Source organism: Accipiter gentilis, chromosome 13 (assembly GCF_929443795.1).
Source record: "Accipiter gentilis chromosome 13, bAccGen1.1, whole genome shotgun sequence".
Lineage (NCBI taxonomy): Eukaryota > Metazoa > Chordata > Aves > Accipitriformes > Accipitridae > Astur > Astur gentilis.
The window spans coordinates 33,453,764-33,578,568 of record NC_064892.1 but is presented as its reverse complement, the minus strand read 5'-3'; the positions used below and the strand labels follow the sequence as shown (position 1 = coordinate 33,578,568).

The window sequence follows — 124,805 nt, the reverse complement described above, 5'->3', positions numbered from 1 at the left end:
ACACGGTGCTGGAGGAATGAGGCTGTGCTCGGGCAGATCTCCCTTGCTCCCACATAGCAGAGGTTCTTGCGGAAGATTCATGGGCAAGTGGTCCAACTGCTGAAGTTTAGATACCCAGGCTGGGAAACTTATCTCTCTGGACTCCCTTCAAACTCAGTGAAGAGGAATAGGTCCTCTGAGTCACCTCCAGAGGAATTTGTTCCCTTCCAGGTACTAGGCAGCACACTTTTTGCAAGTAGGTGGTATCTTAAACACCTAATTTCACTGCTTAGAGTTAGTGAAATCAATAGCCCATGTATGTACCTACAAGGCAGATTTTGTGCCCTGAACCTGAAAATTCACATAATTAAGATTTAGGCGACAATGACCAAACAAGCAGTTTGCTGGGATGCTGAGTGATATGTATACTGTTATTACATGATCTTTATTGATCTTCATGGGTCACCAATCAGTTCCAGCAGGGTGGCCAGGGCAAATAGAAAGCAGCCACAAGGAAGGCAGATTTTGGGTGACGAGGTGCTACTGGTGTTTATCTGAATTCCATTTTATAATAAAGTCTCTAGGAGTTGTATGCCTTGGGACTCCTGGAGGCACTCAAGTTACAGTAAAAGTCTCCAGCAGCTCAAGAGCTCTCTTGTAAGAATATCTCTCTTTAAATGATGGACTTCTTTTTCCACTGCTTTGAAGCTACAGATGGGCAAGAAAAGAAAGGGACTGCTTATAGAGCATTAGAAATCCACTCTAGCTTTTGTCACTTAATAGAAGCCTAGGCCTGTGTGCTAAAAAACTACCAAGCGCTTCCTTTCCCACTCCACAATTAAATGTCCTTAATGCAACCTCCGCTCCTGCGGTGCTGGCAGAGGTCCTCGTCTGACATCTCCCCATCCATCTGTGTGGAGGGAAGATATCAGAACGGATGTCTGTACCTGGGAGCACAGTATGGAGATTCCCCAGCTGGTGGGGACACTCCCAAGCCATGTGGACTTAGCAGTTCAAGTCCCAAATCACGCTGACTGAATTCATGTAACAGTGCATCTGAAACAAGGGTTGTGAAACTGGGTGCAGTGCCATGTGAACACGGACTGCTTTGGGACCTGAGCGGTGTCATACCCAGATACCTTCCTTCCACCTCCACAGCAATTCTGGTTCATATTAAGGGGTTCTCTCCAGGCATCTCTAGCTCTTTTAAGGCTCTGATTGAGATTTTATCCTGCTTATGCAGCATAGCACACCCCTAACAGACTGGATAATCTGGCCCTCAGGGCCAGGGAGAAATCAGAGTCTGACCCTTGTGTGAGTGGTCGCATGGTGATCGTTCATCTCACTAATGAGAATGTTCCACCTAATCTGCTCTGTGTTTTGTAGTCCTTCCTAGTCACCTCCTTTTCAACATTAAACAAGAATAGTATTATGACTGAGCATATTTTTTTCCTGTGAGAGAAAGAGAGAAAAGAAAAAGCTAGAAGCAGTCTACAAATAGCTGAAATCTGACTGCCCTAATGAAAGTAGGCTTCATGTCTATATAAACCAGTCTCTTTCTCAGTAATACTTAGTAATAATTTCCATATAATCCACAGGCAAGTCCACATGACAGAAGGTACTGTTCAAGGTGGAAATTGCCTGTATCTGCACCTCTGTAGAAGAGAAACAGTTGTCGGAGGAGTGCATAGATGTGACATCAAACTTGGCATCTTTGATCTTGATCACAAACTTGAAGGGTGAGTGAGGTAAGACATTATATAGCCAGAACAACAGTCAAGGAGGACAGTATGCCGCTCATTCCAGTATTGACTTTGTTACAGCTGAATTAAAACACAACTTGGAAACAGGCTGATAGAAACTAAGAAAAAAACTCCACAAAAATGAAGGTGAGGAGCAGGAAGAAAATGGGGAGAAAAATCCTATACTTAGGAAGCTGCTGCAGGAAGTTTAACATGGTAGGGACTTCTCCAGAGGTGTGCAAGTCACTTGAGATGAATTCTCACTTGCAAAGAGACCTCATGCTGGTCTCTCCTTATGTTCTTATGCTACTGCCTACATAAGGAAAGACTCAGACCTGAGGAGCTCAGCAGTTCATGTCTTTCATTACACCAAGTTGTTCCAGTTTTTTTGTGAAAAGCTCTTTCTCTGTGCCCAGAAAAAGCTACTGAAATTTCTAGGAAGTGGGAGTACTTTGTAGGACAGCTGCCTACGGGCGTGAGAATGCAAGGGGAGCCTGACAGGTTTTATTTCTAGAAAGATCCTTCTGGCCACTGTTGTCACTGCCGTTCTCTTCTTTGACATCAAGGGCAAATATGACCATGGCTCTGACTCCCGGGCACAAAGCAGTCTGCCTGCATCCCCACACTCCAGTGGCTTCATGCCATTAACCTAATTGTATCGGACATTGGAACCAGTGTAGCCTTTGACTTATATCTCTGACTGGTAAAACTACATTAAACTTTGTAAAATTGACCAATCCAAAAAAGTTTTCTGTGGACACCTTTATTAGTAGTTAGATTAAGGAAAAGATTGTGAATCTACTGAATTTGGTACATGACTAGGCAGCAGCTGGCTTATTAATGGAAGAAAAGATTTAAGCAGTTTGGCCCATAAAGTGAATGTTCACATGACTGTTGTAACTATAGAGTAGAATAAAACTGAAATCAATTAAGAATTCAAATTTTAGTCATCAGACTGGCATTCTCACCTCTTCCCATACAGCAAGGTCCACTCTCTGTATGTGCTTTTTCCACGTGCAAAATCCGAGGCATCTGCAGATCATGGAAACCTGAAAATTATTAATATAACAAAAAGGTGCTATTTATAGAAGCTTACCACATATTTATTATTTACAGTTTTCTGTTCAATAAACACAAGCCCTACAACAGAAGGCAGTGATGAAATACAGTGGCATCGTCCTTCATTCCATGCTGATACCGTTATCAATGAGACTTTTGCTTCTTTTCTCCAAACGGCTTTCACAGTAAATGGCACTTCTTAAAGGGACACTGGCAACCTGAAGTGCATTTGGTGTCAGAAATTAATTCAAAGTATTTTCAGATAGTACAGTCACTCATGATTCCTGCCAGTTGATGCATTGGGGTTATTTTTTTGCATTCAGCTATAGCATCTTGCCTTCCTTGTCACCATATAAAAGATGTATACACGCTGAATATTATTAGTTCAGGCTATCATCCTGTAATGCTGAAGTTGAGGTGACCTTAGCCAGAAACTCCAGCTGGTACAGGACCATGCCCTAACCAATATTGTATGCTCCACAAGGAACAAACGGCAATGTGTACACAAAGAAACCATGCCCAACCTCAAGATTTTCCATCCCTTTCGGTTAGAATAATCCCCAGTGTTACTTGTGGTTACACTAAACAAATAATTTTCCAGGAAAAGTAATTTTTTTTACAGTGTCTTCTTGAAGTTCAGACATACTACATCAGACTTTAAGTAGTTTGTCCCACAGAGATAACATGTATATAGTGTGGACTAGCTCACACACATAAGACATTCTCCTTCTTGTAATAAGCAGTAGTATTGCTTGTTAAAACACAGTTGCTTCACAGAGATGGTACATCTTCCCCTTCCTGCCCCAATCCACAAAAAAGACACCCAATAAACCCAGTCAGGACTATGAAACAGATTGATTCAAAGGAACAGAAGGGATTAATGACATGTAGAGCAAGGACAGCACAATCCTAACCCCAAGCAGACCCCAAGAGAAAAGAGCTGCCTGTGAAGCCCATGAGGGTTAGTTTTGCTGCCTGTGTTACACACAATTCATTTGCAAATGGCAGTGTGAAATTCCCAGGTATGTTATGATGAAAACCAATACAGAGAAGTTGTTTTCTTAACCTGTACTGATCTGTGCTAGTGTGTACCAGATCCTTGACTGACGTGAATGTGTGTAAATCCTTTGAATTGGCTTATCTGTACCAGCTCAGGGCCTAGACTTTAAGAGCTATGCCTATACTGGTAGATGAAACAGGTCCATGGCACCATGGAATGATGACTAGCCTGCAGTTGTCCACACTGGCTACATGTTTTTCAGCAGTTTTAGCTTGTATTGACTAGCACTCCATCAAACAGTGCCCATCAGAATTTGGGCAACAGCACAATCTTTCTAGCTGGCGTTAAAGACAAAGCCAGATATTCTGCGGGAAAAAGAGAATTTATTTAGGCAGATGTAATCCATGCTATGTGTGTTGCCCTTAGAGCCCGAGGTCCAACCTTTCACTACCTGATGTACCCGCACATATGTAGGCTCGCATGCGACTGGCTGACATGCACACCTCCTAATGTAAACTGTTCTGCAGCTTAGTAGCACTACAGAAATAACTGTTGTAGTATGGTGTGTGAGAACAATCACAGGGGCAAACAGCAAGATTACATCAGATGTTTGCACTTTTATTAAAAATAAAATTGGAGAGCAAGAAACAAGGACCTTCTCCCCTTTGCCCCTGGAGCTTTCTATAGGCTTATAAAAGTAAGGACTAATGATGCATGAGCATCAGAAATTCTTTTCAGAAATAGCATTCTGAGTTTCTAAGCAAGTTTCTATAAGCTGTGTTTTCCTCTCTGCTTTGTGTAAGTATTGAAATGAATTTGCTGTCTGCTAAAACAGTAGAGTTCTCAGCATCTGACTTGGCACTTGGAGCAGAAATAACTCCCATTGATCTCATTGATGTTGGCTAACAGCCAACATGAGTTTTCTTCAAAAGCAAATCCTGAGTTCATAATCGTGAGTATTCAGCAGTCTGTATCCCACTACTGACAGCTGCTTTCTCAGTCAGAGAATCATCCCATGAGAGCCGTACGTCCTAAACACCTTGAATTCTGAACATAAAAATTCACATTGAGCTGCTCGGAAATAAGATATAAAAATATTCATTTATAGGAAGTATTGGGTGAGTAATTTCTTGTAGTAACAATTGAAAACTCACTTTTTGTTCATGCGGTGCTTGGAGCTTGGGGAGCTCAGTGCTGCTGCAGGGAACAGCCTTCAAGAGGCTTTGCAACCCCAGCCATGTACCACCGGTCACTACCTCCTTTGCTGAGACTGGTGGGAAGCAGCGATCACGTTCTCTTTCCTTTGCTTATCCACGGCTGAGCCAATCTAGCTGCATACTATTAGTAAAGATTTACATAGCCTTAGTAATCTCTACAGTTTTATCTGAGAATGCCACTACACCTGGGAGGTTTATACGATTTTATACCTCCCATGTACGAATCAGTGGCACACCGAAATGCCTGAGCCCAGCGAATTGTCACTTAAATGCCTGACTCGGTGTAGGTGAACAGCTCACCATAGAAGCTGGGGGGTGAATTGAAATGGTCAGGAACCCGATGGAGGAACTGGAGGTCAAGGCTACCATCTAGTGGTAAAACGGAAAGGTGCAAAAGGAGCACGTCATGGGAATGAGGGTGAGCTGAGTCCCTGTGAACATCCCCCTTCTTCTTCCAAACTGTGGCTGGCTGAGGAGATGAGCAAGAAAATGAAAGGAGGAAGAAAGCCAGGCAACCCACAACATCTCCAAGGTTTGGGACAAGCGATGTCGTTTAGGCGAGAAGGGAATCCAGTTCACCAAGGTGGGTGCTGTCTTCTACTGAAAGCCAGGCAGGAGGTTCTGCAGATGCCCTGGCCATAGTCAGATGTCCTCCGTGAGCTGTGAGCCCAACCCGTGGCCTCAGGCACGGCAGAAAGCAAAGCCTGGCCTCTGCATGGTAATCTATATTTTCAGATGTCATTTTTCAGAAAAAAATATATCTGTCATGGAGGGTGAGGAGAATGACATTTTCCAGGTTACAATCATCCTCTCAAGAGCTCTTGATAATAATTTTTCTCTCATATGGTTTAGAATTGTAATCTGGCTCATAATCACTTCTGCAAGGATATGCCAAAGAGATGGAACAAATAGAGTCTTTCTTGGAAACTGTAATGACATTATACACTCTGCAACAGCAGTGAGCTCTGTAAAGAAAGAGGTCTGTGACCTTGTGGAAGTTGCTTTTGTAAGATTAGCCTACTGCTTTCCCCCTGACTCCCCCCCCTCCCCCAAAAAACATAACCCACCCAGCCACCACAGAGCAATTTTTGATATCCCCAGGCACACCTCCAGACATACTGTGGAGGAATCTAAGTGCATATTTCATAAGCACATCAATAGCCATAACCATATTCACTATGCAAAAAATGAAGAACAGTGACACTTGAGTGATAAAAGATAGTATTCTGCATACTGTTGAAGTCAATAAGGTGAACTGAAGTGAATTAAATTGAAATATCAACTCAGTTTCTGCTGCCTCATGTTTTCAGACAATTGGATTTCTCTTTATGCAGGAAGAATTATGGATGATCGATTGCAGTTCATTTGCACTGCAGCAAATTCTTCTGGATGTTCCTGTTGTATCCGCTTAGCTCCAGTGGATGTGTTAAAGATCCTCCATGAATTCCTTGCTGACTGTGTTTTGACTTGGAATTGCAGTGACCTTTGCTTGCTGCCAGCTCTGGCCATGACTTGATCTGTTATTTTGGCCTGTGCACTTCTGTAACTACCACAGTTTCCTGGAGATGCTTTTTCTTAACAATGGTATTAGAAAAAAATCATAAGAGGAATGCTGGCTACCTCAGTCCTTTCCATTCTGATGGTCCCTTTCAGTTTGCACTGATGCTCAGATTACAGCCCTGCAAGACTCAGCTGTTTCAGTCCACATAAATATTTCCTTCCATTTTAGTCATCTAGCTTCACTTCCCTCCTGCCTGACCTGGAGGCCTCAGAGAAAAACATCATTAGCACCTCTGTATTTTGCCCACCTTGGTTCAAAGGCACATGTTCTGCCTGATTTCAGGGTGCAGGTGTAAATGTCCATGTACCTTTGAGCACAGACTAAGTTGACTTGCAGACTTTGTGAATTTAATCAGTAGCTTAACCTGGAAAGTGTCATTTGGCTTTGCAGATTGCTGCAAACATCTTACTAAGCTGCAAACCCAGTTCAGCTTACCTGCCCACCTGCACCTACGTCTCAGTGGCTTTTCTGACCTGACTGAAATCTTACCCAGGTACCTTTCCTGAGAGTTTTCAGGTTGCTTTAAGAACATGAGTAGATAAAGGTTTAGTTATTTTTGTCTTACTTCCTTGAATATTATTGGTGAGACATCTCAAAGTTTCTTAAAACTTGTGAGCCCACTGCAAGCAGCGTCTACTCCAGGGACACCTCCAGTGTCCACTTTTGCAAGTTGCCAAAGAGTTTCACGTAGCCTTTTGGAATCCAGGTATTCCAGCAGCAGCTACCCTGTGCCCAAGAGCCGGGTAGCGAGTCTACTTAAAACTTCTGCACAGCCACCGCTTTAGAACAATAATTTTCCCCTCATATTTAGGTCCCACCTAGTAGGTCAGCTACTGTGGAAGATGATGTTAATGGATTGAAAATTCCTGGGACGATGTAAATTAACTCTCTTTGCCCCTGCAGATAGCCACAGCTCTAAGGAATGTATGATTTGACTGTTCACAGTGGGTATAGGGGAAATACTTTTTGAAGTTTAGATTGAAAGAGGTAAGCAAGGCTGGACAGCCCCTTCTTCCTCTCTTTCCCCCACCCTTTAAATGTGTCTTACTGAATGCACACTGGCAGGGCTGCGTTACAAGAGCAGTGGAAGGGTAGGTGGGAAGTGAGTAGAGGCAGAAGATCAAACGAGCTGAGGAGAAAGAATTCACATTTACCAGCAACAGTATTTCCCGTTAAAACTGGCAAATGAGCAAGTACGACATGGAACCTGAATTCTCCCACTTCTTTACTGACCACTCAGAGAGAGGCAACAAAAACTGCTCCTGCCAATCCTGGTTAATAATCATCCTGCATATTTGGGTTGCTCCCCTTCAGAGAGCTACTTGTTACTGGTAAAACCTTCTCCATTCCGACCGTGCATGGAGTGCTAACAGCAGTTGTTGGAGTGGACAGCTGGTGGTGTGCACTCATACTAGTGATGGTTTTGTAGGACTCGGTCCCTTGTAGGGTGTCATTGCAGGGGTAGCTGGTGTATGCTGAGGGGGTCCTGACTGGCTCCTTGTATTCCTTAGCATGACCAGAGTTGCTCACATTGGAAACTGCTTTTGCAGGTGCTGAAGGAGATGTACTAGGAGATATGTTCAAGAAAAATATAAGAAAGAGAATAATTCCTTTTTATTAATTACGTCACGGCAGCAAGGGCAGGGCAGGACCACTGTGTGTTAGGCTGTATACAGATATATTTTTCCCCAGCGACACTGTGATCTGAGCAGAAAAATAGTTACTATGCTCAAAAAAACTACTGGGAAGTGCTCAAGAAGTATTTATTCTCTTTCTTTCCATCCTGTCTAGTGCTCATATGATACCTCATTTGCACTGAGTCTCTCTTTCTCAGATATCCCAGCCAAACTGCTCCTTCTTTACTTCTGCAGTTAAACTAGTCTTTGCCCTGTTTCATTGGATTAGCAGAGTAGGAAGGAGATAGAAATAGGACATAGGGATCCAAGGGTCCCTACCAAAATGTCTGTAGGTATCATGAGTGGGCCTTGCCTGGAGATGACTGATACGGTCTGGCAACTCTGTGGCTTACCAAAAGATCCAGACTGTCCCCTCTCATAAATCCCCCTGTGGACTTCCTCTGTGGGAAGGATAAACAGTGTATTAGAATTTAATTGGAATGAGAAACAGATGATCCAGTTAAAGATCAAGACCGACAGGTCCTTTAAATGTTTGTCTTCTATAAACTAATTTGAAGAACTGCTGCTTACAACATCCATTCCTCATTGAGCTATCATGAAGGAATCTTAGCTATTTGTCACATTCTCCTGGCAAAGACTTTATCAATGGGTGATGGATGTGACAGGCAACAAGCTAGACATCACAATAATTCTTCAGCCATCTTTGGAACAAAAGACTCAAGAGGAGAGACAATAACTAATTCAACAAAGACTAACAAAGCTTTGAAAGGTCCTAACAGTGTTTCTACTAAAAGGACATGAATTCTTCCAATAAAACAAGCAAGGCCAACTGGTTGTCCCTTGACCCTGTGTGACAGAAGACAAGACAAAGTTCCCTTGTCAAGCTTGTCACAGAGATGGAGTTTTTCATGACAGCAGGGTTATTCGAGGAAACAAAGGGAAAGAGGAGGCCAGATACAGCAGGGGATAAGTGTGGTAACCTCTCACCCTCTGAAAATGCTGCCAGGCAACAGCTATAGAGATAGCTCTGAAGCAGGGGCTGTTTCGCTAGAGTGCATTTTATTGCTTTGTCATAGGATGCACACAAAACTTTTCCCAACAGTGATGCCAGGATACCAAATTAAAAAAAAATAAAATTGACTGAGGTCTCATTTGTGTAATCATTTCCCGAGCATTTCTCTGTACATGAATGGCATTTCTTTATCTTCTCATGCCTGATAGGAATGCAGTCACTGCTTTGGTTGGTCCTAGTCAGTGCTTATGCTGCAACAAAACCTATTCAATGAATGTAAATTTTGCATGCAGTGAAAATTTATGGAGAATATGCAGGGTCTAAGTCAAATGGAAATACTTTGATTCAAATTTAGATTAGATGGAAAGATGATGCTCCAGATTTACAAAAAAATCTATTCATCCTCTGACAAGAGCCTCGATTTTCTGACTCAGCTGGTTTTGCAGGTCAGCGTTGCCTGGGTGACAGCACGGCTCAAGCATGTACCCTTAAAAAAAAATCACAATTAAATCTCACATGAGCAACGCATCTAGATGTCACTGCATTTACATCTAAATCAGCTCAAACGAAAATCTTTGTCTTCATTCTTGGGAAACTGCTTTCTCCAGTTTCATGCCTCAGAGAAGCAATCGTAGGTATTTCAAATGCATGTAGGTATTTCCCATACTTTGAGAACTTCCAGAAAGAGGAAGAATATCGAGCAGTAGTTCTGGGGAGGCAGAACTCCTCCATACCTTCATGGGCTGAAAGAGAAGAAACAACCATTCCTGAGGATTCCTTTTTGCTTGATAATGAGGTCCACCCTTCTTCCATCTTCCCTTTTAGTCAATGAAAGGTAGGAGTCCTGTGGTATTACACCTCTAATAGTGGATGTTTCTTGCCACCCATCAAAAGCACTGACATGCAGCACCTGATCTATGGTTTGGGAATGCCCCACCATCTAATCTTTTCCAGGTATGTGTGGTCTTTGAAACAGTGAGTGTCACGACAACCACCATATGCAGGTATCAAACCTTGGGATGTTACTTTTCTTTAGTATTGAGCTGTGGTCTCAGCATTCCTGCATTTGTTGATTTTCTCTTAAATCTCTAGGAGATTGTGTGGGGTTTTTGTGTGCCTTTGCAGAACTTCAAGGGAACATATGAAGTGGTAAATAGCAAGGGACTAGGGAGCAAAGTGTAGATACCTGTTGTGATGAATTGTTTGCTCTGTTTTTCCTCTGGTTTGGGCTGTTTCAGTTCGCTCTCTCCAAGCAATCTACTCTCTTATGTAGCTATATAAACATAGCGAGTTCAACAGAGACTGACAGCTGTGCTTTAGTTTCTGAATTATCAAAAATAACACAAGGCTCAATAACTTCACTATCCACTCACATATTTTATAAGTGTGGATTTTTTTTTCTTTAAAAGCAAAGAGTGTTTTCACTTTAACTTTTTAAATATAATAAAATATATTATCCTGAATGAGATACTACAGCTTGATACAACTTTATGATAGAGAAAGAATACCTTGTCATCTACAGTTTGTCAAAAGTTTTCTTTGGCATCAGAGCTTTATTTTGTTTCAAGGATGATTTGACATTCCTTTGTATCAGTCAGGGTGAAGTGTAACTATCAAGTAGGTAGATTTCTTTGCATGTTATCATGTTATTCTAGAGATAACAATGCATTTTGACAAATAAGTTATTGTGAAAAACTTCAAAGATGAGTGATTTCCTTTTAATTGTATTTTCCTATAGACCTGATTTTATGGGGTTTTGTTCAACTGTATAGTTAATTTAGTTAAACAGAACGCGTACATTGCAGTTTCTAACTTGATTTTCCTACCTAGTCATGATGGCTCAGGAATTGCCAGATTGTCAGGGCTAGATAACAAAAGCAGTTTGGGGAGTGATTGGGTGGTGGTCTGTGGAACTTACATCACTCTGCTAGATGCAAGGAAAACAGAAACGTTGAAAGCAGTAATAGAAAAAAAAGGTCATCTAAAATAAAAAACATTGAATAAAATGAAGTCACATTCAAGTAGCCAAATGAAAAAACAAGGTATGAGCATTGCCTTGTCAAAGTTAGTAATCTTAGATGCCATTAAGTATTTAGTGTGGTCTATTTGATTAGTGTGGTCTATTTGATCTGCTTCTCACAAGCTCCTTGTTTGGGAGGTCTTTATTTATGATTTAATAGCTGTCCACAAATTTGGTAGTTTGAATTAACAGACTAAATATTCTTCTTCAACCATATTTGCCATTTGATGAGTGTCTTTGTTCAGGAGGAAATAATTATTGAATAAGACCCTGTTTTTTAATTACCAGCCATCTTAGATAACGGTAGCATATTCAGTCCCCAGCAGTAACACTGGGGAAGAGAGCTGTGATCTATGGTGGTTGAATTATAATTGCTCTGCTATTTACTTAAATAGGGACACTTACAAGTGCATTGGGACCAGAGTTTGACTGTAAATAAATAAAGCATTACTCAGGAAACATGTTTCAATGCAAATGCCTTGTAGGAAAATACTTTAAAAAGACATAGGGCATTCCTCTTCTCACAAAACACACTAGAGACATCGGTGACCTTTAAATATATCCATTATTTTGTCCTGTAACTTTCTAAATCCATGGAGCTATTTAAATTACGGTAGAAACTCTGAAGAAATCAAATTAATAGTAATTTGTACAATAGGAGAGGAAGATTGTGTATTCCCACTGCCCATAACCAATGCATAGAATAAAATATTCATGTCTGAAATAATTGTAAATGACCTTTTATTACTCCAAATGAAATTCTAGTACATAATACAGCTACTGTATTGTCTCAGCATTTATTAATCCTGCCTCATTTTAACACCATTGTGAATGATGGGAACCACACATATGTTGGCACAGAATGAGTGTCGCCCAGCAAGCTTTTTTAAAAATTGGGGATGAACATGCTTGAAATTGAGAACCTTCTTAAAAGCCTGAAAGCTTTCTTTAAATTAGTGAGATGTCAGCATATGTTTTAAGTACTTAGTTGAAGCAGGATAGGAAAATCTATGGCCCATATGAAATGTTTTTCAAATCACAGTGTATATCATCAGATTTTCTCTTCACAGATGTATCTTTTTCTGTGGTTTCATGGACAGAATCTTGGGGGCTTTTGGGTCTTGGTTGGTTGGTTTTTTGTTTGTTTGTGGGTGGGTTTTTTTGTTGTTTTGGTTTTGGTTTTTGTTGGGTTTTTTGGTGTTTTTTGTTTGTTTGTTTGTTTTCTTTACCTTGTAGCTCTTTGTAAGTCCAGATGAGTTTAGAAATCAATCTGCTATTGAAAGGCAATGTCTGATCCTATAAGCAGTTGCTCGGTGGAGTTCCCATTGACCTTACTGGCTCAACTCTTTGTCAATAATTCCTTGAGCTCCCACTGATTTTCTTGAATCACAGGTTTTGTGACTATGAGGTCACTTAGAGTGCCTCTCTGAGGCTCACTGGTATTGTATCATGTCTATAACAAAAGACCAGTATCCTGTGTAGCAAATCTAAGTAATTTTTAATAGGGTTATTCTGGAACAATCTCATTTTCGTAACTTAGTAAACACAGTGTCTAGAATGGCTGTGAAAGACATTTACCTCACTCATTCAGGACAATAAATTAAAACCCCCTTGTAGCCTTTTGCTCTGAAAATGAAGTCAGTCTGTGGATGGAATTATTATTATTATTCTATGCTAGTATTGATGACCAGCAACTTTCTCCACCTCAGGCATGTAATTCTGGGGAGAGATCTCATCTTTTTTCATCGTTCTAATAGTTTATGCTAGCATAAAGTCAACTTAATCTATTACCTAGCTGTGGGTTTGAGTAGGACTTTGGAGATAATCAATAATGGAATACCTCTATACAGGTACTAGATCTCAAGCAGCTGAGTGTATTTCAAAACAATCTCTAGGCTGCTCTCAGCCACAGTGGGAATCGTGTCTGTGCTAATATTAGAAAGCTGAAAAAGTGGCAAAAAGTTAGTTTGCCTCAATTTTTAGTTATGTTATGAGAACGTTTCAACTTTAGCTATAAATAAAATGAACAAAGTGCATGTTTTAAGATGACTGTGGTATATGTTTAGTACCCAGTAAATCAGAGTTCCCGAGGGAATGGATGCAGATTTATATTAGAACCTACCTTTCCTGTTGAGATCCTACAGCCCTTCGGATGCTTAAACCTTCAGTTGGCACTTCCAGTGGCATTAGCAGAAATTTGCTCAGTAGAGTCTGCAGGGTGATATCCGTTGGCTTTCAAAATAATTATTTTCTCAAGCACTCGGTGCTTGAGGAGGATGAATTATGAAAACTCTTTTGAACATGGTAAATCTGGACATTCCTGCTTGCTTTTAAAAAGCTGCTGATTGTCTTAGTCACGAGAACTGACCAAATTTGCTATCTGCTTATCTCTAAAGCATACATCATGTTGTCACGCAGTCACAACAAATACTAGCAGCGCTCGAATATGCCAATAATAGCCAACGTTCTCAGTAGCTTTCAGCCAAAAACCAGTCATCAAACCCACTGTATTAAATGTTCTTGCAGTAATCTAGGAGAAGAACTAATGTGGCAAGATACAAAGTCATTGGTTTCTGCCTGCGGTATTTTGCCGGATGGGTACTTTGGAAGAGTGTTTTATTTTACGGCATCCCTTACACAGGGCATCTTTGTACTGAGTGTAATAGAGCCTGACATCTGAATCCACTGCGTTCCTGGTAGTGCTGTGCTATCAGGTAGCCGCAGCCTTCTCCCGGTTACCGTCGGGTGAGACCCAGAGCGGCTTCCTTCAGCAGCTGAACTCCCCTCCCCCGAAACTATTCCTCCCCGCTCGGGCTTAGGTCCCCGCCGAGGCCGATCCCGACGAGCCCCCCCCCCAAGAGCGCATCCCTGCCAGCCGCCCGGGGCGCGGCGGAGCGCGGCAGCGGGTCAGCACCACGGACAGCGCCCGGGCCCCGGCCCGCCGGCGCGGGGAGGGGACGGAGCAGCGCGGCGCAGACGGGGGAGAGGGAATTTCTGCGGGGATGCCGATGGGTTGTGTGGGGAGCAGCGGTCAAAGGAGAGGTCAAAGCATGGTATTTGACCTCCTGTGCTCTACGTTAAACGGCGGAGGGGACAAAGCTGTTTCACTGGCACCAATGGAGTAGAAAACACGCCGCGGCGTTGCCGTCGTGCTCTTCACAGTGCGCTAGACGGGAAGCGATTTTGTGCGGCAGTAGGGGTTTCTTTTTCTCCTCGTTACAGCAAGTGGAAAAACTGTCTGTCTGCTGGGGGCAAGAGTAACAGCTGCCGATTACCAGATCTAGGGTTAAATTAAGGAGCTGAAAGAGAAAACGTAAAAAGGGGAGGAAGTGACACACTATGTTCAAAAAGATCCATTCTATATTTCACCCCAACTCCCACCGAAGAAAGGTGACAGATGACATCCCTTACTGTGATGGCACAGGTTCTGCGGTGAGATTGATCCGCAGCACTTCTATGTACGTCCTTGGAGGCGAGCAGGAAAAAGTTAGCGAACCACTAAAAAAATGCAGAAGTACAACCAGCATCGACTCTTGCTTCCAGCCAAAAGAGGAAGACAGAGACTGGATGTACTCTAAGACACAGGACTGCTTGAAGTACTTACAGGATCTGCTAGCCTTGAGGAAAAAATACCTTGAAAACATCAATAACTTGAAATCCATGCATATGGCTGCAGATTCCCCAACATCCACAAAGTCATCCAAAACTGGAAAGAAGTCTTTTCTTCCACTTCCTTCCAAAGAGTCTTCTAAGGTAATTCCTAAGAACTTTTGCCATGGGCTTGGTCCTAAGCCATGAAGCAATTAGCTGTATGACCTATGTTGATTTTCTGTTTTATTGGTCTCAGCCAGTTGTCTTTTTACTGTTACATCATTTGAAATGCTGCTAAATACTTTCAGATTCTTTCTGAGTAGTGTGAAATTAAGTATAAGTGACTGGTCACGGAAAGAAATGTCTATGCCTATGTTTGGGGGGCAGGGAGAGAAAATAGGAGAAGGAAGGAGGTATGAGAGTATGGGAAGTATCTGAAAACATGTTACAAAAGAGAGAGCTGTTCTTTCAATACTCTGACAGGCTCCATAAGTGCCCTAGAGTTATCCACTATGGTTATTTATAGCTGTTAATGACTGACAAGCACAGTAATCCCTAGGTTTACTGGCAGTCTTTTTATTGGCATAAAACTACTTACACAAAATAATTGTAAATTCATTGAAACAAACAGGATATTTTCTGACTGGTCAGATAGCTTGTCAGTGCTACATTTAGCATCAGCGCAAGCTCTGCAGATAGGTTGTAGGGCATGAGGAATTCTTAAGGGTTCCTTTCATTGTTCATTAATAAGTTGGTAGGTCATTTTGAGACAGTATAATTCTTCACCCTTTACTGTAATGATACCACAAAAATAAAACTGAAATGTCATCTTTGATGCAGACTATTTCCATGTATCCTAGAGAGAAAAGCATTGCAAAGCTTCCTTCTGGTTGCAGTTTGTAGATTGTATGTCACTAGACAGTTCAGTTGTTAATTTGACTCTGAACTTGATTCAGTGAGGACAAAAGAAAGGGTTGCAGCAGGTGTAGTGATCTGTTTAGGTAACATGACCACAAACATGACTTTGACAACAGACTCACAGGTTACCCAGTGCAGTCTTTAAACTGGATAATAATGGGGGCAGTGGGAAGAAGGGATATGTGGCTGACTTACGGATTAGGCCAGGTAGACCTTGCCAAAAAGTTATTGCCACATTTAGATGTTGTGTCACAGCGGAATGTCAGAATGGCTGAAGCTGAGCTCTGTTGCAGGCATTGCTTAACCAAAGGACAAGGCTCATGTGTTTAGGACTAGATAGCACATTTTTTAATTTTATGTTTTGTTCTAATACCCATTCAGTCAGTAGGATTTTTCATTTGGTTTTATTAGGCTTTATGTCATCTTTTTAATGCTTTGAACGGTGACTCTCAGAAGCTAGGAATAATAGTAGGAAACAATACTCAGCTCAGTGGGCTGGAGAAGATAGATTTTTATAAAGACATTACTATCTAGGGCCAGGGAAATGTCCAAAGAGAATGACTGAGATACAGGAGAGTGTCCTGGTGGTGCCAGGAGATGAATCTCAACACTATAGATAGTCTGTAAATTGACTTTGCGCACTGTCACACAAAGATTGGCTTGAGGCAGGGGAGATTTACAGCATGCCAGTTCCCTGATGAGCTGAGCAGCAATGTAGCGGAGCAGTACATGACTAACCATCAGCCAGGTGGGAAAAAATGAGTGCAAAAGGGTACTAAAACCATGGACCAGGAGGCTGGGAGATAGATTCTGCACAACTAGGCTTCATGCAGGTTTGTGAATTTCTGGGATTTGCCACTGAAAATACCACTTAAGAAAAAATGCCAAAAGCTTAGCTTGGGTTTGGCAAACAAGTGACTCTCCCACAGGCTGAGGTGAAGAGTGCTGTCATCTGACTGTGGCCAGCTAGCTCTTACGTATGAACAGCCCTGGTACTGGCTGGCGTGCTGACTCTGTAAGCGGTCCCCTTAGGAACAGACAGGGACATCAGCAGGATATGCCACCCATATGAGTCATTCTTGCCAACACAAATGGCAGGGTGACAGCTGCACAGCCCTGGCTTGGCAAAAATTAAGGAGAGAAGCAGGTCAAGAAGGTCAAGAAGACTTCTAGAATAGCCAGAATACTCTGGTTCCTAACTACAAATTTTATGTCCACAGATTGCAAGGTTCGTCTTATCACCAGGCTTGAATGGTTTTGCCCCTAACTACCTGTTTGTGTCAAATTACCTGTCAGTGGAAATTCACTTCTTTCTCCTACCTGCTACATGATTAATGGCAAGGTACTTTGTCCAGACAATGCTGTCCTCATGGGAGGTTTAATCCAAAGATCCCTGGGACCTGGACTACAGGCTGACTGTGGATTCAGAATTTTCCAGTTGGATCTGGTGAGAGAAAAGAATAGAGAGGTGGGTCAGATGCTGGAAGTACATAGGCATTTCTTTCAAATGCCTTTTAACCAATAAGGGCTTAGTCATAATAGCAGTCACTATTTTCAGTGGATGTGTGGTAGCAGCTATCTTTTAGCACTTCTGAGGCTGTCAATCAACCCATAATGTCAGGAGGGGAATAAGCTAGCTCATCTCTCTGCCTCCACAGAATAAGGAACAAGCTGGTCCTTCAGAGATGTGATACAGTATGTATCCTTTGCTTGCATGTTTGAAACCCAGGGTAGCAATTTTCTGGCTTTGGTATTGCTGCCTGGCAATACACCTAGCTGGGACTGGCAGGGAAAATATATGGCCCTTCATTAGGTAGAGCCTGGCAGGAAGTATTCATCCTATATGGACCTACAGAATTGCTAACTGAGGCTTTATGACTGCTTCAGCATTTATAGACAGGCATTTGCTTTTTTATCAAGACAGGCTCCTAATTTTAAACCCCGTGGCTTTCCTGTGGGAATTATCACAGTGTTGAATGACTCATATTTTAGCACACACGGTCCTTTTCCATTTCAAAAAGACTTTAGCAATTTAGATCTGGATTCATTTCACCTAACCTAGGCATTTTAATAAGGTGCTTAAATTAGTAACCAAGTTACCCCACAATCCCTTTGCAGCTAAGAGAAAGAGCTGCCTGCAGAGGGGAATTCAGCCTACCTAAGGCCTGACTCATCTTCTGAAGGTATTGGAGCCCTGCATTAATTACAGAAGGAATCCTGCATGACTACATTTCTAATGTGTGTCTCATTAGGTGCCTACTGCTAGGTAGAATAAATTTGGCCACAAAGCCCAGCTGTCACTTAGCCGCCTAATTAAATGGCCTGATACAGGGATTCTGAGGGATTTTCTAACATCTGGCTAGCAGTGCCCAAGTGGAAGGTGTTTGGAGTTGAGCATGTAACAAGATGGATGTTTGTTAGACTGCTATCCAGCTTTCTTTGATGACTACAAACTGTGGAGCAGTCTGGACCGGTGTCCTTCTCTGACAGCTTGTAATACAGAATCAAATACAATTTTTGCATCTTCCTTATACAGTTTGCTCATTAAGAAGTCATTGTGCCCAACCCTTAGCTAACTCTTTTTTCCCCCATCTGATCAACAGGCATTCATGGAGAGAAAAGGTCCACAGTCCAGTTCAGATGTAAGAGAAGCAATAGCTTTCTTTGACTCAGTTATTGCAGACCTGGATTCAGAGAGATGGCGGAGAGTTCCTGACGTGGATCTGCCAAATGTGGATGTTGATTTTGATGGTGCAGTATAAACCAGCCAAAATATGATTATTTTTGGTGTGCAGAGGGTAGAGGGAGGAGTGGCACTGTAAGACATAAACATTGTTTGTTTATTTAATAGACACAGTTTTCCTCCAAGTTTTGCCTCCCAAATCTAGGACCATTACATGCAGTATGTGAAACTACAGTAACACATTGCTTGTTCCCTGTTGAAAGGCTGCAGCTGTTTTGTGTGTGGCCATTACATGACCAAATGTAGCATGTGTAGTGCTGGAATAGCGCTTGCTTTCTGCTCAGGGCTGAACACCACCCCTGCATCTCTACCCCGAGCTGTCTTTGGAAGAGAGCTATAAAAAAGATAAATTTTTCTTCATCTGGTTTTCATTTTTCTCATTGAGAAATGGCTAGATGTTTTCTCTCCAACGAGCAAAAAAAGAAGTCATTTAGAGATTAGGCTAAATAATGGTATGTTTCCATCAGAAAGGATGGGATTGCCTAACTAAATGAAGATGTTCCTATCTGAGCTCATCAACAATCCTGTGTAATCAGTGGAGAGAAACAGACATTTGTCTTAGGCTGAGGTAGATATCTGAAACAGGTCAGATAAGCTGTGCCTTAGAAGTGTGTATAAAGGGACTAGCTCTGACATATGTATTTACACTGCAGGCATTGAAATACTAGATAAGATGAATCCCATCCCAAGCGACATCTTGCAGTGAAACCAGGTTGGTTTCTCGGCATTGCCTCCAGGAAGGACCCAGCAGGCATCCTGTTCTCTCACTGTGCATGTAAAACTATCACTGGCAAATTGTTAATGCCAGATTATCTTCTGTCTTTCAGTTGCTACCAGCACAAGCGAACACAGTTTACATTCAAACTGGATCCTTCGTGCTCCCCGGAGATACTCACAAGATACTGCCCAAACAGCAAAGGCTGCAAACCAGTCTCAAAGAAACAGCCAGCGGAGAACCACTGGCTCGATGAAGAGGTTGGAAAGACATCCCATGTACTTGCCCAAAGCTGTGGAAGGGGCATATAGCACTTTAAAATTTAAGCCCAAAACACATAAGAAAGAATATTGAAAGAATATTCCCTCTTCATCTGAAGATAGAATACATGAAAAAGGGCATGTAAGACTTGCTTTTTTTTTTTTTACCTCTGATCCATCTCTTACCCTCTAGAAGTGACGTATGCAGTCACTGAAGGTTCTTTGTGTGGGATGTATTTCAAGCCATGGCTATTCCAATGTTGGACTCACATAAGGGTTTAACTTATTGATTTCATTGTGCCTAACAATACTGCTTTGTCATTCAGCTTGGGGGGAACTCCAACTTGACAAGCCTTTTTTCTAGTGCTGTTATTGAAAGCAATGATTCAGAGATTGCCTGGTGCAGTCATTTTTCTTCTGACTCCAGTACTGCAAAGCAGTTCAAGCAATTCAGTGAATATGTTGGAGCATTTGCACCAGTGTTTCCAACTTCAGAGCAGTGAAGTAGAATTTCCTCCTGTTTTTGCATGAGAAAATTTGTATGTGCCATCATTGACTCTGTGATCTGAGCGTATACAGAAGCACTGAGGTACAAGCAGGCTGTGCTACCAGCAGAAGAAGCTGCAGGGAAGGAATGAGCATTAGAAAGCTGTGTTTTGGAATAACAAGTTATCTTGTACTCTGCTTGCTATTGGGAATGGTTCTGGCCTTGGATACAACATCAAGGGATTCACTGCATGCAAAAATGTATACAACTTTTTTCACATGGTTACACCACCTGCTAGTTTTCATCTATTTTAACACCCAGTTGCCGAATCTAGACATCCCAGTGTACATTAGTAAAGCTTAATGTCTTGGAGAAGAACACTTTGTGAATAAATTGGAGCAAAGGTTGTTCTCAAGGGCAGAAGGCAATTTGCAGACAAATCCACTGCATCAGCTTTCGATTATACCCAATATTTGGAATTCTGCTACTTCATCATTAAAGACTATATATTGGGAAGAATGCAGTCTAGAAGTCAGGCTCTTTTGTCCTGGAGATATGTCTTCCATGTGATATTTGGAATTGTTAAGACCCATACTCTGCCTGTTTTACTGATGTACAGCAGTGTAAAAATGCATAGAAAGTGAGAAGGAGAGAGCACCCTGTGGAAATACCCATCTATGGCCCTTCAGATAGGGCAATACCGTTTATATCATGTCTGAGCCACATCCCCCAGCTCATGCTTTGTCTTAAGAATTTGCTAATATGTTTGGGATCAAGCCTTTGCTTACTCTGATTTTTTTCATATTGTGTTCTATCGGTGGTTCACTGTGACAGATGGATCATGGCAGCGCTGGTATGACCAGCTGGCGATTCACTGGTGATTTCTTGTTTCTATGTTCAGTAGTTTTTGTGTCCACAGGCTTGGATAAATTTCCAAAGGCACTGGCCACCGATATAATTTTGATACATCATAACCTCCATAAACCTTGTGCCCACCACACAGAACATTTGGCAGGTGGCAATTCTTGCTGATTTGTGTTCCTGCTCTTTGGGACTGAGTTATTCAAACAGCATTTCTGCCACCAGGTGCAAGTACCTCTCTCAGATCTCGCTGATCTAGGACACTTTCTGTCATGAGATAGGAGAGTGCCAAAACCCCATATGTTCCTCCATTCAGAGCTGGCATCTCCTGTTCAATTAAAGCATTTGGTTTCTTTTTCTAGTGGTGTTCATGAAGGGGAGGGAGGAATTGTTTCTTAGCACTTTAATTCTGGAGGTGCTTTTGCCGCTCTTTGTCTAGTCTATATCCTCTTGAAAATGACCTTTTTAACCAAGTTCATTGGTACGCATTCATGAAGAGTTTAAATTAAGGTCTAGGGGGTTTTCCCCTGCTGTCGGTGCTTCTCATAATTAGTCTGTATTCTTTATACAGTGTTGCTGCTTTTGTACCTCTCCAGTCCTGTCCTGACTGCCCTGAACTGAACATCGTAACTGTCTTTAAAGCTGTTCTGCCTTTGACATGGGATCATTTAAGGCCACTCAGCCAGGTCAGATAGCCAGAACACAGCATGCTCCAAACACACCCCTTGTTCCCAGCATGCCTCAAGGCTGTGGCTCTGTGTATGTGTGAGAGAAGGGGGACAGTGCTCAAAAGTATACATTTTTGGCACCCTGAAACCCCTCTCCAAGCAGAATCTCATGCTGAAGCTGCTGAGGAACATTTTTACTGAGTGTGTGGTCACCTTTTTGCTACTAGAACCTGCGGCATGGATGGATGCTGACAGAAAACCTCACTGTCTTTTTGAGTTACTATAACAGAATTAGGCATGTGCATAAATAAAATACTGGTGAAAGAAGAATAAAAGGATTCCAACAGTGTTCTGTCCTGGGCTGCGCTTTATGTTCATAGTGCCAAGGTTTTACTCATTGGAGTAGCTGATCTTTGTGCTGTTGTTTTAAGGATGCACTGCAATGTGCAGAACCAGACTGCTTCAGCACATTTGACCTTCCCTGTGACTTCTTGTCTGTCCTTGTAAACCAGAGGTATCTCTGGTCATTGGGCTGTGGCAGAGGTTTAAGGGTCTTCCTGCTGTCCAGCACACAAACTCCAGTATGAAATACATTTGCTTTTATGGACAAGAGACAGAGGGGGAAAATAAGATTTGTAATTTCAGTTGGGATTCTGTGAGTTTTTTTCTTTCTTTCCTTTTCTTGAAGCTCACTTCAAGCCTGTTATCATCTTAGGAAATTTTAATTAAGTGAGTAAAATAAAGCAGTTTTTCTCTGAGAACATTTTTTACCTCCTGTCCCATAAAGGCAGGCATCTTCCTTCTTCTAGCATATTAGCCCTTCTGCGCTTCTCACTGGACATGGCTCAGCTCCAGCAGAGCTATGGAGAGTGGCCTTAGCACGTTAGGGCACAACCTGGGGAGGTGGGACCTGGGGGTTCAAGCCCAGAAGCCGGGTCTTGCGCTACCTGTGCTGGAACAGGGCAGTTGAGGAAGAGGAAAGGGAAGTATTTCCATCCTCGGTGTTAGCTGCCTCCTCAGAGAAGGGTTTAGTGTGGATGGCAGCATGCTCTGTATTGCCCCAAGGCAGAACCGTGCCCCTGCCCAACACGGACTGTCTCTAGGCAGCTTTCCACGCAGTTCCCAGGAGCAGTCGGTTGCTCTGCAAAGGTGTTCTTGCTGCTCGGAATTGTTCCCCAAGGGCTTTGGAGGCAGAGCTCTCTGCACAGACACCGAAGGGACTCTCTCTGCCCTGGCTAGGCGCTCTAAATGACCTCGCTGCAACAAGCAGTTATTTTCAGGCGTTGCGACATTGAAATGAAGCACCTACTCTAGGTGCTCTCACAATGCAAATTGTACAGAAGAATTATTCATGACAGGCAGAGCTCTGTCTGACCTAGATCCCTTGCAGAGCTTATTAGTGAGCTCTTTCAGTCATGCCCCCAGGCCCTGATAATGAAGTGCATCAGCTAGGAGCTCCATCGATCAAGGCCACCGTGTGCGAGCGTTGCCTGCAGCACTGATCCCTGAAAGCTCTTTCCCAGAGTGCACTGGCATAATAGGCAAGATCTTTAGGAGAGCATCTCTTATTTTATTGTTTCAAATCCGCCTTGGCTGAAGTACTGGGGTATTTCAGGTTCCTCTAGCTAGTGCCATTGCTGAGCACTAGCTCCGAAGGGGCTCTGGCTATGAATTTCTGTGACACCGCATCCACAGCTGTCCATGAGAAACTAAACACACTGTGTACAAGAATCCAGTAACTGAAGATAGATGAAGTCTGTTGAAGAAATCACATCCTGGGGGATTCAAAATCATTTTGTCCTTCTGTGTTGAGCAACTCAGTGTAGTCATGATGCACATAAGTGAGCTGAAATTGTAAGCGTCTGGCAGAAACAGAAGAAATATAGGCAGCTAATGGAAAGTTGGCAGCTGGACAAGATGTACACTCTGGTTTGAATCTTTCAGTGCCATAAAGTTACAATGAAGGCAGAAGGTGTCAGCACCACATTAAGTAATGCAGGAAGTCCTCCAAAGTAATGCATAGCAAAGATACATAGTTATCTGCTGCTCCAGATTGAATGAAGTGTATAAAAAATATTAGATTAGCACCTAGTGGATGTCTTCAAAATTTTCACAGCTGTAGAGTCAGTCTGTAGTTCTGCTTGGGCAAATTCAGGAGAGTGCCTGTTACGTTTTCGTGGTGGAGCAGGTCCACAACGAGATGAAAGCAGCACGAACCTGGCCAGTCGCAGCAGGCTGTGTTTAGGGGACTTTTGCCACCTTTTGGGCCTGTAGCTCTGAGTTATGCCCACGGTAAAGTGGAACCAAGTTGCACCAAGTCAGTGGAATGACTCTCGATGTAGCTTGAGTTTAATGGCTAGAAAAACATGTTCTGAAAGAATTTTGAGGGCACATCAGAACGTATGAGCCCAGATGCTTCAGATCAGACTGAGAAGCAGAGGGTAGAGTCTGTTACTTGTTAGCAGTAATTTAGTGCATGGTGAAAAGTTTTCTACAAACAGGCTTGTCATATTAAAAAAATTATCTTTTTTTTAAGGCAAGACCAGGCATCATCACCTGAATGGCTCAGTGATTATGATACCCTGACCCCTGTCAGAAGATGAGGTGACCTCTTAGAGAAAATATAAAAAGAATTTATGGAATTAAAAGCGATGTGTGCCACCCTTTTATTAAAGTGAGACTGAGAAGGGAGCAAGACCTCACCGAGAAGCCTATGGCCACTGCTAGGGAGTCACTGCAAGTGCTGCCGAAGTGAAACGTGTGATCGAGCAGAAAACTTTCACTAGTAAGTGCTGGGGACTGTCACTTATCTCAGGGCAACGGTTCTTGAAGGAGATTTCTAGAAAGGTAGCTGAAACTGTCCCTTGGCCACACGGTGGCAGTTCATTCCTAGCTATTCTGCAGCCCTCCTATTTCTCTGATCAGCAAGAGAACTGGGGATGAAAGGGAAAGGGAAGTGTTTCGTCCTGCTTCATCAACAGACGGTCAGTCTGTTTATCTGGTATTCACTTCTAGGTTCCTTAATTCACAAGCATTTGTTTGGCAGTTTCCAATTAACATTAGTTCTTTAAATGAGTTTATTCTTCCACGGAGATGATTTCCTTAGGAAATAAATAGCCATGACATCATGGGGGACACTGAGACCTCAGTAAATCATGTCAGAGATGCTGACCACTTGCCTCTGACTGCGTCTGGAAACAAATGGACAAAGTAATGTCATTGCCAGAAACAATGCAGTCTTAGGCACAGAAAATACAAAGATGGATTAAAAATAATAAACAGAGGATTTGAAGATTCAGAAGTTCAGTCTTGAGATAGGCCTGAGCTCAGAGTTTCTGAACTGATCCTGAAGTTCCTTCCAAGGCCCAGGAGAATCAATATGTGATGTTTCCAGCTTCTTGGGGCCTGTAATGCTATTATTCCAGAATTTGCTAATCCAGGCAGTTCAGTTAGTCAAAAGCTAACCTGCTCCTGCATCAGCTGCTGCTGTGTCTTCCAGGGGTATGTTTATATTTAGTTCGTGCACACTAAACTTCTTGAGGTTTCTTGCTTTGTTTTATGCCAAAATACTCATTTACAGGAAAAAAAGAAAGGAATTTGTCTTTGCACTGGTTATGACTACACATCAGCAACGGGATTAATTTCATTAATTCAGATGGCTGTATGGTCCCAAAGTGTTCAGATTAATGAGGTTCCCTGCATTAATAAGGCCCAGGTATAACATCAGCACTGGGACTGCTCACATGCAGGCTCTTAGTCTGGTCTTGCTTGTAGTTTAACGTATGACACTGTGTCCTTTTTAACTGACAAACACAGTACCATTGTCTCCAGATGATTGTATGGGGAACGGTAAAGGGAGAGCGGGATTGATCAACAATAAAATACTCCGTGCTGTTCCTAAGTTAGAGCTAGCTTTAGTATCACTTCACTGTAGAGAACTGATTCATCACATTCTTACCCTTCAATAGCTTCACTTTTCAGTTTCCAATACATAGAATTAATTTTTGTCCCCCTCACCTCAATGATATAGGTCTTTGCTGTGCCAGGAAAGTGAGCAGTTTGGTGGAAGGGCTCCAGTGTGAGCAGAGCTGACCTATAATTACAGCTGAATAAACTGAAGTGAGTATACTCGGGGCCAGATTTGCAGTTGCCCTGAGTGGGATTTTCAAAAGGCACGTAACTAGCATCAGTGGGAGTTAAGTGACTCTGACAATTGCACTGGTGCCTGACTGCTTTTGGAAAAGCTGGTCTGGAGCCAAGCTTGAGCGGACACAGCTCCACTTCTAGGAATTAAATTAGACTCATGAGAAGTCCAGAATTAGCCCAGTCTGTCTGCCTCTAAGCCCACAAACTTTAAGCCCTCGAGTGGTGTAGTTCTGAAAGAAAGAATTGTCCCACACCTTTGTCAGGCTTCCGCAGCCCTTGCCACTCTCTTCCTGCAAGGCTGTTGGTTGTTACTGATGCTTCCATATAACTTGGACCCTAAGGATTTGTTGATAATGTTCCTGGAAGTGCAGTTACAAATGCTGTATGAATATGAGAAATGCTGCTGCTCTTATATTCACACAATTATGTCCAAGGGCTCTTGCAAAAGTACCCCTCTGCCAGGGGATACCTGCACATGACAACATGGCATTTTCCGCAGACAAGTGGTTATGGCAACATCCCACCACATTTCCTGTTCCTTAGGAGACAATTTCAGACTTGTTCTACCCTGAAGTGAGATATGACAGATCAGAGTCTGATCTCCTTCACTGTGGTAGAGCTGGAGCTTGTCTGTTGACTTTAGGGGGCTGAAGGGAAACAGAAGATGGGAGGAAATGAAATAACCTAGAAGAGATCTGAGGATGAAGAGATTCAGTGCACGTGTTGCCTTCTTAAACACAGTATTTGGTCTTTCTGCTTCTCATGTGGTGTGATGCCTTACGGTGACAAAGATCCGCAGGACTTGCCGGGTGCCGTTGGTCTGCAACTTGTGGAGAGGACCTGGTCAGCTGAGAGCCCGGGTAGGCAACGGATGGCACTTGGCTGGCTAGACGTACCCCGAGACACAGACAGATGGATGGCATCTGGGTTGGCTTAACAGCAGCACTCAAAGAAGTGAGCAGCCTGCTTCCAGAATCTCTAGATTTCAAACCTGAGTCTGCTCAGTTAGAAGTAACACACCCACCCCCCCCCCCCCCAACATGTCCTGAGCAACTTCATGTTTTCACCTTGAAACACTCAGTTCAGGCTCAGCCCAACATAAATATTTTTCTCTTTGTTTCCTTCAAAACAGTATGCCCTGCTCTCCTAGGAAAGCATATATAGAAAAGCAAATGCTGGGGTTTATATTTCTCCATGGATCTCTCAGTCCTGTGTACCATGGGCTCTAAACATTCAAAACGGATGTACTATTAAAAAAAAGAAATTAAGAAGAAAAGAAACTCACAGTTGGTCTGCCAGAACAGCAACAAGCAGGAGCAACTTGATTGCTGCGAAGAGCCGAGAGCACCTGCCTTGCAGAAGCTGCAAGCAGACAGCCAAACCATGGTGAGCTTCGTTCAGTATCACTGTTTAAGATGAAAATATGCGGTGAGAGAACACTTTAAAAAAATTCAATAGCAAGCTTTGTAAGTCAGATTAAAATGCCAATTGCTCTGTGGTTTTCCCAAACGAAACAGTTGCCTTTCACTCAAGTCTGATATGAGATCCATTAATTTCCCTGCTTTTTTCTGTCAATAGTTTAACCATATTGGTTCTAAAAGGATTCAGATTACCCAGAGATTATTTTCTTGTAACTGTCTTTAATTACACTCTTGCTTCAAAATTTACTATGTTTTCTTTATGGAAACTTGCTGTGAAGAATTTAGGACTGGGGGTCAAAATGAGCACAGCTATTAAAAAACAAATGTACACAAAAATGAGGCCATTGTTGTTTTCTTTAGAGGCATGCCATTACATTTTAACTAGCATTTCAAGAGCTCTGTTCTTCCCCTTTTATTCCATGAAGTATAATATGTTAATGTTTTCCCTCCCCTTAGTGTGGATTTATCAATTCCTGTCTGAAATCTCTTACTATAGAGAACTTTGGTAAAGAGACCTGGGAAAAAACTCAAGTAAGTATTTCATCCTCCAGAAGAGAAGTACTGGTCCTGCATGGAGACTTTTGTAATGGGGCCAAAGGGGGTTAAAATCTCATTACATGGTGAGAAGGATTATCAATAGAATCGGGGCCCCCACAGCTCTGCACTTCACAATTATAATTAATTCTGAGCAGCCTGTGCCAAAATTCAGTGCTGAGTCATATCCCCATAGAAAGAAAGTGGCTTGTGCTCAGTGTAAATCAGGAAACAACTCAGAAGAGGCAAAGACATCCCACATCGGTGGTGACAGATGCATTTGTCCCTGGGATTAATAATGCCTTTACCTATTCCCAGGTTCTCCTTTCCCCTCTGGGATTTCATGTGTTGCATATCATAAAAAAAGACTTGTTCATTTCGACAATCTGTGTTAGACAGCGGCAAATGGCTGACAGAGACCCACTTGGTGGCTCACCACCCCTCTCTTGGGTGGAGGAAAGCCATGAGCCAAGGCCACACTAAATGCTGACGACCCTTTTGAGGAAGGTGGCCTTGACTGGAAGGGTTTCCTGAACCAGCGAAGGGCTCTCTGTGCAAATAACCCTGCGCGGTGGCACGGGCTGGGAAAAACTCCATCAGGGGAAACTTATGCAGCTCGCTTCTCCATGGCCCTGTTTCATTGACGGGAAGGATGATTTTGTTAACAGACCGCAGAAAGTACATTTATAGCTAAAAAAAAACCCTAACAAAGTTCACAGCATGTTATTAACCGAGCCCATTACTTTTGGGGCATGCTTTTGCTCAGCAGAATGTTAAATAACAGGCCCATGGCAATGGACATCCTAGAAATGCCGATACTTACGGAAAAATGAGCAGTGAGTTTTCTCACTAGTAATTTTTGAAACAACAGCTTCAGCGGCTGCTAGGTGGTTTGCATGGCACACAGCTCTCTTCCTCAGGAAAGAATTTCCATCCCAATCTGCATTGCTTGCCTTAATTATTAATATGAAGACTAAACACAGACAGATGGCAAAATAAACTCTGTTAGGTTGGTGTGCATCTGAAGTTCCTTCCACCAACATAACTGGGAGCAGATATTGAGCCAAAACATATAGAAAGCTCTTGATGTGAGTCTGAGATGTCACAGTTTGCACAAAAAAGATCCGAGAGTCAAGTTCTTGGCCTCTGGGGCCCATATAGCAAACCAGAGTGGATGGTGACATTTGTAGAGATTTTCTGGCTCTCTTGAGCGTGCACACACATGCTTAGGTTGGGCCTCGCACTCATTTTTGTCTGGATCTGGCAGCTTGCTTTCTATGCTGAGCCGATAGTAGTTTTGTCTTTCAGATGTTTACTTGTGTTGTGCCTGCAAGCTCGCCAGAAACACTCAGGCTGTTCTGCCTGTGCTCTGATTTTCTGCTCTCAGCCTCTGAAATGGGTTTGCACACAGTGTGGTTTACTCCTCCTTTTTCCCCCACTATAACTGTATTTCTTTGGTAGTGCTTTCTTGCATTAATATCAAGGAGAAAAAGGAAGAAAAATTTAATGATAAATGTAGCCGAAGTACAAGAGGATGCAGAGAAAGAGGACTGACTGATACAAGCATTTTTTATTAGATGTAAAGAAATGCATGTATATGAACCCTTCTGGACAGGGTACATGGGCTCATATTCAACCATATAACTCTGGCTGGGATGACTCTCACCAGCTAGAGACTTATGGATCTAGTATAAGCCGTGCCTTGGCTCCCTGTGCAGTCATCAGAGGCTGACAGCCATTCATGCCGGCTCTTCATCTCGGGGGTAGGATGGGTAGGATGAATCACCTTCTGAAAATACGTTTCTCTCACAGTCTATAAGAGGGCTCTAGGCAATTAGCTCTGACGACATGCATGACTTTTAGCAGTCCAAAGGTAGGTGAAATGAATCGCAAGTCTTTTCTTTGCAACATGTGTGGTATCTTAGAGCAATGTGCCATTCAGCCTGCCTGCTACCTCCTGCTACCGGAGCTGCTCAAATCTAGTGCTCTTAATCCTAAGTGGGAAGGAGTCATATACTTAAGCACACTGTGGGTAGCCTGAATATACCTCTGTCCCTTCCTCTGCAGTTTTTATGCTGCTTTGATGATGCTTACAGGGCCATCAGAAAAGGATTGCAAATTAGATCAACCTCAGTAGCTGCACTGGGAAGATACTTGAATTTACTACTGGCTGCTTTATGCCATTAGTATCTTAGATCTAGAAAGCAATCATGACAGGACCTGTGTCTATCAGGAGTTTCACTAGGTAGGTAAGAGTGATGTTTGATGTAGGAAAGGGCACTGAGAGATCAGCATTCGATCCTGAACGTTGCCTGTGTAGAGGGAAATACTGTTTATCATAACACAGTGGCACAGGTCAAGGTTTTCCGAAACTTGTAGTGATTTTAGGTAATTAGCTTAAAATACTTGGTGATCAGGTCCTCTGAAGTATTTCAAACTGGGTATCCAAAACCTACTTTTGAAACCTTGGTGTTAACCACTCCTCTAAACTCATGCCATCTTTCTTTCCTTCTCAGCCTTTCCCTGCTCCCACTGGGCCAGAGACTCTTTCTTAGGCAGGTTTTTGTAGCATCTGACACACCAGGACCAGGGTCTTGTGTAGGGCCTCTGGAAGTTGCTCAAGTGCAGAAGATGCAGAGGGACGCAGGTTACACACACGCTCTGAGGAATGATTGTTTGTGGCCTTCTGCCTGGTTTTCTTATCTAGAGCATCTATGGATCTTCTTTATCAACAGGGGAGGAGAAGAGAGCTCTGCACTGAGTTGAAAATGCTTAGAGTAAACAAACATCAAGAGATGGGGTCTCCAAAGAGATAAGGCTAAAGGACTGTATTTTCTTTTCTCACATGGCTTTTTTTTCCACTCATGTTTCTGTTTGAGGAACCATACCTCCTGGAGGAAGCACAGAGGAACCCCTCCATGCCTGCTGCGTTCCCCTCAGCCCACCACTCCAAAGACTACTTAACAGAGATGGATTCAATTTCTTTATCGTTCCTTGGAAACTGCTTTTATAAAATTAAGAGGTTTAGAGAATGCTGGGCCCTGCTTCCTGGTTCTCCTGTGCTCAGCCCTATCACTGGCAGGATCATTTTCAGAGGGAGCTGGATTGGATGATTTTCCCTCTGTGTTACCTGAAGTCATTATCCTCTGTATTTTTCAGAACCCAGACAGGAGTCAAAAACACCTTCATGACCTATGCTGTGGCTGATGACGTTACTGATTCGAGAAGCCTGTGGCACGCTAAGTAAAGACAGTTTGCTGCTTCTCTATGGCTCAGAGAGCACTGACATCTATCCCAGTGCCTCCCAGCAGACCTTGCTGTCATGCCAAGATGTCAGATTGTGGCAGATCTGCCTGTAGCGTCTCTCTGAGGGAAAGAGGGAGTCATTTCCCATCCCAAGGTAAGCCTACAGACGATGGGATCTTTCACCTGGGTTTGGTGAAAGGATATGCAAAGAGCACGTATATATACTCTACTTCTGCTCACCACCTTTGCATTAGACTGTGTCGCAGGCTTTTCCCTCAGATGCCAAAGTGACACTTCCATTTGGCTAGATCTAATCAGTCTTCTTATAGATAGGCTTCATGGGGCATCAGCACGCCGGTGCAAAACTAAGCAGTGGAATGTAGTCCCCATTCACATCCAGACTGTAGACACTTAAGTTCAGATGTCTGTATGTCCACACCCAAGTTAGATGTCTAAGCTCCCATGAAAGACAAAGGAGATCTAGTCAATGGACCAAATGGAGTCTGCAGTTATTCAGCAGATCAGATGATTCCTGCCTCCAGGAACTCCATAGATTCTGTCCAATCCTTCATGAGGAGCTCAGTTCAGGTGCCTTCAAGCCCATCCTAGACTTTGTCCCTTCACAGTGGTGAAGTGGACATCACTGCTCGGGCTAATGGAGAGCATAGCATCTCTGCGTCAGGAGGCAGTGCCTTGTTCTCTGAATTCACACTTGCATGAGATCGACAGCCCTCTCTGTTTCTCCCTGTGGATGACCAAAGCTCATGAGAGACAAGCAGCCCTCCTCTGGGGCCTGCCCCAAACTAGCCTTGATTTTCATTAGTAATACCTCAAAACATAAATACAAACCTCCACAAAGCAAACAAAAGGGGACGCCTCATTCCAGGTTAGTTTATTTTCCTGATCTTTGCTCAAGACATATCTTTTAGGTCAAACAGGTAGCATGCTGATTTCATTGGCACCTGATGCGTCTGAGGTATTTTTAATATCTGTAGGTCTTTGGAAACGCTACGAAGTTCTGCTCGGAAATGAATGCCCCATCTTTTTGTGTGGAAAGGAGGACAGACAGAGCAATGCTTCTTCACTGCTATTTTGCCAGGAGCAGCCTTTGTCATGTCATGCCAGGTAAGACAGAAGTGCTACCTCGTGGGTACGGTTCCTGGCCAGGCATGCCCTGACGGTCTTGCTTCAAGGAAACCTGTGAATGGAGGACACCTTCTGAGGAAGTGTAGTCACAGGCAGGGATCCATAATATAAAATCCTTCATTTTTTCAACTCTGGGCCCCTCCTACTCTGCCCTATTTTTTTCTTCTGAAATGGCAGTGTGTTTCTGCATGCCAGGCTTCAGATGAAATAGATGGGGAGCTGTTAGAGGAGCAGCACAGCTGACCAGTAGGTAAGGTGGTGACACTTGGACAGACTGGGAATGGTATTCCCTTTACCAGGGCAATCGAAGCTGGCAGAGGCTGTACAAACAAAGCCTAAGCTACTTGTGAGCCATACCTTTGCGTGTCAAAAAATGCTCTGCATTGGATTCAACACATGATTTGCATTATCTCTGCTTAAAAGTGCCTGAGATCTTGTTTGGTGTTTAAGACCTATCCATTTGCAAAGAGACAGCACGGGTTGTTCATTTGAAGATCAGGATTTATTTTCTGTACATGTGTATGTATTACTGGGAGCATCACGTTGTTGTGGGCAGTGGGAATCATAATAGAAATTAATGGTTGCTACTCTTAGTCCTATGGCTTTAACTTGATCCTATCCAAATAGCTGTGGTTATGCAGCTGGTGCCTGTATGGAGTGACAGATATTCTATAAATACCATAGACAGAAAATAATTGAGATAGCATTTAAAGGGTCAGATGAACATCGTATTTTTGGCTTTATAATTTTATGTTGGGTGTGGGAGACACAACTTGCTTCCCCAGCTTTTAGTAATATAATTATAAAATTGCCTGGTGTTTCCATTTCAGAAAGACACCCATTTTCTTGCACTTTCCATCCACTAGCACATGTACACAGAAGCTTCACAGTTTGAACCAGTTTTACTCTCGGTGAAATTCTAAGCCAGATGTTGAATTCAGTTCTTCTGGTGTAAATCTGGAATCATTATGCCTTGACTAAAATTCTATGAGATTTTCAAAGATGCAGGAATATAAATCATTATTAAATCTGGTTATAATTGTCCCTTATGTGGCATATTTTATACCTAATAGTCCTGTTGATGAACTAGATAACAGCCAAAATGCAGGTGAGGGAGAAGAGAAAAGATGTTTCATCTATAAACTTTAAAAAACGGCAGGATTTGATGTAGAGTAATTTACTTAAACGATTAGGCCACAATATGAAGCTATGACTGCTTTTAAATCAGGTAACCTAGAGTCTGTTGCCAGAATTCTTCAACAGTGAGTGACAATGGAAATTTTTAATCAAGACGAGGAATGCAAAGGGGGAGAGAAGCATGTAGTGTTCCTTGTGCTGCAGAAGTTTAAGAGCCCAAAGAAAAAACAAGAATGGACACAAATTCAGAAAATGGAGCCTTTCATAAAGATAATGAGGTGCATTCAATGATTTACAGAAATGAGGAAAATTGCTTACAATTTTCTCTGCCAGTTTGAAGGTTTTTTTCATCTACCAGAAATATTTTAGGGATAACACACATTACAGTCTTGAAATTTAAAGAGGGATGGAGATGGATGACTTGGATTGTCCTTTATCTTGCCATTCACACAGGGCAATTGTGAGCTAAATCAAGGCAAGTGACTCTATTTTATACAGGTGTAAATGACTGAACGGTACTTCTCAACTGTGATTCAGCTGTCCTATTTTAGATGCCTTTTTTTCAGATGAGATGAATTGCACTGCAGAAATGCCTGTTTCTTCTTATTGACTATAAAGGGAGCCTGGGGTGACCAGCTCAGATAATGGGAAAACATAACAAAAATGTGTAAGAGAGCATTTGAGAAAGAGTGTATGAGGATGTAATGAAAGAACGCATCATCACTCTTTCACAGACTGAAGCAAAATGAATATTGCATGCACCACTGCCATCTCATGTTTAGTAAGTGCTTATCTTTCAGCCTTTGTGTTATCTGAGTGTATCATGTTAAAACAGTCTACCAAGATGATTCATGGCATACACAGGAACATGAGCATACTCACATATGTTCTTCTCTATGCTATTCCCTAGACAGCCCAAGATGAAGCTTCTCAGGAGACAAAGAACTGTTCAACATTGTCATGAAATTGAGAAAAGAAATCCTATGGGGATATTGTGCAAAGTGTGTGAAATTAAGGCAAGGTGAGAGAACATCCTCTTTACCTCCTGTACAAGGATCAGAATGACCTATGGGTCTCAGCAGTACAGACACTTTCCCACGAGGGAGACAGCCTGCTGAATATAAATATTGTAGGCAGTGAGTCACCAAAGATGATGTCATTGATTTATGCAAGGATTGCAGAGTTTGGATTTGGTGGGAGAGGTTTTCTTGTCCAAATGCAGCCAGACCATGATATGCAGTGAGTTTATTTTCTTCTGATTGTAGTAGAGCTTTTGCTTAACTTTCATTTGTATGCTGCGTTGGGTTATCTGCTCAGGAAAAAGAGGTATTCTGGATCTCCTTTTGTTTCTTTCAATTATCTTGTGTACATTTTGTCCTGAAAGGAGGTTGGTTTTTCAGCAGTTATGTAATTGCTGCGGTTGCTTATACAACCAGAGGAGGAGACAAGAATTGTTTTCAGTTAGCTTTCCAGAGAAGTGTCTGAAGTGAAAAAAATGCAATACATCCTTGATAGATGGTGTCAGATGGGACATTGATGTTTGGAAGGATGATGAAGAGGAAGAAATGGTTCATTCTTTGTCAGAATGATAACTCCTCAGATTTTGGATATGAACCTCTCATGGCTCTCTGCTACCACTAGTGTTTACACACACAGACACACACACACGTATATATGTACGCTGGCTAAAGACAAGATCTCAGTTTTAAGGATCATGGATCGAGAACATGACAGAATTCATATACAGTATGTATTCATATACATTCGAGATGTGCTACAGTTCAGCTTTTTTGGGGGACTGTCTTTTGCTTCTTTTTGAACTCTTCACTAGCAATTAGAAAATAACTGCACTTTGGTCAGCCCCAGAACTTCCATAGGCTGAGGCAGCCAAGTTACTGCCATATCTACCAAGCTGCATGAATGGCAATTATTGCTCTTCTGCTTTCATGAGACTATTTGTAATGAAGAAAGCATCATGTCACAAGTCACTGAGGTAGCTTCCAGTGCTATACAAAGGAGTTTTGTATAGCAATAAAAAAATATGTTTGCATTATTATGTGCGGAATCTTTTTCTGGCAGCATTTTCACAAAACTTGTTTTCTGGACTTACTGCAGCCTTCATAAAACCATGTTGTGGGCAGAAATTTGGCACTGGAGAGCAGTTTCAACATGCTAAGGTTTTCTGATGTTTTGCTTTTATATTTACTTCGGGAATTTAAAATTAATTTGATCATTGCTAGTTTGCACATGACAGTACCTGGTTTCAGGCAGGCAGATTTCATCTTTCTTTGATGCTATATGGCTCTCCCTTGGCACACCAGTATGAACCTGTTGCTTTTACTTTGGTAAGGTTGCATTCACCAAGAATAAGACAATGTATGTGCACCTTGTCACAAGAACTGAGAAAAATCACTTCCAGCCTGCTTCATAGAAATATATCAAACTACTGCATTAGCTTATGTTTCTTTCCTTACCAGAATAAAACAGCTAGATACATTTTCAATTCATTCTTTTGATGAAAGGTGTAACAAAAACATTTCCGCAGGCAAAGTAAGGTTCACTGAAATAGTTCAGATTTCCTTGAGAATCTGAAACAAAACTATTTTCTATTTTCCCATAAAAATCACCCCATGGAAAAGTTTGGCAAGTTTCTACAAATCAGTTTTGTTAAGATAGTTTGTTCTGTGGAAAATAAAAATAATTTTTTATGAATTGACTGATGCTCTGGGACCAGTTTATTATAGATAAAGTTTCTGAAGGTGCAAGGATCAGAAAGGCATCCAGCACCTTCAGCAAGACTTTTTTTGTTTCAGCAGCACTTACGCCTCTCAAAATCCTCTCCTTGCTCTGAGCGTCTCTATTTTGCCTTGTTATGTTTTTTTACAGAGAACCTGTGACTTATTTTTGATCCTGTTTATCCAGAGAAGCTTTGGGCTGAAGACAAAAGATTCTGCTGTGCATTTCCTTCCCACGCTCTGTTTGACGAAGCAGTAAGGCAGTATACTTGGGTTGAACATGGAACGAAACCTTTATTTCAGAGAAATAAGTGTATGGGCTGGCTCCTTACCTGGCACAAATTGCCCCAGCCTACTGTGAAATTGATGCAGATAGACTGATTTTTGGGTTTTTTTCAGATTCTTTCTTACCTAATGTTGGAAATCAAGGAACACCACATTGCTGACTTGATGCTTGTGTTAATATTCCTGGGAAATGAAAACCAGCTTAGTCAGCATTCCCAAAGTGAGATGTACTTCAGGACTGGGGGACTGGGGCTTTGTGTTCTTCATTATTAGTGTTCCTCAAGGAAAGGGGCTGAGACTGAAGGAGAAGTCTGGCATCTGTGGAGTCACAAATTTGTCAGAAATTGAAGCACAGAAGTTAAGAGTTTGGTCGGCTGAGGACCAGAGCCTCTATAATCAGTGGGAGATCTCCAGAACACCCTCTTCAGAGGTTCAGAGGTCAGAGCATGCATCAGGCTCTTCGAGTGCCTGTCTTTATCCCTTGACTACAGAGGGAACTTAAGAGTGACAGTGTCCTTACATTAAGCATGATGATGTCCATACATTAAGTGGCTTAATCTGGCGTCATCAGTGCTGATACAAACATTGGCTCCCTGAGATCTTTCCTCAAGATAATAGTAGCAGCAGTCCCTTCTCCTCCTAAAGTGGGGATGAGAAACAGGGTTGCACATCATCCAGTGTGTCTTTTTTTTCCTTTTCTTTTCCTCTCTTACCATGATATCAGTCTTTCCTTCTCTCCCCAAACACACATCTGCAAACACACGTTGTGGCATTATCTTACATTTCTTTTCAAGAGAGCTTTTTTAATCTTTATTCATAATTTTCCTTCCTTCCTTCAGCTGTGGATCAATCAAGCAGATATGAATATTCAGAAGTTCACATCAACAATATGGAACCCAGGGACCTGTTTAGATAAATATTTTGCCATCTTCCACCTACCAGTTACCTTCCCCATTTTCAGCAGGAGGAAATATGTCGTCAAATTCCATTCTCAAAGCAAAAGGAGAAAATTCATCTAAATCATGGAGAAACCAGTCCATACTGAAGGTCAGAAGTATCTTTTTACTTCTATCTTTGTGGAATGAAAGCAGGGAGAGGACAAGATAAAAAAACCCAAACAACCAAACCCCAAACTAACAAATAGAAAATTGAGCCACTTGAGATTTTGTGAATATATGTTTTATACAAAAAGAAGTGGGATACAGAATATCAGCTCTTCTGGAGATTTTCTTCCTGTTAGTGCCGTCCATTCTCAAGTACCCAAGATCCTAAATGTCATTTTCTGGTACGATCAGATTCTCTTTGCATTGTCATAGCTGGTCCCAGTGAGAGCTTCAGTGCTGACTTTAGTAGAAACAAGGATGGGTTGTCAATGAACACTTTAAAAAATCTTTTCATTAATGCATCATTACAATGATGTTAGCTCCCTCCTGGTTCCTAACAGTTTCTTTTGAAACGCTTTGTCCATCTCTCCATGAAGATGACAGTTTGTTAAAATTCTGGAAAACCTTCCAAGTGTCTTTAGTTCTGCTCCATGAAACAAGTCCTGCATTTGTTGTGTTGTAGGGCAGGGATGGGAGATGACTGGTTGCAGCAAGTGTGGGATATGTTTCCTGGCAAGCCTTTTGAGTGTACAGAGCTCTTCCTAGATGGTTAGTTATCGTCTTCTCCTGTTCTGTGGCCAGATGCAAGAGCCAAATTCATAGGGGAGCTGATTGTCTACATCTAGGGCATGGAAATAAGGAGAGAGAGTAGTGTTGCCAATGAATGAGGTATAGCTCTCTCTGTGTGTCAGTGTGAGGAGAAGAAGCCACGGTTCTATGTCAGCCTGTGCAGGAGGCTTTACTTTGTTGTTTATAGTAGCCTATTATTGCAGCTTTCCTTCCCAAGTGTCTCAGTATGTTGGGACAAGTACTACTAGATGTGTCTAAAAAATATTAAGCATTGCTAGATTGTGTTGTTTCTAGCACAGACTAATCCATGGGTTGGGAAGGTGTGAAGGAGAAAAACGTGTGCATTGATAGTGTCATTGACCCGTGCTTTTATTTAAAGGATGTATGATCTGGATGGAGTCCATGCAATGCATGACGTACTTGTGCTCCCCCAAACTCTGCAGCCTGGCATAACTAGAGGAGCTGAAGATGCGACTCCCTGACATTGCACCTCATGACGTGACAAGGAACCTTATCCTGATGAAACAGTGGCGCCTGGCAGAGACAGAGCTTTCAAACCAGCTGGAGAGGAAAAAGGAAGAGCTCAGGATCTTTTCCAAGAATTTGGAGGCACAAAAGACTTGCTGTATGCCTTGCTGCCGAAACACATTGGCTTAAGGAAGCTTAAGGAATCAGTTTAAGGAAGGGAAAAAGGTGGATGCAGGTACTGCAGGTTCCTTTCTTTTCTTCTGCTTATGGTCCTCCTAGTATGTCCAGTCTTAAACTTTGCAGGTCCCTTTGGAACAGTGTATTTGCCAGAGCAGTCCCAAGGTATCCTTTTTCTCTATGTGATGAATTACAACACCCAGAGCACGCAAGCGTCATCAGGGACCCTTATGGCTATGGTGATGGGGAACAGATGGCTGCACCTGAAGAACAGGTCTGGCCTGGGAACTCCAGCTATGAGAGTTGCATCATAAATTCATGCCTGAGTACCACTCGTATGAAGCTTTTTAAAAGAGAACCTTGTTATGAAGAAGTAGAAGTAGTACACAGCAGGAAAGGAAGGCATTTATTGCGTGTGTATTGCTTGATCTTCAGTCTGGAATATACCAACTCAGCAAAGTCCCATCCAACACTTGCTAAGCAAGCGCTTTTTAGTCACTCCAGCGAGAGGTGTCTGACTGCTCCTCATTTAGCACACATAATTTGCTGCCCATTTCACATGTGTTTATTTGCAGTAGAATTCCGAGCTTCAAAGCGTGACTGCACAAAAGAGTGACCGTGAATTTGGAGTTACTTCTGCAAATTTATGCCTTTATTCCTTCACTGAAAATAGGAGTTCAGAGAGATTCTCTGATTACGGCTAAACTGGGAGGCACAAGAGTGCTCCTAAATTCCTGGGTGCTGATCTATATCCTCACCCTTCCCAACTCCTCAATGCACTCTCCCTTGTCTTCCCACCCCAGCTCACTGCTTTCCATAGGCAGGAAAAATCACAGAGTGAGAAAGGAGCTGAGGTATCTTATTAGCAGGTCCCCAACTTGTCAGTCCATGACTCCACAGCACACCTCCACAGCACAGCATCTAAGTTTTCTTTGGTCTCATTCTGCTGTTTAGCATGAGGTCTGCTCTGTGGCTCTGGGCACTTGCACTTCTTAAGAAAAATCCTGTCTGTAAACAGGTGCAAAAGAGAAACGACTCAAATTCTGTCCAACATAGCTGAGGATATTAGAATATTTGGGCTGGGATTTAAAAAGAAACTTTGGAATGAGATGTCCACACCACAAGTCAGTGTAATTCAGCTACCAAACAGGGAAAGTTGGGAATCTTTCCTATGCTTACAGGGAGCTTTTCTTCACCTATTAAACCAATTAATAGAATTTTGGCAAGTTACAGAAATCTGTTGTCAAAGTCTATTACTCACTAAGTGAAATAAGGATAGAAGCCTTTATGAAGAAATGTACATCTAAGAGCTGATTTCTTCCTCGGGAGAATTTGATTCCTGCACAGTACTCTTCCGCGATATTGTGACATTCACAAATATCTGCTCTACCTGTAAGCCCATCCAAACAGTGAACATGCTGAATTCAATGTATTCCAAGTTTGATTGATTAGGCAATGGCCACAGAATTTATAAACTAAAGTGTTTCTATTACTGTTTCCTTTGGTGGTTTGGGGTTTTATTTTGTGGGTTTTGTTTGTTTTGTTTTTATGATGAGCTTTCTTCTGTCTAACCAAACAGGACTTGTGGTGATCATAGGAAGCGAAACTGGCTGAAAATTTGGGGTGGACAGAGTTCCTTCAGAACTTCAAACATCAGTTCTTGTAAAGGGACACTCTTTCTCTCTTTTCAGTGCTTTGAGATAAGAACTTAGAGATCTTTTCAGTTATTTCCCTTTCATTTGTCCATGTAAAAAACCCCCACCAAACTAAAAATTCCTTACTGAGAAATCTTTGAAATTATATATAAAAATTTTGCTTATCCATGAGAAGGGTCACTATTTAACCTTTCAATTTTTGAACACCTATGCCTTCAATTGAAATTCATGCATTTAGCACCTCCTAAGACTGGGCCATTATCTGAGTCCATCTCACATCTATGGGAGCTTTTCCATTGACTTCAATGAGTCACAGGGATTGGGCATTTTATGACTGTAGAATTCTCTGCTGTCAGGATTAAACAATAGGAGATGAATACCTGGTGGTTGGAGGCATCACAGTCCCCATCACTAGCCATGCACTAAGAGTAGCCAATCTTGCATATGGTATGGGAGCTGCCTCCCAAGAGATAGTGAACCCCATGGTTGAGGAGCCCATTCAGGTAGGGATGACTGAATTCTTGCTTTGAAATAGATGTTATACATTGGTAGATTTAAGCAAGACCTCAAGTTCCAGTGAAGGTCAACATACTTGCACTTCAGGTTAATATTCATGTTAAATGTTATACTGAATTCAGGCTTTGGGGCTTTAATTTTGCAGCAGGAAGAACTTTGCAGTCCAGAGTCCAGTAATGCACTAAAACATGCATTTAACAGCAGCCAAGTAGTCAGTTCGCTGACAATTTAGAGAAACAAGTACTCAGAAACAAACTCTGTCTTTATTGCTGTTTGTGTTTAGGGATAACTAGAAAGTCATTTAGTAACTTGTGCACAGACAGAAAATAATTGATGTAATGATTTATTTTGCACTTGCTCCTTGCTTGTAAGAGCTACTTATACAAGGGCATGTGTTAAATTGGGTTTTGCAAGTATGAAATTTTACAACTCTTTATTGGCCAGCTACAAAAGCATAACATTGATAGTATATAACCAGAACACTGACTTTAGTGTGCTGGGTAATGAGAAGGAGAGAATAGTCCGGTGGAAAGGTGTCCAAAGTGATGTTTGCCATGGGTACAATGAGGCTGTAATCCCTTCTTCTCTTCTGCCAATTACTGTCAGAAGTGTGACAGTCACAAGATAGGAAAGTAGCTGAACTGCTACACATCATCATCCTCTTCTCGTTACAAACAATGCACTCCCTGTAATCGGCCCAAGGCTATATCCTTCTTTCTGCAAGAAAGTGCACAGGTTCCTGCGGAGGGGTGAGCTGTTATTTAGTCCCTAGAATGGGAGGTGGGGAACAGCCTGTTCAAGGTTGTGCATGGCATGGTTGTCCAAGAAGGACTGCTAGATATTCTAGGTGGTGACAATGAGAGGCTGATATGATGTATCATATTTCCTTTTTGATTCATACTGACAATTCAGAGTTGGGATCCGCTCTGGACCAGTGCTGGCTGGGGCTGTTGATGAGAAAATGCCAAAGTACCACTTGTCTGGAGACACTGTCAACAAAGCTTCATGGACAGAGAGTCACAGTCTTCCCAGGAGCATCCACCTCAGCTTAGCAGCTTTTAGGTAGGGAAAAAGAAGTGCCAAATGGCACAAACCAACCTGAGCGTTTTCTTCCCCATCACTTCTGGCTAGAGCAGTCACACAACAAGGGATGTTTTGGTATTATCTAAACCAGGAGATTTCATTTGGGGAGTGTCCCTAGGGTCAGTCAGTTCAACATGTGAGTCAGTGGAAAAAGGTAGGTGCTTCACAGGGACAATCCAGCATGTCTAAGAGAGACACGAAGGGAAGTTGTAAGTGGTGGTGTGAACAGTACCACCCACAGACACACATCATATGAACAGAATTATTTACACATTACTTAATATTTCCATCCACCACCTAAAATCCAGGTGCTTAAATGGAGGAGCAAGATTCTCCTACCCCTCACCTTGTAAAAATCCTCGCAAATGCTTTACTCACACAAGAGGCAATTGTTGGCAGACAGATCCAAACCTCTCGGCAGTAGCGTGCTTCCCTGCCTGGACAGGTTTCCATGGGCTCTCAGAGCAACAGGGTGTAGTGAGTGAAGTAATAACTTGGACAGGGTATAACATCCACTGCCTTCCATGATTGGACTTTTCTGCTGGCAGGCTCTCCTTCTCTTGCTTTTCAGGCTTTTACCTGGAGAAGGTTGAGCTGGAGATGATCTAGAGAGTCCTTGACCATCTCAGTCTTGTCCTCCCTAGGACAAGTGCTGCTTGGAAGGAGCTCTGCAAGATTGGTGCATTACAGCAGTGCTAAATGTGGGACAAATAAGCTGGAACCAGGCTTTCTGTGGACATGCAATAAAGTGAGAGCACAGAACAGGGGAGAGAAGAAAGCAAAATATATAGAGGATGCAGAGAAGTTGCTTGGGCATATAAACATGAGTTTTTTGCAAGTACCTATAAATTTTGTGGAATAATTGAGGCAACCTGTGTGAAAACTTGGGCTTAGGATTTATGCTTACCCATACCTGCAGAAGAAAAAGGAACCTATTTCCTAGTAGTCCTGATTCTGGTTTCCTATTTTTACTCAGGTTCTCCAGCAGGGACGTGTTGGCTCTGATTTATGGTTCGCACATTTTTATTGGTCATGGTCTTTCAGAATAATTCACAGCTAAAGCAATTTTTGGGGCATCCAAAAGAGCAATACTTAAAAATAAAATTTCCATGACCTGCAGTGATTTAGTACCTGGCACAAATCCTAACCAACCCCAAACTCAGTAATAAATAACTTACAAGAACAGCTTTCTTACTGTGGCATTACTTCCTCCCCTAGTGAACAAATAAAGAGTCCTACGCTGCATTCCATACTCAGGCAAAATTTCTGTTGATGTTAGTGGGATTTTTGCCTCAGTAATCTAAAATCTGCTCTGCAGTTGTCATAGTAGTGACACAGTGCATTGAAGCTAGTCTGCTCTGCTCCCTGTGTAAAACCGAGGTTCTCGGATAGCTATCTTACCCCCTAGTCACTTTGGGCATCACTTTGTATTGCGCAACCCAGAATGATTCTGGGTTTATCTGCAGGAAAAACAATGCCCAGTTTGTGAGATCAAGTCATTTACATGTTGTTACATAAAGCAGGAAGAATGCTCTTGTAATGCATTTTAAGAGTTGAGCACCATAGTCTTTTTGACTTGCATTGTGCATTACTGACACATGCTCCCACGAGAACAGACAGAAATACTCATTAAATATAGAGTCACGAAATGCTGTTTGCTGTGCTCTACATGTAACTCCTTCACATATTTCACACCATCAATAACTACTGTGAAGTGCAATAACAAACAGCAAAATAAGTGTGCAAATGAAGTCTTAAATGCCTAGAGCAGATCCCTTTCTGGGAAGTCTTGCAAAGCTCTGTTCTGCTCAAAAAAATTGCTAGCAACAAATAATTTTTATTAGCACTGCAGAGCTAATGGAGCTGTAGGAGAGAACTCTGGATTCCTTTCTGATTCATGCCTCACAGTGGAATTGTAAGTTCCAGTTGCAGGATTTTTTATTTCTGGTGATGATGCATGAGCCAGAAAAGAGCAGAGGCTGAATGGTTGCAGAGCTGGCATTCACGAAAAAGATTTCCTGGTAAAAACAGAGCAAATCAGACCAGAAGCCACAAATAAGGACGCTCACACTATTTTTTCAACAGGCTCATTTTTCCTGATTTCTTGTTTTGATTTGTTGATGTGTGAAATTTGGATGCTTAAACGAAATATGCCATTACAGAAGGCTTCGCTGAGTCCCAGTCCTGCAATATGATGTGCCTGGGCAGAGTGCTACCCCATGTACGGGACGGGAGGCAGGAGAGCTCCATGTGCTTTAGCTGTCTGTCCATGTGCTGTACATTATGAACTAGTTTTTTGAGAGGTTTTCTGTTTGAATTCATTTGTACAGCTGTTTAATATCCAGGGGACCCATCCTCCATCCAGCTTTTTGGTCTCTTTTCTCAGAGTAACTGAGCTTTGGATATCTCTTCTAGTGCAGGTAGATCCTTACCAGAAGTAGCAATCTGTGGCATTTTGACTGCTTGCAGGATTGGGGCTGGCACTATTAGGTGCTTTTATGCCATGCTGTATAAAAGGACATAGTACACAGGGAGCTGTTTATACCCAGAACCAATTACAGCACAAACTCACCTAGAACAATCAGCTCTTGCCTTGGGGACCATTGTTCTGGCCATCGAAATGTCCCCAGCTCTAATGAGGCTGCACTGTCATATCAGGTTTTAATTTCCTTTTGATAATTCTTGTTCCTTATGTTGCCGTAGGCTTCCTTCTCCTAACTTCCACATTTTCTCTTGTGCAGAGCTCTGCCAAATCAAAACTTCAAAACACATGAAAGAAGAGAAACTGAAGAGGAAGTGAAAGGTAAAAGGGCCACGTGTTTTTTGAGGAAGAATCTGCCTGGAACTGAGGATGAAATCAAAGCCTCACGGCAGCCAGGCTGAACAGAAAGGCACATACAGGGGCCCTGCTGGCCCAATATAAAGCAGATAAAATAATATTGCTCTAATTCTGGGAAAAGGTAGCAAGCTCAATTTATTTTGACGTGTCAAGTAACTCAGCCATTCTTCATTTAAAGCCCAAAGAAAATCCTCCAAGAAATTCAATTTATATCACAGTGCTCAGTTATACCTTCTTTTCCCCTTCCCTGTTGGCTGTCGGTGAGCACACTGGATGATATGAAAATGAGATAGGAGGATGTCTTTTGAAAGTAGGTGGAGAGGAAAATTTAAACAGTAGGCATAGAATTAGATCTATGCCTTCCCATGCTTAGGAAACCATACATGTAAAACAGGGAAACACTGTCCTGGGGCAAAACAGATAGTGACCAAGCACTTGTAACTGGAGGACACAATGCAAAACCTACGTGAATAGGCTATCAAATGACATAGGAGCCCAGGTTTTCTTTGTCTCAGTTACTTTAGTATTTTTGGAGAGTGGAAGGCGGAGAGGACACCCAGCAGCAGGACTAGGGGAACACATCCTGAAATAGTCTGGGCAAACCAGGAGATGGACACACAGAAGGGTGGGGGAGAAGGGGAAGAGCATTGCAATGGGTCAGAAGCACAGATAGAAACTTTCTTTGGGTGTAGGAGAGGGAAGTTTGAGGAATCATTTAGGTTTAGAAACTTAACTTGAATGGCTGTTTCTGAGCCCCGTTTCCAAATAAAATTGCTCCAGGGCATGGAATATGGGCTGTCCCCCACCTTTACATGTGTCAGCCTGTGCTCACACAGAAAGATGTGTCTTCTTGGGCTGTGTACCACCCTACCTCCTGCCAGCAGGAGCCAGACAAAATCTGTGACTGACGCACCTCTGTCCCTGAGCGGAGGGGATTTCACTGCAACACGTGAAGCTGCTTGTCTTTGAAATGCCCATGGATGGGGTGTTTGCTCCTACCCTGCAGTAAACAAAGAAAACAAATGTCAGCAACATAGCATGAAGTGGCCCATGAACCTCGGTCCAGATGCAAACGTTCTGCCTGTTCGTTGGCTCATATATCCCTCCACGCGGGGATGGGACCTCACTGTAGAGAAAGAGTGAAATACTGACAGAGCAGGAGCATCCGTGGCAGAAAGTGAGTCAGCAGGATCCCACTTCCCATCTAGTGAGATGGAAAGGCTATTGTTTCTGGCAAAGGCAATGTTTTGAACCTCAGGAGTGTGAAAACAGTAACAGATTTATGAATACCTCCTCGATGCATGTAGCTGCCAGCCTTTAGCCAGCACACACAAGGAGTGCAGATCCTACATGCGCTGGGGATGGTGCTGGGATTGAGGAGGACAGCTAAAAGTGGGAAAATCTCACTTCCCACTTTTGTGCCCAAATTGCGTATGAGAATAACAACATGAAGGTGGAAGAACACGGTCAGGCCAAAGATCTGTCTAGCTCAGCATCCTAGCAGGGTCCCATAGAAAATCCTTGGGGAAGATCCTTAAGAATGGGAACTGCAGAGACTGAGGCTCTGCTTGGCATCCTCTCCTGGCTTCCAGCAACCAGCAATTTAAAGGCTCTCTAGGCCTGGGGTTGTGTCCAGACCACCAAGTTTAACAGCCACCATGGATTTACCCTCTCTAAATTTGTCTAATCCCTTTTTGGAGCCATTACTCCTTAGCTCTGTGATAGCTGCACACACAAACACAGCTTGGCAAATACACACACCCCTGTGTGGATGTGAGGATCCAAGCAAGCCTGTGCTCATTAAAGGAAAAGAAAATGTAAGAAAGCCTGTTCCTTCAGAGCCTTCCTTCCCTCCCACTCCTCTTTTGAGTCCTTGTTTTTCCAGTCTCCTCAGGGCACTAGGTATTGTCACCTCTGCTTTCTTCCTCTAACTTCTTCTGGAGGCAGATGCTGTAGGAAGCCTGGGCAGCAAGGTGGTCCCTATTTCGGAGTACACTGACGACGAGCAGCTGCTCACTACAGGTGGCACTGCCGGCACTGAGTATGTCCAAGGCTCGTTTTATTAAAATGGTCCTGATTCTTTATTTCACACAAGGGGAGGTGGGCTGAGGATGATCCAGATGAGCCTAGTAAAGCCAGGTCATACCTCATCTGGTTGCTGTGGTAAATAGCGCCCTGAGGGCCAGATTTATTTTTTTTCCCCATGGCTTTATGTGCTCCGCTCTTCCTGATTGCCCTGGGAGCGAGGGAACAAAGTCCCTTTGAAATCTGGCCCTTCGTCTTTGCTACTGGAGTCCCCACATCCCTAACACTTTACTTCTGCTTGCTGCTGGCAGAAGCAGTGGCTTTGTTTGCTGACCTGGGTTTGCTCCTGGCCCCTGGCTGTTCCCGGGGCAAAGGCTCCCGATCACCAGTGCCGGTGGAGAGCTGTGCTCCAGCCTGGTGGACCTCCACAGCAGCAACGGGACTTGGCAGCGGGTATTTGTGTTAGTGCTAAAGCCAACCGTAGCTAAAGGGCATCACTACTAGGTTCTCAACACAGCAAGCCATGCTAAAAGCCAGATTTTGAATTTTGCACTATGTGGGACCCTTTAACACAAGTTGAAGCAGTTTTATAACCTGATTTGGCCTTATTCATGCTGAACACTGCTGCAGTTAAATACAGGACTAATCTGGTCTGGTTGCAGCAGAGTTCACACATTTATGGGTCGATGATGACTTACTCGAGTGTCAGTTAGTTTGTGTAGAACAGGCCATCACCTTCTGGTGCCAAATCACCTGCCTCTCCAGTAGCCATTTGCCCTGCAGCAGCCTCACTTCAAAATCACAAGTCACCTTCATCACTGAGTTTTCAAGAATGTTTTTGGAGACTTTGGAGTCTCCTAGGGACGTCGTAAAATTGCTATTGGCTTCATGGGGAAATGCAGGTAGATGAGTCAGTACAGGTCCAAGGGGAAAAAAAAAAGGATGTAAGAATGCAGACCCCTTGTGCTTCTACAAATGTCTTCCCCTCAGCCCATCATCCTCACCTCTGGTCTGCCGGGTAACAGTCTCAAAGCAGAAGGGGATCGTTCCCAGGTCTTCGCACTTCACCCCTTTGGTCTGATATGTTCTGTCAAGCCACCTCCTTGCGCCTGTCTTCCCTTGTCTCCCATAAGCAAGTTTCCAGCCCACTTTTGCTCTGAGGTTTTTGGTTTTGCTGCTTTTGCTACGTGACCTGTAGAACTTGCGATATGGCAGATGACAAAAGAAATCAGAAGCGAAGCAGCAGCTCTGTCAGATAGAGCTGGACGCAACGCACCAGCCCTGCCCACGAGAGCAAGCGAGTCCCATAGGACAGCACAGGCATCTGAGGGGCTTGTCAGCTTCACCGGAGTTTTCTCCCGGGGTGGCTAACAAGCTAGATCTGTTCACACTGAGGACTGCCTGGAGATTTTCCTGGCACTTTTTTTAACACCTCTTTTTGTTCTCACTTGTTATCTGCCAGCAGCTGAAGCCAGTTGGCTTAATGGAGAGTGTACAAAAGGGAACAATGAGGAGTGGCTTTCCAATCAGACAAGGACACAGAGCTTTAGCAATGGCAACGGACATCCTAGGCTTAGTGTTTTGTCATAATACATGGAAAATAAGGAACAATAAATTGCAGAAAGCCTGATATTGAGCACTTTAATGAAAAAAGATGATGAGTTTTCAGTCCAGACTTTAAGAATGCCAATACCGTGTAATATAAAAGGTAAACAGAAGTGTTCGGTGCTTTTGCTATCGAGTCCCAAAATGAAAAAAGATGAAGTTTTATTACTTATTTTTTTAAAATCAAATACAGGCTAGAGTCTCTCTCCTTGGCTGCTAGTATAAAGATAATGATGAGCTAGAATGTCATGACACAGTGACTGCCCTTTAAAAGAGAAAAGAGCCCCCAAACTTTGCTTTGCTAATATGACATTCGCTGAGAGATTATTTTAATAAAAACCATACAGAATGAGGGCAGGTATCTACAAGCTGGATCTGGAGTCATAATTCAAGCCCTTTGCGCTCTACAGAAGATTCAGAGGTAACATTGACCAAGGTCTTTGGCTCCCTATGCTTGATTTCATTCACAAGTGAAGCGCGGCACAAAGTTAAGCACGGGGAGCCAGAGATCCGGTAGTAGGCGGCCCATGTAATACTTTGGCTAAGAAACCGAGATTGTGTCGTCCTCTAAGGTCTGGAACAGCAAGTACCTAAGAGTTATTACTTACAGCTACAGCACATATTTTCAACCTGGGGTCTCTGTGACCTATGGAGACCAGGAATTGCCTCTTGTTAGCGGACTTAAATTCACTAAATAGCAATGTGTCCTTCCCTTAAAAAAACTTCAGGGAACTGCAGACAGGGAACAAAAAAGTTGGAAGCCCTGAATTTACAGAATTGAGTAGAGCTGTGATTTCTGGCCCTGACACCTGCTTGATTCTCACGGTGATGGGCTCTGTCACTCCTTGATGTCTGCACAGACCTGCCTGAATATTTTGCCTGTGATTTCTTCCTTTTCTGCTGCAGGCATTCGCAAGGTCAGACCCCGTAAACAGCTCACAGTAGCTTGGTTACTCCTTGACACAATTTAGCTCCTTCATGTAGGAGCACCAGATGTCTCGCTGAGCTGCATAAGAACCATTTGATTTTGCTCAAGAGGAAGCAGACACAGAAAGACCAAATGACTTGGCAAAGGTCAGGATGTGAACAAGAGAAATCTGGGGCTCTCATCCTCCACAGTCCCTTCCTTTCTCTTAGGTCATCCATCGAAAAGGTTCCACAAGCATTCCCAGGCCCATCCCTGGGAGAGAGAAGAGCACAGAAGTGCTCACAGCTCCTGCAGAGCTGGCAAGCATTACCTCACGCTGTCCGATCTCCATGAGTGCACTTCTACCCTCCCTGACTGGAAACCGAGTGAAGGCAGGGCTGAGCTGTGGTTATTACTGTGGCCTGTTTTAGCTGGCTGTGTTAACCAGAGTCACACAAATTCCAGAATTGTGTGCCGAGCCAGGTGCCCCAGCCCACAACACGTAGATGTACCCTCATGGGTGTCATGGCCCGCAGTAGGCTGGGCATTCAGCAGCAGGGCATTTACCTGGCCCAGGCGAAGGATACGGAGGGGACAGAGGGAAAGTCGCAATGCCATCTCATCTCTTTGTGCTTCTGGGAGATGCAGAGATGAGCTAAGAGAGGAATAGGGCAATTGCGGGTGGGTTATGTGCTCTGGAGAAACAAGAGACCTGTCAATAGCATTATAGTGGATCACAGCAATTCCCGTGTTATGGACCAGCTCAGTGGGACAGGGGAGGAAGGAGTCTGGAAGGAGGCTTTCTGAGATGCCCCGGTGCAGACAGTTTGCTCATTTGTTTGACTTCTTCATGGCTCCTCAGTGATAACACACCTCACAGGCTCGCTCTGGAAAGGACCAGCAAATGGGACCAGGTGTGGCTGGGTGGCCACAGCTGTATGGTGAATAAGCAGCCAGTGACAGCAAAGAAGAAATGGACTCTGAGCTTTAGGAAGGAGATGTTCAGCTCTAGCAGCCCAGAACTTCAAGCTCTTTCTTAGGTTTTATGCCTGGTTGTGCCATTTCACATAGGTGTTAAATGATGCAGAAGCATTTGTGTCTTCTGGCATCTGGTGTTAATACTACAGTACCTTTAAAGGAAGTTCTTCAAGCTCTTCCATGATCTATGAAAAAAGAGCTTGGCCTTCTATCCTTGGAGGAACGTTATCTGTGTCCAAATGACACCAGGGGAGAAGATGAGGATTTCATAGTCGCATATCATTCACTTCTTCCTAAAGGGAAGAACTTTCAAGCCCAGGGTTGAAGGGGGATATCGGTTTTGAACCTTAGGGGTGTTTTACTTTCTCGGATACCCCATTTCTACTTCCTGCTCACTGTCCTACCAGAAGGTGCCATTATGAACAGAGAATTAGTGGTTAAATGCTTGGATTATTTCTGATAATTACAAAAGCGGGCAGCTAAGCTGCATTTCTTTGCAATGTTAAATCACCTGTGAGCATGAAACCTGTCCTGTAGGACACCCATGTATGGTCTCCAGTGATTAAAGACAGCACATCAGATGATCAGGGGACGGGGCAATGGCCGTGGCCTTAGACTGCAGGAGGACTCGTTGGGGAGCAGGGGACCCACTAACAGGAACCCCTCAGGGTTTTTTTGTGGCCATCGGGTGATGATTAAGCTGCTGACAGATGAGGCCAGCTAGCTGTCCTTGGAAAGAGAGGTCAGAGAGTACTAGAGGGTGCAACTGCAGATGTGTGACTGCAGAACAACAAGGCCCTGAGGGGGAAGCCAGATGTGGGATTTCCCTGCTCAGTAAGTGAGATACGGTGTACGTGTGCACCCAGCAAATGTACTCTTGACCCTTCGGTGATGGTCTTAATCAAAGCAGGCCCCGTATGGAGGCAAGGGACCACAAACCTTCTGAGCAGAAAGGAGTTGCTTGAGTGCCTTGAGATGTTCTCTCCTCAGGAGAGAAGGACGACCTCCTTCCAGCTATCTCCCTCCTCCATCTTACGGACCACGTCTGATCTTAAAAGGCCTGGTAATAAGCGTGCTTTGATTGAGGCCACTGAGAATTATTGATTGTCCAGTTGGGGATAAGCCTATGTATTGAACTGAATCAGAAAGAAAAGAATTCCCAATATTCAGCAGAATGAAACAATTAATTCTGGCTGACAAGCATTTGAAGTGACCTCAAACAAATGCTTTCCTTCCATTGCCTTGGGGCTTTAAAAAAGGCAGAGAGGCAAAGACAGACAGTTAGAGGGGGAGGCTAGTTGTCCTAGCCAAAGCCATTGAAAGAAATGCTGCCTTTCTCCTCACTTCGTGGCTGGAGATCTTAGAGCAATAGCGAGTGGGTGCTCTTGCCCAGGATGGGTACAAATGGGCTTCCAACCTTTGGTCTGCTGAGTTCAGACTAAAGGACTTGCACTGGCATCTTATGAGAAGGTGCGAGGATGGACACATGCTCTGGATGTTGATGTTGTTCCACTTTCTAAAAACATAACTGTGCAGGCAAGAGGAAGGGAACGTGTGATGGGGAGGAGGACTTGAGGCTGGAGCTGGAGGAAGCGAGATCCAGCTGCGGGCAGCGAACACCCATCTCCTTGCGCCTGACATCGAGGATGACTGAAAACCACGAACAGCTTCAACCAGGGTGCTGGGGAGAACATCCTGATGGGGGTGAGATTCAGCCGGGGAGTCCCCGCGCAGAGCCGTGAATCAGGCAGCAGGGGTGTTTGAACTCAGGCAGGCTCCAGAAACAACCCCTTTTTGCAAGAGGGGCCCAAGACCCCCTGAGAAACCAACCCCTCCAGATGGAAATGGTTTGTATCAGAAATGTCGGCATGGAGCATAAATAATACCGGTGGCCACCCACTGTTGGCTTTTGGCAAATTGAAGGTGTGCCCAACCCCTCGTCTCTGAACGCATTTCTTTTATCAGCATTGCCACAGGTACAAAATGAAGGACTAGCTTAACATGGGCATTTACTGAACCTTTGAATACACAGTATGATGGCACATTTGGTACCTAGACTCACTGGCTGCTAACCGTGTCATTTACTTGGGTTGCTTGCCCTGCCAAGTCAGCATAAGTCATCAGGAGAAATGCAAACACATTTCCATTTTTTTACATGAATTAGAGTCACGGCATAGGCTTTCTTATATTTTGCTTCTATGGAAAATACTTTTTTTTTTTTTTTTTTTTTTTTTTTTTAATTTTGTACCCGGCAGTTTTCCTCCTACACATCATGCAGACAAATAAACAGCCCCACAATCTAGCCAGGGAGGTTAGCAGGCTTGATACTGTGCTGTGTCTAACTGAGCCAGTCTTTCACATATGTTATATATTCACCTTTTCTCTGGCATCTGCATTGCACTTGGGAAAACACTCGCACGCAAAGGGATGGGCTCTGGGGAATGGAGAAACATTATCTAGCACGGGAATACTCAATTAATTTTCAGCAAGCAGCTTTTATAATACATAACATACACTTAACATAATACACTTTGGTCTTCTGCCAGAGATTCTGAATGATTAGGCTGTATCAATTTACTCTTGAAACACTGATTAAAATCTCAAAACTTTCATAGCAAATGATGCATGAACCAGAATCTGAAATGTGATGATTGAAATATTGCAATGTCACAGATTCATCACACAGCCTTTCCAAATCCACTCTCGGTTTCAGCTGGCCCCTTAAATGTTCTGCTCACACGTCCTAGTGATCAGCTTTTTTCTCCCGCTCCATCCCTCCCTCCCCAACCCTCTGCCTCTTGGAAAGATAATAGCCAGGCCTTAATTGAAGCAAACAGGTCATTAAAATAGTAATTTTGTAGACATTTGCAATGACAGACATTCATTCACTGCCAAAGACAAGTAGAGAATCAAGGACTGGATATTCCATGCACATTAAATCTACCATAGACCCAATCAAAGTTAAACATCCTCCTCCCTTCTTACTGTGAGAAATTTCCATTGGGCACAGAATTTAAACAAAGAAAAACGAAAAACAGCTATTCAGCTCTTGCCCTATGAGTCGTGCCCTAGCCTCGAAGCAGGTCCTGACAAACAGTGTCACAAATATGAGAAGGAGGACTCTCATCTCCTGTCTCTCGGTGCACAGTCACATCTCATCATTTCTTGCAGATAAGAGAGGTCACATCACCCCAATTACTTTTACAACCTCTCTGTAGGATGACTCTCATCACAGTGTCACTAAAATGCACTTAGTTCTCACTGGAATCCAGAAACTCCAAGCCAAATTGCCTGCTGCGTGAAGCATGTTGTCCAAAGGAGATGCCTGACCTAGGAACCATTGTGCAGGAGTTCTTTTGAAATGATCCTTTAGCAGCAAACCATTGCTCTAAATCTTGTCTTAGGTCTCAAAAGTCCGTAAAGATAAGTACACTTGGCCTTCTTCAAACTGTCAGTTACAGGTCCCTCACTTCGCTGTCAAACTGCAGCGTCTCCAGGGAGAAGCGATGTGCGATTCAGATGGTCCGCTGGTGAGGACGTCCTGACCCGCTCCGGCCAAGGAGAGCAGCCATCGCCCTGAAGGTGGGCATCTGAGCCTGGACTCATCCCATTTAACCTCAGGCCAAATTGAGAGTCTTATTAGACTAAGGTTTTTCCCCCCCAGTCTGTAGAGAGAGGCACCACCAGACCCTTTGTCAGCACGCAAACGAAGGCACGTTTCTGTCTCCGGTGACTCGGGAGGAAACTGCTCCTAACCAAGCGTTCAGTTCAATGCCTAAAATGAGGTGAGGTGACCGGGACCAGGCAGCAGCCCCGTGTAGCTGCCTCCACGTGAACTGCCTGCGCGCTCCATTGCCAAGTCCATCGGCCGGTGAGGACCGACATGCCTGGCCGTGACTGGCATCACGTTAGCATCGAAGGATGCTACGAACGAGGGCCCGGGGAGGTCACCTCCGCTCCAAACATTTTAGGGGCCACACGAAGGAGGGAGAAGTCGGAGGAGGAAGCACATCGTCATTTCAAGGTGCAGCATAGATGCCTGTCTAGGACCAGCAGCCGTGCCCCGAGGGCTCCCCTCGTCCCAGCTGGCAGTGCTCTCCGCACGCTTGAACCCAGGTCCGTGAGCTCTCCTGGTCCATCCCACGCCACCGCTTGGGGACAACGCCTGCGTTCTTTTCAGAGCTTTTACTCTGCTGCAGCTCAAGCTGTATGTATGCAAGAAGGAAAAAAAACCCAACCGACTGAATGAGATCATTTTTCTCTTCTCATCTCAGACATTCAGCCTGCTAGCCACGGTTACTGGAATAAAGCAGGGAAGCTCTTTTTCCATAGCAAGCCATCTGGTTGACATAGACTCACACTGATGCTAATCTGTTGGTTTCTTTCTTTTTATTATTATTTTTTTTTCCTGAGGAACACTTCATCTGCAGCTGTAAATTCAGACCTGCTCCCTCTGTGTGCAGAGCATTCATTTTGCACACATATTTATTACCGCATTATGCCCCATTGTAGGTGTCAGGAAATCATTGTTATCCTTGGTGTGTCTACGTTGTTCTAATGTCAGGGATGTACTTTCAAATGGAAATTAAGCAATTATGTTTCACATGGGGAAACCTGACAGACGCATAGATTTTTACACCACTGGCAATGTCGCTGTCACAAAAGCAGACATTGTTCTCGGCGGACTGTCAAAGAAATATAATGTATTTCAAGAGCAAAGCGGGAGGGGAGCGAGGAGGGGGAACGCGGGGTAATTAACTGTGTGATTCGAGTTCATAGATCATGGAGCTGTTTAACTTCAAAATGCAATAACGACATGACAATGAGGCTACTTAACTCATCCTTGAAAAGGAGGTTTCCAGCAGCCTTTTAAAACACAAATAAAGGCTTTCGACCCTATCTGCACCTCCAGCCTGGTTAAACCAGGATGCTACTGCGGGTTTGCTATTTGCACTGTTTATTTAGGCATTGGTTTAAGTAGCTGCCAGGACAAGTGCTGTAGGAGCGAAGGGCCATGCTGGTTCCCAGTTTATTGAACATCAGCCCTCTAGCCGAGCTGGGCAGGTGATGTCCTTGGAGCAGGGAGCTGGGGGATCCTTCGCCTGGCGAGAACCGTGTGCCACAGGTTGGTGCCGTGCGTGAAATGGGGACGGGGACCTTCTCAGCCCCCATGGCTCCGTCGTTGTAATGCAGCACACAGCACCGGTCTAGAGCTTCCCTCCTCCTCGCCTCCCCCCAGTTATTTTTGGTTTGTTACGGGCTTTATTCAGCAGTCTTTTGTGTAACTCTCCCCTGCCCTTGGTCATTAGCTTCATACTACTCCCCCGGGTGTAATAGACCAACAGCAGTCCAAAGCCGGCAGCCAGCGAGCGCAGGCAAAGGGCTGTACTCGTGCCCAATTGAAATCAGCAGGAATCTGGGGCCCAAGGAAGAGAATATTTCAAAAAATGAAGTCTTTTAAAAATGTTTCAATCAAATAGCCACCAGTAAACACACATATTTTACAGCAGGGGCTGTAAAGAAGTACAGCGGTGTACGTCAAAAACTAAGCATCCAGTTAAATGGATTTCTAGGCAAGATCAAAAAGCACTTAGCACCATTCAGGGAGAATTTATTTGTTTAATGGATATTTTAGGCGGGCAAATCCTGTAGTCTTCACTAAGGCAAAATTCTTGTGATTGAGATTACAGAGGGACAACTGAAGATCAGGACTCCTGTAAGCCCAGAGCTGCGTGAACATGGCTGAGGAAACGGGCCTCGCCTCAAGGGGCTCACATTAAAAATACAAGGCGTCACAAAAACACTGATGGGGGAAAAGCAGAGAATTCTATCCTTCCTTCCCTCCCTGAGGCAAAAAAAAGGCATATATCTCACTCCAGGTCTCAGTGGAGTTTTAGGAGCAAGCCAAGAACTGAACCCAGACCACTCAGATGCCCGTCTTGGCTTTGAAGCTCCTCCTCTGGTCAGTCAGGTCACCTTTGCCTGTGTGAGAGAAGAATAAAACCCACAGCTGTTGGTCTGGGTCCAGCTGGGTGCAGGCGTCCAGGGGCTGCTGCTCCTACAGATGCAGAGCAGAAGCCCTCGTTGCCACCCAGACGCATCTGCGGAACATGAGGAGACCCTACCCCCAACCCTGCAGCCCAAGGAGCCTCGCTGGGAAACTGTGCCTACTGGGACCCATAGGTCTCCAGCTGGGAACCAGTGTTGATGTCATTGGCTTCAGAACATGAACCCTTCTGTCCCCGTCTACTGCAGGTCCCTCCTTGTTCTTCCTACCTACTCTCTGACCCTGGTCGCTCTGGTTTAATTCTTTTCCCAGTCTCCCAGGAAGGTATCACTGTTCATGAAGACACCCCCTCCTGATCCTTCCTCCTGTCCATTTATTTCATCCTCAGCCCCTGGCAGAAGATAAACCATGTGAAACCCAAAAGTCCTCCCTGAGGAGATTAAAAGATTGCTGGACAAACAAGTGCTGCTCTGACACCAGTAGATTAGCACCACATGGCTTCTTCAACAAGAGACAAAAAAAATCAATGCCCCACAGATTAGGTGGGTAAAATGAACAAAGAAGCAAGCCCAAATGATAAAGCTCCCTGGAAGTGCAGAAGGGGTATCAGGGTCAGCATCAGCTGGGCTTCTGTCGAGCAAGGCTGGGGTGGAGGGTGATGACCTTTTTTGGCCATCTGCAAATACATATGTTACAACAACCTGGCAAAACACACAAAATCTTTCCTAGGAATATTTGCAGCTGATAGGGTGCTAAAGGAGAAAACCAAGTTAGTGACACTGTCAGGATAGTGGGCCACAAGCAATCCATATGCATGGCAGCGCTGCCATGCCTAGAGGTAAAGAGCACTGGCCATCCCAGGAAACAATGGATCTGAGAAAAAAGCATGGCGTGGGCCCAGCGTACTCCTGATGGAGCACCCACACCACGTGCAACGTTGGGGTCAAAAGGGAGAACATGATCCTTGGATATTGAATTGCAAAATCCCAAGTAGGATCTGGATTTTTGAAAAATTCAGACTTGAACCAAGAGAACGGGAAAGTAAATCTTATGATGAAAGACTCCAATCTACTCCACTTCCACAAAAAAAGCTGAAGGGTGACAACTCAGGGTGCAGAGGGTGGTTTTGTTCTCCACCCCAAAAAGAAGAAAGATATCCAGTGGCTAGAAGGTAAAGCCCAACATACTTTGGATAAAAATAAAGTACATACTCTCGATCAGGAGGATACTTAAGCACAAACACCTTGCCAAGGTCTGGATGAGCAAATCAACATTGAGTGTTCTTTATTGTAAGAATGGTGGTCTGCTTTATATGGGAGTTCATCTAAGTCCTTTATTATTATAGGACAGTAGAATAAATTGGGTTGGGAGGCACCTCAGGAGGTCTGTATGAAACCTCCTGCTCAAAGCAGGGTCAGATACAAGATCAGACCAGGTTGTTCAGGGCTTTATTCAGTCAGGTCCTACCTCTCAGTATCTTGACTGATCCCACTAACTTGGTGTCATCAGCAAGCTTGATGAGAGCACACTCCTCACCTCATCCAGGTCGCTGATATAGCTATCAAACAAGACAGATTCCAGGACAGACCTATGATACCCACTAGTCCCACACATCCAGGTAGGGTCTGACCAGTAACCATGACCCTTCGAGCCTGGCCATCCAACCAGGCTTTCACCCATCTGGTTGCCCACCCATCCAGACCATAATGTCCCAACCTGGGTACAAGAATACTAGGGGAAAGTGTGTAAAAAGCCTTACTAAAAATCAGTGCAAATGGCACTCGCTGCTCTTGCCTCAACCACAAATCCAGTCATTTTATCACAGAAAGCCATCAAGTAGGTCAGGTGTGATTTACCTTCTCATAAACCTGGGCTGTTTTTCTCGCAAGCCTGGAAACGTGCTCCAAAAGGGCTTGTTCCATGCTTTTCTCATGGACTGCAGTGAGACCAACTGCCCTTTAGTTCCCTAGATTACTCTTTTGGCTTTTATTTGCAGATGGGTGCAATAGTCACCTTTCTCCAGTCATCAGAGACCTCCCTCAGTCTCCACAACCTTTCAAAAATGATAAAGAGCAACCTAGCAAGGGCTGAACTCTCATCAACCTTGGATGCAGCCTGTTAGTCCCATGGACTTGTACAGGTTGGATTCACTCAAGTAGTCTCTGACTCAGTCCTGCACTGCTGGTTCTCCTTGAACCCTTTCAGTGCACACAGAGATCTGGGACACCTTTTTTGGTGAAGACGGAAGCAAATGAAGGCATTGAGCACTTCAGCCCTGTAGGTGTCCAGTGTCAATATATCACCTGCCCCATTCAGTAACAGGCCCCCATATTTCTTGTTCAGCCTATTACTACTAATGTAGAAGCCCTTCCTGTTGTCCTTCATGTCCCTTGCAAACCTCAATTCCAGCTGTGCTTCGAGTTTTCTGACACCATCCCTTCATGCCTGGGAAATTCCTCTTAAATTCCTTGTCTGTCATCAGGCCACGCTTCCACCTCCTGTGTACTGCACCTCCTTCCATATTGCACTGGAGCTCTACCACGAGTCCTCTGCTTTACCATGCTGGTCTCCTGGACTACTTGTTTTCATGAGTTTTGGGGTGACCTCTTCCTGTGCTTGGAGGATACTGCCCTTACAGACATATGTCAGCTTTCATGAGGTCCTTTTCCCTCCAGGGCAGCCCCCATGGGATCTCACCTACCAGTGCCCTGACTAAGCTGAACTCTGCTCACCTGAAGTCCAGGGTCTGCATTCTGCTGTTCTCCTTCCTTATTCCCATCAGGATCTTAAATTCCACTATTTCATAGGCATTATAGCTAAGGCTGCCATTATCACATCCCCAGCCAGTTCTTCCTTGTCAGAGTGGCAGATCCAGCTATGCATCACTCCTGGTTGGTGCGTCCAGTTACCTGAGCGAAGGAACTATCTCTGACACCATCCAGAAATATTCTTGACTGCTTGTGTCCAGCTGAGTTGCCCTTCCAACAGATGTTAGGTAGGTTAAAGTCCCCTGGGAGAACCAGGGTCTGTGTTTAAAGAGTTCATATGCTTCCTCACCTTGGTCTGTGACACACTCCCACCACGATGTCACACTCACTCTCTTCTCTTCTGGTCCCATCCCACAAGCTCTCAAGCAAGCAGACTGTTGTTGGTCCTGTAGAGGAGCTCCATACATCCAGACTGCTCCTTCACGTAGACAATAGTCCCTCTCTTCATCTTCCCTGAGCTTGTGTCAGTCCGTCACAACTCTCCACTTGGGCAAACTGTCCCGCTACGTCTGTTACGCCATCGGTGGTGTGGCTGCACGCAGAGCTCTAGTTCCTCCTGCTTGTTTCCCAGACTGACTGCATTTGTGTAATTATACTTGAGGCAAGCATCCCTTTGCCCTGCTTTATATTTATGAGGTCATATACAACACACTGCAGCCTGTTTTTGACCTTGTACGCTGCTACCTCACTTAAGAGGGTCACCTCCCTCCCTTGTCTTTCCTAGTTCAGCTCTCCTTACCAGGTTGGTCAAAAGGTGCTTTTCCTCCGCTTTGTCAGGTGGATCCCATCTCTCCCTAGCAGGCTCAATCCTCAGAGTGGGTCCTATGGTCGTAAATGCCCAATTGACACCAGGTGTGCAACTGGGTGTTGACCCACCGGAGCTATCTGTTCCTCCCCAAGCCCTTCCCTTGACTCATGGAGACCAGGTGTTGTGAGTATAATGGCTTAGGCTCTGCCAACCTATAAATTTAAGTATGTTAATAGGTACTGCTCATTTAAACTCAATGCTTTCAAACCCTAGGCCAGAATTTAGCTACACAACTTCCATTCTGTTCAATAGGGCTTGTGTGGTTACACTTCGGCAGAGTTAAAAATACTCATGTGCACATAGAGTAGAACGCGTGGACACAAGTATGAGGACATCTGAGAATGTCACTGTTTGTAGTTATTCTGCAAGTCCTCTGGGACAGATACCTCATCTCTCAGTGGTCTTCAAAGCCAAGCAGGACTTTTTTGTACACTGTAAAAATAAACAGTCTTCTATAAAGAACTGCTGAAAAAGGCCCTGGAAAACTCTGGACCCAGAATCCCTCTGATCCTTGTAAGTGCTACTGGCAAACTCATTTCTGTGGTGGTTTTCTCTTAAAAAGGTCCAGTAACATTTTCTTCTTGCTGTGGAGTAGCATGTCCATTCTAATGAGTTACTGCTTTTTAGTAGTTGCCTGCTACCTAGTGGTTTTCACATACTACTGGCACAAGTAAAGAACGTTTACTGCACAACTCCCAGACAAAATGAGAGGATGGAAAAGTGCTGAACCGCGGTCCTCTTTGCTCCCCTGTGCTGTCCAAGCTCTCTGTTTCCTCTCTGCCCTTCCTATCTTGAGTCTTTTTTCCCCCATAACTTCCTGCAAAAAAAAAAAATACTCTGATCCCTGTAGGAGATCACTTGGCCCATGCTGCTGGTCACCAAGCAGCAACCCTGGAAGGAAAATGTTGGTCTGTTCAAGCCCGGCACATGCACACAGGGACAATTTGCCTTGGAAACAAAAAACACAGCAGACAATCCTCCCTGAAAGTCTCCTCTCTGCCAAAGCTGCGCTCTCTTACTGACTGGCTGGGAGAAAGGGACGTAGCACACTCACTGCAGTTCTGTGGCAGCACATCCGTTACAGGTTTCATAGAATTATAGAACAGCCCAGGTTGGAAGGGACCTCGAAAGATCTTCTGGTTCAGCCTTTTGTGGGAAGGGGAGCCTAGATGAGATTTTCTAGCACCCTCTCCAGTCGCGTCTTGGAAACCTCCAGCGATGGGGACTCTACCACATCCCTGGAGAGGCTGTTCCAGTGAATGGTTGTTCCTACTGTAAAACATTTATTTCTTACATCAAGATAAAACCTCTCCCAGTGCAATTTATACCTGTTGCCCCTTGTCTTCTCCATGTGACTTAAGAGAGCCTCATTTCTCTTCATAGCTGCCCTTTAACTACTGGAATACTGTGATGAGGTCCTGCCTGAGCCTTCTCTTCTCCAGGGAGAAAAGACCTAACTCTTTCAGTTCCTCATGGGGCAGGTTCTCCAGCCCTTCGATCATCTTCGTGGCCCTCCTCTGGACCCTCTCCAGTCTGTCCACATCTTTCTTGAATTGTGGGGACCAGAACTGGACACAGTTCTCCAGGTGCAGCCTGACAAACGCTGAGCAGAGCGGGATGATCATGCCCCTGTCTCTGCTAGATTTCCCCACTACCTTCAAACTTATTTCCTCATTTCAGTCTCACTCCAGTTCTGCCGCCGTTCCATCTGCTTAGAGCTGGAGCAGAGCACATGCTTATGGCTGTGCTGGCTGTGGAGCACTTGCAAAGGTTAAAATCCTGTCCTGCCTGGGAGGAGCGTGCATGGGGAATCTCTCCTTGTCTTCACAGATCTTGCAAGTTGCTCAAATACCCTGTCATTCAATAAGTTATCCTGGGAGCAACTATCCTGCTAAAATCTCATGAACTTGGTTTTTTTTTGCTAGGCTTATGGTATAACCAGACTCCAGAAAGCCAGAAGTTACAATTTGTGCTTACTAAGGGCAAAATCATACCAAAGCAGCACAAAAACTGTAGGGGCTTTTGTCTGTGGGAACAAATGGCAGCATTACGTCTTCCACAAAGCTTCTCTTCCGTAGAGCCCAGCCTAAACCAACAACTGATGACCTGAAAATCTTCCCTCCACCAGGCTTTGGGAGCCTGGGTCAGGGCCCGGTTACTCTGCAGCAGGTTGTCTGCCTCACACGGTGTTACGAACCGAGCGGTCGTCTCACGTTGCTTTTCCTGACTTCGGAGCGGATCAGAGTCTCCGTGTAGCTCTGGTCTCCAAAGAGGTATTCCTGCTTGTGGTAAGCATATGGGAATTCAAAGAAGTTCAGGCTGAGTTCACCGGATTCAGTTTTAAATGTATTTTTACTTAAAGTGTAATCCTGTGAGCTAGTAACTGTCACAACTTACTGTGATGAGGTAGGGAGACATAATTCACAGTTTATAGATTGAGGGACAGAGAGCTGAAGTACACTTGGATATACCCTTTCAGCTGAGCCTTAACAGCTTAAACAGTTACGACCCTCTGGCTGTTGGTTGCTGTTCTAATTCACAGTGGAAGGCTGAATGTGCCTCGCGCAATAAGTCACAGCATCGCAGCCAAAGGGGCAGGGGGCAGTTAACAGCTGAGAAACAATAACTGGAAATTAGGGGGCTAAACCTCCTTAAAATCAGTCACAAGAGTACATCTGGAAAGGCGGGGGAGAGGCCCAGATCAACTTACCTACCTTCATTGCTTGCAGATAAAGCAGGTAGTCTAGTCCAACTCCTCAGTGCTTCTTTGTGGGCTGACGGGAATGTTTTAGGCACCGGAGAGCGGGCTGCAAAATTATTGCAAACAAATTTTGCCCTCTCAAATATAGAAAAGTGATTTATGGGGGGGGGGCGGGGAGGGGGGGGAGTAATAGGGCAAAATTTCAATGATTGTTTTAGTGGGCTGTAAAGGAAAATGATATGGCAACACTGCAGAATATAATCTGTAGGGTGGAGAGGGGAGGTTTCCCCTCCCAGCAGAACAGGTTAAAAATTAAGTTTATTATGTATTTATAAAACGAGGAGAGAGAAGAGAGAAACAATACTTATTGGAAAGCTAAAGAGGTCTTGGGAGCCTGACCTATCCTGTCTAGCCTGGAGGCTAAATTCAATTCCTCAAACACAGGACTGCCTCCAATTCTTGAAAGTGCTACGGTCATGCTGAAGACAGCTGTCTACAAGTGGTGGTGTGTACACACACACACACACACACACACAATTCTTCCTGGAATACAAAAGTCACCTTTTTAGGATGCTCTCCGTTAATAACAGAGAAGCTGCGTAGAGACCCAACTCTCAGGTGGTTAAAATGAGGTGGGATGACTCTTTAATGACTTCCTTCAAGGAAGCTTCTGTTATCCCTGGCTACCAACCTCTGTAACCATCCTGCTCCGTTCCTCCGCTGCAGGACTGGCTACGAGATCAGAAAGTGTATCTGCTACTCTTTTACTTTCACTCCTACTAAATCAAGTTTGAGCTGTTTATGAAGAACCTCTAGCAATGCCAGCTGCACAGCGAATTCAAGAGGAAGCGGCTGGTGGTTCCATTCACAACCAGGACCGGCTTCACTCATCCGTAGGGCTGCAGAAAGCTTTGATTTTGGCCGTCTTCATGAATGCGGGTGCCTGTTCTGAAACAGTTTCCTTAGCTGGCCTGAAGTCAAGGGGAGGTAGGGCTGTACCAAGTCAGCATCTTTTGAAAACCATCTTTTGAGAAAGAATCAGGCCCTCAGAATGAAAAGGCAAAGGGTGAATGCAACAACGAACATTAGCCCAAATGAGAAGCCAGAGTTTAAAGCACAGCTTTTCACTTTTCTATTAGCTTCCCCTTTTAAAAATTGATGAGCCTCACTGGGGCGTTGTTTTACCTGTGGTAACATTGCTTGCTTTGCAACTATCTCAGGGTCCCAAACGCATTTTAAAAGGGAGCTTTGGAAAAATTAGGGCAACTTGCAATGTGACAGACCCTAAGAGACCTAACAGCCGTGCACACAGAGGGTACCAGAGAGCTAAGCTTAGACACTTGAGCTATGGCAGTTCTTCAAAGACGTAAAGCAATGTGCCATTTTCTTTAGTCTTTGTGTTACTTTGCGAATTGACTTTATTGAGCAAAGCAGTGTAAATGCTATTTCATATTTCAACAGAAGCTGCCTTAGTGCTTCGTCCTTAGCACTGGTAATTCTGTTCCTACAGATAAGCGCTGGTGAGTGATGGGTTTATGAAACAGTACAAATCTTACTGCTTTTCTTGCTTGGTTGCCATTAATACCAATAAACCAACTTGACTGCCAAATAAAAGAAACGCCACCTTTGCTTTGCCCCTTGTTCTCTGGATTTTACAAATGAAATGGCAATAAAGCTCCTAACAGCCTTGAAGCCTCATGTCAGCACTTAGCATGGCATCCTGGTGCTACGAGGATAATGTTTTGGCAGAGGAACAGCTTTTCCCTTGTGTTTGATTAACTGTCTGCTACAAAAAAACATGTAAAAGAATTGTCTATCAGTTCTGTGTAAGTCTGTGATGGAGTACCTATATACTACATACGTGATGGTAAAGAACACAAAATATGTAAGAGAAGACATGAATATCACATCATTATCTTCACCTCCACTCTCCTCCTACTATTGCTCAGAGATTCACCACCATGTTCATGAAAATCAAAATACCCAGAGTACTTACGCCAACAACTATATGTACACAGAAATGGGTTTTCACTAGAACATCTGTACGGTAAGATCCTCAAGGATTAGCCTCGCTGCTTCACTGAGGCTGTCTTAATGAACTTTTAGAGTCGTATCTATCTCAGGATTCATTATTTCCTTCGACTCAGTCTAAGAATTACTGACTACCTTGTGAAGGCTAACAGAATTAGTAGTCCAACTGCATTTTTCTTTGCATTTCTCTGTGAAATTAATGAAGTAATAATCAACAAATTATGCCAAAGATATTTATTTCTTTCTTGTACACAAATTAAAAATAAAATCTTACAAAAAATGGAATGACACTTTGAAATATATAATCTTATTCATACATCAAGCTTTTTTAAAATGTAAGCTAGAAAACCAGAAATTTCATCTTGGACCCATATAATATTCTTGCAGTACTGTCTAGAAAACTATGTTAAAATAAATATTTTCTCCTTGAAAAGGGACAGTGCACATTGCTTAACCAGACAAGTGTAAAAGTAACAAAAAGAATTCAGTGCAAATTTCAGATTACATTTCCTTTCATATATGATTTCTAGATGGTTAACAGTTCAGGTTTTTCCTATTCTGAAACAGAGTTGATCAGAATCAGTTGAAAAGAAAGTTGAATAAGCTATTGCCTCTTTGTCTTGTAATTTATTTTTTCAGCAATGTCCTAATAAACTCTTCTTGCAGCTCTCATTTGACTTGAAGTTAGGCAGAATTTGCCAGAGTAGAAGCAAAATCTTTTTTTAGTTCTTATCTAGAATGCTTCAAATATATTCAAGCTTTACAGAACGTTTAGGCATTTGCTGTTGGTGTCTGTGAACTGGGGTCACAGTTAAAATTTACAGAGGTACACATTCATTATGTTAAAAATCCTGTCAATTATTACTTTTAAAAAGTTTTGTAGCAAAGATTTAGATATTAATAGTAGTTTGATAAACAGGTATTTAAGTTAAAAACAACAGACTGCATCCGACACGCATCACTTAATGATCTCATTAGCATCCATTTTCTGTATGTTTTATGTAGACTCAGGTTGACATTTTGGTTGAAGTTCACTCCACAGAAAGCACTTCTTACATGAGTAAAAAAAATCATAAGTAATTAGGTCTTTTTTTTTTTTACCTGGGGTATTACAAAGGTTTTGGTTTAGGTCTCAACACAAAATGTACATGCTATTTTATACATGTTTTTAAGGTTTCAATCCCTTGAACAAAAGTAGTAAAATAAAAATACAGCTTCTCCATCTGCCCTTCTGAACACACGTCCTACCTCAAGCTTTCGCATTTGAAGAGTCAGACTGTCCACACAACCTGAACTAGGTGACGTCTTCCGGATGATAGGTCAGGGTTGGACAAAACCATGTAAAACAAACTCAGTGAAATGATTTCAAAAAATGTAAATGTCCTAAAAAAATATAGTTAACTTTTTTTCATTTTGGATGATTCTATGTCTGAACATTGCACTTCTAGTTCAAAAAGGCCATGTTGCTGAATTTGGCTAGATGTTGGAAAAGAAAGAAGAAAATTGCATCCAACATATTTTGCTTTGCAGCTTCTAAAACTTGTAATTACGGCCACTAAAATCATACAACCTGTTAAAAAATTCGTACAAAAAAAAAGAAAATTCATACAAAATCAAGTAATTATTTAAGACTTGCTCAAGGATGTTGTTAGTCTGACCTTTCAAAATACTCAGGCAGGTGCTTAATTTTAAGCACGTGAGTCATTGTGCCAAGAGAGATTTTATGGTGAACGCTAATGCACAAATGTTAGCTAGACTGGCTCTTCCACTTCAAGATAAGCATGGACGTAAGTGCTTTGCTGGATATAGATCAGGATGCTCAGCACCTAACAGGACTTTAGGCGCTGATCCAGCAAAGCACTTACCCACACGAACAATGCTGCTGAATTTAAGATCACTGCTCATGTGCTTAACATTAGGCATGCTCGTAAGTGCTTTCCTGGAAGGGCCCGATAGACCAATAGTGTATAAGCTATAAAATTTGAAGCAGTGTATGTTTAACACACCGCATATTTAACAATGTTAATCTGCTGAGATTTACTTTTTCTTGGAACAGGGCATGTCTAACTTCAAGCATTTATTTTCAGAAAGTGTGTAAAAAAAGCCTTTAAAAGCTGCTTTGAGATTATGGCAAGTTAAAATATTATTAGCGAGTCTCCTTATGCTCCTTTCATTTCTTCTTTGCATGTCTTTGCGCAGGCATCTAAAAAGGAAAGAGAAAACCCTAGTCATAAACATTAATCTATTCAAATAAGCATCCATGCATTTAGTTTCCCTCTAAAAAACATCGTCAGATGCAACTGAACACCTGAAAACAAGCATCACTGAACTCTTCTAAATTTCAGATCTGAAGGCAAATTCTGCCAACTATGCCGCCTTTTCCACTGAAAATATTCAAATAACCAGTTGTCACTTCTACAAATAGAACTAAGTTTATTACTTAAGACTGAAAATGATGTGCAAGTTCAACCCTTACATGTCCCTAAGTCAGTGCTGGTATTTCCATATTTTTTCCATGCCCACTGATGTCAATCCACTTGCAATGTGAAATTTAAAAAAGTAGAAACGTAAGAGTTGCTTATTCCCAAAACAACAACTATAAAAGCATCACAACTCATCAGATATTTACATGAACATGGAGAGATGGCATGTTAATCCAGAAAAAGAAATAAAGACAGACCACATTTCTGTAGTGGTGCTGGCATATTGTTTCAGACTAAACTAACCAAGGAAGAAATAGCAAAGCAGCACTTCATAATGACCTACTGCTACTGCTGGCCAGGCAGAGTAACTATATTTAAATCCTCATTGTGGTAGGAAATATTGCTTTATGTATTTGGCACCATATGCTCTTCATAACTTCTTACAGCTACATGTTGAGGAAGTTTCAAAGTTACTAAATGTATTTCATTCTTTCCTAAAGGGAAAAGAGTTTTTGTTTTCATGTGAAAGCTCTAATGGCTTTTGGAAATGGCTTATTTTTTTTTGTCATGCACAAATTCCTGCTCAACCAAAAGCACAGTCACTAATAAAATTACTATTGTTGTAAGTTACGGCATAGCTGACAGCTGAAGTCGAGATGTGACACACTAAAGCTCAACGCATCTATGCACAGAGGAAGAACTCTAGACTTGGTCCTTGAGTGCATGGGCAGATGTAAAAGTCATGTACAGAGAAAGAAAAAACACAAATTGGTACCCCAGATCTGAAGTCAGCACAAAGGCCTCCCATTTCTATCAGAATTACCTTCTTCTGTCTTGAATTCTGACCAGAGAAACTGGGACTTTTTTCTTAGAAGAAAGGTTCTTGAACTGTTCAGTCAATGAAAAGACGCATTTCCAAACTTTATTTCACAAAACTTTTGAACTACTAGAAACCAAACCCCTAAACCTAGCAGATTTAAATATCTAGAAGAGCTTCTACCATCTGTCTACCTCACAGTTCCTGTTTCTGATGTAACTCTCTCCCATTCTTGGTTTTCCACTCAAGCATCCATCCCATGCTTGTCTGCTGTCTCAACATCTTCTAGTGCTTGGAATTAGCTTTCCATTAATAGAAACACAACTCCTTTCCTCTCATTTACCAAAATACTGCCCAGGATGTTACTTACTGCATAAAACACCATTAATGTTGTCAGCATGTGCCTGTTATTTTTTTTTTTTCCCCCTAACATTATCCTGCACTTGCGAGTGGTGGTTTTCAAAAGTTGTCATCACTGGTGCACCCCTTCTCCTACTGATCTGAAGTCGGGGGGTTTCTTTGACTGTCAGATAAACTGCTGGGCTAGGCTGAATGTTTTTCAAAATCGAACCCTTACAGTTCATGACTGCGATTGCTCATTCTGGGCTCACCAAATGCTAGTTCTTTCCAATCGTAGCAAAGACCCATGGGATAAACCAATATGTGCTGCTACAGGGCTGATCTTCAGTTACAGCTGAGGCAAGTAAGGTGAGAAAAAAGCAAGATGGCAAATCTAAAAGTGGCACACATAGAAATTGTCACAGACGATGACACCTACTATTAAATTTTAAACTTGTCTGATAGTTAATATCAGAAAAGGAAACTTTACTGATAGGGCTGGTGAAATTCTGCTAAAGACAGCTGAGCAACAAGGCAGTATGGTACAACAGGAATTTCTCTATGGCTCCACGTTGCAATTCCTGGGGTTTTTGTGTCCCCTACTGCTCTCCACCCCCCTATATTGTTTCAAAAAGTTGACATTCATGCCTGGAATTTTATTAAAGCACCAAATGACTGGGGAGAATGATCTAAATGAAAAATCAATGAAGTCTCTGCATCTGAATCACACTTCTCAGCCTACATTCAAGCCACTAATACTATGGGTTGATTTTCAGAGATAAGGAAGACGTAGTGATTCCTCAGAATGCCTGAGAAGGATTTTCTTCTAAGGAGCTTCATTTTGGGTCTAGATAATCCACTTCAGACAAACATTTTTAAAACTGGGAACACTGTACGCTATTGGGACGCTATCCACATTTGTTAAATAAATCCCTCTGTAATCAGATAGTAATTCCATAGATTTCCAAATTATTCTCCTCCATCTGGAATTCCAACCATACTGATTTCCCCATTTACAAACTATGTCTGAAACTTCAAAAAAACCCCACTGGTCTGAAAGGCATACAAACCCCAATAACAATTGCAAAACTGCACACACCATAGCAAGGCTTCTCAGTGTTTTCTGGTTGGAAGAGAATGCCACAGAGCTCTTTAACCCAACAGACACCACTGTAATCCAAGGGTCGTAAATGACAGCAAGCAAGTCTGAAGTGGAAAAATGGCAAAAATGAAGAAACCCCTGGTTTCTCTGAAACTCCCAATTATCAAGGGATACAGGCAGGTTCTCTACTGAGCTGAAGTAGCAAAGAATGACATTATCTTAAGAGTGCCTTTCTAAAACACACTTTGTAGTTGATCCACAGTAATGAAATGACTCAGTGCAACTACTGGTGGATGAAACGACGAGTGTTGTGCAGAACTGGCTAGACCTATACAAATGATCCCAGTGACGCCATCTCTTTTTCAATTCTGTGAATCAGGGAAGTTGCAACACAGCAGACAGCTACCACTCTGAATATATAGGAATACTCTGTAATGAGGAAAGAACACACCCAAGAGTGAGTAGTGCTTTTTAAGTAACAGTCCTACCTTGTGCAAAGCTTCATAAAACTAAACCTTATCAAAGACACTCACACTTAAGCTTTTGAATCCAGCTCGAGATAGGCTTCTTTTAAAACCCCAGTTTTACCTTTAAATAAATCTTTCCCTAATTATTTTTGTAAGGACCTATTGACCTTGGAACTCAACATAAAAATACCCCATATTGCTATGTGTTAAGAGATTTATCGTGGAAGCCCAAAGTGATGCTGTAATTCTTTAAGGATTAAAATTTATACACAGGAAAATACCAAAACCCCTTAAGAAATGTCCTGAAGACTAACCTAACTCTTGAAGCATACAGCAAACACAACGCTGTCCTGAAACCTAACCTAATTCTTGAAGCATACAGCAAAAACAACACGCACAATATTGTTACACAAAGCACTTTATTGCATTACATGCACATTGACATTTATTGCAATTTGTTTCTAGTATATTCAAAACAACCCAAATCCCAATATAGACACTATCTTTGCCTCAATAAATTTCCACGATTGGCAATGCTTACATCAGCACTTAGACTTGAGTCAACATAAAAATCTAACAACACCATCCTACTCTGCTGTTACACTGTGTAAAAATCTCCAGAAAGTCTCAAAAAATAATGCACCTTATGAATGAAAAAAACTCTCCTTAAAAACTCAAAGGAGGGCATGTCTCCAGCCCAGAATGGAGTGCAATGGAGAAAACTCTGTGGTGGCCTTGACTGAGCTTATTCTAGAACAAGCAGCAGTTCAGTATGGTACCATGCTAAATCTTGCTTCTCAGCTCACAGGACCATGCTAATGCAGCTAGGCTCTCTTCCTGACCCAGGCTGGAATATCTGCATGGTACTGCCTTGCCCCGCTGAGGCGTGACAGCTCTCTCAACACCAACTCACAGATCTCTTCAACGCACTCCACCATGTACATAGACATGCCCTGCATATACTATACCAACAAAAAAGCCCAGGAGACATCTTTAGCTTAACATAAAAATAACCACTGTATAAAACTTTTTCGAGAACAAGTCTTTATTTTGATGCTTTAGGTTTGGAGCTGAAGAAGGTGGAAATGGATTTCATTCCACTCTTATCAACTTTGGCAAGAGCCTTCTGTGCTGCAGACATCTTGCTGTTTGCCTGTTAGTGAAATGATAAACAGAAAAAGTTAAGCAGCATCTCCATAGGAGGGGAGTATAAGCTACAAAATCCTAAATACAGAAGTCAAGCAAGAAGTTGAATTGCTTTTTACTATACAGCAGTAAAGATAATATTATGCAGGCTTTAAATTGTAGGAGAGAAACCTTACAAAACAAATTTGAGATTATTCAAACAGAAGAATACTTGTCACAAATTACTTAGCCTCAGACAAAGACAGAGAATCAATTACAAGGACAAGGAGGTAAAACATCTTTCCTTTCTGCAGAATGAGGTATCCTAACTCAAACGTTTACTTTGGGATAATCCCTGAGTGTACATTAAGAGGAATAATGCACGCAATCTAACAGATGCATACTGTACCCTCCGACTCAATCTCATGATTATGCTGTCAGCAGGCTGAATTACAGCCTTGCATTACAGATGATGAATAATTCACACTGATTTATTATCAAAGACTCTATGCACAGTGAAATAAAGGGAACAGAGTTGGAAGAACTAAGAATGAAGAAGGTAACTAAAATTTGAAAAGCACTTCGAGGCCACTGGGACAACTTCCCAGACTTTTACACCTAAAACACATTTTATGAGCCACATTTTATAAAGCTGACCTCTTTTCTGTCTTACATTTTAAAATGTTGTGTTTTAAATCTCTAGCCGTTTTCCCTATTAAGAAAACTTTGCATTGACCTTTCTTTATGATACTCCTCAGTCTGCAGGACTTCACAATTACAATACTTGGGATCAGCTAGAAGGTTATGGATAGGATGGAGATATGCAACAACAGTATGATCGTCTGTGTTACTATACAAACAAAACCACTGCCAAAGTATTTAAAAAAGAGTAGTATACTGTACAGAGTCCAAGAGCTATCTTTCCTTTCCCAGATTCTCTCATCAATGTGCTTCATTATTTCAGAAGTAAATCATATTTAATGTTAAAATGAATTATCTCTTCTCAGTTTATTTCTATCTTTATGCTCAGTTCAAAAGCTATAGGTACATAATGGAGGAAGGGGGTAAACATGCATACTTTAAACTATTTATCACCTTCACTTAGGGGGCAATCCTCTTCCTACTTCAAAACTAGCATGTGCCCCGAGTACATAAAATTCTGGGGGCTTTGGGGGAAGGACAGAACGCATCTGTCACCAGCTGCTTCTCTTTGCAAAGGGCTAAAGAGTAGTCAGCATTAGTCTGAAGGTCACAAGACCAGCACAGAGTGCCTTTTTGGTTCCCAATAGACTGGAGAAGGATTCATTTTCTTTCAGTGTTCAGAGGAATAAGCCAGTGCAAGCCTCACAACCTTGGCACACACAGTCAGAATCTATTTCTTTTCACATCCCTGTTGCTCTCCTAGGAATAGTACAGTGGCAGGCACCACTGGACTCAGATTTGAATTGGCGTCCAAACTTGCGTTGGAGCTGGCAATCAGCAAGCTCTGTGTTGATTTAACTTCATTAAGTTGACATAAGTAAATGCACAAGCAATATTTCTAGGTAAAAATAAAGCCTGTCTTAGCATCCCTTGGAATTCAAGTGAATGCTGCCATCTTTGTTACTTTTTCAAATAACTGAAATGTAACAGTTGCTATCACTAAGCCATAGGATTTCTCATCTAAAGATCTCAAAAAGCTTTGCAAACACTAGCTGAGTACCTTAACACGTGTCAAAGCCTGTGAGGTTCACTGGAATGTTCACTGATAAAATACGGTCACACAGTTACAGTATAGAAGAGTTCCGAATGGGACATTAAGACTATCAAAGTCAAATTAAATCTGAATGAAAAGTTCAATGAGATAAAACTACAGACATCTGCCATTTTGTATTTGTTTTTCTGGTGTGTTTTGGAGGAGGAAAATAGGCACTCTGTGCTAATGCTGGGTATTAATCTATGCTTTAGCAAAACATGCATGAATGCAAGGCTTGCTTACCTTTTTGGTTTTCAGATTGTTGCTGTTAAACTTAGTATAGTCTTCTTCTGCTTCCACAGGGACATCAGATAATTTCCTTTTCTGAAATGTTAGAGTGAGGAAGTTGCTGTGTCAACCACTTTTATGATGTACACACATGGAAGTTTAAAGCTTTGGCTTTATAACGTAACGATAGCACCAAAACAGGACTGGCAATCAACTGAAGAATCTGCAGTAACAGTGGAAGATTTCTCTTTGTAATTGTCTTCTTTACACATGGATATATACCATCTCTACAGTATTCAGAAGAGATCATTCAGTGTCAGGGGAAGCATTTTCTTCTTCCTAGCTTTCTGAAGAATGACTTCTAGAAATCACCTAAATCCCATTTTTAACTTCCATGACTGTGACTTCGGTGTCAGAGTCTATTCAGGGAACCTTTATGGAGCAACTGTTGGAAGTTAGTGTCTAACAGCCAGGGAACCTAGGCTCTGGTCCCCATGGTCTCATGGAACTGTGCAGCAACTCCAGTGTTATTGCTATCTGCCAACACAAGTGGACCATCATCTAGTCTATTATCTGTTTGTGCACAACCTTTAGAAGTAATTAGCTTCTACAGTTTGGCAACAGTAAAACACTGACATAGTTCTGCTGACTGCTTCATCACTTGAATCCAACAGTATATTAAGAAGCTTGACTCTGCATGTGCTGTGTGCCTTCTAACTTCAAAAATAATGGAAGTGAACGGTTCTCGGCACTTCACATGATCAGGCTGTAAGAATGAATATTTCTTTCCATAAACTGTGAGCATGTGTTTAGTTTAAAGGTGAAAACTTCCTGGTATGTTTCCAAAGGGGAAAAAAAAGTATATAGTATTTTACAACACTATTTTTATTATTATTATATATCTGATATTACTACCCTGTCCTTAATATCCTGTGAAATCTAAACTGTGGCCTTCCTAGATTTTGTGCCAAAGAGAGTGATTTTGCAAGCAACTTGGATGGTACCATACATTTTAAAATCCTGTTTTATTCATTTTGTTTATGGTGCTTGTGATCTCTCTCTCTTTCCTCCCCTTCTTTGGCACAGAAGCCAGGTCTGCAGCTTAGATTTCTCAGCTCTTAGAACCAGATCCAACAGCAGCCTTTTCTTTTGATTTCAATGGCATCTGGATCAGCCTCTCTAGAAGGCTGTTTACTGTGTTGTGAGTACATTTTGAAATGACAATCTAATGAATAATTACTATTCTCCTCTTTTTGGAATCTGATAAACAAGTTTTTAAAACTTACAACAAAACGTTTGCATTTCAGCAAAGCATTTGTTCTTTAGTTGTAGCAGAGCCTACATATTCTTTGTAGATGTCTCTCATCATCTGCCAATGGCCAGACTGCCTATGCTGACAAACTGGACAGTATGACTATTACAACACAAGATCAATGGCTTACAATTAATACAAAGAACATGTAATTTGTATTTAATCATTAAATCACAGAGTCCAGACTGTACCCAGTTTACTCTTGTATTATAAGAGAGAGAATCTGTCATAGCTTTTCTGTTAACCACTGAAGTTTCTAAATCTCTCCTCCTTTCAGAATTTATTTTAAAACCACTTCTGAACATGCAATTACTTTACCATAATAGGGAATACATGTTAGACCCATCTTCATTTGCAATACCCCTGTACTATGTCTGTCAATACACCTTGCCCTCATGAACAGAAATGTCAATGCAAGTCAATAAAAATGGTCTGAAGGAGACTACAGGTTCCAGTGTACAAGCCTGCCTTGCTCCTCCGAGACTGTGAAATAAAGGAGTGTTTTAATCTCTGAAGTTTCAAAGACTTAAACACAGAAGCATCATACACACCCTGGTCAGTGCTCTGGAAATTAATCAGATCCTCAGCAAGATTTCACTGCCCAACAACCGAACAGTTCTAAGCCTCATTTCCTCTGTAACCAAACTGCTGAAATAAAACTATTTTTAAAAATAGATTCTCAGAACTATCCCAATGGTATAAAAGCTATTCATACATAATATGTAATGTACATCACATGTAGTTTAATATAGTTGTTGTAACATGCTTATATGGCTAATGACTATCAGTTGGCTCCTGATGTGTGTTTAATATTTCTTACAATGCATAAAGATAATTCTTAACTGAATCAAAGGGCCAAGTAACTGTGCAGCCAGAACGATTGTCCAACCACATGGAAATAACTTATATCCATGGATATACATTGGAGAACAAATGCTATTAATAACAGTAGGGCCCAATTACTCCTGCATGTGCTAGCTGACATACTGCTTAACAGAACAGTCACTGAACCAGCCAGAAATGAGGTTATTTTAGACTTTGTTTCGGTAAGTAGCAAGGACATTGCAGCAAAGGTCAGAGTAATAAGTAACCTAGTTTCAATAGACATAGGGTGCCTCAGTTTAAATTAAATGGAAAGGATAATCAAAAGTGGGATTCTTGATTCTAGAGGGGCAAACTTAGAGAAGTAAGGCATATGGTTTGCAAAGTCAAAGCAAAGGGACTTGATGTATGAGGAGGACACTTGGAATGTAAAAGAAAAAGATGGAAGAAGTGATTTTGGATCTTTTACTTCAAACAAGCTGAAAAATCTTGAGGAAAAGAACTTCTCAGACTAAACTATATGAACGTTCCCCCTTGCTCACACAGATGGACACACAGTCATGTGTTGTTCACACCTCTCCCTCCCTCCACCCCCCCCAAATATATATACTAGGAGCAAGAAGAATTCTACAATGAATGGGGAAAAAAAAGACTGCCAAAAAAAAAAAAAAAAAAAAGATTTGTTTTAGGGGTCAGGTAATACTGGGATAAAGTGAGAACTGCCAAAAAGTCAAGCTGAGCTAGACCTTGGAAAGGAAATTAAAACAAATAGTAGAAGGTTCTTTAGCCACAGAGGCAAAAAAGTAATCAAAAAAGAAAAAGTGAAGCTGCTATACAGTAAGGATTGCATAGACATTAAAGCTAATCTATGCATAGCCTCAAAACGGAATAAATCCTTTACCTCAGTAAATTGTTTTCAGTAAAGATGAAGAGGTTAAACACAGGGGTAGAAAAGAGAATAGAAATCACTGTATTCAACATAGACGTAAACCTCAATAGGCTGACACTGTTGGGAGACTGCCTCAAATATCACAAGTCCAAAGGCAAAACCTGGCAGCTGTTCTATCAGGTAGGGACCATATTGCTGCAGAATAGCCAAACACCCATCTATATGTAAGGAGGAGGAAAAAGTGATAGTAGGCCTCAGAGTGGAGCAGGGAGAAAAAGTGAAAGAAGGGAGAATAATTAAAGATTTAGAGTAAATGAAAACTAAACATAGGTAATGCCTACTGACTTATCTTTTTTTTCTCAAGAATAACACATTTTCTGGTGACAGAAAATGTGAAGGATTGCCAGAGGACTTGACATGGTGCCACTTAAGCAACTGAAATTATAAAAAACAAAGATCACAGAAGAATTTTAAGATAGGTAAGAAACTGGGTAAAAGGGAAGCAAAGGCAAATAAGGCAGAAAGGGATGTCATTGGATCAGATGGAGATTACTAGTGGAGTGCGATGAACAGTATCTGTTCAAAATGTTCATTAATGGTTAATTAAAGATAACAGCATGCTAACATTTGCTGAATGTACACCACTGAGTAGCATTATGAATACCTAAAGAGCTTTTAACACTGTGAAGGAAAAGCCAGAGAACGTTCAAGACTGGAAACATTAAAAACGGATGAAATGTGCAGAAGTACAAGGTCATGTACACAGCAGCTAAAGGCATGAATGTCTCATAAATCTGAATGCTGATCAACTAAAAATTGCAGTGGAGAAAAAAACCATAACTATTCACAGCATGACTGTGAGCTATCTGGTACATCACACAGTAATAGAGGCAAATGGGATTCTAAGATGTAATGAGATAAAGTACTTCCAGTTAAGACAAGAAGGGAAGAATGCCATCATATTGCACCAATAAAGGTTTTTTCATAAATAATTATATATGATTCTGGTCACCTGTTTTGAAACATTTGAGTTCATCTTGGAATATTCCTGTAATGATGAGGGAATGGAGAACCCATCTTACACAACCAAGTTTGGCTTCACAAAATGAAAACAGAAAGGATATATGTTTTCCCTTTACACATTGAGAGAACTAATGTTAGGGAGGGAAAAGAGCCATTTCAATTAAAAAAACAATGACAAAGTTAGCACAAAAGCGCAGGGGAATAAATTGGCCATGAATAAATTCAAGGTGGAATTTACAGGAAGGTTTCTGAGCATCAGAGGAATGAGGTTATAGAACAGTCTTCCAAGAGAAGTAATGGAAACAAAAAATCCTAATGAGACTCACAGTGAAGAATGGTCAGTGTATGAGAGATTATCCAACATGGTTGTCTGGGAATCCATGACCCAGGAGGTCCCTTTCAGGGTCCTCATAAATTACATATGAAAGAAAACCTATGAGGTCATATTGTCCCATCAACCTCAATAAAACTAAATAAGCGAAACACGCATGAAAAGACTGCTGACCAAAACCATAAAATACGTCTCTCTCTTTCCCTCCCCTTTTTTAAACAGGAAAACCAACCAAAACATTCCTTATTAAAAAATATGAAGTACCTGGTAAATTACTTGCATTGTTTCAGACTGGCTTTTCACAAGGCCAGCTTACCTATTGTACTGCACCCAGCGCTTAGCCTAGTCTAGTTGTAATAATAATTCAGAGAACTTAGCTTACAACACAATGTATCTATCAATATCTTAATGCTCTCCTACCTTCAATGGTGGCTCTGGTGCTGGGCTTCTAAGTTCTGGGAGCCTGTAGAACAAAAGATTTTAAGTTAGAAATTAAGAGAGCTGGACTGCACAACCTAAAGCTTACAATTCCTTCCCCACACAGGCTGCTTTGGTTATCAGCTGCTCACACATGGCATGCGTTCGCAAAAAAAGCAGCTCATGGACTCTCTATTTCTGACTTAAGATTAAAACAGAGGCAGGCACCATACAGAAACATGGACTCTTTTAAAAGGTCTTAGATCTGGCAACGAAAACAGGAAAACTCCACCTTACTTCTGAAAACCTTGGCTATTAGTAAGATGATATTATAAAGCACATAACATCTCTTCAGTGAAACTGTTAAGCTATGGGACTTCAAGCTGCAAATTGAACATTTTTCCATAGGCCATCATAACAGAACCCTTTGAACAGAACTGAACTGAGGGGCAGGTGCAGGGTCCCAGTGATGCTCCAAGCAAAGTCTGCTGCTGGCAGGGAACACCAGGATGAGGATGCTGGCTCACCTTCCAGATTTAAATATAAACTAACACAGGTTAGATGTGTGAAGGTAAATCCCAGAAGCACTGAGTGAGTAGGGAAAAGGAAAGACAACTGGGGATAAGGATTCCACTCCTGGCTCTGCTGCTCATGCTTGACAATTCTGGACAAATTGCTTTAACTCTTTGGATTTCCTTCCCTGCCTTGCTTTAAAATGGATATATTGCTCAGGGTTTCATGGTGCAACTGCGATAACAGACATATCAGACTTATATATTACATCTCTCCTCCAGCCCATGGTCCTTAGCATGACAGGAACAACAGAAAGGCATAATCTACATTTGAAAAAAAAAATCACATTTAAAGTGTGGCAAATACAATCTTATTGTGTCATTCACTGCAACCTTGATGAACAAATCTCAGTATTCAATAGAAATGACTGAAAGGACATTAATGCATGCCATATAAAACTAGTAGCTAGCTGGAACAATACTTACCCTAAGTATTTTAACAACTCCTTACTCAGATCTTCAGGAATATATTCTGATATTAACCCATGCGCATACCGCACATAGTCTTCAGGAACAGGGCAGGGAGTGGGAAGGAGAAGAAAAAGAACATTCACATTATATAGTCATGTTGCCTTAGCCATGTTGCATGCTCTACCATAAATCATAAGGTTGAATTAATAGTAAGAGACTTCTAATGGATACATTGTGACGGTTCTCTGTGTTGAGTAGTTTATGTTATATGACACTTGTAGGTTTATTTAAATAAGTAAAGACTTACTACACTCACTTTGTCAGCACATGTTATTAATATCTGCTGTATGTACTTTACAAAAGCTGCTCACTTTCTGAGAATACTAGATATCATGTATTTTTCCGAAGAAATTAAATTTTTAAAATCTGCAAAAGTAAAAAGCTGACTCAACAGAACATGCAATCATTAATTTTAAAGCATCTGGATCTTACAATTATTTGGCAAGGGCTTCAGTACTAAAGTACATTTTCTGGCTTCAACTGAAAACAATTAGATGAGACAATGAGTCTATTTCAAAGTCTTGTACTTAATTTCAGTACTTTATGGAAAATGCCAAGGCTTATCTAAACATCACTGGCAAGATTGGATAATTATCTGTGGAAATAAGAACTACTAGAAGCTGTTTTCAGTACAGGGCACTCCAGCTATAAATGTTTTTCTGAGAGACTGGGAAAAAAAACCAGTGACCTTTTAATAACATGCAGTCCTAAACCAGATCTCTTCCGGTCACGTTTTACACAAGCATTTACTGATCATGGGCTGGATCTTTTAAACTTGCTGTTGTTGGGGCTGCTAGGGAACAACTGCACCCATGCACAGGAAGTATTTGCCAGACAGACATTAAGCTAAAATCTCGCCTCCGAATTCCATCTACAACAGGCCAGCTCTATCTGTTCATATGCCTACACACTTAAGAGAGTTCAGAAGCACGTGGTAAACTAGCCTCAGGGTGGTAAGGAACTATTTCTCCTGTGCCAGAGACAGTTTCCTCTTTTTTTCAATCTAAAAAGCCCAATGCAAACTGGCACGGAAGCAGAAAACATTAACAAACTGACAGCAGCATATGCATTTCAACTATACTGACATCAAATTCCTTTCTGCACTTCTCCTTCCTCTCCTGCCTAGATTCATCAAGGATTTGTCACTCCCTAAACCCACTTTAGGGTCAGAAGAGAACAAGAAATAATTCCAATCCAAGACAATTTCACCTCAGCTCTTAGTATGTCCAATTTATCGCTTAAGAAAAATATTCCCATCATTTCACTCTTTGCATTATGACACCGAATGGTTGAGTCCAAGTTAACTGCTATATTTTGTACTAAATACAAAATACATTCTCTTTGCATTTCAGCCTTGAAGCAATCTTCATGGACTTCCTTTACCAATTTTAAAATACCACTGTTTGCCTTGTAGGGAGCCTATGTTCTCACCCCAGCCTTGCTTTGTTATTAACCTCCTGTCAAACATCAGGAATACTTGCTTACCTCCCTTCTTTGTCTTCTGAATGAAATATTCAGGTCTCACATGTTAAACCTCCCCTCCTTCCCCATTTGCACTCATTAAATCCTCCCAGATTTTTGCCCTACAACATCTGTACATGCTAACTGCATATACCCATCTATTTATAAGGTAGTGAAATTTCATAATACCCCTATGAAAGCAATTCTCTACATAAATAAATAAATTGCACTGTCATGGCAGTGAAAGGATCAGACAAGAAAATTAGTCTTATTAAAAATAAGTGTTGAGTAAGGTCCATTTGACTTCCTGTCATTCACCTTGCTACATACGGTAGGACTGCCTCCAAAACTTACCTACTTTTAACCCGCAGTATTCCCTATTTCAGTACTGCTCTTTTAAATCTAAAAAAAAGGCTTTTAAAAAGACTATTATATCCATGTTACTCTAAGTAAGGAGGAAGGTGGAAAAAACACTGCAGATGAGCTATTTAATTACAAATTTCAGAGATAAAGTATTTAAGCACAGTCAAAATGGTTGCTCTCAGGACAATTTTCCCTTTATCTAAAAAAACGGGGGTGGGGAAAAGGATGAAAAGCTACTGTAAAGTTAAAATCACAAGTTTTGCAGCTTTGCCTCTTTTTAAAAACCATATATTACAATCTCTGTTCTATAAAACTGTCTAGTTGCCTCTTAAATCTCATTTATGTTGTTTCCTTTGATATCATTACTTGGTAACTCATTTTCCACTTCGTCAGCAAGTTGCTTTGTTTCTCCTTATTTTTCAACAGCATGCAGACTTCCGAATGTCTTTGTAATAAGAAACAATTTGCTTTTGTTCGTCTTGTTCTAAAGCTTTCTTCATTTTCATTAACATTCAAAGAATTTATTCTGAGTCCATTTTCAGGTTTCTCTACACAACTTCATATGCCAGTAACATTCAGGACATTGCTCTCCCCAGGGAAAAGGTGACTAGAAGCAAACAGGATCACTCCAGACTTTTTGGTACCAGGACTGTCAATTTCAGGGCAATTTAATATACATATTCTTAAAGTTTTTGCCCTTAATAAGCACACACTTGTGTATTCTACACATTTGTCACCTGAAGTAAAGTTTGGACCAGGAGCTTTTACTCTGTACCTATGACTTCCTAAGATCCCTTCCCTTTTTGGAGAATTCTATGAAGAGCATTCACATGCTAATAAAAATAATAATAAAAAAAGTTCTAATACAGAGACACTTATTGGGTGGATACTCATATAATAAGCATGCGTCCTATTGTCCAAGACAGTCTCAGTTCAGCAAAGCACTTCAGCATATATTTCACTGAGCAAAATGTCTTCTCCTTAAACTAAGGAGAAGCTAAAAGTACCCCAGCTGAGACCTACTGTTAATTACAATGTCATCCTATGAAGATACCAAAGAACTCAGAAAAGTCAAGGCCCAGAGTCACAACATACATGGAATTATCTGTACAAGGAATAAATTTACTGTAAAGGCCAATTTCAATACATTTTAGATTCTAATCATGTGTTTTATCTCCACATATGCGATTTCACAAAAATGGAATTCATTACAATGCTTAGTTTTCTTACCTTCTTTAGTATCTGTGATCTGTTTACCGCTGATATATGTAGCTGCATGTACCCTTTCACCTACAGATATATTGTTGCTTTTAAGTGCTTTCACTGTTTGATTGACCTATAGGAAACCACAGAATGAAATGCCTGTATCAGTGTTGTTATGCACATGTTAATGCAGTGACAAAGGTCTTGTAATTTTGTTTCAAGCATATAAAACACTCAAGTTATGGACTGTGGTGAAATTTAATATACATTTGTAATGACTAGCATATGAGCTTAAAAAACCCAAAGAAACTAGCATGTCTTTCACCATGTTGCCCTGGCAACATAGCACCAGTTCTGCAGCACCCTAAGATGAGCTGAGCTACTCTGATGCAACAGCCATGATTATACAGGTGAGAAATACACCTGCTCAGAGAACAGAGAATGCCTGAGCTCAGATGGACTGCAAAGGCAGTCCTGATGGAAATCAAAGATTAAGGACTTTACAAAGCACTGCTATACTGGATCTAATAGAGAGATAACTGGCAGAAGATATTTTCAACACCACAAACAGGTACCTGTTCAAATGTAAATATTCAGGTATTCATTGCAAAATAGGTATCGCCATGCCTCATCACTGCAGAAAGTAGACCAGACTTTGTGCTTGTGTGGACTAATTTAAATGACAAGGCTTCCTTGTATCACGTGATGCATACAATCTTGTTCTACAAAGTGGCATGATAATAAGGGCACATGTGCATGTGTAAAATGAGATTCACCTTCTTTATACCAAAACACAGACCACATCAAGCTTAGTTTTAACACGAATTTATTTTCTGCATACTGTACAGACCTCTTGAACAGTGTGATCGGATCAGGATAGCAGCAACCATACCAGGACAGTTCTGAGAGACCCTGCTAAAACTTCACAAGGAAACCCATTTGTAGCACAAAACCAAGGCATTTCTGTGCAGCTTTAAAGCATGGCAGAATTTAAAAGCTGCAACAGTCAAAGCTCTTCTGTAGCCCATCTGTGAAGTGGATGAGGCAAAAGACAAACCCCTCACCTTATGCAAAGCCTACAAAACACAGCAATAAGCTGAACTTCAGCTTCTTCTGACTCCCACACTCCATGAATACTCTTCATGCCAGCCCGGTCAGAAAGAGATACGTAACTTGTCAATTCTTTAATTCCTCATCAGGTTCCCAAGTGCAACAACTTTACTGTGATGTCTGTCCTTCTTGGACAGAAGGCGTACCTTGAACAGAGGCACACCACATGGCTCAAATGCAGATATGGACAAGCTAATAAGCATTTTTATTCTAAACACAAAGCAATTTTGAAAGCAAAAGAGAAACACAGTACCTTTTTCTTTAACCACTTCAGTGTCTTCTCTTGGCTGTATTTGTGGAATTTCTGACTGCCAATCTCTGAGGAAAAAAAATGTAAGGGAAAGAAAGTCACGACTGGTTTGTATTGCATTTTCAATATATTTAAAATCTTTGAAGTTGTAGATACAGCATGAAAGTTAATTTGCGGCTTGCACATGTTTGATATCAGGGCAATAAGTTTAAAAAATATTGGAAATGTGGAAAAATAAACAGACTGAGCTGATACGCACAAGCCTGAACAACTTGACAATTCTTTAATTAGGCCCAAATCCAGAAAAGCACATATTTATTTATTTGTAATCTTGGGCTGCCTGAATTCACTAAGACTCTTCTCAAGCTCTTGTAGTTTGCCAAACCTTCACTGACCTGTGTCACCAGACTGGTCATTTTAACTATGTAGTTCACAACACAAAATGTTGGTTCCACAAGTGCCTTTTTTTTTTTTTTCTTTAAAACATAGTATCTTAAATCTTTACTTATTGAATTCCAGCACCAACTAGGGGGCCAGGACACATAGCTGGTTAGTGAAGACAAACCGTCCACCCTTTCAAGAAACCGTTTTCCTATCAGTTCTCCCCTCTCACTTCACAGGACGACTAAAGCAAAAATTTTACTTCTATCCCCCTTTTATGTAGTTTAATATATTGCCAAAAGAAAATACAGAATCCAAACTAGTGAAACACACTCCTTGTGGGAGGAAGTACATAATTCATTTATGATTTATTGAGCAACATAAATTAACTCAATGATATAAGAATTTCAGAAAGTGTTTCCCCTGTGATAACTAGGGTATCAAGAACACTTGCTATTCACATGTGATCAGTTATCTGGACATATGCGAGTTCACGATGCTGAGGCAAATGAGAGAGAAATTACAAAGGCTCATAGAAATTTCAGTAAAAAAATTCAGTATTAATTCACAGAAAGCTACATTTTGGAAATGGAATGAAATGCCTAGTTAAAGATTTCACAGGAGATTTTAGAGACCACTGTGTTTCAGTGTTTGTCTTCAACAGGTATTTCAATAAGTTTTAATCTCCTGTATACCATTCCCATAAATACCTACGTCTGTTTCACGTCATTTACTAATCCAGTATCATATTCCAACACTCGGTTTGTGGAGTCTCCTTCTCCCCTTGCAAACAACACCACAGTATTTATGATTCCTTCAGCATTTCCTTCTTTGGGGTTTATCTTGGCTCTTTCAAATTGCATACAAACAGCTAACTATTCTGTGCTGTTTGTGTATGTGTGATAGCGGGTATGGAGAGGTCGAGGAAAGCTGTTTACAAGATAAAGTTTAAATCTATCTCAACAGTTGTAGAAGAGTAAAATGCAAAAATACTTCAGAGAAAAAAGGGAAAAAACACTAATATACACTTTGCTTCATTAAGTTGACCAGTTGCAGGTCAAGTAGCTGTGACATTGCTGGCTGCAGCCTTTAGGACTCAGAAGCTTCTAAATGGCTCTGAAAGAAAAGAAGCAGAAAATGGGGGAGACGCTCTGGATACTTGAACCTGCTTCTCAAAGAGCCAGCATGGTTTGGGTCCAAGTAGAGTGAGTATGATTTGTGGATTCCTCTCTTATCTAAGAATGTTTGAGGAAGGGACATCCTCCGGCCACCATTCCTCAGCCCATGCTGAAAAGTAATTCTAGTCCCGATTCCCAGGCAGACTCACCCACACCAGCATGATTCAAAGTGACTCAGTTAGGGAAAGGAAGCATAGAACTGTGAAGCCATTTTCATTAAAACATGTGAAAAATAATTACACTGAACCCTTCAGAGATCACTTTGTTTGAAAATATTTTGTGTGCTTGACAGTTTTGACTATTAAACTCTAGAAACTGACAATATTTGAGACCTCTGAAGAATTAGAGTGAGTTATGAAAGTCACAAACTGCTGACAAAAGGATTCAATATTGGAACGTGGATTTAACATGTGATGCACATTTGATATTGGTGAGAGTTAGCGACTATGTTTGATAATATGAGTATATATTGGAAAGCCTTTTGTTCCCTAATGTGTCTGGTGCCTATAAAACTGGTCTGAGACATCTGGAAAGATTGGGTTTGAGAAATACAGATGGAATATAAGTGGTTCTACAATTAAATAATATGTTCAGCGATCGGGTAATCGCTATGTAGACTTGGAAGTTTCCCTGATGTATTGTTGAGCAAACTGCCTAAAGCACATTTTAACATCAATTTTCTCAGTGTTTTCCATAACTCTGAAACTCATATGGCCCCTTTTTTCCTACCTTCTGGGAATACAAGCTTGGCAATATTACTTAGTTATTCTAATCAGGTAAGTTTTCTTGGCTCTTCATGTTAATCACATCAGACAAGATCACAGCGCAGTTTTTGCCTTGCAAAATGAAACGAAGAGTAACACTCTAGAACTGGAATTCATAACCCTTTCTTAAACCTTCTCTATTGTACTTTCTATCTGATGTTTGAATTTATTAACAAACAACCTGCCTCACCCAGATTTAGCAAGCTGTAACACACCCTTTCCCCAACTACTAAAGCAGGTTACTGGGAATTTAATCCAGCAAAATGAATTTTCAGTGCCCTTGAACACTGAGGCCAGGGAGCGTGGACTTTCTGCTAATTCAGTAAGTGTAAACTGTGAGTGCTCTAGGGTAAGAATTTGTTTCAGACATATGTTAAATGCCTTAATATTAAATTAAGAGTGAAATAATTATGTGGTTAGGTTCTGCCAAACAGATCAGAGCTACAGAAGACTCAACACAACAGATACTTCTTGCCCTAAAGCCCTACTCCTTAAACGAGGAAGGCTACAAGGTGGACAACAGGTCTTAGAGCTGGAAAAGAGTACCTTAGTCATAATATTGGTGATTTTTACAGGCAATAAAAAGACATGAGAATATGAAACACATAGAAGTGGCTTGAACAGAAAGGTGATCTGTGCATGACAGGCAAGCAAGCACTAATGTGTTTGTTGCATAACAATATGCTTGGTGTTCTAAAAAAAGAAAGAAATCCTAAGAACAAGCCCCACTGTTACTGTCTACCCAGTCCAAACCTGAACAAGAAAAGAAGGAGCAGGTACATGCCTAGGGACATCCAAGAACATCTCATACAGCTGGCATGTGCATGTGTGCACAGCTTTAATGTCAAAAGCAATTTTTACCTTACACTTCAAAACAAAAACCAGGAAGTCAACGTAACTTCCTTAGCAGTTACTATCATTTTCTGGCAAAATGACACAAACTTATAGGTGTACATAATACATTCTTAAAAACATCAGTGCAAAAAACCAAGCAGTAAAGCATCTTCACTACTGTCTAACAGAATACAGTTTATCAGAGGATGCTCTGATGGAAAACAACTGCAGACACAATTTCAGAATGGATACAGAGGTTAGACCAAGATACAAGACCTTGTCTATGACAAATACTTTTTTTTTTTTTTTAATTTTTATTTTGCTGTTGAAAAGGGAACATAAATACTGCCAAAAGGCAGCACTACTGTTTGGAGGAAGTGCCCCTTCAGAAAAATAACCCAGACCTTGTCCTACATTCCTATAGACTTGTTAGTCTGACAGCTAAGAGGATCTGACATGATTTCTCACCTTCTCAGATGGGTGCACAGTTTAGTACCCCTTCTTTCAGCCCTAGCTCCTTAGCCAGTGTTAGAGAAGTTGCAGGGCACAGCAATTGCCTAAAAGCTTAATAATAGTTTTTATTGGAAGTATTTATCACTTCACAGGAACGCAAAAGCAGTTTTTCAGTTCAGATGCACCTGTCTTAAAGAAGCTTTCTCAAAAGTCAGAACTCATCCAAAGAAAAAGGTTGCCTGCTTCCAATGATACTGAATGATTTCAGAAATCCAGGAGTATCACTACAGCACATAATTCCAACTCCCCTAATCCCAGCAAGAATGTAGCAACAGTCTTGCTGCCCAGATTTCCTGCTCTCTTGTTAAAGTGATCATTTTCAGTGGAAACATGTCCTGCCCTAAAGTTTAAATTGATTTTCTGCAGGAAGCAACTGCCCTACATTACTGCATATGCACCATACCATACAGGAAATACTAACACTTGTGCATCTAATTCTTTCAGGAAAAAATCACAGCCCCCCCCCCCCCCCCCCAGTATTCTATATAGCAATAAAGAGGTCTGGTGTTTTACTTCTTAACAGGGTTTTCATTTTTCCACCACCTTTCCTTGGCCACTTTCCAATTATCTGTAGATCACCTAAATATTTCTTCTTACATGTATGAATGACAAGGGCAGAGTGCTTTGTGAAAGCAAATTCCTAATATTTCTGGCTTTTAATCTGTGTATCTCAACTCCTTGGGGGAGCCCTACATGCATAAGGGTCAGACAGCTTAGCTGTTTTGCACTTGGTGGTAGATTCCATATTCTCAGACTCCTGTACCTCCTCCCGTAGATCTCCATTGCGTGTAGGTAAATCTGCATTCACTATCAGGAGGTCAACAAGCGTAAGGAGAATGCTCTTTAAGGGACTAAATATAAAAACTGAGGTCTTGCATCTTTTGCAGGTCTGCCAAGCTGGGAAAATTATGTAATGCTCCTTCCTCTTTCCTAGAAAGCATATATTGTCTTCAAATAAAATACAAGCCCCCATACCAAAGGGAATTCTGGGAGAAGGTTGAAGAAACTATGTACAGAGTTGATACTTCACTAATTTTTTCCATTTAGGTTTTCTCTCTCACACACTTATGCATCCCAATCAAGTTTTCTATTTTAAAAAAATTAAGTCTTTGGACTTAAACCCACAACACTAAATTATGTAAAACTAGAAAACTTGTGCTTTCCTTTCTCAGAAGCATATTCTCTCTTCTCCAGCTTTTTCCTACTTATGGTTTGAATGCTTTGCAACAAAGGGAGAAAAAAAGCCAAATGGACAATGGTTAACTTCTTCCACACCAGACCATCCTACACTAAATAAGAAATTTAGAGAGATGTAAAACTTTCATCAAACACAAAGAAAGTTCAGAACACATACAATAATGTCAAGAAGCCAGCTCTGATGAGTTTATCATTGTTATGACACCTAGCAACAAGACTGTGCAAGTATTTTAGAGTTAGAGCAGATAATCTGAGATCCACATGTTACTATTCACAATACTGCAATGACAACTTCTAAGCCTAAGCTTCTGTTTTTAGAAGTACAGCTTCATCTAGCACCTTGGATGTTTGGTAAAGCAAAAAACAATATTTAAATGTATCTTGTAATGAAGTGACACTAATAAACCTTCCCCCCCCCCCCCCCGTCTTTTTTTTTTTTTCACCTTTTTCTTCTGCTACATGATGTATGTACTGTTTAACATCTGCGCACTTCAGCAGCAATGGGCAGTTAGGGTACTCTGAGTCTAGCACAACTTGATCGAGTGGCTGGAACTTTCCTTGCTGCTGAAAATACATCAAAGGGATTAAAAAAAGCATTATTATAATGTTAAGACACATGTACACACTACACATATATAGAAATATATATGCATGCAGTGGCCATAGCCTTAAAATAAAGGATTTAAAGAAGAACATATTTTGAATGGTAACACCTGACACATTGAGAAACTGATTACAAAGCAAGCTATAAATATTTATTTCAAACCAGTAAATACCTGCAAAATACTGAACTCTTCAATTACTGCACTTAAAAGACCAAACTTAAAACAACATGGGGAGAAACTAATGTGAAGTACAGAGGGATTTTTTGGAAGATGACATAAGACACAGTAGTCAGTGTGTGCCAATAGTGTTTTAGACCAAAACCTGTTGGATTAAACTCAGTGTCATAACTTCCATTCAAATTTTACTTTTCCTTCCATAAAGATAAATCTCAAAGGAGCAGGGCAGCTGCTGGAACACAGTATTAACCTTTCACCTCTGCAAAGTCAATTCCAGTTTGGCCAGAGTATGTATATAAAGTGATTTTGGCACAACTTAAATAGCCCCACACATGACAGAACCATCAAACAAATTTTGCTGTTGCCAAACAATGCATAATCATTCAGCACGGTTTGGCACAACTGGCAGCCTTCCCTTTGGAAAGATCCTTTAGCGCATCAGTACAAAGACTCTGAGCTCTCCATCCTTAGAGAGTGCATGGTCTCAGGAGCCAAAGCTGAAGTCATTATATCGGTCAGCATGAAAAAAAACCACTTGGGTATCCTGCTTTCATTATTAATTAGTCCTCTTGCTAGACAATCAGAGGCTTAATAAAAGTAACCATTCATTGTTAAATCACAATAAAAACAAGCAAAAAACCAAGAACAACAACAAAAACCCAGAAAGGATTTAAAGTTTTTTTTCTCCTGAAAAAGAAAAGGCACAAGAACAATGGCAAAAAGAAGGTTATGAGATGCAGAAATAAAGCTGCAGTAAACTGCTTCCTATAGATAACTTACCTGCACAAACCTGCTTGTGTCCCAAAACCAGACAGCTACATTTACATTGTGCAGGGGCACAGAGCCTAAGCCAAGAAACCCTGCTGGATAGGAGATGGCTCTGCTTAGAAGACACATTAAGCAACCCTGCATCACACTATCAAAACCAAAGGATGGTGCAAAGGATGATCCTAAGATACCCAGTGGGTACCTTGATACTCATTAGCTCAAGCCAGAAGCGATGGTGGTACATTTAAGCTGGCCTTGCATGAGGTATCTGCAACACAATCCTCAAGACTTCCCTTTACTGAATATGCTAACTTAGGCAGAGCACTGCAGGAATGCATTTGCCCCGATTTAGGACATAGAACAGCAATATGCATTTACCGGGCATCATGCCTGGCCTAGAAAACCAGAAAACCTAGAAAACAATGTACCAATAAAGTAAAGGGCAGTACAGGGCTCACCCCATGCACAGAAACAGCAGCAGTAGCTGTCCTTTACTCAGGCTACCTCAACACTCTACCACACAGACAGAGGAGATTTAGTGTTTCCCTAATTTAAGTTTGGTATAAAGCTTTCAAAGGGATGCTGAATTCAAACAGAACACAGCACCTAGAGAATGAGCTAAACTATTCCTTCTGAAATGACGACTTCTTATGGGCCACCCACAGAAATACAGAATACGTTTGCACACCCTATACCATAAATAATTTTAAAATAATTACAGAACAATAGGTTACCATTACAAATGTTTAGTGGGACTTTATTTATTCACCACACAAAAATTGTTCTCCTGCATTCTCCACTTACAATCTAAAGCCGAAAATAGCAAGCAACCTTATAGGAAATGCTCTTAGGAGCAAAAATTCTTAGGATGCATGAAGTGAAAGTATTGCCTCCATGAAACAAAAAAACCAAGGATCAACATTTACGTTTGGTTTTATGGCCTTTTTTCCACAGGCAGATTATAAACAATAAATCAATAACTTTGCCTATGCCTTTTGATATACTTCAGAAATTTAAGTGCGGTTTTGCCACACACATGATAAATCAGTTAAGCCATTTATTAATTATCCAACTTTTGGATACTTGATCGTCCTGTTGCTGTTCTATGATACAGCATCTCTGCAAATACTGCTTCTAAAAAGGCAGTGTTACCTTTCAAGTTCAAACTGCCACAGAAATGTTCTTTTTTCCTCCCCCATAGCATCCAAATTCTTCTTTCTTTTTCCCTTCTTTCCCAAAATGACTCATCTACTGATGCCTCAGAAAGGGCACTAGTTTGTTTTACTCTGATGACACCTCATCATTTAAAATTCAATAGTTCTGAGAGGCTGTCACAAAAGGACAAAAGAGATTCTCTGCTTCTCTCAAAAAGGAGGTGATTAGAGTTTGTTGAGATTGCAAGCTGACTTCTGGAATATACTTTACTGACCAAAAAACTTGATGCAACAAAAATACTTCTAGGGAAGATATCTCTGCTTTAAATGCAAATTAAATTTCCATTATTATGGAACCACCTCTTTGTAAAATTAACATAACTTCTGCAGAAAATTAAGTCAGAAATAATGTTTTCTCCTGAGAATTCCAGTGAAAAAATAAAGCAGGCTTACCTCCTTGTTTGCCTTTATGAGGTAGTAAAGTATCAGAAATAAGGGGTCCATTGGTGTAACAAACAGCAGGCGCCCATCTAAGTGACAGATATGTAAAAGTAAGCTTAGTACCAAGAGGCACAATATATCGACCTTTTTTTTCTTTGGATGTTTTTCAGGAGTGTGGGCGAGAAGAAGAGAATTAATTTTTTTTTCAGTAAGTATCCCAATATTTTAATAAATGGGCAGGAAAATAATATTTGTGATTTTATATTAAAAATACAGCGAGAACTCAATTCTCAACCTTGCCAAACCAAACCACAAGCTCCACTGCAGGTCTGCTGGCTTCAAGCACTCTTAAGTTTTTTTTCCTTTTACAGGACCGTATTAAAACCAGCAAAATTGAAGCTGCCCTCTATTGGCAGATTTGGGTCTAACAGAAACTTCTTTTAGGATACCAGATAAATCCAGTATACTCCACCTCAAACACTGGGCAAGGCAACACTGTGCTGGCAGAAGAGGTAAGCAGGGCAAGAAAGAATTTCAAGAGCCAGTTAAGTTAGAGCTGCCTCTCATCTATAAGGGGAGAATCTGCATGCAGTCTCCTAACAGAACAAAATAAATAGATCAGAAAATATGGCTCAGTATGTTGTATTCAAAGTTACACACAAAGGAAGAACTTGGTCTCCCATTGAAACAGACACCTCTGCCCATCTGGAGCTCATTGCAGGACAAAGGCTTAGTCAGGCTTTTTGTATAATTGTAGATAATCCAAAACAATGTAACATCAAGGAAATTCATTAATGAAACCCAATAATTGATGACAATTTGACATTAATTAGCAAACCAAAAGCAAATAAACATACTTTTTTTTTGTTTTAAATCACACGATTACGATAATTAAAGAAAAGAAAATCCTATTGCAATGGCCCTAAAACTAACAAAAGATGGTGTAGGAAGAACATGGTTTGGACTAAGCTGATACCCAATCTCACATCTGTATTACTAATGTGACGCATTGCATGAGGCAAAGCAAGCATCAGGACTACTTACAAACATGAAAGCTTTGATAACAAAACTGGGGGAAAAAAACCCACTAGCCACTTTCTCAAAGCTTCCATTTAAATGCTTTCCACTGTACCTCCAGGAGGAGTTATTTTCATTAGTTCTAAAGAGTTCAGACTCAGTATAGGTGTATAAAGACCTCTGCAAGACCTCTGCTCTTCTCTGCAGTTAGGATAATTTGCCTTAACTGCAAACACACAGCTTTTTTGTGTTGTTCTTCCCCTGACCATTTCAGAGATGCAGCAGCCCTAACATTAAGCAACAGTTTTTACCCCTGTATCTTTTAAAGAAAGCTGAGGCGATTCCTTAAGGCAACTGTTTCCCAAGGGCCAAAATAGAGGTTAGAAAGGGAGGGGGAGAATACAATGTGGACATAATTGGGAGCAGGGAGCAGACTCAGTCTTTTGGCTCACCCCCAGTCAGAGCAAGGAAAAGCTCACAGACATACTGCTTGCATTGCTATATGCACCTGCAGAGGATGTTTAAAAGTTAACACACACTTTGGGATATTACCACTAAAGAAGGCCTATGTCTGGTGGGGTTGCTTTTAGTTATTACTATAAATAGTCCTTTTTTCTAGTTAAAAAGGACAAAATAAATATACCTTCATGTCCTGAATTAATACTTGCTGCTTGGTCTATGGACATGCTGCCAGAGAAACACTACTCCAGTGACCTCCTTACTGATAAAGGATTGTTAAAGCTATCACAAGTGGTTGCATAAGTTTCCTCATTCTCAGAAAGACAAGCTAGGATCAGAGAATGACTGGGATGGTATAGATGAGCTCACTTCAGACCAAACACTGAAATGGGACCTTCAGACAGCAGGCCTATCCTGAGATCCCAGCACTCACACAGCAGACTATGGAGGTTATTAAAAGAAAGCAAGACCATACATTCCAATGCTTGGAGCTCTTAACACACCGCTCTGCTTAGCTAGCTAAGGCCTTCCAGCCCTTCTTCCCTCCTGTAGGGTAACACATACTTTACTTACACTGAGGACTTGCTGGTCTGATTGACAAGGCAAGCTAAGTATTTTATGGCACTTCAGTTTAAATACAATTGAATTACTTCCACCCCTCCCCCGCTTCCTCAAAGACAAATGAACATCTGTCTAATTGAGGCTGCCAAAGGCAGCCTTTTAAAGAGAGACCACAAAGCCCCCAGCCCTGGTTAAATCCAGATGGCAAATGAGTGTGTCAGAAGGTGGGGATGTGATGCAGCATGCCTCAAACAACTAGGAAAAACACCTGTAAATTTACTAGAAATTTTACTAGAAGAGAGAGGGAAGGTCTGTGTATGAATATTAGTTACAGTTGGGGGAAGAATATGTTATATTACTCACCTTGTTGAACAGTCTGACCTATAAACCAGGAACGATATTCCTCATGAAAAGCTTTTACTTCAAACAGCTGCTGTGCACCACTATTGAATAAGTAAAGGGTTGCTTCCCCTGTTGAAAAGAAATCTGGTTTGTGTTTGTAAGCTTTCACAAAAATCAAAAGAATACCCAATACGTCTGAAGAATGTGCCTTATATACATACAGACACACAAACATACACACATTCTACATAAACTCACTACAAAGAAAGCTCAGACAAAGAAAACTATTATATACAGATGTTCATTCACCAGCTCTATAAACCAAACTGAATTTGAATCAATAAATAAGATGTGTGAATAGTTCATCTTACAACACAAGGCCTTTGATCCAAACCCAAATCAAAATCACTCAAGAAATCAGCTTTTGTCTGTACTGAAGGAGGAAGGTGGAAAACAAGAAAATCCCCTCTACTTCCATCATGTTTGTCTCCAAGATATCAGACTCTGAGTTATAGGAACAAAAGTCTCAAACCTTCAAGGGCCAATTTGAAATCCTTTTTTTTTTTTTTTTTTTGTGCATCAAAATGGATTGCCAATGACTAAGTATGGGTAGACAAATAAGGTGAACAAGAAAGCTAAAAGAAGTTGCTTTGAAGTGCCCATCAGAACCCTGACAGTTTGGAAGGAAAAGGAAAGCTTTATTTTAGGCCACCCCACAGCACAGCTCTGCCATTTCACAACAGTTCTGCGTTACGATGAAAGGGTGATAAGTATATTGCAAAGAGGATTGGCATTTTCCGTATCTAAAACAAGAAGTTGCCAAAACTGCAGAAGGGGCCACTGAAATTTGGTCAGCTGAGTCTGTTGGCTGGACTGGTCCTGTCTTGGTTATCAATCCACCGTCAAGAGACAAAAGCAACTATAACATGGCAGTCCTGCTCAAAACAGGTAAATTGCAAAGCTGCACTGGCTTGTAGATCATGGGCTGGCTCAAAGAAGTCGCAATGTAAGCCCTGCAAGCTGACGTCATCACTGCTGTTCTCCGTCTACAGAGATCCCTAGGTGCGGAGGGAGGCCAGCTAAAATGGCAGACACATCTCTTCCCAAAAATGACTGATAATGCATTTTTTCCCCCTTTATGCAAAAGGCTGACCAGATGTTTAACTGGAGGAGAGGAGTGAAGAGTAGATACAAGGGGGAGTAGCGGTTTCAATCATTACCATGTGCTTCTCAACAAGGGTCTATACACCATAGTTTGATCAGCACCAGACGTCAAACTACTCACAGAAGTGCTCAGTGAACAACCTAAGACTCCTACCAGCGAGCGCACTAGCCAAATGTGGTGGTGAGCTACGAAATCCTGGGAAAGGGATAATTCCTATTGCCTAACTCCAGCTCCTTAATTTATTTGCTTATGTTGAAAGGACAGACACCACAGGTTCCCAACAGTGTCATTAGACAGAAACTCTAGGGGATGGAGAGAGAACCTAGGCAGCTTTGCTCACAACTTTACCACTTAAATTAGTTGCTTAAGACTTGTGGTATGGTTATTTCCCTTCTTTTAGTTCAGCACTTTGAAAAATGCTTCTTGTGGTACTTCTGAATTGCAGGCTGAACCCTATTTTATAGTCGTTGTAAGGGATATAAGTTCTGTCCTTTTTACCTGTCTATAAAAAGGACCATGTACCCTTTTATTTAATAAAGTGGTTAGCATGAATTCTATAGTGTGCCGAGTCCTTCAGCGCGTATTTATACAATATCTGGCACCAGCAATTCATCTCTTAGACCAAAACGTAAGGAAAACACATTAATAGGGTGTTCTCAGTCCTTCCATTTTCAGACCCTATACTTATAATAGGCTACATAACTGAAAGTTTATGCAGGTCTATAAATAAGCTCCTGTAAATTCTGAAGGAACACACCCAGGCAATCACTGTACTTCAGGTTTTCCTCAGAAACCTTTCCCAAGATCTCTGATTCTACAAGGTAAACAGATCTCTTCTTCCACAGAGAAAAGCAAATTAGTATCTGTGCTTTGAAAAACATAGCAAAGTAGAAAGCCAATATAATACAGCAGGTGGAAAATATCCGTGGCTATATATTCCCACTGTAAATCTGAGCAATCGAAAAACAGGTATCATGATAAGTGATTTCATGTTCCAGATCTATTGTTTTTAATTATTGTCCTCTTTCAAGAACAAGTAGCAGTTACTATGCTGTGACATTAAAATGTACCTGGAGACTTCAGTTACAAACATATATAAATGAGCAGTGAATTTCAAAACAAAAACATACAACTTAAATCTACAGAAAAAAACCAAGCTAATGACAAGGAAAAAAACACAACATGAAAGGTGTTTTTGAAACAAAATGTTAACCCTAACAAAGGCTTACTGCAAGTTTCTGTTGCAGTATGTCATACTCTGATTATTACATTACTCATATAATAATCCTTGACAAAAAGAAAAATCTGACTAGAAGAAAGTAACTGTGGGATGGTGGTGTCATTGTATCACCTGCATTTGCTGGTCTTTCCAATGTATTTTGAATTTCAAGTGCCTCATTATCTATTCATGAGAAAGAGACACCACCCCTTGGACCAGTGAAAGAAGAAAAGTAGATTTAAAAATGAAAAGGCTCAAAAAGCTTGGTAAGTATAACTGAATCACTACTTCTGACTATTTTTTTATAGCATAAGATGAATGCTATGAAGCCTAAATTTGGATTAAAAAAAGCCCAGGCTCAACACCCAACACTGAAGCTCCCCAAAACTAATGCACTTAAAAACAGCACTTAAATTACAACTCTTTTTTGTGCTGCCAATATTCCTGATGAGTAAACAGTTCAACCAATTAAAATTATAAAAGAAATCCTAAATGTTTGCACAGCATTAACTATCTGGCATCACCAGCAGTATCTTTGGCACATAAGACTTACGCTATCATCATTATTTCAGCTTGCAAAATACGAATCTTTTGGTGGTGAAGGGAATCAACCCAAACATTAACAGGCTCATGTCACAATTCCAAAACTTGCCTGTGCTTGGATTGCGCAGTTTTGTAAACAAAGGTTCACTGTCAGGTGTCTTAGGGGGGTCGGTAGCAGACTCTGTAGGGGGAGAGGAAAAAGTTATGAACTTGTAAATTATTTCATGTTCTGCAATGCTTCTCCAAGACATTCAGAATTAATTGGATTGACACTTTTTGAAAACTCACGTATTTTCTGCCTAAAAGTTATATGCCTCAGCCCAAATTCATCCTACCTGATCAAGACACCTAAATTATGATTCCAGACATCCTGGCACTCTCTATCTGTCACAGGAAAGATATGCACCTGGAGATGATTTAGATTTTGAAAACCACTTCCCCCTAGAGAGCCCCAGGCAAGAGAGCTCCTAAGTTTGACATCTCAGTTAAGTGAAATGAACTGATATGTTGCCCTGATTAGTCACAGAGACAATGCAATGAGAATGCTTTGGTAAATTAGGCCAAGCAGAGTGTAGACATTAAAAAGTTAAAAGTGCAAAAGGTAAAATATTTGTGGGAAGAAACAGTGGTCCTCTAAAGCTTTCAGGAAGTCAGATTATGCAGGAATATGGGGCAGGAATTGTCTGAACAGTTGTTACTTCTGTGAAAAATATGCACACTTGTTTATCTGTTATGTATAATCTTGAAAAATAAAGAGTGCATTTAATTTTCCCCACAGAAAAAAGAAGCTGAGAGAATACAGCACCTCTGGCTTAGGCCTCTGACAGTTGTTCTCTTTTCTGTGTCTTTAAGCAAAAAAAGACAAAAAGCAGAGCCACAAAAGTACAATTTCTCTGTGAAATTAAAAAAAAATTAGAAAAGAAACAGCTCCCACAAGGATGCTGATTCAAGTCTGAAAAACGACCCGTAAGGATCCCCAGTTAATCATATTGTATCCAAGTTCTCTTTGTAGGGAAAGTCTAACTTATATTTATGAAAACAACTTCCCACATCTGAGTGAAGAGCAACATGACAGCATCATCTTTCTTAGCTTGCACACTGCCAGTTCTGTCCCAATTCCTTTCATATAGGTATTCATCAGAGCAAGGAAAATTACTAAAGCGTTTCACATACATAACCAGTATCCAGACCCCAGAGAATGGACTGACAGGGATCAGGCTGACGTTTGCATTATGGTGCTGCTGAGGAAAGCAGAGAGGAACAGCAGAGGCGGGCCGCACAGCTATTCACAAGGGAGGCTGTTGGAGAGAACAGAAGTGCCACATCATCCTTCCCTTTTCAGTTGCATCCAGGAGGTTTGCAGAGAGGGAGACAGCATAGTTCTTTTCTATGGAAAACAGGCAAGCAGGAACCTCAAGTACAACCAAAAATAGCTGTTCTCCACTCTGGCTGAAAGCCTATCCCCAACACATCTAGAAAGGACAGGTGGACTCACAGGCTCTTCATAGGCACCTCAGAGGCAAAAAGCACCTCAAACAACCCTCATCTTTCACATCCACTCCTGGTTATTCAGTTGTGTCACAAACAGAAATTGCCCAGATAAAGACATAAGCAGGGCTTAAAAAGCAAGTGTGTGCTGTGATAAAGTGTTGGAGGATAACAGTTCTCAGAGTGGGTCAGAGAATTTACAGTCATTTTCTTCCTTTGAATTTTTAGCAGAGTCTTCAGGTGGCTTGAAAAAGTGCTTTTAAAAGTTTCAATATAAGTTAAGGGGTTTTAACGGAAAAAGTCCGTATTTGCTAACCAGACTTGCTTCACATGCTGATACATAAACACACACAGTTGTCAAGCTACATTTGCCCTGGCAAAGGCAAACTTCAAATTTCTAGAGCTGTGTATATTTCAATTCTTGACCACAGTTTAACATTAGTGTATTTTTTGTTACTTTTTAAAAGACTACAGTGATTAATGACAGTGAAAGAAACACACTGCATGTGTTTACTTTGATGTGTTTCACATGAACATGTTAAAATATACACACTAAATGTGAGTTTCAAAATTTAAAACAAAAAGCAAAACAAAAAAACCCCAAAGGAACTTTTAGCGCACACTTGCTCTGCTTTCTTCATGTACAGATTTATGAACACTGGGAATGAGTCCAGCTGAGCCCTAAGTTGCATCTTGTATAACGTGAACAATTAAGTAGACAATCATTCCTAATGTAGCTGTTTTTAATGAAGTTCACATCTTTATTTAGTAGGTATGTTCTTTTCCTAACCTTCTAGTAAAACACTGAATTAATCCATCCCTGCTAAGCCTGGGAGACACCTGCAGTGTAACAAACCCAAGGGATACAGTGTCCCATCTCTTCCTCACCCATCCTCTGCCTTCCTCACCCAGATAACCGCTCTCCATCACTAAGGCCTGCCCCATGCTATCTCAGGCTCAGCACCCTCTGCTGTGCCCCTTTGTATATGCAGCCTGGCCCCGCAGCTGCCTTGTCTCAGCCAGCAGCTCTTCCCCATGTGAAGAGAAGCACAGCTCTGCCCATTTAGTCCTTTGGTCCTACCCAAGCTCTGTGGGGTTCACCACTGCGCAGAGGACAGCAGTGATCGTGCAATAGTCCGAGTTGCAGCCTTCAGTCCCAGTATCTCACACTGATGGGATCAGAGTATATGTCACATCCTCTGCACAGCTGCTACAGAAGATGGATGGTTTACCAGAAGGGACACGCACACGCACGTGCACATACACAAGAAGGGAAGGAGTGGGCAAAGGCAAAAGTGATTCCTCTGAATTTCTTTTACCTTCAGTTTCCTCAAAATGTAGGCAATACTCCACTCCACTTCCAGGGGCACCTGAAGTATATTTTTGTTACAGATTGCCTCTACTAGATGTCAAGTTGGCAGATAAAAAGAGGCAGTTGGGAGAATGCCTGCTTGGAAAACTGGATGCAATATTAACGTGGCCTTAAGGGCGAAGAAGGCCCTATTTATCTGAGTTTAAACACTTCATGACTAGGAAAATGCTGAGCAAGGGTTTTTTGAAGTTAGGTGTCCAAACCTAACATGTGTGTGTTCTGGCCTTTAGTCAGGAAAGGTAACTGGGTTTCTTTAATGTCATTACATTTATCAGTCCTTGTATTTGGGCAAGGTTCTCCTACAGCTAAATAAATAAAGACTTCTTAAAAAGCAGTACTATAGTAATTTTCTAGCAAAACTAAGAGTTAAACTAGGTATTTATTTTTTTTTTAGTTTTAAGGTTCGCATCCAGATAAGAAATAATCTTACAGAAAATAAGCAGACAAAAGGGACATTACAGGAAGAGCTTTTTTGTTAAATCCTAAAGGAAAACATCAGATGATGGCCACTATGCTTACTACAACAGTTTCCATAGCTCACCCCTGAGAAATGTGTTCATCTACAAGAACAAGTGAGAGAGGTAAGACCTTTCTGACTATTATACTCTCTACCAACTGTCTTGCAGCTGTAAGCTGCAGGTAACACACAGTCAGTACAGGTCAACTTACTAACAGATGTGCCAGTACAGCATGCTATTCTCCTAGGACAATATTCATTCCAAGGATACAAAAAACTGATATAAAGGTACATATGGGCTCAATTAATCCTGTCCCAAGGAGGCATCTCAATTAGCAAGCCACTCTCTAAATTGCCAGGGAAGACAGATGACAGGCACTTCCAGGAGGCAGCTGAACCCACCTAAAGCCTAAACCCACCTGTATCATCCCCTGCAAACATACGCCTCTGTCTCCATCGAGCTTACGGACACCTCCAGCAACACGGAATGAATCCAGATACAGTACTGCTACAGCTATACCAGAGGAGGGAGTTCTGAGGCAAGCACAATGCAGGACAATTAAAAGCCAACACTGGGCTGATAAGTATGTCTACTTTGCTTAAGTTATAGTCTACTGTTCATTCACTATTAAGCAAATCACACAAAGTCCATCTAAAAATGTGGGTGATATATCCATCAGTTGTATTGGAGTCTACAGACGGAACCTCAGAGTCCTGAAGTCGAGTGAAAGAGACTATAAAAGCTTAAACAAAGCTTTCCATTACAGAAAAGGAGAAAAGCCTATCATATTTCGTGGAGGTCAGACACACAACCAGGCAAATTCTATAAAAAATATAAACAGAACAAAGTGAAAATGAACCAGCTGTCAAAGGACTTCTGGCAATAACTTCTTCCACAATGGATAGATATGAGGCACTAATGAATCTGGCCATTAAAAAAGAAAGTGTTAGCTGGTACAGCAACATGAATAAATTGGAAAAGAACACAAAAACTCCCACTAAGATCTATGAAAATGTTACGGATGATGCAAGGTCTATTCACCTTTTTTTTTTTTTTTTAAAAAAAAATTGCTTATAGAATACTATATATAACAGACTAATATCAAGTTATATGGAATTCCCATGCAAAAAGCTGCCAGCCAAGCAAGCAAGAAGGCTGTAAATATCTGTCAATTGCGTAAGAGGAAAAAACCCTCTGAGAGCACAAATTTCCCTACCACCATCACCCTGCAAAAAAACAGGATTATTTAAAAGTCTGGAAATATAAAGTTAAGATTTCATTTAAAAACAGATATTAAACCATACGTCACCTACACAAGTCTTTTCCATTCCCTTCTTAACTTCTAACCATGCACGAAAGGTGTGTCAGACGGAGACATTATGATGGAGCCCATTAAATGGACATTTTATGGAAGACTTTAAACTATGTAGCCTAAGGGCACACAGATATGTTAGATCTAATAATAATTTTATTTATGTTCTTTTTAGAATCAGTCAACCCTGAAGTAAATGGTTTTAATTCAGTACCTGTGTCATCTGTCCTGCAGCATGCCCTGAAAAAAGCCCAGTGAAAATTAGTTAATAAATCCAGTACTTTGTATCACCCAAACTTTTGACAATTTTCTAAGTTACAAGGTAATTAACTATTAGCATAATGAATGAATTCAGGTATGCACAGACTAAGGATACAGTTTCACAAATGGCTTCAAATGACCAAAGATCACAGGTTATTGAAATGCGAGGTCCTGAGATCCCCACCTCTGCTCCCTCCCTGTTGCACATCTCTGCTTTCTTTCCATTCAAGCTAGCAACCTCGTGGCCACACAGCATGGCGGCTCAGTTCACTGATCCAGCTGAGAAATAACCAGCCAGAAAAAAGAAGTATTAATTTTCACCCAGATAGTGAGTGAGCTATTCTCACTCACCAAATAGTTACACAATCACTGGAACAAGAGGACAGAACCCATAGAAGGAGATGGCACAGAATATAACCTACTCTATAAGTGACACTGGGGGTCTTTGACCACTGTGAGCTAATTAGAAAACTGGATCATATGTGACTTTACAGAGGTGGAAAAGCAAGAGATGAGCAAAACTACACTGTTGTTTCTGTGGCTCACAATACTCTCAGGGGAGTACTAAATGGCACACAGCTCGATTTACCTCTGCAACCAGCCTCTTTTGCAGGTGCTTAGATATAAGGTATGGCTTTGCACTTGCACACACTTGATTTTTGGAAATATCTTCTTAGTTGTTACACAGTTACGTTAACTTGATGTTACCTCACCACCTTACCCTCTCCTTGACCATACGTAGTAGTACTAGTTTCAGTGAAGGAACTTTTATCATGCCTGTTGTAAAAGATAGAATGGTTATCAGACTGGTAACCACAGCATTTATTATTTGGTGCCCTAAGGAAATAACGTTTAATGTGACATAATTTACACCCCTTAAAGTCTTTCTGGCTCCCACTTTACCTGAAAATCCTATGATAAAACACAATGACACCTAAAAATGGCACCGTCTTCTATCTTGAGCAAAACTTCACATGCAAATGCTACTTGATGGTTTGAGTGGTCTTTTGCTCCAGTACAGAGCTACATAATACAGCTAAATATTAAGACTTCTGCCTGAGAACATCTTTTGGCTTCCTGGTATGCTGGCACAGTTCACTACTTAGGCCAAAAAAACATGTTTGTGGACTCACTGGCAGCAATGGACAGTACCAATTCATCTGTTATTGAAATCTAGATGCTAGCAGATCATGCAGGGGTTTGAGCTGAATGAAGGAGAGGTCAATCTTGAGAAGTTCAAGAACAGGTTATCACTTGAAAGGATAAAAACTTCATACTTCCCTTTGCAATATTTATAGGGTCAGCACTGGTGCAGCTGTATTACTGGCTGAATCAGCCCTATTTCCATGCGCAGAGAGGCCTAAGTTGGCATAAGTTGGTCTCTTCCAAGCCAGATGGCAGAAAGCAGAAGTAGATGGTGTTACACATTAAAACATCTCTTTTCAGTTACTTTATTTGCTATGCTTCCTTCTGGCTCCTCAGCTTGCCAGTTATATCTGCTTTATACACAGCTGAGCTCAGTATGCCTTTTAAGAGATGACATATAAGAAATGGTGCAAATTACCTGCAGGCAGAAGGCTTTGTCCAGGAGATGCAAATGCCTATTTAGGGGGAGGTTAAGTAAAATACACCCACAGAGTGCTAACTTCTAAAATAAGCAGATTCACATTCACCTTACTAAAAACGTGTATAAATATGTGCATATATTTTATATAATCTTTGTACTGTTTTAAGTCAGCTGTTAAAATACTTACATATTTGTTTATTGTAAACACTATTTCCAAGTTGTTTATCTCAATTATTCTGGAAGTATTAAAGTTCAAGTATCCTGCTCAATTTTGACATTCATTCGACATTCAACTTCTGAATCAAGCTCCCTAACAGCTCAGCAGTGTGGTCTATTTTGCAGCAGATAAATCGATCTGGTTTTTAAATGCTGAATAAAAGCTTGCATCAAAGCGTTAAGTGCAAGGTGTGAGAATGGAAAAAAAAATAAAAAATAAAACCTACCTACTTCAGATTTTAAAGCAAACTACTTTTATGCTTTAAGTATTCCACAGCTTCTTTTGCTATGACATCTTCTCTCAATATGGCCCAAAATTTTCAAGTCAAATGCTTCCTCTGTTGTTGCACAGAGACAAAAGTTCCTTAGTCTCATTTGAAAGAACGAAGGATTAATTTAATGCGTGCTGATGCCCTATGGTTTGGCACAGTCCATTTATTTTTGCCTCCATCTGACTTTTGGCATATATGAGATTTGTTCAAACAGCTTGCCAAGTCTAATGTGAAACTGCTCCTTTTATTTTTAAATAAGTAATTCCTAAAAATAATAGGATTGTTAAATTTCCCTCCCCCCTTGCAATCCTTCCAGTGCTATTCATATGGCAGTTCCCATAAAACAATAAAAAAGCTAATCAATTTACTGTTTAAGAAAACAGCAGACTGAAAAAATGTAGTCAACTAAACTTGTCTAGTTCAGAAAACTAAAGGTTGAAAATAATTTTCAGCTTGCAGCTAAGCCCTACTTTTTCTCCTAATACAGACAAACACAGAACAAATTAAATATAGCAGTCTTAACTTTAGGTGTAGAGTGGAACACCAGACTTAGAAAACTGCCTTCAATTCCTAACCTCTTTGCTAAAACCAGTGAAGGATATAAATAGTTCCAGTTCTGACATAACACCTATCTCTGAGAAAGTGTACTGAAAAGAGACTGCCCTTCACACCCATCCTGTTAAGCAGCTAGTGTGATTTTTGGTTGCTATTGGTAAGACCAGTTTGAAACCATTACGTAAGAATGTTTATTCTTATTATTAAAGCCCAGATCAGATCTATGTCACGCACAGTGACTTTATCGCAGTATTTGAGGGTTTTCCAGGGCCCTGCCCTTAGAACCCTACAATTAGGTGGGGTCTCAGTATTATTTCTCTCTCTAGAACATAATTTCTAGTTCTTCTGATTTTCAGAGAAAACACTAAAAATGGTAGTTCCATGGGCCCAGCTCACAAAGCAAATTAGAAATTTCCTGTATGCACATAAAAAAAATAAATCTCATTGGTTCAGGTAATAGCATTTTACAAAAATGTATATGAATATGCAGTAAGCACAGACAGACTCTCCTCTACTAAAGCACATCATTAGCAACTTTCTAGCTGTGAGATGGCTAGATTTTAATCCTCAGGAGCTACTTCTTTTCCTTTGTACCTGTTCAGTAGCTAGACCAATACAACAAGAAGCCTGTATGGGAAGCTCTACGTTCTCAAGGGTAAAGCAGGGCTTAGATACATGGGTAACATAACATCACTGATTATCCAACTACTATGAGAAATGCAGAAAAGCACCATCTGGAAACTCGGCCACCCACCAGTGAAGTCCATGCGGGTCCTTCAGGACTTATTAGCACTTTGGTGTCTCTGTACCATGATTCCTCCAGAACTCCAATTTTGGGAGGTCTTCTTAACCATCAACATCAACTACCCTGCACAAAGCAAGCTCAGATCCCAATTTCCAGCCAAGCTAATAAAACCCCCTGGAAGGTGGAGCACAGCACAGAAACACCCAAGTGGGTCTGCACAGAGCCAGCTTTGGGTCCATCAGGACTTATATAGTTCAGACACTGTCTGAAAGCAGCTGCACTGCAAAACTGGTCCTGGAAACAGCAGAGATGTGTTAACATGGCACGGCACTTGAACTAATAAACTGTTAGTGCTGAGCTGAGTCTGCTCTAGGCCAAATCTGGTGCCTGTATATCCACAGCATAGTTAATCTGCAACTGGAGAAACTACCCAAAGAATTGACTCTATTTTCGAGCCCAGCATGCACAGCTCTACCCCTATCCACATGCCCAAGTTTTCTGTCCTCATCGCCTCCCTCCATATGACCAATCCCTCCATCTATCCTCTTCCTGTTTGTTCATCATTTTCTCTCTTGACTATTCACATCCACTTCTCAACCTTCCTCTAAATGTCCATGACAAGGCTGCACAATGTACACCAGCAGCTTCCAGCCTTTCAGGGGTGATTAATATGGTTACCACCTTCTCCCCATCCTACCTTCTCCATCAGACCAACACTTCCTAACTCCTCTCCCCCTGACTTCTGGCTTCCCCTTTGTCCTGCCCTTGGTGCTTTAATCCCTAACAGAGGGACAATTACGCTTATAGAAACAAAACTAAAAGATGATTGTATTGGCATATCAAATCATCCTGCCTCCATGGAAAAAAATAAGTATCAGCAGAAACACCACCACAAGAGCTTTTGCCAGGACAAGGGCAGGCTACCATTTCTAAAGGTAAAATGTGCTACCTCACCTAGAAGTTGCTTACCAGCCAGCCCAAGTATGACTGCCTGAGGCTCTCCTTTCCCCTTCCTACTCAGACTTCCCTTGTGTGACTCTCCCATGCCAAACCGCCTCAGTGTCTTGGTGTGGCAAAGGGCTGATGACAGCAAAGACTGTCATCAGGCTGCTGCTAAGATCAGTGAATGAGGAAAGAATGCCATAGGAAAGAATGAGGGTAAGCAAAGACTGATTGAAATGAAGCACATGGTGACTGGCCTGCTGACTGAACATCAACTCTGCTCCTCAGCTCAGGCAGCTCTGCTCCCCCCTCTTACCTTCACCCACCTCTACAATCCACGTCAAATACCTGCTGAGCTGTGTGGTTTGTAGTTCTGTCCTATGATGTGTAGGCACGAGATGGACACTAATGATCAAAGTTTTACAGTACTGGAAATAAAATGGTAGAGTTAACCACTTGCAACAGAAAGTGACAGAGTCTAGCCCTCTAGAGCAGTTCAAGAGGGCTGGGATAACACACATCATTGGTGAAACCACCATTCCAACTGCATTACTCCTCTAGCCGTAACCATGACTTCAACAAAGAACATGGGCAGTTCTACCTGACAGAGGAGATTCCTTGTTTCTGAGCTGTTTCCAGAACACTGAAATCAATATAAGAATTAAGAAATCAGAAGCAAAATTGAAATTTATCTCCTCAGTCATCAAACATGCTTTGAACAGCAGAGCAGCAATTTACTGTCTATGCAATATAACCTAGTGTATAAATGTGTACTGAAACAAGGAAATTAGTAATAATTTTATAACCTTTAATACTAAAGCAGACAAGCATACTCTGCTTACTTTCTACAGCAATTAGAAAATGAAATCTTCCTACTTTTTAGCTGCTGTGTTCCAGATATCAACCTGGTGCTGTCAGTGCTGAAGTCCAAATAAGAAAGAATCTCACCTTTCTCTTACATGCACGTTTTACGCAGTTAAGTGTTTCTACATGTCACATAAGCAGCAAAACCCCAGTCAAGAGACTTGGGCAAAATCAGACAGATTCTCAGAATGACATAGTAACTAAAGAATCAGAGCAACGCATGCATCATCATTCAGAACTCCAGCCATATCTTTACCTTGTTCTAGGAAGCTACTGTTGAACCTCTAACAGTCTGAATGATTGAAAAATATAGATACTTAAGAAAGTAAGTTTCAGTTCTCATTGGTTTACTTCTATACTTCTGACAGACTTCATTCTCTTTTAGACTAAGATACCTAGTCTCTCTGCAGAACTAGTCACCATCTCCATCCACACAGGAATTTTTAAGATGTCACAATCAAAGCAAGATGAATGGCATATATCCAAGTGGAGATGTTATAAGGTTGTGTAGGATGGTATACATTATTAATCTTACGGGCTGCTCTAGGAGTCAGACTACCCAGGTGAGTAGTTAAAACTAACTTAAGCACTTGAAAACGGGACCTTAGGAAGTGCCTTTATTACAAGAAAAGTTTTGGAGCTTCTTGGATAGCATTAAAAACACACCTTGCTCCTTCCTCCCACTATGCACAGGATAATGGCCACAGATACAGGAAGATAAATAGGCTATTTACACCTAGGTGTTGGTAGACTTATTAACAAATGGTATTAAATTCATATCCAGAACTAGATCCTGCAATTATTTACATGAGTCGTTTTTATGCATGCATGCAGCATAATGCCATGTGGGTATTATGAAGATACGGATTGCCATATGAATAAAATTTAAGATACTCAAAGAAAAAGCATTTTTTGTTATAAATCCAACTGCATCCATCTTCATTCTTAAAAGTAATCAGGTCTTCCTACCACTAATTCTGCTAAATGGCCAATGAAGAGCTGTGAGATCCATTCAACAAAACAGTTAAGAAATACAAAACTTTGAAAAGTGACAGACATTAACTTTAAAAATCTCTTTTCTGAAAAGAAAAAAAAAAAGAAAAAAGTTAAAACCAAACTAAAATCATTAAATCTATTTCATTTCAGAAGTCCTATTCATAGGATTGGAAAGTCTCATCAGCCATGGAGTTCCGACATTATCAGTCACAGACTTTTTTTAAAATCACTGTGTGCTTTGAGGTTCTACTAAGGCTTAATAAACTTTCTTACAGGTCTGGAGTACTATATAAATTTTGTGAGAGCTGTGCTGGCATAATTGGTAATGCAAACTGTCTGGCTTCATGAAAGTTACAAGTTCTGGCTCCAATCCTGTAAACACTTACTGAAAAATTTAACTTACTGCACAGAACTGACTACTCATGCATAAGTTAAGCATATTTGTAAATATTTGCACAGTACGGACATCTGTTGGCATAGCCAGTCATCTGATACACAAGATTCAGCTTTAAATCCTAGTCTGCAGAGAGTCAATATTAAAAACCGGAATTCCTCAGTTATAAGTTCCTTTCTTAGGCATCAGGCATGTCAGATACCAAAGGGTGGGATTGAAAAGTTAAAACCAGAGGAAGAGAGGAATCAGTGAGATCAAAACAATTGGTTCTGTTTCTCATATAACTAGAGAAGCCTGGTTTCTCACAGATGCATGTCTTAAGACTTAACTCCTGCCTTGTTTTCACCCTCTGCTGAAGTAAGCTCTTGCTATACCTTTCCTTCAGTGGTGCCATTTATAGCATTTCTCACATCATTGCCGACATTTTCACAAAGCTCATAAAATTACTCCAAAGAGCTCCTCCTTTTTATCAGGTTTGGTTGAAATTAACACTCAAAAGTTTTGGGTGGGGTAAGAAATAGGCACAGTACAAAGCTGACCCACAGAGAATTGTGGAAGTTGCATTTCCTTAGGAAATCAAACTAAAAAAAAAAAAGCAGTTGCAAAATGCCTCCTTCCTCTTAGTGCCTTGGAGTTTGAGCACATCCTATTTCACTCATCCTCTTTTAACACAAAACCTTTTGTCATATTTGAATTTAAAATTCTAAAACCTGATACTAGGCAGAAATAAATGTAAAGGGGGAAAGGCATCTTCCCATTTATTCAGTGTTAAGAGAGAAACTAAGCCTACACAGTGTTTAAGGCCTTGTGTATACATATTGCATCTGCAGAGCTGCCATGTGGAGGTCTACTTCTTTAGCCTGTTAAGGAGGAAGAGCCGAGGAGATTTCACTCTGGCTTAGGACTTACAGTTTCCAAGCACTTTGTTTTAAAGCTGAGGCTTAGGGCACTAAACCGTTTCCTTCAAAAAATGCAGGAATGGACTAAGGGGATGGAGGCAAGGTGGGCTGCCAGCAGCAGGGAGACGATGGTGAGGCTCCATCAGGGACTTCGCTGACAAGACCTCTCTTCTACAGCTCCTCTCCCCAGGGCTCAAAACGCTGTTTGCAAACCAGGGGGGGAAGCTGACCTTTGGAAAACCCTAATGACACACAAAACCAAAATGCAGTGAGGGAAACAGGGTCCCTGGAGAGGAGAAAGGGAGGTACTCTGTAGGGCCTTGTGTAAACCTGTGTCTCATAACGTCCTTACCACACCAGGGCTGGGGCTAGCCGCGCACAGCAGCCCAGTGACCTGCCCCAGCCCTCAGAGAAAGGCACCCGTGTCTCCTGCCCGAGCGACGGCCCAGCCCCGCCGCGATGAGGGCGAGCACCGCCAGGGCCAGTCAGCGGGGCGCGGTGGAGAACGAGAGATCGGCGCTGCGGCAGAGCCTGTCCCACCTCGGAGCCCCGCTGGGTTACCTGGTGCAATGAGCACCCACTGGCCTGGGTGCCCGTCCGCGGGATGCTGCTTCGCTCCGTGCATGCTCCGTAGGCCCGGACCGCCGCCGCTCCCGCCGCCGCCGCCGCCGCCACAACATGGCGGCCGGGGCGGAGCCGCCACAGAGCCGGGGGGGGGGAGAGAGGCGGGAAGAGTCGCCGCACGCCCCCGCAAGCCCCGCGCCTGGCGGCAGGACGGCGCCACCCCGCGGGCGGGAGGGGGGGGGGGCGGGTGGCAGCCAGGCCCCTGAGATAACTAGAGCGGCGCTGCCGCTGCCCCTCTTCTCCCCCCCCTCCCACGGGGAGGGAATGGTACAGGCCATTGCGGGCGGGACAGGGAGCGGCGAAGTCTCTCCTCTGCATTTACCTCAGGCCGCTCGCGCCCTGCAGGCGGCTGGGCCTGAGGGGCTGGAGGGAGGTGGTCAGTGCTGCGGAGCCCCTTTCCCCTCTGGGGAGCGGACAGGCAATAGGGCTGCTTTCCCACACACGTCTATTCCCCCCCCCCCCCCCCCTCGCCGTCACACCCTGAGGGCTGGCAGGCAAAGGCTTCCTTTCAACCCTGTCCCATCGCAGGCGACCAAACGGAGGGGTCTGTGGCAGACGGTGGGGCGGCCGTAGCTGAGCAGTGCCTGCCACTGCCCCGTCGCTGCCAACCCCTGGCAGGAGGCAGCACCTCTGCCCAAGGCTTTGTCTTGAGAGGGGCACAGCTTCGATTAGGCGCGATGAGTTTGGATCTAAGGGCAGAACTGTAGGGCCACGGAGGTGGTTAACGGATTTGAGCATCTGACGTGAGGAAAGGCCAAAAGCTGGGGCTGATCAGCCTGCAGAAGGGAAAGCTCGGAGCAAGGGGGATCTTAATGCATGTACATAAGTACCTCATGGAGGGAGTAAAGACGATGGAGCCAAGCTCTTCTCAGTGGTGCCAACTGAGGGCTCAAGGTGAAGGGACAAACTGAAACGGAGGAAATTCCATTTAAGTGTAAGAAAAAATGCCTTTAGTGTGCGGGTGGTAGAACACTGGAGAAGGTTGTCCTGAAGGACCCCGGAGTCTTCATCCTTGGAGATGTTAAAATCCCAACTAGACACTGCCCTGAGCACCTGCTGTAGCGGGCCCAGCCCTGAGCAGGGAGCTGGACTAGGCCCTCTCCAGAGGCACCTGCCAGCCTCCACCATTCTGTGGAACTTTGGTCCTCCGAGGCTGGGCATGGGCAGAGCCAGAGTCCCCTCGTAACAATCATCCTCCCCAGTGCATAATATGATCCTGTTAAATAGGTCCTGTACCTACAGATCACACCAAGGAGCCATAGTCACAAAATAAGATCCATGCTTATGCATATTTTCATGCATATGTACATAAACTTAGCTTTACTAACACAAGAATGGGTTGACGGCCACCATCCCAGAGTTCTGGGGGCCAAATATTACATGTTATCAAAAGTATTAAAGTATAAATATCAGTTGTAAATCTCAGAGATATGAAACAAATATTAAAAGTATATTAATGTCTATGCCCTAAACCAGAGCAGAACTAACCAAGGCTAGCATATGCAAAACAGCTGAGTTGATGTAAGGCTGAAAAAAAAAATTTCCTGAAGTTTGAGCACATATATTCATAACTCTGAGATTAGATTAATCTAAATTTGTTTTATTTTAATTTTCCTGATTTTTTTTTTCCTGCTTGAAGTAGGACAAGGTCTAAGCGCCAAAGACCACACCACACCATGTGTTTTGAAACAGTCCCCACTGAAATCACTTGCTTTCAAGGTGACTGCAATTTGCTGTAGCACACGCCTGGATTGCAACCTTCCCTGATGGGTCTTGTAAAATCCTCCTCAGTACTTGTGTTAGCAAAGAAAGAGGCTCCCACCTGTTGTGCTGTATTCCGTACAAGAGCACTGGAAGAGCAGAACAGAGCTGGTTGCTGTGGTTGAAACCTTCCTAGAAGGAAAGCCTTCCATATGGAGAAAAGGTTCTCCATAAATAACAACATCAATTTGGCCCCCAGTCATGAAAATGACACCTCGCAGGCTGTTGTACACCGCTGAGCTTAACAGAGCTCTGGAAGAGCTGGGAATCCCACCCTGCCAGCCTCCGGATGCAGTGTGTGTCAGGGTCAAGTCTAGAGGCATAACCTGCAGTTGTTTCCAGACATCCTATTTCCTTTCTGACTGTGGCGTGTGATGGAAATGTTATGGCAAATGTTGCTGCGCATTTACAAAACTGACTTATTAAGCTCACATTTTTCAAAGCACCAATCCATCCTCATTTAGGCAGCTGGTAAGCAAGCTAATTTTCAGAGGTGCTGAGTACTCCTAACATCAATTGAACTGAATGGACGTTCCAGCTGTTCACTTCTTTTGATTTATGAGCATCTCCCACTATGTCTAGATGCATATTGGCCTCGGGATCTATAATGTCCTTTTCCAGGAACTTACAGTTAGAAATGTGTTTCTCAGATACTTCAAAATGCCCCAAACGGAAATTCTCAAATGGGCCTGAATAAGGCTCTAGAATGACATCAGTTTTGGAAGAAAAATAGTGCAGTAATTTATACATATTAAATATTTAAAACGTTCTGTTGTTACGCACATTTGAGATATACTGTCTGTCTTCATAAACAAAGGATATACTATATCATTATAAACAACAGATATATTAATTAGGGATTTCTGTCAGGAGCTGATGATACTAAAATCTTATTTGCTTAAGAATTAAATACTTTCCATCCAGGCTTGCCAACATTTTTAAACCTTAGTGATATCTCCCAGAAAGAAGATGCTGAAGTTTAAAACGCTAGACTGATCTGACCTGCTGTGGTGATATCATTGTAAATACTCAAATCTTAATTTTACACACATGGGTGTTCTCATTTGGGTCCGTATGACTCATCACATCCAGAAAGCTAAATGCATGCAATATGGGACTGCATCCTATCTGAGGACAATCGTTTTCCACATTTCCGAGCCATTTGATCTGCATTCAGACTTCACCTGCATGCTGTCCACTCATTCATTTCTGCTAGGGCTGCTTCTCATAATCCAAACGTCTGTGCAAATGCAAGCATCCCTTTTTGCCAAATAAAAATGACTTACTTTCTGCTGCCAAAGAAACGCTACCTTTGTCCACCTTCTGCTGCAGAATTTAACCCTTCCTCCTTGCCCCCCCCCCCCCCGAGCTCTAAGTGAAGCAACTTTTAAATCTTGCTCAGAGCAAGAAACAAAACAATGTTTAGAAAAAAGTGTGATTCATTGTTAACTCAAGGTTGTAATTTAAAAGACAAAAATGTTTCCACTTATGATTATGTTTCATTTTACACTCGTTCAACAAACAAATTCTATTTATGGGCAAGTTTATCTATTTTATGCTTCAGTGGTTCAAATGGTTACATGCATAACTTTAAATCCATTGATCTGCACATTTAAGGGTCAGCTGTATGTATGCAAGCGTTACATTTCATCCCAGTAAAAGGCCTATTGATACATGTAACTTTAGCTGATGTACCAGGATAATTAGAACTCATTTTAAGTCACCTAGTTTGAAATACTGTTCTCTGTTCATTCCAGGTCAGATTATTGTTTTTTTTGGTTTTATTCAAAACAAAGTATGTGTGGCATTGAAACAAATTGCAAATATTTTATTCAGTCTTTCCCCCCCCTGATTTTTCTTCCTATTAGACAAGAATCACACCTCTTTATCCTCATGACTAAATACTAATCGGATATGCACGAAAGAAGAAAAACAACAGATAAATATGAACACTGAAAAGCCTAATAAACTGTATAAGGAAACATGAATCATGCTTCATTATACATTAAAATAGGCTCATTTAAATGACAAATGGTATATTCTTAGCATACTTTAACAGAACATAAACCGGCGATGAAGTATCCGTGCTCTGACCCACCAAAGCAAATCGTAGCGTTTCCTCATTGTGTGACCAAACCCCTCCCTGATCCGACTGAAATGCGACATCCACCTCCCTCAGTTCCAGTAATGGGATCTTCTCGTCACACGTGCCTTGGCACAGTCTCGTTCTGCGGCAGGAACAATTGCCGTGTTGGTCACACGAAACACACACGTGCTGGCTCCTAGGAGGAAACAGGTCCAGGCGTGCAGTCGTCTTGTCCTCCGGAATAGGTTTGCTTGCCTTGCAACATGGTTTCCCAATCTCAGGGTTTTTAATCAAAAAATACTTAAGACCTGGTTAATCCTTCTATTTAAATCCTAGTGACCCTAGAAGGTTCTGCTGTGACTCAGAAGGACATATGGAGTCCTAACATAGAGATGGCATTGACCAGAAAGAACATATACAGGCATTACAAATCTGTAAAACAACTTTCAAAACCATGTTTGAATTTCTAACTCAAATTCCAAGTCAATTTTTCAAGCTGAAAAAAAGATTATTTTTAATAGCTCTTCATGACAGTGTTCATCTAAGCAAGTACTTATCTTATTGAAAATAGTCCATTTTAAGGAAAATAACAGTATTAATTTAAAAGCATTCAAGCAATGATGAAAAAGATTCTAACCAGCTCTGAGCAGAAATCACTTTGTCCTTTGCACTAAACAAGGTTGTGTCACACCTATAGGTAACAATTTTTAATTTTTGCCTTACAGAAATAACCTACTGGGTTCCAAAGTTTGCCTGTATGTCAGGTCAAATAGGAGTAAGAGAGAGAAAAGGAAAGAAATCAGAATTAGATGGGGAAATATAGGCATACCCACAGAAACCAGGGGATTCATATTGCCTAATTTTATACTGGAAATATCTAGCTTCAAGCTGATTATTGAGTGTCTTTTTATAGGTAATATAGGTATAGAGAAACGGAGTAGCATACATCTGACCTGCTTTGTAAGTTCATCTCAGAGTTAGCCCATCTATCTAGAGGTAGACATCCAAATTGCAGATACCTCAGTTGAGCAAGGAAGAACCATTCTCCATCACCTTTCTTCTGTACTGGGACAGGCCCCAGTTTACACACAGTTGTTATCATTATCTCTTACTTTTCCCCCCCTATCTTTTGTGCATCCATCACACCCTAAGGATGAATGAGAACCTTACTGTGGGGTTACTACAAACAGATATTTATTCAACCCAAGTATGCTGGATCTCCCAATTTTCTTTCAGAGCACTTAAGAAATATTACTTTTCCTCTGTCTAATCAATGAGAAAATTCACTTATTGGAGGTGTGTTGCTATAGCAAGCAGAACTTGGTCTGTTTATAGAAGCTGCTCAGAATGATGTGTACTGTTTGGAGAAAAAAGTTGAATGAGTATACAGATTGTGAGCTGGCTTAAAGTGAACAGTAGCACCACTTGTTTAATCTGCATGATACATTCATCCACAGCAGTAAGTTACTGCAAAATATCCTCCAGATTATGACTCAGACAATGAAAAAAAAAAAAAAAAAAAAAAAAAAAGACACTAACATATTTAAAAAAAAACCACCAAACATACAGAGAATTTCTGAATATTTTCACATTAAAAGTTGTTGCATCAAAAGCATTACAGTGGCCATATTAACCCTGCCTTCCTGTACTGTGGATTTCAATGAATTTCTCAGCCCCATCAGGACAGTCTGAGAAAACAAGTGTCCACTTGAAAAGCAGAGCATGAAAAAAACCGTATGCAAACAAAATGTCCAGGTTGGTAAGAAAGAAGACAATACTTGAGTTTGATTGTTACAATGAACCTCATAAGTGCCATGTGTTGGTATTATTATTATATGCCAACAGTACTTTGGCAGTCTTCATGCTGCACTTTCCTTCCACAGTATCAATAATTAGAAATGTAGTATCTGTAAGGTAAAAAAAACCCAGAAACCATACCTTTCTACCACAGTTCATACACATGGATACATATACATATATATCCGTGTACACAGATACAATAATTTAAAAAGTATATAGATATTTTCCATATAAAATATGTCTATGTGTATGCCTATCTGTGTGTTGTTCTGTGTACCAAAATGTTTCAGAAGTCTGTGTGCCAGTCTGTTGGACCTGAGGCTTCATCCCTTTGATATTGAGGAATAGAAGCCTAGATTTCTCAGACAAATCAGTGCTATTTATCCTAGAATGCTATCTATATAGTCCAGAAAATGCCTCTTCTTCTTCTCCTCATCCATCTTTAAACAGCTATAATTCCCTTTGATCTTCTGTGTTCCCATTTTTCCTCTTTGAGGAATTCTCTCTGAACAACCACTGTGTGTTTAATGGTTTAATTTCTGCCAATTTTTTTCCTCCCTGCTTTTTTACTAACAGCAATCCTGTTACTAAAGCAACAATTTCATAATTCTAATATTCAGCAATAACTAAGACAGCATTCCACGCTCAGAAATCATTACAGAAGTCCGTCACGGTTAATTATGAAACTTCAGTGGTTAACTTCTGCTTGCGGTCATGCAGATGTAAACTAACAGACTGACCCTTTTGCAGAAAACCCTGCAGGTGGGATCTCGAAGAACAGAACTGTTTATAGTGCTGTCTTCAGAGAGATCCTTCCACACAGGCTCGGTTTCTTTTCTAGCAAATGCAGTGTACCAACCTGCCAGGCACAATTTGTCACCGAAGATGGTCATTCACGTGCTTCAAGCCCAGACTTAGTCCCCCTGCAGACCCACTGCATTTCTGTCACTGGAGCTGGCACAACAGTCCTCCTCTAGATCGGGTAGAAAGTCTCTGTCCTCTACCATGGATAGGGTGGGATAGGGAGCTAACAGCAACAGAAAAATAATTAGGGAAGCAAAGAGTGGTGTTTATAGCCCAGTCTCCTAAGGAAGCAGGGCTTGGGGGAGCCTGTTGTGTGGATGGATGCGTGTCCGAGTCCTCGCTCAGTAAGTGCCCACCGACTTCAGCCACCTTTGATGCAGGTTCATATTTTATGAGAACACACAGCTAGGCTGAGGTGAGAAACACCCTTTGGGTGACATTCAGCTCCTCCTAAACCAGATGCCTATCTCTGGACAGCCCATCAGCTCTCTCAAACCCACGGTATTTATGACTGCAGGCTTGATTTGGTCGCGGACTGGGAACACATGGCCACCCACTTCTGGTCCTGCAGGGCACTGCTCTCCCGTAGGTCTTCTGTCGTATCCTCTAGCTCCATGCACATGTGTCAGATACCTTAAGGTATCTTAGATGGCATTAGTGACCTTTCTGGAGGAGAAAAGGATTGTGAAATGAAGAAACACAAATTCTAAATGCCTTAGCCGTGAGTATTTTGATGTTCAGGCCCCACAAGGCAGTGGAGTATCAACATCACAGCCAAGATTTCTCTCTTCTAAGAATTCTTTCCTGTCAAACTACGTGTGAGTATTCCTGAAGGCTTCCCAGCTATGAATGATAGCATATCTAAAATGGCTAACATCTGTATGGATCATCTGATGTCTAATAAGAACTTAAGCTCATGCCACAATTCAAAGGAAAGTTCAATCACCTATGGGGCACAACTTCATTAGAGACTGGGCTTCACTGGTGAATTTGAAACTGTTGTTTTGCTGTTGTTATTCGAAAAGCCAAATTTATTAGGCGGGCTGATCTGCCTACTCTCTACTTCTATCCCATCTGTGGTTATGCATAAAAATACCTCCGCAGGGCCAGAAATGTGGGATGTGCGGTGGTTGTGGGAGAGCTGAACATGGCTTACGGGTGGAAGCAGGGTGATCTGTAAGCAGAGGGCACTTGCTTGAGCAGATTTAGAAATAGCAACCAGGTCTATAGCAGTTTGAGACACCTGAGTTTTAAATGCAAGGAGCCTAATGTAAAGCAGAACACAAACATTGCCCTCACAGATGAAGAAATGTATTTAAAACAAGTTCTTGGTTCCTCATTTGGTTCCATGCAATTCTGAGGCCAGGATTCAGTTTTTCCACTGTCAGAGTGGCCCAGTCCCCCAGGACCCAGACTGCTCTGCCTGCCTCTTCTGTAATTCCTGGTTGTGGCTTCTTTACTGTAACTGTGAGTGACATCAGGAAAAGTAAAATAAACAGGGTTAGAGCATGGCCTCAAACACTGCCCAGAAACTATCTGTATTGTGTAACTGGTAGCAACTCCCAGTACAGTCCTGTGCCAGTTAGTAAGCTCCCAGACATTGCCCCGGCACAATGTAAGGGACAACATGACTGTTCCCAATAGCAGCATGAACAGGGCCACCCTGTTTTGGGGAAAGAGTACAGCGTCAGCATCATGTTTCTTCCCTTGGGGCCATGGAAAGCATCCTGAGCTGATTTATTTACTAGTATAGACAGAGCCATGCTTCAGGATGTCTCACAATGTGGCCAGTGAGAATTTTTGCCAAATAGGTCTATTGCGAGCAGGAATTCAAATAATTATTTATATTATGTATATATATTTTTATATATATATACTCAAATAAATCTTACAAGGGTCATCTATGTCTAGAAGTTGTGGGTGAAGTTTGTATAAAGATGGCCAGTTCATGCACTGTGAGCCTGACATTTCTGGAAGTATAGGGCTTATTGCACATGCAGAAAACATACTGTACATCTGCATCTGTAATGTGTGCAAATAAACTGTATATCAGCTGCAGGCAAGTGCAGGTACTGGTGCATATGCACAGTGGCCATTCGCCCAGAACTGACGGCCTGAGCAAAGCTATTGCCATGGCTCAAAATGGACAGCCAGGCATGCAGGAATCCTTGACAAATGACCATGTTTTTCTTTTTCTGACAATATGAAATTTTGAGGTGGAAAAACTTTGGGTTTTTTTTTTTTTCTGTGGAAATATGCAGATATACCTAAGCTATTTTTTTTTTATATACCTAAGAATTCAAGGTTTTCAATTGCTTAAGTTGATGGTTTCAGCTCCCACACCATATGAAACTTTTCATTTCACAACAGTTTTCCATTTATCTTTTAAAAGTCTTCTGAATTCATGTCCAAAATGAATCTTACAGATAAGTAGGTATTGGGTGAATTCTTAGCTTGCTGCACATGTTAATCACGTTGAAACTAGCTATATTCTAAGGTTACTTTTAAATCAGACTGAAAATCAGAATTCTCAGTTGAATTGTACATTGGCTTATGAAGTGTTGTGTCTTCACTAATGCAAATAAGTCTATTATTTTGTGAGCACTGCAAAGAGATTATATTGTTACTATACATAAAGATTTATTTCAGCCAAGTTATGTTCTCAAGGGGAATTCTAGAAGGCAAAGGGCCCTTGTTATTTGGAACATCATTAAGAGTATTTTGTGGCCTTCAAAGCAGATCATTAGAAAAATGACTTGTTAAGGTATATGTACCATCCATAGTTTTACTGAAACAAAGGGCCTGTGTGAGATGCTATATCAAAGATTCTGTACAGATCAAGAAGTGTTGTCTTTGACATAACCCTTATCAAGAACATTATACCCGAAATGAAGAATTGGCAATAAAACATCCCCTGTACTGGATTTGGGAAGTAACCAAACTGATTACAAAGAAAGATTGTAAATTGATTTAAAATGTGGAAGGGTAGTATTAAACTTAAAGACTGCTGTACTTGTTCCATATCTTTAGAAGTGACTGGCTGAAGATTGACTTGCCTATAGTCTGAAACAGACTTTTTATCATCTGTCTGCTGGGTGGAACAATAAGGCATGTTTCATTTATTTAGAAAATGGCCAGGGGCCAAAGAAAGATTAAAAATGTAAGCAAGAGTCAGTGCAATGGTTGTTCCTGTAAGAGTTAGGCATTTGGACTGCAATATCAGCAAATCCTCCCACAAAAGATATATTCCTACAACACAGGATTTGCATTTGATGTCCTGGAAAAGCAATTGGTATAGGACAGGCTTACCCGGTACTCCAGCAGTTGAATTTGGAATGCATTTGGCATTTACAAGAGTAAACAAAAGCAATTGACATACTTGAATAAGTTGTTTTGTGAGCAGCAGAACTAATGAATGCAAACAAATCCTAAAAGGAACAAATTGTTTCTTACGGATTTCTCTCTCTGTTCTTCAGCCTCCCCCATCATAACCCCAGCTCCCCTGCCCAGTCCTCTTCACCGTTTCAGCCAGCTGAGACTCATCGTACGCTGCAGCTTATCCGGAGCGGTGGGCAGCTTATCCGGAGCGGTGGGTGTGCTGGTTGCCCCCCTGGCCCCAGCCAGCCAGACCCCACGATAGCTGAGCTCAGCATGTCTCTGTCTCAATGAGGGCAAACTGCCTGAGGACCTCCGTCCTCCAGAAGATCTTCATTGATCTATAGGTGCCTAAGCTGGGGTCAAGCCTGCCTACCTGAGGGACCTAACTTGAGCTTAAATTCCAGAGAGCTAGGGAGCCAGCCTCCTTCCAGCTTTTCTGCCCCTACCACAAGCAACAGAAGATCGTCGCTGCCTTTCTGAGACTAGGTATGTAAATTTTGCAGGCAAGGTCTGCCTTCAGAGACATCCAAAGGCGTTTACCCGTCTCCACTGACTGTAGAGGGAAACTTTGCTCCAGGAGGGCTTCTTCTCCAGTTCCCTGAAATGTTTGTTCAAATTAAGAACCTAAGATAAGATTCCAGTTTGAGCCTTACTCTTTCAAATTTGATTGAAACTGGCCATGGAGGTCAGGAGAGGAGGACAGACAGCCTGCCCCACTGCAGGAATTATGGGAAACCAGGCTAAAAGTAACAGCAATTAGGGAACATGTGTATTTAATATTGTGATTTATCTGCTTTAACATTGCTGAAGATAACGTAGAAAAATATTGCAAAGAATGCAATAAATTTTCATGTAGTTCCATTAAAACTTTTTATGAATAGGTGACTACCAGTCCAAACCTTGTGTCTACCTGGTACAGTTTAATTCAAGAGACATAGAAGGGTTCAGTCCAAGATTTCATTTCGGGTAATGGAACTGATTCTGCTATGTACATCATAAGTGAGTTGAACAGAAGACTAAAACTTTTTGAACTCCAACTTCTGCAGAAAAGCCATACATTACCAGTCGAACTTAGGTTTATTAATATTCCTGAGTCTTCTGCATGTACCCAGACTGGTGGCTGCTGTGGTTCCTCAACCTTTCTCCAAAATATGTCTTTAATTTTTCCTTGACACTCAGGTTCAGCAGAGATCCTTTGTTTTACGATTTAACTTCACTCAACTGTTTTGGAACACGTACAGGTCGTTACACAAAAAAAGCAGGAGAACAGTTCAAAAGGACAGTAACAGAACTTGAAATAAGTCAATTTGAATAAAGTAAGAAACAGGCTGAGTCTGTATTCAAAAACCTCTCTGATTTCAAGCTGAAATCTTTTTCAGACTTGGATAAACAAAGAATACATTATGAAATTAAGTTTTGTGCCTTTTTGCTCTGTCAGGGTGAAGCCAGAGTGAGGAGGCATTCTGATAGCACTTCCACTGCTGTGCTAGGTCAGCCACAAATGTGTCTGGGAAGTGGCTGAAGTCTCATAGAAAGCTTGTTTCAAGCTCAGTTGCACAGACAGAAGAAGTAAGCTGTTTGGGAGTGAGTACCTAGTTTTGTTCAGTGAATGTCTGAAGACTTTACTAGAAGACCCTGAAATTCACAGTATGGAATGTTTGTCTATTTGTCCACCCATGCTCGCTTTTTGTTTTTTTAAAATTGAGTCCCAGTTTGGCCAGGGTATGCACTCATGAAAAGTGCTAATGAATCTCTAATCACCTGGGCTGGCTTTGTCTCAGAGACAGCATCCGCAGCAGCGCAGGATCCTCTTCTACGAGCAGTGATGTTGGCACAACGAAGAGCAGTTCTCCCTGCTACCAAAACCCAACCTCCCTTCAGAGGGCAAGCGGGTGAGTTCCTTTGGCTTCTTCCATTCACATGCAGTGAGGCCTCGCTGCTTCTCTTCTCCGATGAGCAAACATACTCAGAGTCAGCCATGGTCTGGGTCTAGACCCATCTGCAGTCACGTTTCTCTTTACAGAGATGAAATAAAACTTTCCCAGTCGGTTTTGCTTAAGCAACAGAGGGCTTGGGGAACCATCCTGGACTCAGAGAGAGGTATCTTGACTGAGGCACTAAAGATACCGATGTACTAAACCCACTATCTGAATGTTTCTGAAAAAGAAGAACACCTAAGTAATATGGAAAACATCCCTGGTTTTATTTGTGCAATATATAATTTGTGAATTATTTAGAACACACCTAGAACAGTATCAATCCTCAGGAGGATGTCTTAGTTCTGCCTCACAGGATTTCCACATCCAATGCACTTAGAAGTAGAGTGGTAAACAAAAGTAGAGTGGTAAACAAAAGCTAAGACCTTTTTTAGTTAAAGACTTTTATGCTCTACTTTCAAGTGATTTAATGTGGAAATTCTGAGGGGCAGAAAGCAAAAGAAGAAAAAAGCATTTGGAAATAAAACCACAAGAAACAAGGCAAAGGAGGATAAAAAGATATGGAAAGAAAAAGAGAAGCGAAATATGTCTAGTGAGAGAGAAATACAAGGTAATTGCAGGGAACACCAGAAATTACCTACCTGTGCGACCATATCAGTGGTCAGAAGGAAGCAGCTGTACCAGCAGAGACCCAGATTTGTCAGAGAACCTGGGGCTCTCTTGCCCAAAACTGGGCCCAACTTCCCAATAGCAAGGAAAATGGGTAGAGACAAAGAGAGCTTTTTGCCTTAAATAAAAAGCTTTGCTTTAAATAAAAGCTTTCAAAGGACTGTCCCCCTTTCTCCTCTACTGTATGAAAAATAGCAAACTTTAGCAATGGCCGTTGGGTTCTGCTGTCAAGGTCTTGGTTGTAATGCTGCTTGGGCAGCCATGGTGGATAAAGCCAAAGGGTGATACAAATGGAATTACTTTTTTTTGTTGTGTTTTGGTTTTCAGTTTTTATTAGAAAAAAGGCCTTTAGCTTAGGTCCCTATCTACGCTTTTTTTCTTAACCTAAATAAAAAACAGTTTGGCTCCATCCTAACTGGCCAGCCAAACTGTGTTATAAGGTCAGGCCATAAACAAATTTAACAACTGTTGTTAATTAAATAGTTATTGTAGTATAGATGGGGTCAAACAAAGGGTATGTGTGGGAGGGGAGGGGAAGAGAGGGCCTAAGTGGCAAAAGGTGGGGGGAATCTTGGCTCCTGGTTTAGAAGGCGTGAACAAGCAAGAACGCTGTGGAAAAGACCTCTGGGACATAACAATAATAGTTAACATTTCAAATTTTGTGCAAATATTAAGCAATTAATAGCAAAGGACAGCTCATGTTCCCTCATTCACGCTTTCCTATGCTCTGAAACCATCTTGGTAAGTAAGACTTGGCTTTCCTCAAGTAGAAATCCTGTATCTACCTCTATCAGTGGTATCATTTTAACAGCAGCTCTTTGACATATTAATGCCTCCCTGTGCCAGGATGTTGTCCAAGTTCTAGCCGGTTAAAAGAGTTGTTATGGAATGGGAATTCCAGTTGGAGATTTATAGAAGCGCAACAGGAAAAAAAAAAAAAAAAAGAAAAGAAAAAAGGATTATATTTAATTTCAATACTCAGAAATGTGCTTTCCTTATCATGAAAGTGGAACCCTGCCTGCGTGTCTGCAGCCTGCCTTGCATACTGATTTTGTGTGTGCCTAGCTGTGATATGATCCGATTTTGACTCTACAGAGGAAGGCAGGAGGAGCAAAATTTATGTTTCAGGTCTGTAAGGCATTTTAAAGTTAATCGGGTCCTTTGGGTCTGATATAATTTGCGTAAGATTGCTGTTGATGATTAGAATAGCTATTTAAGATTTTTGTTAATAGTCTGTTACATGGACCCAGTGGAAAGATTCCAATAGCAGTCTGTTAGTTTTTCCCTGTCACATTCAGGTTACAGACCCTTCACAGATGTTGTAAATAGACATCAATACTAAAAGGGAATATTACACAAATTAAAATCATAAGTGTGCTCAAACTGCCAACACAGACATTTTGTTAAAAACATCTGTCACATAAAAGCAAACATTTAAGGCCATTATATTTATAACAATTGTTTTCATTTTTAATATGTACTACATATTTTTCTTTTCTTCTGTTATTATTGACTTGAATATTTTTTCTTAGACTTTAATACTTATTTTTTCCAACATTACTTATGTTCTTGACCATATAAATAATAATGACTTTTAATGAAAAGAAATAAATCTCAGTGGTTGGAAATTTAATAGATACTTGCACAATGAATGAGTCAACTGAGAATCCAGCACCATGTTCTCCAAAATATATATATAGTTATCAGATATTATAAAGACAAGTATTAAGCTGGATGTCTGTTCAATTACATCCAGTTATTTCATTCTGTTCTGAAATTAATTTCTCAGGTGAAAAGGATAAATGACATATAAATCATAGAATCGTTTAGCTTGGAGAAGACCTTTAAGATCACCAAGTCCAACCCTTAACCTAACACTGCCAAGTCCACCTCTAAACCGTGTCCCTAAGCGCCACGTCTTTTAAATACCCCCAGGGATGGTGACTCAACCACTTCCCTGGGCAGCCTGTTCCAGTGCTTGACAACCCTTTCGGTGAAGAAATTTTTCCTAATATCCAGTCTAAACCTCCCCTGCCGCAACTTGAGGCCGTTTCCTCTTATCCTGTGTCCCGTTCTGGGCCTTTTTGTTGCACTACTGCTGATGTAGCTGTTGTGGTCACACCAGCGTTCACCATGACCCTGAAGCTGGACACCCCTGGGGTCCTTTCTTCCCAGCACAGCTGCCGCACTGGTATTATCCATCCCTTCCTTCCCCCCTTCCACTGCTGCTTGCAGTTGCTGGGAGATACCTCAGAGTTGCTCTGTGGTATCTCGTAGCCCAAGGAGCTCTAGGTTTCTCTCACCAGTGTTGACCCCTTAGGCTGTTTCTACTACAAAGTAAAAGAGGGTTAGGAACCATCAGTGCCCCCATTTACCCTGCTTACAGCTCTTCTCTCTCCCTCATAGGTTTGATGTGGGGAGAGCTCTTTGGAGCTCGGGCAGGAAAGGAGTGAAGAGGTGGGGACAACTGAGACCTTGCGCTCAAGCTCACATCCTTGTCTCCTGCCAGTAGTAGCAGCCCGCCTTCATACTTCCTAACAGCTCAAACGTGCCACAGGATCATACAAATTCCATCAATTGTCACAATCAGGAAGACTTTGCTGCTCACAGAACAGTAATTTTGGTCTGGTTAAAATCAATACTTGCTGTTTTCTTTATCATCCGTGTTCTGAAAAACACTCAAATACATGATCAGCTTTAAGTTCACACTTAGCTTTTCTGAAAGTCAGTGATATAAGGGCTCCATATAATTAGACACAGTTGAAGTACAGTTGCAGTCTCTTGAGACACTGTTTTTTGTATGGCACAGAGGGTGTGCTGGACCCTTTACAAACGTAAATAGAGACACAGCCCATGGCCTGGGGAATTGTTGAACGAGCTCAGACTGACACAGAAAAGCCATGAAAAACGTAAATACTGGCTTCTGGTTCAACTCAAGAATGGAGCAGGCCTCATGAAGAGATTAGAAAGATGGTCTGTTGTGTAGGACTGAATAAGCCAGGCCCATAGTGTCATAGAAAAGTCGTTTGGAAGAGATGTCTGGAGGTCGCCTGGTCATCCAGTCCAAGCTCCCTCTCGAAGCAGGACTGCTATCAGTGCTAGAGCAGCCTTCAGTCTGAAGGAATGTTGGGAAATTTTTTTTCACTGCTGTGCATCACAGAGTATCATTACCCTTTAAAAATCTTATGTACAGCTTCTCCAGAATTATCCTGCACGTCAGGATCAGGCCCAGGTGACTCACTATACATGAAAAAGTGCAATTATGA

At 41.7% G+C, this 124,805-nt stretch overlaps 3 protein-coding genes across 5 annotated transcripts; 2 read left to right on the top strand and 1 right to left on the bottom strand.

Moving 5' to 3' along the window:
* The first annotated feature begins 14,295 nt into the window (after nucleotides 1-14,295).
* On the top strand, nucleotides 14,296-19,548 carry C13H13orf42 (chromosome 13 C13orf42 homolog). The gene is made up of 3 exons (XM_049815961.1): nucleotides 14,296-14,980; nucleotides 18,340-18,487; nucleotides 19,307-19,548. Exons 1-3 carry the CDS (start codon nucleotides 14,567-14,569, stop codon nucleotides 19,546-19,548), a joined length of 804 nt encoding a protein of 267 aa, XP_049671918.1. The 5' UTR covers nucleotides 14,296-14,566.
* Nucleotides 19,549-26,801: 7,253 nt separating this feature from the next.
* On the top strand, nucleotides 26,802-44,703 carry LOC126045171 (receptor-type guanylate cyclase gcy-12-like). The gene is made up of 7 exons (XM_049815882.1): nucleotides 26,802-27,002; nucleotides 27,494-27,568; nucleotides 30,731-30,971; nucleotides 31,813-31,942; nucleotides 34,011-34,121; nucleotides 41,522-41,671; nucleotides 44,434-44,703. Exons 3-7 carry the CDS (start codon nucleotides 30,839-30,841, stop codon nucleotides 44,573-44,575), a joined length of 666 nt encoding a protein of 221 aa, XP_049671839.1. The 5' UTR covers nucleotides 26,802-27,002; nucleotides 27,494-27,568; nucleotides 30,731-30,838; the 3' UTR covers nucleotides 44,576-44,703.
* Nucleotides 44,704-64,580: 19,877 nt separating this feature from the next.
* On the bottom strand, nucleotides 64,581-109,166 carry RNASEH2B (ribonuclease H2 subunit B). Of its 3 annotated transcripts, XM_049815757.1 has the most exons (13): nucleotides 109,042-109,166; nucleotides 100,984-101,009; nucleotides 96,249-96,320; nucleotides 93,234-93,341; nucleotides 90,846-90,922; nucleotides 88,132-88,252; nucleotides 82,825-82,889; nucleotides 81,489-81,594; nucleotides 78,390-78,468; nucleotides 77,395-77,437; nucleotides 72,613-72,693; nucleotides 69,287-70,662; nucleotides 64,581-66,564 (listed from the first exon to the last, which is right to left on the bottom strand). In XM_049815757.1, exons 1-12 carry the CDS (start codon nucleotides 109,158-109,160, stop codon nucleotides 70,555-70,557), a joined length of 1,005 nt encoding a protein of 334 aa, XP_049671714.1. In that variant the 5' UTR covers nucleotides 109,161-109,166; the 3' UTR covers nucleotides 64,581-66,564; nucleotides 69,287-70,554. The 3 variants fall into 3 exon arrangements, with proteins under 3 accessions (XP_049671714.1, XP_049671715.1, XP_049671716.1); XM_049815758.1 differs by lacking the exon at nucleotides 100,984-101,009; XM_049815759.1 differs by lacking the exon at nucleotides 100,984-101,009 and having other exon boundaries at nucleotides 88,132-88,249.
* Between the last annotated feature and the right edge of the window lie 15,639 nt (nucleotides 109,167-124,805).

Bases quoted from the DNA above. Each gene is read 5' to 3' on its own strand.
- C13H13orf42 (XM_049815961.1), top strand. From the start codon at position 14,567: ATGTTCAAAAAGATCCATTCTATATTTCACCCCAACTCCCACCGAAGA. The intron at 14,981-18,339 runs GTAATTCCTAAG...TCTGATCAACAG, and splicing joins CTTCCAAAGAGTCTTCTAAG to GCATTCATGGAGAGAAAAGG. The intron at 18,488-19,306 runs GTGCAGTATAAA...TCTGTCTTTCAG, and splicing joins TGTGGATGTTGATTTTGATG to TTGCTACCAGCACAAGCGAA.
- LOC126045171 (XM_049815882.1), top strand. From the start codon at position 30,839: ATGGCTCAGAGAGCACTGACATCTATCCCAGTGCCTCCCAGCAGACCT. The intron at 31,943-34,010 runs GTAAGACAGAAG...GCTATTCCCTAG, and splicing joins CCTTTGTCATGTCATGCCAG to ACAGCCCAAGATGAAGCTTC. The intron at 34,122-41,521 runs GTGAGAGAACAT...CTGACAATTCAG, and splicing joins GTGTGTGAAATTAAGGCAAG to AGTTGGGATCCGCTCTGGAC.
- RNASEH2B (XM_049815757.1), bottom strand. From the start codon at position 109,160: ATGTTGTGGCGGCGGCGGCGGCGGCGGGAGCGGCGGCGGTCCGGGCCT. The intron at 90,923-93,233 runs GTGAGTAATATA...TCTGTCACTTAG, and splicing joins AGGTCAGACTGTTCAACAAG to ATGGGCGCCTGCTGTTTGTT. The intron at 70,663-72,612 runs GTAAGCAAGCCT...TTTCACTAACAG, and splicing joins ACAATCTGAAAACCAAAAAG to GCAAACAGCAAGATGTCTGC.